Source organism: Natrix helvetica, assembly GCF_964273705.1.
Source record: "Natrix helvetica genome assembly, chromosome: 2".
NCBI lineage: Eukaryota > Metazoa > Chordata > Lepidosauria > Squamata > Natricidae > Natrix > Natrix helvetica.
In genome coordinates this window covers 239864977-239997384 of record NC_138552.1, presented here as the reverse complement: position 1 = coordinate 239997384, position 132408 = coordinate 239864977, and the positions used below count along the sequence as shown (strand labels likewise).

The 132408-nt window shown below is 40.1% G+C and overlaps 2 protein-coding genes across 4 annotated transcripts; one reads left to right on the top strand and one right to left on the bottom strand.

Annotated features, from left to right (window-relative positions):
* Window positions 1–20111: 20111 nt before the first annotated feature.
* On the top strand, window positions 20112–63793 carry CAPN2 (calpain 2). Its single transcript, XM_081942628.1, has 21 exons — window positions 20112–20496; window positions 26710–26779; window positions 38337–38455; window positions 39350–39483; window positions 40559–40727; window positions 44048–44131; window positions 45401–45486; window positions 47214–47288; window positions 47819–47979; window positions 50839–51008; window positions 52190–52201; window positions 52934–53145; window positions 55166–55202; window positions 55764–55829; window positions 56256–56313; window positions 58189–58253; window positions 60300–60368; window positions 60823–60901; window positions 61346–61462; window positions 61882–61940; window positions 63391–63793. The coding sequence occupies exons 1-21, from the start codon at window positions 20260–20262 to the stop codon at window positions 63412–63414; spliced, it is 2103 nt and encodes a 700-aa protein (XP_081798754.1). The 5' UTR covers window positions 20112–20259; the 3' UTR covers window positions 63415–63793.
* Window positions 63794–65070: 1277 nt separating this feature from the next.
* TP53BP2 (tumor protein p53 binding protein 2) lies at window positions 65071–129256 on the bottom strand. 3 transcript variants are annotated; one of them, XM_081942610.1, is made up of 18 exons: window positions 128730–129256; window positions 100072–100219; window positions 96354–96467; window positions 94823–94902; window positions 90355–90456; window positions 82446–82620; window positions 81854–82035; window positions 81382–81546; window positions 80833–81070; window positions 79147–79278; window positions 77314–77468; window positions 73932–74418; window positions 72621–73399; window positions 69606–69743; window positions 69261–69394; window positions 68334–68500; window positions 66696–66895; window positions 65071–65909 (listed from the first exon to the last, which is right to left on the bottom strand). In XM_081942610.1, the coding sequence occupies exons 1-18, from the start codon at window positions 128754–128756 to the stop codon at window positions 65868–65870; spliced, it is 3465 nt and encodes a 1154-aa protein (XP_081798736.1). In that variant the 5' UTR covers window positions 128757–129256; the 3' UTR covers window positions 65071–65867. The 3 variants fall into 3 exon arrangements, with proteins under 3 accessions (XP_081798736.1, XP_081798738.1, XP_081798737.1); XM_081942612.1 differs by lacking the exon at window positions 128730–129256 and adding an exon at window positions 128510–128612; XM_081942611.1 differs by lacking the exon at window positions 128730–129256 and adding an exon at window positions 128193–128398.
* Window positions 129257–132408: the final 3152 nt, after the last annotated feature.

Genomic DNA, 132408 nt, shown 5'->3' with positions numbered 1-132408 from the left:
TTTTCATTCAGTCATTATGGAAAGACACATTTTATGGACATAAAGACACAATATACTTAACTCCAACATGGCAGCTGCAGCTTAGTCTTTGAATAAAACATTTGTATTTTATTGTTTGGATAGTGGATCCAGCTTTTTTTTGAATGGTTTATTAGCTAGGTTTAGTTTGGCCAGTCTGCTCATATCCTTGTATAGTAGTGAAGCAACATACTCTGTTTAAAAGAGACAGCCATTTTAGTAAGGCTTTAGTAAGGCTAAGAAGTTTTCCATCTGCAAGATATATACGTGCATATATGTTTTTATTGTAAATAAAAAGTCTGTTTAATCACATCAAGATTCCTTTCTTCTTATATTTTATAGATCTACCTCATATGGCCACAAGGTGTGTGTGTGAAAATGTAATAATCAGAGTGATGGAGTTTCCTGCATGGCTCCTAGTTCTACCCCATTGCTTTAAGTTCATTCTCCATGCAGAAAGAACATTCACCTTTCTGGTAATCCTCTTTTCTGGCTTTGTATAACATGTATAAATAGGGAAAATTAGTTTAGTATCCTTAAGGATGTTTTGGATTCAACCTAGTCCTCTAATGATGATTGGATTATGGTGTTCAGATAACCTGCTCATCACTTTAAGCAGTTAAGTGGAAAGGCAGACTAAAATAAACATGTCTTTAAAGCACGGTTCCATATTCTTTAAATGTATAAATATGGAAACATGGCTGAAGTGAATAGACACATCTTCTAGCAGCCTGAACAAATAATCAAGCAAGAACTAGAATGTTTTTCAAGTATTATTAAAAGAATTGTCCTGGGTCCCTTTCTCCCAGCAGAGAAACAAGACACACTGCTGTTGGAGAGGAGGTTGATCTGTTTATTTCCCCAAAACAAAGGAGTTTGTTCTTGGAGTATCTACAGAGAGAAAAATGGGGTTTAAAAACTTTTTACAAGGGGATTGGTCGTTAGTGTGGGCTTGTGGATTGTGGATTGTATATATGCTGGTTCATGTGTGGGCTTGGGTGGGTGTAAATTGCCTACATACTTTTTCTAGTGCAAGTGTTCCCAACCTTTTTTATACCCTTCGCCCTTAGAATGCTTCTGATATATTATCACACCTCTTTCAAAAGTAAATAATTATATGCATATAATTATGCATATAACCTATAATTTTGAAACTTCTAAACTCAGGTTTTCACAACCCCTGGAATATCATCTCACACCCCCAGGGAGTGCAAGCACCCCCAGTCGGGAACCCCTGTTCTTCTAGTGTGTGACCCTGTCAACAGGTCAATCTTAAGTGTCACTGAACAGGTTCTTTGTCTGGTTTATAATTCTTGCCCAAGTACTTGGTTTGGGTACTTGGTTACACTGTTGTCAGTTGATCCCTTACTGGAGGTGTAGTTTAGTAATCTATAGTTACACTGTATCTCCCATAGTTTCCAGCCTCAGTGGATCATGAATATTGGTTAATGGTTGAGGGATAGCTGAGACAGTGAGAGAAATAAAGTTAATTTTGGAATAGAGAATCTCCTATGATTATTATTGATTATTAAAATAAAATACTTTCCTCAGTCATGAAGTGAAGAAGATTAAATGTAAGGCAGGTTTGCTGTCACCACAGTGTGGTAGATTTAGAAGAGAATTTTAGGGCATACAAAAGGAGGAGGGGACAGGGCTGTGGGTGAGGCAATCAGTGGGAAAGAAAAGAAAAAACGTATTTGTCATAGAATACCATCTCAATGCAACAAAATCTGTTTAAGGGTGTTCTCTCAGCTATTCTGCCTCCTTCTTGAATAGCAGTTATAAATATTTTACAAATAGCTTTCCCCCTATTTTCCTCCTATTTCTAGAAACATTTGAGGTATCTTTTACAGACAGAATTTGTCTGTCACACAGAATAATAACTATCCTAAAAAGTGCAAGTGGACTACACTGATTTGTACAGAGGTTTCTTCTGATCAAAACTCCATTTTAATCCTCCCTTCTATAGGTTCAGTACTTTAGCTTGCCAAATTCCCTGCAAATCACAGAACTATTTTCAGATTTAAACAACTGAATGTACAGAATTCAGAAAAGAAATCCCCTGCCATTTCAAATACTTAGGCAAGGTAGAGAATCACTAAGGATAAACAGTGCTAGCAAGAATCAACTTCCATGAAAAAAAGATGCAACGTAAAATTGTGTATCTTTTACCTCTATGTAAGTTAGACTAGCTGAGTTATTGTGAATTTAACAGCGCTATTTTTCTATATGCTAGAAACCTCTAGTAGTAAAAATTGGTTGGCTGGTTAAACTAAATATTTTAAATTCAATTATAGTGTTTCTTTCATTTACCTTTCCTTTAGGTTCTATTTTTCCAGTCTACTGCCTACTCTATATTCAATCTCCTTGCCTGCAAGTTTACTGTCTCAGCTTCTCTGATGTCCAAGATAATTTTTCAATTTTCAGATTACACCATTAATTTGGTATCTAATTTTAATCCTAGTAAAATAATAGATTTTAACAATTGGATTGTAAACATATCATCAGTCTTCTCCCTGAATAATGGAGATGCTCATGAACATTCCTTGAAGATCTCAGAACAGTGTCTCTACAGTTGCATGTTTCCCTCTCTCATTTTAATATCTGAATTGCCATTTTCTTCTGTATATTGCCATCCAGAGATCATCCAAATTTATTCAGATACATTGTAAAATTACATTGTAATTTTAAATTTCTATCAAACACAGCTGTGAGGTTTATGAACCTAAAAGAGAATGAATAGTGTTAAGCCAGGTAAAGATTTTAACTGAAGGTATGAACTGGGTAAAGATTTGAAACTGAAGAGATTACCTGGTTAGGTAATAAAATGTCTGCAAGCAAATAATCAAACTCAGAGAGCACCAAAGACTCCACAATTCCACTTTGACCTGCATATGTTCTCTTCTGTTGGTTCAATAGAATCTTCCTTCATCCCAGCTCTATATTTGAATCACCATATTGGCTCTTCAATTGCCACAGTATATTTTCTTACTATTCTTGTTTCTTGGTGAAAATTCTTTCAGGTTTTCTGAACTGTTTTAAGCACCTTGCCTAGATCAACATATTCAGGGAAAAAAGGCTTTCATCAAATGTCATCCTTACAAAGTTTTGTTGTGAAATGGTCTTGCTTCTCAGAAGACATTTTCATACATGACACTTTCCCAGAGCATATAAGGGACTTTCTAGAAGATGTATTCAGCAAACTAAACCTTGCAGGCTTCACTTCATAAGTAGAGGTGTTTGTGTTTTTCCATTATGTAGAGATTTCTCTGTGTGCAAGCAAAGTCTTCATGTGCAACAAATCTTGGCTTTTACTGCTTATCTCATTTAGTTGTTGCTAGTAGTAACAACTAAAAGTAAAATAAAATGATGCACAAGCACCACCTAGAGGCAATGCGGTACAGTAGAAAGTGAGGATGCATTAATTATCAAGGAAGGATGGCAGCTCTGTTGGGTCATATCTGACAAAGAATGGACCTTTCAGTATCGGTTAAGAGTTGTCAGGAGAATTAGTGCCATGTTTAACATTTGAGTGATAATTTTCAAGATGGCTCAGGATACTGATATCTCTCATTCTTCATAAACTTCATCCTGTCCACTCACCAAACCAGCTTTCCCCAACCACACACATATATTCTCCAACCAATATGACAATCATCTAAGTGGAGATCAATATATCTACCCAACATAAGATTAGGGAAGATTGAAACAAACTAGACCAAGCAGTACAGAAAGTATAAAGAGTGGTTTGGTTAATGGCTGCTTAGGGATCCCTGGTTAATTCCTTATATACCATCTCAAACTAACTTATTAATTTATCAACAATTATAGCTTTTCTTTTAGCAGGACCTTCAATATATGAAGCACAGAAGTGATCCTCTGTCTCAATTCCAGTTTGGGCCTTAATTCAATCTTCTAATAAAAGTGTATCTTTTGCTCTCTTGTTACCTTATTTTCTTCAAAATAATATACCCAGTCTTTCAACCAATAAAAGGGCTAACTTCCATTTGTGCAATAAAAATAAAAAAATGGCGGTAATGTGTATGCACTACATTTATTTACTGCAGTGACCTAGATCATGTTTTTCAACCTTGGCAATTTTAACATATGTGGACTTCAGTTCCTAGAATTTCCCAGTCAGCATGCTGGGACTTGAAGTCCACACATCTTAAAGTTGCTGAGGTTAAAAAACATTGCCCTGAATTCTAGAAGAATGGCCAATGCCTAATCAGTCAGAAAAAATGGCATGGATCATGTTGGACAGATATTCATCAGCATACAGCTGTTGTTAAGAGTTAACTACACATACACACAAATAAATAAAAGGAAGAAAGTGCTTAAATGTTATTCATGTATGCAGTACAGAATGTTAAAAGCCATTCTTTGCAGGAGAATAAACCAAGGTTAGCTCCAAGGACTTCATGAGTCAGCAACAAATGACAAAAACAATTGGTTTAAATTTCTTGTTGGAACAGAATAATATTAAGTTGGCAGTGGTTGCGCTTCAGCAGTTTCTGGCAGCAGTATGCCACAGAACTAAAGAGGCTTCTCTTCAGAAAACTAGACTGAAAAGTAAGATGGCAGAAAATTAGCAACTTATCATTTATGTCAAACAAAGAGTTTTTTTTTTACTGAACAGATTTGCCCAAGCTTTAAAGCATCTCTGATGTTTCATAGCAGTCAAAAACCTGACTTGTGGCATGTCAAGAGCAGACGAAGTGATGTCCCGGTGTTTGGAAGCTGTACGGGTCTGGATGGGAGACAACAGACTCAGACTCAACCCCTCCAAGACGGAGTGGCTGTGGCTACCGGCCTCCCGGTTCAACCAGTGCATTCCATCGCTGGCCATTGGGGGCGAGCAACTGGTCCCCGTGGAGCGGGCGCGCAATTTGGGCATCCTCCTCGACGCCTGGCTGTCTATGGATGACCATGTGGCAGCCGTGGCGAGGGGGGCGTTCCACCAGGTTCGCCTGGTGCGCCAATTGCGCCCCTTATTGGACCGGGATGCCCTCCGCACAGTCACTCACGCGCTGGTGACGTCTCGCCTGGACTACTGTAACGCTCTCTACATGGGGCTCCCCTTGAGATGCAGCCGGAGACTGCAACTGGTCCAGAATGGGGCCGCGCGGGCAATCATGGGGAGAACGAGGTTCTCCCATATAACACCTCTCCTGCGCGAGCTGCACTGGCTCCCTGTGGTCTACCGGGTGTGCTTCAAGGTGTTAGTTACCATCTTCAAAGCGCTCCATGGCACAGGACCTAGCTATCTGCGGGATCGCATTCTGCCCCATACATCCCTGCGACCAATTCGCTCTCACAGAGAGGGACTCCTCCGGGTGCCGTCCACCAGGCAGTGTCAGAGGGCGGCGCCCAGGAATAGGGCCTTCTCTGTGATGGGCCCAGCCCTTTGGAATGACCTCCCCCCAGATATCAGGACAACGACCGATCTCTGCTCCTTCCGCACGAAACTCAAGACCCACCTGTTCCAACTAGCCGACCTGGCTTAACTAGAACTTTCTAACCTCCCTGGCAATTTTAATATTTTAATATTTTAAACGTAAATTTGGGGTTTTTTAACTGTTTTAATTGTTTTAATTTATTGTTATTTATTTGAACCTAGTGGCTTCCATTTGTATTTGACTGTTAAATATTGATGTCACCTCCTCCATGCCACACTTGTATTTTGATTTAATTGTACATCGCCCCGAGTCCCTTTGCGGAGAGGGGGCGACTGATAAATCGAAATAAATAAGACAGAAATGAAGCTGTAGGAATAATCAAAATAAGGACAGCCTTGTGAAAGGAACAAGACCCAGAACACAAAAGGAAGGGAACTTGATTAAAGTTAGACTTGTTTCCTCACTAACTGCTTCCTTTTCATCTGAATGGATGGTCAGGAAGAAGGGCAAAAGCTATAGGAGTGAGAAGCTAAAGTAATTCAGATACAAAGCTTCTCAGAGAGATCTAGGACAACTCACCGAAACCAACTTCCCCTGGTCAACTTCTCGTGGGACAACTTGCTGTGGAACTCTTCACAGTTGTCACCTAGTGGCTGCTGATCCTTTTTTTAAAATTTTTTATTTACAAACATGTAAAATGCACACACACAAAACTTAGACGTACACCACATTTACACAATACAATACGAACAGGAGCTTCCTGTTCTTTTTAATAGCAATTGCCAATCGATATCGCTCACCTTATATTGTTTCCCCTTCTATTATATTTCATTTGTATTTCACCATTCGTAACCCTCTTATCTTACTTCTCTGTCTTCTATATTGGCTGATTACCTCTAGTAAGTTTAAATCACTTGGATACATATATATGTGTTAATTCTCCTTAACTACTATTTTTGGGCTTTGTTGTCTTCCTTCATTGATCCTTGTTTCTTTCCTCATTTATCCCATATCTGGTAGTATTCTGTTTCTTCTTTTCCCTGGATTTCTTTTGTTAATTTGTCCATTTCAGCACAGTCCATAACCTTTCTTATTATTTCATCTTCGTCTGGAATTAATTTATTTTTCCATTTCTGGGAAAAGGCAATCCTTGCCGCCGTTATTATATGTAATATTAAATACTGAATTTCTTTTTTATATTTCACAGTCATTATTCCTAATAAAATCTTCAGGTTTCCATTCTATTTTAATACCTATTGTTACCTCTAGCACTTTTTGATCTTTTTCCAAAAAATTTTAGTCTCCTCACAGGTCCACCATAAGTGGTAGTATGTTCCATGTATTGATTCACATTTCCAGCATTTTGGGGAGGTATTTGTTGAGATTTTAGCTAACCTTGTTGGTGCCAGGTGCCATCTGTAAAACATTTTGTACTGATTTTCCTTGTATGCAACTGATAGTATCATTTTTAAGTTTGTTCCCCCAAATTTTTCCCATTTATCCAATTCAATATTATAGCTAAAGTTCTGTGCCCATTTTATCATTTGTTCTTTCACGATTTCCTCTTCCATTTTATGCTTCAGGAGAAATGTATATATTCTCCCTATCATCTTAATATCTAAGCTATGAATTATTTTATCCAAATCGTGTAGCTCTGTTTCGATGTCATATATTTTAGTATCATTATTGTGTTTAGTTTTGATTTGCAAGTAGGTTAGCCAGTCAACTTTCATGTTTTGTTCTGCCAATTCTTCAATTGTTTTTAAATTTCCCTGTCCATCAATTATGTCTCTGTATCTTAGCATTTTATTCATATCTATAACATTTGGATGGATCGTCCTTTCTGTCAGTGATAGCAATTCGGGATTTTCACATAGTGGATTTTTTTTAATTTTGAGCCAGTTTTGCAATAACGCTCTTCTAATTAAATGTTTTTGAAAGTATTTGTGCGTTTTATTTTTATCATCCCATATAGATTGTATGCCAACCTGCTTGCAAATCATGACTTTCTAAGGTCAATTATTTTTATTCTTTAGCTCTATCCGATCTTTCACCCATATTATTGTTACTGCTAATGTATAACTCCCAATTTGGTAATGCTAAACCTCCCCTCTCGTTGCTATCTTGCATTGACTTTAGTTTAATCCTCGCTTTTCATCCTTGCCAAATGAACCTAGCGGTTATTTTGTTTAATTCTTGAAAGAAAGTTTTACCCAGGTTAATAGGTGCAGCTTGCAACAAGAATAAGATTCTTGGTAAAATATTCATTTTGACTGTGGCTATACATCCCATTAGTGATAGCTGAATATTTTTCCAGCTTTCTAAATCTTTCTTTATTTGTGTCACTAGTCTATTATAATTATTGTCCTTAATTGTGGAACATTATGCAGACACCTAGATCCTCAAGTATTTCACTTTCTTAGTTATTTGCATTCTAGTTGCTAATTCCAGTTCCTCTTCTTGCTTTTTTGTCATATTCTTGGTTATCATTTTTGTTTTGCCTTTATTGATTTTTAATCCTGCCACTTCACCATATTCTTCTAATTTTTTAATTAATTTCAGACTGGATTCTAAAGGATCTTCTAGAATAAATACTAAGTCATTGGCATAAGCTTGGGCCTTATTTTCTTCGTTTTTGAGTCTCAAACCTTTTATTCCCTGGTCCTTCCTAATTTCATTTAATAAACTTTCCAAGGTTAATATAAACAGCAAAGGAGAGAGGGGGCATCCCTGTCTGACTCCCTTTTTTATTTTGATCTTCTCTGTTAGTTCTCCGTTCATCAGAACTTTGGCTGTCTGACTGTTATAAAGTTTTTCTATCATTTTTGTAAATTTTCCTCCAAATTTCAACCTGTCTAATAGTGTTATTATAAATTTCCAAATTACGTTGTCGAATGCTTTTTGTGCATCAAGGAAAACCAGTTCCATTTGTTTTTCTGGATATGCCTCATAATATTCTATTATGTCTAGGACAATTCTCGTATTATTTTTAATGTGTCTGTGAGGTAATCCATTTTGGTCTGGGTGTATTCGTTCATTTAAAACCTGTTTAATTCTTCCAGCCATAATTACTGCAAATATTTTATAATCGGAATTTAGTAATGAAATTGGTCTGTAGTTTTGGATTTCTTGTAGATTGGTTTCTTCTTTCGGGATTAGCGATATTATTGCTTCCGTCCATGATTCAGGCATCTTGGCTTTTCCTAAAACTTTGTTAAACATTTCCATTCCTAATTCTTCCAATATTATTTTATTATATTTGTATAGCTCCACCGGTATTCTGTCTGGTCCTGGGGTTTTATTATTTTTCTGGTTTTTCAGGACTAATTCCACTTCGGCTAACGTTATTGGCCTGTTTATCACCTCCCTTTGTTCTTTTGAGATTGTTGTTATCTTTTCTGTGTTTAAATAATGCTTTATCTTGATTTCCTCCATACTATCTTGCGCGTATAGTTTTGCGAAGAATTTAGGAATAATATGCTTCTTTTCTTCCACTTTGTATTGAATTCTTCCCTCATCATCTTTTAATTGGTATATCATCCTTTTTTCTCTTTCATTCTTCAATCTGTATGCCAGCCATCGTCCAGGTTTGTTGGCTTGTTCAAAGTAATTTTGTCTGGCCACTTTAATTTTCTGTGCTAATTCCTTTTGATTTATTAAGTTGATCTTATGTTTTATCATCTCTCTTTTTTCTTTTTTAAATTTTATTCTTTGGGTCTTTCTGTAGTTCAGCTTCGGCTTCCATAAGTTCTTTTTGCATACATTCTTGTTGCTCTTTTTGTTTTCTAGTTTTTCTCGCCATGTAGGCAATCGTGAGGCCTCTTGTGTATGCTTTCATAGTGCCCCAGAGATTTTGAATTGAGGTGTCTTCTTTTTTATTTATTCTAAAAAATAAATTTAATTCTTTCTCCAGCATTTGAGTGTATTCTATTTCATTTACAATATTTGAATTCATCATCCATCTTTTTCTTCTTCTTTAACCTTTTCTTAATTTTATTGGATTATGATCTGCCCACTCATTTGCTTCTATTTCAATTTCGTCTAATTGATTACATAGACTAGATGAAATCCAAGCCATGTCAATTCTTGATAGGGACTGGTGGGGGTTCGAATAAAAGGTATATTGCTTTCTTGTTTTGTGCCTTTCTCTCCAAATATCATGTAGTTTATATTCCACTGCCATCTCAAAAAAGGATTTGGGTAACATATTTTTTTGTTTTATTTTTCTTTTTTGCTTTCATAGTCCATTTTTTAATCCACTATTGCATTATAATCCCCAATTAAGCAAATATTTTCATATTCTAATTCATTTATTTTGTTGTGTAATTTCCTATAGAATTCCTCTTGTTTCTGATTTGGTGCATATATGACTATTAATAATATCGGTTTTTCTGTTGTCTCGAATTCAATCATTAGCATCCTGCCTTCTTCACCACAGTAGACTGCTTTGGAGTTTATTTTTTCCTTTGTATAGGTTGCTATCCCTCTTTTTTTTTATCTGCCAGTGCTGTATATAATTTCCCTATTTTTTGTTTTCCAGTAAATTCCTATGTTCCCTTTTAATATGCACTTCCTGTATACAGGTTATATCTACCTTCAATTTCTTAAGTTTATTAAACATCTGACCTCTTTATTTTGGTTGGTTCAGTCCATTCAAGTTTATCGAAATAATTATTTCCTGGTCCATCTTTAGATGGGGTGTTTTTTGTTGCTTCTGGTTTGTATCTGACTTTTCCCTCTCGCGCCTTCCCTTTCTGCTCTCTCTTTTTCTTGCCTCTGTTCTTCTTTCCTGTTTCTTTCCTTGTCTTCTGATGTTTCTTCCTCTTGACTTCAACTTTCTAGGTCCTCTTTACTTCCTTGTTCTTCCCATGTGCAGTATTTTTCATAGAATTCCTGCACTTCTTCTATATTCTCTATCTTATATCTTTTTCCTTGCCAAGATACCAGTACCCCTTCTGGTACCAAACATCTGTACATTATTCTGTTTTTATTTAACTGATTTGTTAAAAATTGGTATTGTCTACATTGTTCACGAATTCTCCGTGGAATCTGTTTAAGCGTGATCAACTCTTTTCCCTGGAATGTAATCGTCCCTTCTCTGATTTTTTTGTACACTTTGTCTCTAGTTGCTTTTTTGGCAAATCTTACGTGCATTTCTCTCGGGAGCCTATGTCTTCTGGCATAATTAGTATGCACACAGTAAGCTTCATCAATGTCCCCTACCAACTCTTGCTCTTTTCTCTGTAGAATTTCAGTGAAGATTTCGATCATTTTTCCTTTCAGGTCTTTCTCCTTCTCTTCCGGTATGTTTTGGAATCTTAGATAGAATAAAGCTCTTTCATTTTCAAGTCGGATTATTGATAACTCTAATTCTTTATTAACTTGTCTATATTTCAGCTCCTGATCCTAATTGCAGTTGGTAAGGTAGGACCAGAAGTGGGTTGCTGCCGGTTCAGTACGGATTAGGTGAACCGGTAGTAGGGGCGGCGGGAGGCTCTTCCCACCCGCCCGGACGCTTCTGTGCATGTGCAGAAGCGTCACGCACGCGGCGGAACTAATAGTAAAAAAATTAGCAACCCACCTCTGGGTAGGACTACCTGTAAATTGACCTCCTCCTCTTTGTGGCAGCCTCTCAAATACTGGAATACTGCTATCATGTCCCCTCTAGTTCTTTTTTTCTCTGGATTAGCCAAACCCAAATCCTACAATCATTCTTCATATGTTTTAGTCTCCAGGCCTTTAATTAATAATAATAATAATAAATTTGGATTTATTAGCCGCTCCCTTTCCAAGTAGGACTCGGGGCGGCGTACAATGGAGCATATAACATAAAATACATAACAACACCAAACGTACATACATACACAACACATATACATATACACGGAGGAGGAAACAAATTACATCAATAGACAGTTAAAAATCTACTTTAAAATACCCCAATTGTAAAAACCCAATAAAATTAATATTTAAGAACAATTTAAAAAACAGTTTGGAGGAATGGGAAAATTACGATTGCGATTGAGCCAGGCCGGATAATTGAAAGAGGTGGGTCTTCAGCTGTACACGGAAGGAGCGGAGATCGGAAGTAATCCTGATGTCACGGGGGAGGTCATTCCATAGGGCTGGGCCCATCACAGAGAAGGCTCTGCTCCTGGGTGTCGCCCCCCGACACTGTTTGGCGGACGGCACCCGGAGAAGTCCCTCTCTGTGTGAGCGAATTGGTCGTAGGGATGTGTGGGGCAGGATGCGATCCTGCATATAACTAGGCCCTGTGCCATGGAGCGCTTTAAAGATCATAATCAAAACCTTGAAACGCACTCGGTAGACCACAGGCAGCCAGTGCAGCTCGCGCAGGAGAGGTGTTACAGGGGAGTATCTGGTCCTCCCCATAATCACCCGCGCGGCCGCGTTCTGGACCAACTGTAGTCTCCGAGTGCATCTCAAGGGAAGCCCCATGTAGAGAGCATTGCAGTAATCCAGGCGAGACGTCACTAGCGCATGGGTGACTGTGCGTAGGGCATCCCGGTCCAATAAGGGGCGCAATTGGCGCATCAGGCGAACCTGATGGAACGCCCCCCTTGCCACGGCTGTTACATGGTTATCCATGGACAGCCGGGTATCCAGGAGGACGCCCAAATTGCGCACCTGTTCCATGGGGGCTAGTTGGACGCCCCCGATGGCCAGAGATGGAAGCACCTGGTTGAACCGGGAGGCCGGAAGCCACAGCCACTCCGTCTTGGAAGGGTTGAGTTTTAGTCGGTTGCCATCCATCCAGACCCGTACGGCCTCCAGGCACCGGGACATCATTTCGACGGCCTCATTGGGGTGGTTCGGAGTGGAAATGTATAGCTGAGTATCATCAGCATACAGATGATATCCCACTCCAAAACCACGGATGATCTCGCCCAGCGGTTTCATATATGTGTTGAACAGGAGGGGCGAGAGCACCGATCCCTGTGGCACTCCACATGTGAGTGGCCTCCGGGTCGAACTCTGCTCCCCTGTCAACACACGTTGCGTCCGACCAGAGAGGTAGGAGCCAAACCACCGTAAAACGGTGCCTCTGACTCCCAGCCCCTCTAGCCGGTGCAACAGGATACCATGGTCGATGGTATCGAACGCCGCCGAGAGATCTAATAGGACCAGGATAGAGGAACAACCCCTATCTCTGGCCCTCCAGAGATCATCGACCAATGCGACCAAGGCCGTCTCCGTGCTGTGCCCGGGTCGGAAGCCGGACTGGCGCGGGTCTAGATAATCATTTTCCTCCAGGTGACGTGGGAACTGCTGTGCTACCACACTCTCTACAACCTTCGCTAAAAAAGGAAGGTTGGAGACTGGACGATAATTGACTAGGTCCGTTGGGTCCAGGGAAGGCTTCTTGAGCAGGGGCCTCACCACCGCCTCTTTCAAGGCGGCCGGTAGAGACCCCTCACCCAACGAGGCGTTCACCAGGCCCAGGAGCCAGTCGCGCGTAACCTCCCAGGATGCCAGTACAAGCCAGGAGGGACACGGGTCCAATAAACATGTGGTGGGTCGCAGACGTCCACGCAACCTGTCCAAATCCTCGATGGCAACCGAGTCAAACTCCTCCCAAAGCGGTCCCTCAAGACTCGCAATGGGCGTCTCTACTGGACCACTGAAAGGGGTCCATCCCATCCGGATTTGAGCGACTTTGTCCTGTAGATAATTCCCAAACTCCTCTGCTCTGCCCTGTAGAGGGGCTTCCCGTGATCTCTCAAACAAGAGGGAACGGGTCACCCGAAACAGGGCGGCAGGGCGGTTATCTGCAGACGCAATAAGAGCGGCGCAATGTTGACGTTTGGCCGCTCTTAGTGCCACAAGGTACGTCTTCAAATAGGCTCGTGCCTGTGCTCGGTCAAATTCGGAACGGGAGGATCTCCAACGACTCTCTAGGCGTCTCTTGTGGCGTTTCATCACCCTTAGCTCCTCGGTAAACCAAGGTGCCAGGGTGGTTCTTCGCCGCAGGAGAGGCCGCAAAGGCGCCACCCGGTCTAGGGCCCCGGTAGCCGCACTATTCCATGCGACTACCAGGTCCTCTACTCGGGGGCGGGTCAGGTCCACAGGAGGTGGCCCAAGTTCCGTCTGGAACCTATCCGGTTCCATCAGGCGCTTGGGGCGGAACCATCTAATACCTTCCAGTTCCGCCTCCTCGCGGCGGGGGGTAGCACCAGGGAAGTCCAGCCGAAGAAGTGAGTGATCCGACCATGACAGGGGAATAGTGTCTAGATCCCCTATTCCCAGATCACTCGTCCACTGGCCAGAGACAAAAACAAGGTCCAGGGTGTGGCCTCCCTCATGAGTAGGGCCCTGAATTAACTGGGTCAGGTCCATGGCTGTCATGGAAGCCATGAACTCCCGAACCCCCTCAGACGCTTCTCCCATCGACGGCAGATTAAAATCCCCCATCACTAAAAGTTTGGGGGTCTCAACCGCCACCGATGAGATCAGCTCAAGGAGTTCGGGCAGGGCCGCTGAAGTATAGCGAGGAGCCAGGTATACTATCAGCAGGCCCAACTGCCTCCCTGGGCCCCATCTCACGACGAGGGACTCACACCCGGATGTCTGCGGCACAGTGAACTCTCTCGGCTCTAAGTCTTCCCGGATAATCACTGCTACCCCACCGCCCCTTCCCTGGGCCCGAGGCTGGTGAAATGCTCGATAACCTGGAGGGCACATTTCCACAAGGGGTAGACCTCCCTCGTGGCCCAACCAGGTCTCGGTTATTCCGGCGAGGTCCGGGTCCCCCTCCAAAATTAGATCGTGGATGTCTTAGTTGCTCTTCTTTGCACTTTTTCCAAAGTCTCAACATCTTTTTTGGTAATGTGGTGACAAAAATGTAGTATCCCAGGTGTGGTCTTACTAAGACTTTATAAAGCGATACTAATACTTCACATGATTTTGATTCTATGCCTCTGTTTACACAACCAAGGATTGTATTAGCTTTTTTGGCTGCTGCTGCACACTGCTGACTCATGTTTAAGCGTTCGTCTACTAGGACTCCAAGGTCCCTCTCACAATTACTGCTTTTGAGCCAGGTTTCACCTAATCTGTACTTGTATCTTAATCTCAAAGGCTTGTTTCCCTGCCCCTCCTGCAGCTGCCAGGTTGACAATCTTTCTGCAATTCTCCCCAAATGCATAGGAAAAATCCAAATCTTGGTGTTTTTGGCTTTCCACAGCCTGTGTGGTTTACTTATAATTTTCAGGCATTAATAAGTCATTCTGTCAATGCAGAAATAAATGGCCATTATTATTATTATTTTCTTAACTAAAAATACATTCTAACTCCTCATCTGCCTGCATTGTCATTCTGGGACTTCTGCCTTTAGCTGCTTCAGAACCGCTAAGCTCTCTCTATTAGAAAAAGAAATCTGGCATTCAAAAATGCCAAGAATGTTGCAGTTGCATGGAAAAATTATACACACACACACACACATACACACACAAAAGACTGGAATTTGGTGACCTCGCCCTTCCTTTCCCTTGCACTGTCTGAGTTGTCAAGTTATAATCAGCTATTAGTACAGTCCCTTCACTGTAACAGATTTACAACTATGTATTACGAGTATCTTATGCTAGTAATGCTAATAGGAAGCTGTGCAAGCCTATAAGTGAATTGTGCAATCACAATGAACAAGGTGCTTGTAGTAGGAATTCTTGAAAATATCCACTTTTGAAACACTCCAGACCTTCCCTACCCCAGCAAAATCGGCAATAGTACATCCCACACTCTCACTATTTTTGAAATTTTGTGGCAATTTTATTTATCTGCATAAAGCATTTATAATGGCATTCTTTATCATCAATAACAATTCCAGGTTAGCTACATTCTGAATGAGTGTGGTCAAAGATACCTCAACGTGTCCAATACACCCACATATAAACCACACTTAAAAAGCCAGAATGGTTGCTTTTGCACAAGCCAAACAATCCATATTTTGGCTTAACAGGATGTGTTGTCCTAGTTGCAATTTAAATAGACTCAATATATAGAGAAGAAAATGTCTTTTGGGGTTAATAACAACACACAAGTCCAAATGCAGACACCCAGCAAAGGAAATGGCACAAATAGCAAGTATCATTTGCATGATAACAGTATGACTTGTGTCATGTCATTGTCCCCTTCTAAGCCCTATTCCAAAAGACACCCATAGGTCCCAAAAAGGAAGACAAATTAGCTCTGCTTCATTTAGTATTAGCAGAATGAGTTTTAAATTCATCCAAAATGCAGTAGGCCACTAGGCTGGCACATGTAACACCATAGAAAAGCTATTCCACAAAGCGAGATGGTCAGGGTTACCAGCTCTGGAATACAAAAATGGCACACTTGCATTAAAAAACAGGAGCATGTACCCTGGCTTTATGAAGACAAAGATTGAGGGAAGGGGAAAATTAATCAGATTATGTGTATTAATGGCACTTTTCTACTGTAAGTAGAAAGTAAGATATTTGCAGATTTATGCAGTTCCTTAAAAAGGTAATCGCAGCAATGAGACCAACTATCTTTTGAGCTTCTTAAGGCTACCTAAGGTTTCAAGCAGCATTCTCAAGTCTGGTTTCTGCAAATGTGCTTTCATTATATTTCTCTGAATTTCCAAGCAGCATGTTTCTACAGTTGTGCAATTCTATGTCTTTGACCATTACTGAACATTGTTTGGCTCTCGCTGTTCTCCATAATTCTCCAGTCAATTTCTCCTTTTCCCTAGTTTTCCATATTTCTTCCCAACTATCAGCCATCTTTCCATGCCCGTTAAGTACATTCAGTTTGCACCCCGCTACTTTTATTGCATTGGTCTACCTTTTTTTTAAACTTCTGGCTGAATTAGACTTCTGTAAACTTGAGATTTTCCCCAGAAATATCAATCATGAATGCTGTCATTTTGGCTACATAATCCCACCCTATATACTGGGTACAAAATGACTGTACAATATGATAATAAAATATGGTAGCTTGCTGGTTTGTGGCTTAATATATGATGCAAATCTGTCCATCATGGTTAATATACAGCTCCATTTTGTATGAACTATACCAATTAAACCACCATCAACCAAACTATAGATCACTATGTTGTACAAAATGAATGAATCAGGCCTAACTTCTCAAAATGTGAATGAATCAGGGCTAACTTCTCTGCTCTTTGAGAAAAGTTAGGGAAAAAACCTAACTTGGTGCTGCCAAGAGTAATTTTTTATTGCCATAGGAAGTACATATAATGAAGGAAGGAAGGAATACTGGTTGTCCCAATTTTGCAGCCCCGACCTTGTCAACCAAGTGTACATCCATAGCAAGCACTCTACCGGCCCCACACCCCATTTTGGCTGGCTGAGTACTGCATGAGGCCATCCAGGCCAAAAACAGGGTGCAGGGGACTGCCTGTTGTGTCCCCCCCCCCCCCCCCGGTGCCTCATTTTGGCTGCCAGAGGCACCGTGGGCCAGTCCTTTGCTATTTCCAGGCCGGCCCCATGGGCCAGATTTAAGCCTTGAGTTTGATACCCCTGATCTAGTGAATTAACCTGGGTAGAACTGAAGCCTGGTGTTTATTTTAAAAACTATTCAGTTATATGCATACTTTTGACTGTTTTTAAAGCTAGTGAAGGACTAAAAATGATAGGATAGAATGGTTGCTTGAGGGTTTATTTTTCTTTTTTTAAATCTCTTAATTGCTTTGCTTTTTCCTGTTTTAGTTTAGAATTGTGGTGAGACTGTTTTAGCTGTTCCTTTCTTTTTTAACTGCTATGAGAATTTTCTTGAGGATGGAATATAAACAATGGTAAAAACAACTAAATGTGCTTTCAATCTATCTTTGCAAAAAAAAATAGAGGGGCATTTTTAGGTGGAACAACAAATTTTATTCTATATTGTATCTTATATTTGTGAAATAATATGTTCTGACTTTAACACCTTTTTACTGGAATAACTAACTTTACATTATTTTTAATGAACTTAACTTTCCAGCAAAGAGATTAATTCTATGGCTTCCACTTTGTTCTGAAAAATACTGTTACAGGGCTGTTCCTCATCACTGTGTTAATGTGCATTCCTCCCATTCTTCAGTTGCCAAAAAGGTATGCCGGCATAATTTGTGCGGCCCCAGGGCCAAGTTCTATTCTGTCTCAGTAATAAGGCTGGTGGCTGGTTCTGTCCTTATAGTTTTTTTAAGACATACATCAAAGACAAAGATTGGTGGATTCCCTTGGCTGTGTTCCCCCTGCCATGCTGTGTCACCTGCAGGCTAGAAAAAGAGTCACCAATTGCTATCATTAATGTATAGAAAGGCTGGTTTGAGTAAAAATAACAGGTGCCTGGGACAGAAGCTTTCAATCGCTCTGAAGCTGCCTAAGTGACAGATTGCCAGCATGGAACTTATTCATGCCTATAACCTATATCTGAACAGAGATCTAGCAATCGTCTAAAAACCAGCAAACCTGAGTCCTGAATCCCAAACCATGCCTGATTGACAGACAATAGAGCAAAGTAACAACACTAGAGAAAGTAGGATGGCGCTCTCCTAATACATCCGGCAATCTCCCTCCAACCTTATCCTATGTTTCTCCATTTCCCCATCCTGTCAACTTGGATATGTCTGAACTTGACTTTAATGCTTAATCAATTAGTCACCTTTTCAAAAATAGCAGGAAAGACAGATCACTGGTGCGGTGAAGGGGTTGCAAGGAGCACTGGACGATCTTGGACCAACTTCACACCTCTCTGCTTGCTTGTGGTCTGGCATTTAAACTAAAAGAGATATCAGACAAAAGTATAGTTGGTTCCTATATATTTCAAAATCTTGCCCAGAAGAATTCAGTGGTGACAGCAAGTGGCTATAGCCAACAGATCTCAGTGGCTCAGATATTACACAAAGTAGAGTTAAAGTAGGCCAAATGGCTCTCTCTAGGAATAAAAAGGGTAAAAGGAATGGCCACACAAGCCCCCTCCCCCCTCCTTGGCAGAAGCAGTGAAAATTGGTGGCCTGGTCTAAATCAAGCAAAGAAAGGGAATCTGCAGGAGTCAAAAAAAAGTCAAACTGGTATTTATGACCACATGATCAAAGCCCTGCTTCTTTATCTGTCTGTTGGTATTTTTACTTTTCTGCAGCCACCTCTATACCAGAACATTAATACTTTTTTAAAAAAAAGATAGATGTAGCACTCTTTCAAATGAATATTAAATATGCTTTTAAAAACAATATGTCTAAATTCTTCCAGAAAAGTGTTAAACCCGCATGTAAAAGACAATGCCCAATCAGGCAGCCTCTGTAGCAGTCTGGGAAAGAGACAAAAGTAATATCAAATGTCTGCTAATGAGAATGTGCCTTCTAACCGCACATCTTTATATCTCATTTAGTAGCATGGGAGGCTTAGCCTTTGACTAGGCTAGTTTTATATTCACCCCATACTACACTCTGATTAGTTAATTAACATCAAGTTTGGTGTCAGCTATTTGAGATTATGTGAATACTTTTTCTCCAGAATGATCTTTCTTCAACCTTTTAGATCTCTCAGTGGTGCATTCATTTGTCTTATAATTGAATCTATCCATTTTACGGCTGACTGCTCTCTTCCTCATTTTTCTTCAACTTTTGGCAACGTTTCTTCAACACCAACCCCAATAGACACAACTCAGCTGAACCACAAACAACCCAATCACATTTTAGTCTAGTGTGTTGTGCAAATCTAGCTGATGTGGTTTACTTTTTACTTCAGGATGTCTTCCAAACCCAGAACATTAGTTTTAAGTATGAAAACCAAGCTTTTAAAGAATAAGCATGTTGTTCCAACACAAGCCGAGGCTTATATCTGAGTTGAAATGCACAGTGTCTCATAGCAGTGATTTCAGGAGCAAGGAATCAGATTGAAGAGTTTATATGTAACTGAAAAGGAGCTTCTAAAAGTGATGGCAAGGCAGGAAAAGGGTGTTTTCAATTATGGCGCTCCTGCTCTATTTACAGAGCATGTTCTTTTTATTTTCTAGGGGTTTTTGGTTTTTTTAGCATTTTTATAACTTTTACTGGTATTTCTATTTTCCATTGCCTTGTTTATTATATTTTTATTGCCATTATTATAGCTGCTACTGATATTTGCAGTTATGCTCTTTAAAAATGTTGCTTTAATACCCTGTGAACTTTATACAGAGCAAAATAATAAATCATTTGTGTAATTGGTTTTATGCCCAGTCATTTCGAGTGAGCTAGGAAGATAGATAGATAGATAGATAGATAGATAGATAGATAGATAGATAGATAGATAGATAGATAGATAGATAGATGATAGATAGATGACAGATAGATAGATAGATAGATAGATAGATAGATAGATAGATAGATAGATAGATGATAGATAGATGATAGATAGATAGGTAGGTAGGTAGGTAGGTTGGTTGGTTGGTTGTGTGTGTGAGAGAGAGAGAGGGAGAGGGGGGTAAGAGATCTGAATGCTCTCTCCCCTTGTGCGTAAAATCACTGGAGGACGGAGTGGTGCCGTGGTGGGCACCTTTCCACCTTAGAAAACGGACAGAGATCGGGTTCACCTTCGCGCTCTCGATCCCAACTGTTTGTTGACATCCTTAAAAAATGCAGAAGAGCCAGCCTCGCTCGTCCAGTGAGCTCGTAAGGAGCCGCAGGAGGAGGCTCGCGGCCTCTTTTCTCTAATCTGTCCCGTGAAGGCCGGACCAGCCACACCCCGGGTATAGAGGCGCTGTTATTTTCTCTCCTGGAAATGAATCACCCTTGGCTAGTTTGGCTCTGACTCCCCTCCGCTCGCCGGGGCTTCCCTACAGAGAGGAAGGCGGGAGGAGCGCTGCGCGGTGAAGCTGCACCATGGCTGGGATTGCCGCTAAATTAGCCAAAGACAGGCAGATCGCGCAAGGGCTGGGCTCCAACTCCAAAGCCGTGAAGTACTTGAACCAGGACTTTCACACTCTGAGGAACGAGTGTCTGGAGGCGGGGAAGCTCTTTCAAGACCCGTCTTTCCCCGCCGCCGCGCCTTCTCTGGGCTACGGAGAATTAGGGCCAAACTCGCAGAAAACAAAAGGCATCGTCTGGAAGAGGCCGACGGTAGGAGACCACCGCGCAGATGCTAGCGGAAGAGAGGAGGGAGTCACCCGGAGGAGGAGGAGGAGGGGAGGGAAGAAAAGGAAGCCAAATACGAGTTTAATGTCGCGTTTCTGTCCTGTTCTGTATTTCTTTCGGGACGATAGGAAAATGACAAAGGGGCCTGAATGACAGAGGGCGGTTAATTTTGGGGAACGAATCTGTTCTTTCATCCAGATCTCCGAATGCGTGCTCGAAGGTGTCTAAGGTCACCACTGATCCCTGGCGGATCAGGTCAGGGTTGAGTTGCGCCACTACTTGTCCGCATTGGGATTGCCTGGCTTCAGGCGATTAGGAAGACAAACCGAGCCAAAAAAAACCCCCACCAGCCAAGACTTCCTTTGCAAATTCGACACCACTTTGTATTTATTTTGTTTGTTTGGTGTCCGATAATCAATCTCTTTGAGGGGCTTACAACATATTCTACAAATATTTTAAAATGCCATTAAAAAGTGCCAAAATATATGTGCCAATTTGTCATGGATTCAGAACGTTGAGGAGTGCTAAAAGTTTTGTATTTTTCAGTCGTTCCACTGTCTGTTCCTGCTGATGTAGGATTGGTATTATATTCCTGATTCTTTGGAATGTGGGATGATTATTATTCAGGTTTAAATATGTTGAAAGGAAGAATATCCCGTTGTTTTTTGGAGGTTCTGGAGTTAAAACTGTCTATCTGTCAGCACCTTTTCAACTAATCAATATTATCAAAGGCATATGTTTTTAGTAAAATGTGTTAGTCAGAAAAAGTGCTATTTATCAGATGGTTGATATATTTTGTTTTTGCCCCCATAGACAAATACAACTCTCCTCTTACAAAATTCTTCCAGTGTGACTCAGTCTGCCCCAAAGCAAATCAGAGTATGAAGTCCTTCTGCCCAGAAACATTTGTAACGCCTACAGCAAGAACCCAACAGACCTTCACTGTCTTATTTGAAAAAGCTATGTAAAACTCAAAGTCTTGTGTATAGAAGACTTTGTGTAAGCCATTCCCAAATTTGTTAGAGACTATGCTGAGAGTGGATTATGATAATCTTCTGAGATCTAGAGGATACTAGATTGGGGAAGAATGATTTGCAGTTGCTGTCATTATGATCTTTCAAGGTCGGTAAAATGAGGAGCCAGATTGTTGAGGGCAATATGTAAACCGTTTAGAGAAGGCTGTAACGCACTGTGAAGCGGTATATAAATCTAAATTCTGTTTCTGTTCTTCTCCAATCTAGTATCCTCCAGATCTCAGATTCTTATAATTCTCTCTCTCAGATAGTCTTTAACAAATTTGGGGTGGCTTACACAAAGTCTGCTATAATCAGGACTTTGAGTTTTAGTTTTACATAGCTTTTTCAGATAAAACAGCAAAGGTCTGTCATCTATTCTCAATCTTTTTGGGAATAAATATGCCCATGTTGAGAGTTTCTGTGCCTTTACTGAATGCTTTCAAGCATTCAATCTTCCACATTATACAACTCAGAGATTGTACTCATCGTATATTGGATTTCACCTACATTCATGCTGTCACCTATTCCTTCATGGGTCTTTAGGAGTAAAGATACATCATTTCTTAATATGGTGCCCTCCAGATGTGTAAGACTGGAATTTTCATAGATCCCATGCTCAGTTAAAATTGTGAATGTTAATTAAGTGGGTGGTCCAACACATTTAGGAATGCAGTCAATTAGACAAATCTCTCCTGATGTTCTGCCCTGATGTTTCACATTCTACTTCTTTCCTTTTTTTATTTATCAGAAATAGGAAACTCATCATATTCTATTTACACATTGTGGTTATGAAAACTATAGTCCAAAAATATCCAAAGGGCTATACCTCAATGCACTTCTTCATTGCCTTGCCTGTTCTTTTTCACCAACCTTACCTTAATCTCCTTTAGATGAATTGATGAATCTTCTTACATCAATTAACTTTACATCCATTTACTTCGTAGAAGCAGCTGATTGCATGTTTAGAAGGAGCTTGTGACATAAATCTTTTTGAAATAAATGGAATATTTGGTTTAGAAATCTCAGTATGTTTCCCATTGCCAGACACAGACATGCATATATAAACATTCCGGAGTGGATGCCAGCCATAACTCCAGATTCCACTCAATGCACTCATTGAGGATGAAAGGACAGTTGAAGAAAACACAAACTGTTTATTCAAAGAGCTGGATTTACAGAGACAGTATAAAGTTTGCTTTGCTGCAGGTTTTACATCGGGTTATAGGTGTTCGAATTTCAGCTAATCCAGAAGAATGTGGTTTTGTAAGAGCCAGCAAAATCAGAAGAAAACTACACAGATTATGTTAAAGCAATAATAAAATTAAAATTTGACCATGCCTGTCCATGCTCCCTTCCAAAAACCTTGGGATCTCAAGATACTGATTTTAATTACCCAAACCTTTAACAAGCTCTATCTTGTTACAAACCTCCTGCATCTGCAGAAGAGACTCGTCTGAGAACATTGATATTAACCAAAGCTTCTTCTAGAAGAACTTTCCAGTGTATGTCACTTTCAAATTGGTATGCATATCCTTCCATAGTTGCCAATGGTCTCTATGTCTTGGTTTTTTTGGAAAAGGAGCATAAGGTGCATCTTTTTAATCTGGCAGTTACAACTGAGTAACTGGAATACAAAATCAACAAAGAAGGTGTGGGGGAGCCAAACAGTGCACCACCAAAATTCAAGAACAGGCTGGAAAATTAGATCAGTGTGCTAACAATTGAAAAAAAAAGGTGAAAAGAAAACCAAAAGAATACTGGATTAAGAAATATCACCTAGCAAAAAGGAAGATTAAAGAAGCACTGAAAATAATAAAGCAGCAAATAACAGGTATAACCAAAATGATCAGCAGATGTGAAGCCAGAATTGCATATCATAGGCAGAATCTCCAGTTTCAGTCAAATCAGAAAGGTTTCTACCAAACCATTGATGAAGCGATTGAAATGATGCAGTTATGGGATAATCAAAAAAATGCAGCAAAATGCAGTTTGATAAAGAAGATGGTTAAGAATAAAAAAGAATCTGGAATAAAAGGATTTATAAGAATAGCAGAAATGGTGGAGAAAAGGGCAAGGAGGGTCCAGAATTGGGTAGCATAAGGTGAAGCTGAAGTGCATGGCGTTTGGTTGAAACATTTGACTAGTCTGCATCCACTCATTGATAACACCCAGCATTGACGTTTGAGTAATATCTGCAAAATCTACCTGATAATGAAAGATCCAGCCAAAAGGGCTGCACCAAGCAACTACAGATCAATTACAGGTAGTCCTTGACTTACAACAATTCATTCAGTGACCGTTCAACGTTACAACAGCACTGAAAAAAGTGATTTATGATCATTTTTCACAGTTATGATTATTACAAAATCTCCATGGTCACATGATTTACATTTGGGTGCTTGACAACTGGTTCATAGTTGTGACAGTTGCAGTGTCCCACAGTTAGGCGATCATCTTTTGCGACCTTCTGACAAACAAAGTCAATGGGGAAGCCAGATTCACTTAGTGACCGTATTACTAATTTAATAACTACAGTGATTCACTTAACAAATGTGACAAGAAAAGTTGTAAAATGGGGCACAACTCGAGGACTACCCGTACCTGCTTACCCAAAACTTTCAAACTGCTAACTAGCGTAGTGGTTACAAGTTTCAGTTTCAGTTTATTCAATTTATAAGCAGAACTAAAAGCCATATATAAAATTTTCAGAAAAACAATGACAGTAAAATATGCCATTCATCCATGCAGCAATGTTGATAGATTCTACTTACCAAGGAAAATAGTGGGTGTGGAATGTTGCAAGTACACCAGACAGAGAAGAAGAAAGGATATTGGAATATCTGAAGGACATTGGAGAAAATGCACTGATGCTACTGAACCATGAACACTGACTGAATACTGGAGAGACTAAACTGGTGTATAAGAAAGACCAAATGAAGACTAGAAAAGGACATAGCAGGAGAAAGTATTACATGTCCAGTACTTTAAGAAAATAGGCAAAGCAGATAACAAGACTTGGCAATACCTAAGAGCAAGAAAGTTGAAGAAAGATACATAGGGCTAATTCTGGATGCAGAAAAGCAAGCCATAAGAACAAATGCATACAAAGTGAGAATTGAGAAGACAGCAATAGGCAGCAAATACTGCCTCTGCAAAGAAGCTGAAGAAACAATAGACCACCTACTTAGTTGCTGGAAGAAGTTGCACAGACTGACTACAAACAGTGGCATGACAAAGTACCAACAATGGTACATTGGAAGATCTGCAAGAAATATCATTTGCCTGCAAGCAAGAACTGATGGAGCCATAAAATAGACAAAGAAATTGAAAATAAAGAAGCCAAAATGTTCTGGGACTTTAGAATTCAAACAGGCAGGCAGAACCTAGAAATAGCAGGATAGAAGAGAAAGAACTGGGGAGGAAATCACAAAATATACAATAGAAATAGAATAACTGTGTCAAAACAAACAAAGATAGTACTAATGGTGATAAGTGCCTTGAACTCCAAATACCAAAATAACTGACACACCAGTTGAACACCTTCAATACTGACAAAATTACCATCAGTCAATTACAAAGGACAGCTTTACTTGGAACAGCTTGAATTCTGCAATGATGCAATATAATAGAGTTGGAAGGGACATTAGAGGTCTTCTAGTCCGAACACCTGCTCAAACCAGAGGCCCTATACTATTCCAGATAGATGGCTTTCCAATATCTTCTTAAAAACTTCCAGTGATGAAGTACATACAACTTCTGGAAGCAAGCAGTTCCACTGATTAATTGTTCTCACTGTCAGGAAATGTCTCCTAAGTTCTAGATTGGATCTTTCTTTGATAAATTTCCATCTGTTGCTTCTTGTCTTGTCATGAGGTGTTTTGGAGAACCCTCTTGTCTCTGTGACAGCCCCTCAAATATTGGAAGACTGCTATCAAGTCACTCCTAGTCCTTCTCATCATTAGACTAGACATGGCCAGTTCCTGCAACCATTCATCTTTCCAGAATCTCAACATCTTTTTTGTGTTGTCATTAAAATTGGACACAGTATTCCAAGTGTCTTGCCAGTGCAGTATAAAATGTTACTATCACTTCACATGATGATACTGTCCCTCTGTTGATGCAGCCTAGAACTGCATTGGCTTTTTTGGCAGCTGCTGCACACTGCTGGCCTGGCTCATACTTAAGTCATTGTTCAGTAGGACACTAAGATCCCTCTCACAATTATTGCTGTTGAGCCAAACATCACCTATTCTATACCTGTGGTTTTTCTTTACCTGTGTAAAATCTTTAACTTTTCTCATCAATAAATTGCATTTTGTTGGATAGGGCCTAGTGTTTTTCTGTCAAGTTCCTTCTGGATTTTGAGTCTATCTTCTAAAATGTTGACTATTCCCCCTAGCTTGGTGTCATCTACAAATTTAATGAGTTCCCCTTCTATCCCCTCATTTAAATAGTTTATGAAGATGTTAAAGAGTACTAGGCCTAAAACAGAATCTTGTGGTACCCACTACTTACTTTTCTTCATGTAGATGTAGTTCCGTTGAGAACTACATATTTATCTATACGTTTTAATATCATCAGGCAACAACATCTCCCTATCCCAGGTCTTTGGGAAGGACTTAATAGGTGGATAAAAATGTCAAATCCAGTCTAAACATTTGGCTGACTGTGCAGTGAATGATAATAATAATGCCTTTCAGTAATGCTTGAATGGTCCTGTTTAAGTTACCTAAACAAGGGCGGTCATAGCATAAACATTGGAAATAAAAATGAATTATGTTACCTCTCAGTGGTGTGAAGAGCTTCGCTTGCTGTTCAATTTCATTTGTTTAAACAGAATACTTTGTCTTCTATGAGATTTAGCTAAGTAAGCTGACTGAAACCTTTATGATTTATGTTGAGAAATATAATCTCAGCATCTCATGGACATTGATTCCACAGCTGAGGAGGTCCATAAATAAAACACAAACTCACCTTTCAACCAAAAGCTGACTTCTGGTGATTGGATCCAAATAAGATTATTGGCAATGTTGTAGAAGTTATGCCTTCTCTGCGATGTTTTTTTTCAGACTCTCCAGGCGAGCAATAACCCTGGAATTCCCAAGCAATCATCTATCTAATTCTTAATCATATCCTTAAAACAGTAGCTCTAAAAGTTTTATTTTATTCTTTATTTTGCCAGGAATTGTGTTCCAAACCTCAGTTTATTATTGAAGGTGCCACCCGGACTGATATCTGCCAAGGAGCTTTAGGTGAGATATGGTTCATATGTCTTACTTTCTTCTTGAAGCATCCTTAGCATTATGTCTGCATTGCTGAAAATGCCATTTTTCAGAACCTGGTGTGTTCTTTTCTGTCCTGCATGCAATCCGTTCTTCACTGCTTTTAATGTACATCTTATCTTATGTATTGTATTGTTGTTGATTGTGACTAAAAGAGCTGACAGTGAACTTGGAGGATTTTGCTATTGCTCAATTCTAGGAATTAAAGAATTCTTTAACTTCTTTGTTGTTGAAGGAGAGAAGGTTTTAGTTATAACTAAAAGTAGCCTATCTTATAGTTAATTATTTGGAAAGATTTGTAATATATACAATCAACTCGTATATATGATCATTAGAAATAGAGATGAGAAGTTTAAAAGACAAAGGGCAATTTATAAATCTGTATAAGGACATTCTAGAAGTTGGAAACCAGATTTAGATTTCTTTATCTTGCCTCTTAACTCTTGTCTTTAATTTATTTTGCTTGCTGTTTTTCCTTTTTCCATACTTTGCATAACATTGTTTGCAAATGAATAATTTGATGAGTCTGTATGTATGCATGACATCTGCATAGTACTTAATTTGCAATTTAAGATACTGTATTCCCACAGGGCAATTGCTGAGAGTAATATTTGTGAATGGGGAAAATTCAGTTAAGCCAACTTCTGGGATGATTGTTGCCTGATTTCCTCTTTTTTTAGAGAGAGAAAATGTTTTAACAAATATAGATGGACTTCTACAACAAGCTGTACTGCAAACTATCCATCTTATTTAATTTAATTAAGAATATAAAAATCATGTTATCCAATATATTTTTTTCCATGCATTTGTTTGAATAGATAGAGTTACAGTTAGGATAAGTCCTACGTAATGTCTGAGTTGGTGGTCATTACCAATATTAACATGTCTTAATTTGACTTCTGCTTTCTATATATTGTACACAAAAAGTTACAATGTATAGTTATCTGTTGGAGAAATGTATGTTGGAATGAAACACACATTCCTCACCAACCACCATTATTGGTGAAAATTCATAGTTGGACTATGTATGATTATTTGACTAAATGCAGTTACTCTCTCTGTGGGACTTCATGCCATTCAGTCCCACTTAGACTGCAACATGTTTAGTTAAGATAAGATTTGTCTTATAAACATTATGAGATATAATTGTTTTTACCCATTTACATGTAAAATAGCAATGTTTACTTAAGAAATGTAAGATAAGGACTCTCTGTCTTACAATCCATGAAAATTCTAGGTTTTTCCATATATGGTATGTATACGGTATATATTTCTATATGTAAGAACTAGAAAATAATGATTTTGATGGCTGAAAACCTGCTTTAAGTACTCTGAATTAACAAATTCCTCAAAGATCCAGCATCATCTCAATAGCTTCTTGTTGAGCTGTGGAAATTCACTAGCTTCCTTCAATTCCATCCAAGTTTTCTATGTTTGCAATTCTTCCACTTGTGAGTCATCTGATGAAGTGAGCTGCAGTTCACAAAACACTCTACCTTTTAATAAAACAGTATTTTTCTTATGGTAATGTCAAGATTGTGGTAATGTAGGGTGCATGATGGCTTAGTGGTTAAAGATGCTGACTTTGTCATCTGGAAAGCTGACAGCCCAGGTTTGAGCATTGCACAACGGAGTGAGCTCCCATTCCTGCTCCAGCTCCTGCCCACCTAGCAGTTTGAAAGCATGCAACTGCAAGTAGGTTAATAGGTACCACTTTGGTGGGAAGATAATAGTGTTCTGTGTACCTTTGGCGTATAGCCATTCTGGGTCACATGACCACAGAAAATGTTTTTGGACAACACTGGCTTCCTGGGCCAAGAAATGGAGATGAGCACCTCACCCTAGAGTTGGACATGATTGGACAAGGAAAGTTTAACAAAGCTGAATTGTAGGTGAGAAGAAACTTAGTTTATAACCATACATTCACAATTCCTTTCCATAAATCTTTGCAACTGGTCCTTTTTTCTACCACAATCATGCATTGCCTTTTATTATTTTAACGTCTTGCTTCTTTCTTTGTCAAGATCTCATCTTCAACATCCAACCATGAGGTCTTTGGTCTTCCCCTTTCTCTCAACCAATTCATTCTTCTTCTGTTTGTTTTGCAAACCGATCCTCATTTATTCTCTGAATAATGAAATAATATTGATGTATTTCTTTTGTATTGATCTTTTATTTTTTTTACTCAGTCCACATTCATTTAGCACATGTTCATTCTTGATGTGATTTCTTTTTGGTTTACCACATATGTTTTTAGTACTTCATTTTCATTGATATTTATTTCTTAATTTACATTTAGGCTTAAGAGAGACTAAACCATAGAAGTAGATAAATCAGACGAGGCAGTTTAGAAAGTTTTTACTGCTTCAACTTGTTCAATTTCAAATAGCAGAAAAAGAAAAAGAGAGAGGGAAAGAAACAGATGTGTTCACTGCATACTGTCATTATGCTATCAAATTGTCCCCCCCCCAAAAAAAAATCCTACTCCCTCCACAGACAGTTTTAGTGAATAAAACAAAGACTCCTCACAGCATGGTGGCATGACACTGTTATAGAAAAAATATTTCTTTTTCTTATGCAAATATGCTTTTTAACGAGGAGACATCTGCCCCCTCCCACTCAGAGGGAAACTGTTTAAAGGTCATTGCTATGATACCATGGCAACCTCTTTTGAAAAATGTATAAATACTAAACATGGTTTCTCTATGAATTTCCTTCCTTTTGCTTCACTGATTCATTATATCCAATGCACTAAACTTCTTTGGACAATAGAACGTGTTTTGTCCTCCTTTTCATTGTAAAAAAGTTGGTCACCTTAGCATTTTGGACAATAGAACGTGTTTTGTCCTCCTTTTCATTGTAAAAAAGTTGGTCACCTTATGATTATATGCAACTGGGCAGCAATAAGATAGACATTTACTGTAGCTATATTAGAGTTTTGAGACAAAACACTTCTCAAATACACTAAGGAATACCCAGAGAGAATTTTTTAAATCCAAGCTGTATGAATCCTAAATCTTTAATGTGGAAATTATTAAATTTGATTTGGTTTGTGCTACAAAAATTATTTTGAGACATAAATGTGGTAAAAGATCATTAATAGTAACTATTTTACTGTACACAATACAATACAATACAATAGTAGAGTTGGAAGGGACCTTGGAGGTCTTCTAGTCCAACCCCCTGCCTAGGCAGGAAACCCTATACCGTTTCAGACAAATAGCTATCCAACATCTTCTTAAAGACTTCCAGTGTTGGGGCATTCACAACTTCTGGAGGCAAGCTGTTCCACTGATTAATTGTTCTCGCTGTCAGGAAATTTCTCCTCAGTTCTAAGTTGCTTCTCTCCTTGATTAGTTTCCACCCATTGCTTCTTGTTCTACCCTCAGGTGCTTTGGAGAATAGTTTGACTCCCTCTTCTTTGTGGCAACCTCTGAGATATTGGAATAATGCTATCATGTCTCCCCTAGTCCTTCTTTCTCTTAAGCTAAACATACCCAGTTCCTGCAACCGTTCTTCATATGTTTTAGTCTCCAGTCCCCTAATCATCTTTGTTGCTCTTCTCTGCACTCTTTCTAGAGTCTCCACATCTTTTTTACATCGTGGCGACCAGAACTGAATGCAGTATTCCAAGTGTGGCCTTACCAAGGCATTATAAAGTGGTATTAACACTTCACGTGATCTTGATTCTATCCCTCTGTTGATGCAGCCTAGAACTGTGTTGGCTTTTTTGGCAGCTGCTGCACACTGCTGGCTCATATTTAAATGGTTGTCCACTAGGACTCCAAGATCCCTTTCACAGTTACTACTACTGAGTAAGGTATCACCTATACTGTACCTGTGCATTCCGTTTTTGTTGCCTAAATGTAGAACCTTACTCTTTTCACCATTGAATTTCATTTTATTAGATAGTGCCCAATGTTCAAGTTTGTCAAGATCCTTCTGTATCTTAAGCCTATCTTCTGGAGTGTTGGCTATTCCTGCCAGCTTGGTATCATCTGCAAATTTGATGAGTTCCCCATTTATTCCCTCATCCAAATCATTGATGAAGATGTTGAAGAGTACTGGGCCTAAAACAGAGCCTTGGGGTACTCCACTGCATACTTCCCTCCATGTAGATGCAGTTCCATTGAGAACTACACGTTGAGTGCGGTTGGTCAGCCAGTTACCAATCCATCTGGTGGTGATGCTGTCTAACCCACATTCTTCTACTTTATCTAGTAGTAGGTTATGGTCTACCTTATCAAAAGCCTTACTGAAGTCCAAGTAAACTATATCAACGGCATTCTTCTGGTCCACTAATTTTGTCACATTATCAAAGAATGCAATAAGATTAGTCTGGCATGATCTGTTTTTGACAAATCCATGTTGGCTTTTGGCTATTACTTTGTTTGCTTCTAGGTGTTCGCAAATTCGTTGCTTGATTATTTTTTCCAGAATCTTTCCTGGTATTGAGGTTAGGCTGATAGGTCTGTAGTTTCCTGGATCTAATTTTTTCCCTTTTTTGAAGATGGGAACCACATCAGCTCTTTTCCAGTCCTCTGGTAGTTCCGCGGTGTTCCAGGATCTCTGAAAGATATAATTCAGTGGTTCTGAGATCTCGTCTGCTAGTTCCTTCAGAACTCTGGGGTGTAATCCATCCGGTCCTGGTGATTTGAACTCATCTAGGGTAGACAGGTGCTCACTTACCATTTTCTTCCCTATTTCAATTTGTGTTCCTAATTTTGTGGTGCTGCTTTTGATAGGTTGGACTGTTTTATCCCTTTGTGTAAAGACAGATGCAAAACATGAGTTAAATAGTTCTGCTTTCTCCCACATTATATTAAAAAGTGTATCATTATTGGAGCATTAAATAGCTGATTTCCTCATATAAAATCATGATGAAATACTGACAGCTCCACTGTACCCAAAGAGCATACCTGTTTAGACTTCCACGTCCTGTCCTTTAATGCTACAGGTAAGATTGGGCCTTAAGGCAGCAATCCTATAGAGCAGTGTTTCTCAAACTTGGCGACTTTAAGTCGCCAAGTTTGAGAAACACTGCTATAGAGGGAGGCAAAGTAGGCAGAGACTAAGGTTGAGAGAGAGATGGGGGGGAAAGACAGTTTGTAAGTTTGCTCTGGTGGTATGGAATATCAGTGGAGGATTCAGAAGGCCTTTAATCCAGAGGATCCAGAACTTTGCTGACTCACAACTCAAAAATGGCAAATATTATGCCAATCCTATCACAGACAATCTTTCTTTTTCTTTTTAATGTCAAGCTTGTGGTAATGTGGGGAGGCGCGACAGCAGTTAAAGACACTGAGCTTGTCTGCTGGAAAGCTGACAGCCCGGGTTTGAGACCTGAGCACCGTGCGACGGTGTGAGCTCCCATTCCTGCCCCAGCTCCTGCCCACCTAGCAGTTTGAAAGCATGCAAATGCGAGTACAATTAACAGGTACCACTTCGGTGGGAAGATAATAGTTTTCCATGCACCTTTGGTGTATAGCCATTATGGTCACATGACCACAGAAGATGTCTTCAGGCAACACTGGCTCCCTTGGCCAAAAAAAAGGAGATGAGCACCTTGCCCTAGAGTTGGACATGACTGGACAAGGAAACTTTTACCTTTTTTCTAATGTCAAAAAGAATTTAACAAAGCTGACTTGTAGGTGAAAAGATGCTTCCTTCTACATTGGCAAAGCTCAAAAGCTACTGGTTATTCTTATTGGGATTTATCTCTCCGGACCCTTAAGGTTGGTTTGATTACCTACACTAGCTTACCTGAACATTAAACTTGATTCGTGTGATATTATAGCAGCCTGGGAAATACACCCCATTGCTCCAGAGTGTCTGCTGCTATGATAATGGTTGGAAAAAGAATCTTGTAGAAAGATCTAGTTCTTTTTCATAGAAATATCACCAAGAAAATGATGCTGAAATTTAAAAAAAAATCTTAGGCTAATTTACTTTTATCTTTTGATTCTTTTCATTAGTACCATAAGAAATATATGGAACTTGCCAAAAAAATTAATACAAATGTCATTTTATTGCAGCAGCAGAGAAGTCAAATAAATAAATAAATAGTACCAATAATCTATATTATTGAGTTAAGGTATTCAAGTATTTCCCATTTCCAAATATCTCTGAATATTTTGGCCAAATTCCCTGTTATATCTTCCCAGAGAGACCAAATAGCTGACCAGAAGGCATATGGCAGAGGAAGACAAAGCAGAAGCACATCTAAGATAAATTGTGCTAATTCAGACCAAGAGCTTACAGCCAAGAAATCAAATGAGAACACAAGGGAGTATGGATAAACAGAAATGTTGCACCAACAACATAATGGCAGCAACTTAGCCATTTATTTAGCTGCCCTTATTCTCCAAATGTTCCTGGAGTATCAGCAGGATCCTGAGCCAGAACACAAGCTGATTCTTATTTCTTATATGAAGAACGGTTGCAGGAACTGGGTATGTCTAGCTTAAGAGAAAGAAGGACTAGGGGAGACATGATAGCAGTCTTCCAATATCTCAGGGGTTGCCACAAAGAAGAGGGAGTCAAACTATTCTCCAAGGCACCTGAGGGTAGAACAAGAAGCAATGGGTGGAAACTAATCAAGGAGAGAAGCAACTTAGAACTGAGGAGAAATTTCCTGACAATTAGAACAATTAATCAGTGGAACAGCTTGCCTCCAGAAGTTGTGAATGCCCCAACACTGGAAGTCTTTAAGAAGATGTTGGATAGCCATTTGTCTGAAACGGTATAGGGTTTCCTGCCTAGGCAGGGGGTTGGACTAGAAGACTTCCAAGGTCCCTTCCAACTCTACTATTGTATTGTATTGTATTCCTTTTTAAAGGAGAGCTAAGCAATAGGAAGCTTGTGTTACTGTGAGGCACTGTGGGAATCAGATGGAGCAGGATTTCAATGGGTTCAGGAGATGGGTCAATGGGAAGGAAATGTTTCAAAGAACCTCTGCCTTAATTATTTTGCTTGCCTGGGAACTTACTAAGTCTTGAACAGTCTTCAAGGTTGTTTTTATCCCTAGTATTAAATACACCTTTCTGAAATCTGTATCATTCTTGGATCTTGGGTTAGCCAGCTCTTGGAGCTTATTAGCTAACAATAGTGTGATGCAGCTTCTCATTTGGTCCTCATTTGGTATTACTACCGTCTTTAACTCTAGGATTCTAGTAAGGTGTGAGTCCAATTGTGGACATTTCATTCCCTGGCCCTACAGTTTTGCTTTAAGTGGTGATTCTCCTGGATGATAAATTCAGGATGTCTCTTTAGGTATACTGTTCCCTCCTGTTTCTGGGATCAAGTCTTGATTTCCTACATTTAAATGTGAGCAGTGACTAGCAAGCAGGTACTGGAGTGCATAACGCTAGAAAGCAAAATCCCAAAACTGCGTCTCACTTACTTTGGCCATGTAATGCGGGGGAATTCACTGGAGAAAGCAATTATGTTTGGAAGAGTTCGTGGTAAAAGAAAACCCGGCCATCAAAGAACACAATGGCTGGACACTGTCAAAGCAGACATCAGGCAGAGCATAGAAACACTCAAAGAAATAGTGCAAGATCAGAAGATGTGGAAAGACCTGGCCCAAAAAATTGCCAGGAGTTAGACTCAACTGAATGGATAACATCATCATCAAATATGAGCAAGAAAATGAAACTTATAAAACTCTTTTTGAGGATAGAACCTATATTAAAGTTGATTAATTATGTACCATCAAGTCAATGTTGACTCTCAGCAGTCACTTAGTTGTACCTTATTTTTCGGAGTATAAGACACCTTTTTTCCTCAAAAAGAGGCTGAAAATCTGGGTGCGTCTTATACACTGAATACAGATTTTTTTTTGCCTCCCGAAGCCCCACCCCTTCACCAAAATGGCCGTGCATACCCTTATGGAGGCTTTCAGAGAGCTCCTGGGGGCTGGGGGGGCAGAAATGAGCCCCCAGGAGCACTCTGCAAGCCCCTCCCAAAGCTATTCATGCCTTTTTTGGGGGTGGAAGGGCCCGTTTTTGTGAAAGCGGGCCATTTTGGGGAGGTTTGCAAAGTGCAAAAATCTTTTTTTTCTCCTTTTGGAAAGCTCTTTAACTGATTGATGAGAATTACATTGATCAAGTGCTGTGCCAGCAGAAACACCTAGCTATCTACTGTATTTCTCTCTATCTCTATTTCTCTCTCTCTATCCCTCTACCTATCTACCTACCTACCTATACATACTCTCTCTCTTCCAACCTACCTACCTACTGTATTTCTCTCTCTCTCTATTTCTCTCTATATATATCCCTTTATCTACCTACCTACCTACCTACGTAACTTCTCTCTCTCCCCCTACCGTATTTCTCTCTCTCTCTCTTACTCTCTCTATCCCTCTACCTACCTACCTACCTACCTACACACACTCTCTCTCTCCCTCCCTACCTACTGTATTTCTCTCTCTCTTTCTTTCTCTCTCTCTTTATCTACCTACCTTCCTACCTACCTAACTCTTTCTCCCTACCTATCTACTGTATTTATCTCTCTCTCTCTTTCTCTCTATCCCTCTACCTACCAACCTACTCTCTCTCTCTCTCCCTACCTATCTACTGTATTTCTCTCTCTCTCTTTCTCTTTCTCTCTATCCCTCTACCTACCTACCTACCTACCTACCTATACATACTCTCTTCCTACCTACCTACCTACTGTATTTCTCTCTCTCTCTATTTCTCTCTATATATATCCCTTTATCTACCTACCTACCTACCTACGTAACTTCTCTCTCTCCCCCTACCGTATTTCTCTCTCTCTCTCTTACTCTCTCTATCCCTCTACCTACCTACCTACCTACCTACCTACACACACTCTCTCTCTCTCCCTCCCTACCTACTGTATTTCTCTCTCTCTTTCTTTCTCTCTCTCTTTATCTACCTACCTTCCTACCTACCTAACTATTTCTCCCTACCTATCTACTGTATTTATCTCTCTCTCTCTCTTTCTCTCTATCCCTCTACCTACCAACCTACTCTCTCTCTCTCTCCCTACCTATCTACTGTATTTCTCTCTCTCTCTTTCTCTTTCTCTCTATCCCTCTACCTACCTACCTACCTACCTATACATACTCTCTTCCTACCTACCTACCTACTGTATTTCTCTCTCTCTCTATTTCTCTCTCTATATATCCCTTTATCTACCTACCTACCTACCTACCTACGTAACTTCTCTCTCTCCCCCTACTGTATTTCTCTCTCTCTCTTACTCTCTCTATCCCTCTACCTACCTACCTACCTACACACACTCTCTCTCTCCCTACCTACCTACTGTATTTCTCTCTCTCTCTTTCTCTCTCTCTCTCTCTTTATCTACCTACCTACCTTCCTACCTACCTAACTATTTCTCCCTACCTATCTACTGTATTTATCTCTCTCTCTCTTGCTCTCTATCCCTCTACCTACCAACCTACTCTCTCTCTCTCCCTACCTATCTACTGTATTTCTCTCTTTCTCTTTCTCTCTATCCCTCTACCTACCTACCTACCTACCTACACACTCACTCATTCTCTTTCTCTCTCTCTCTCTCTCTCTCCATTTATCTACCTACCTACCTAACTACTCTCTCTCTCTCCCTACCTACCGTATTTCTCTATCTTTCTCTCCCTCTCTATCCCTCTATCTACCTACTTTTTTTAAAAAAAATTGCCTCTTCAAAACCTTGGTGCGTTTTATACTCAGGTGCGTCTTACACTCTGAAAAATACGGTACTTTCTCCAGGATGATCAGCCCTCAACCTGGTCTTTTACATCTTTTAACAGTGCACTCATTGCCATTGTAATCGTATCCATCTATGCCTATGACCAGGAATCTACTCAACTAACAGTGCTATATTCACACTAGATAAGGGTTAACAGAATTCAAAGGAGGGGGATGGACTCTCTGTTCGCACTTTTGTCAGGGTCTTTGCATAACATGTCTACATTTTAATGAGGGCATTTGTGCTTGTGTAAAAACAATGAATTTATTTTTCCATGACCCCAAAGTAATATTATATTCATTTTAATTCACTGCTTACTACCTGTGCCCCAGGTGTTAGGCAAAATGTTATCCAAACTGGAACTTGAAAATTGTTAGTTATTCTAGGCAAAATTGTTACGGTAGTTATTCTTAAAGATGTCTTTACAAGAGAAGAATTTTGTTGTGAAAACAAATCAATATTGTTACTTGTTTATTTCTGGATACAGACTGTTCCAACCTCTGAAGCACAACCAACATTCAGTGCCTGCCATGATGGTCAGCTTGCATTAAGCATAAAATCAAAGAAGTCTGTTATGTGTGACTGGTTGAGCTGAAGAAGGCAAAGTGAACTGTCCAGTTCCAAAAATGTTTATGAGAAAGGAACACATGTGTAGGAGTGACATGCTTAAGATCAAAGCAGAATTGCATTGAGTAGGATGGGGAACTAGAATGTTGCTTGTTTAGCTATAAGGTTTTTGGTTTCCTTTGGGACTGTTGTTGCCTGCAAAAATACTGATAGGTGATTTTAGGAATGAAAGGTGGGAGTGAGATGTCTTCTGTTTTCAATAATTTGGGGATATATTTCTGAAACTTTTCCTATTCAAGCATATTTTGGATATACTGTTTGTTTTCACTCACATAGCAGTGGCAGTCTTTATTTAGCATTGGTAGAACAAGAATAAGCTGGAAATCCCAATTTATACCAACCGAGCCAAGTGGAAAAGACATAGAATTGAAGCATTATTTGTTTTGACTACTGGAACTGAATGCGGCTCATTGTCCCTCTGAACAAAAATGTACTCAGTATCGTTCCAGACTTTCTACATTTCTGCTATACAATTTGGGCAGCTGATATTGTCATATACCCTGTTGATCTGCATTCAGTTCTGGTCATCACAATGTAGAAAAGATGTGGAGACTCTAGAAAGAGTGCAGAGAAGAGCAACAAAGATGATTAGGGAACTGGAGACTAAAACATATGAAGAACGGTTGCAGGAACTGGGTATGTTTAGCTTAAGAGAAAGAAGGACTAGGGGAGACATGATAGCAGTGTTCCAATATTTCAGGGGTTGCCACAAAGAAGAGGGAGTCAAACTATTCTCCAAGGCACCTGAGGGTAGAACAAGAAGCAATGGGTTGAAACTAATCAAGGAGAGAAGCAACTTAGAACTGGGGAGACATTTCCTGACAGAACAATTAATCAGTGGAACAGCTTGCCTCCAGAAGTTGTGAATGCCCCAACACTGGAAGTCTTTAAGATGATGTTGGATAGCCATCTGTCTGAAACGGTATAGGGTTTCCTGCCTAGGCAGGGGGTTGGACTAGAAGACCTCCAAGGTCCCTTCCAACTCTACTATTGTATTGTATTGTATTGTATTGTATTGTATTGTATTGTATTGTATTGTATTGTATTGTATGTGTAAATCAACACATACAATGTATTTTGGTTTCTTCTGATCTTAAATGAAATGATTGACCAGTGAGACTCAGATTTGCTAAGTTTTGTTCTCTGCCTTTAAGTAGCATTTCATTTTATTTTGGTTTTTTAGGAGACTGTTGGCTTCTAGCAGCCATTGCTTCTCTCACCTTGAATGAAGAAATTTTGGCTCGGGTGGTTCCCAATGATCAAAGTTTCCAAGACAGTTATGCAGGAATCTTCCACTTCCAGGTATCAAAGAGTCTTTTCTGCTTTTCTGCTGTTCACTGGGAAAGTTTACAGGAAGAACAGGCCCTTCTAGATATAATTTGTCCCCAGGAAGGTCATGGTGCTTTCATAACACTTCCTTAGCAGTGCTTTTCAAGTAATTCCCCACTTAAATTAAAATTTTCTGGAAATGTTGCAGACATGAGGTGGAAGAGGAAGGTAAAATTCTAAAAAAATATTGTGGCATCAATATAATGTTTTGTAAAATGTAGCCTAAATAGAACTAGCATGATAGATATGGATGTATAGATATTTAGTCAAGGCTAGTGACATGAGCTGGAGCCATGCTGTTGATCAGCAAAACTGGTTTGAAGTTTTGGAGTAGTATAACATAAATGAAATTAATTCAGATTTGATATAAAAACCACTATCTTAATATACACATAGTAATTATAGTAATAGCAAGCATAAAGAAAAATATACATGGTAAAATCTGTCAACAGTGTAATAGTTACGGGATGATGTGCGTACTCTATCTGGAGGTTTTAAGAAAAGCACAGACAGCCACATCTCATGAATGGCTTAACTAGATGATGCTTGTAGTTCTTTCCATCTCCACAGTTCTATAGTTATATATTTCAATTGTTCTTGAATTGTTCCTTGCCAAAGCAATCTTCCCAGCCTCCATAATTTCCAACCAGCATTGTTGACCTAGAGCAGTGTTTCTCAAACTTGGCCGACTTTAAGTCCTGTGGACTTCAACTCCCAGAATCCCCCAGCCAGCATAGCTGGCTGGGGAATTCTGCGAGTTGAAGTCCACAGGACTTAAAGTCGCCAAGTTTGAGAAACACTGACCTAGAGCATGGCTATAGTTCATGTCATTGAGCCTTGATTAGATTGTTTTCTTTCCCCTTTCAGTTCTGGCAGTATGGAGAGTGGACAGATGTTGTTGTTGATGATCGATTGCCAACCAAAAACGGAGAACTACTTTTTGTTCACTCAGCAGAGAAAAATGAATTCTGGAGTGCCCTACTGGAGAAGGCCTATGCCAAGTAAGTGAAGATTGAGAACATTCGGCTGCTTCATGAAAACTTTATAAGTCTTCTCTTGTTTTATACTGGATTTGTTTCCCATAAGTGAAACGCAAAGCTAGGGTATGATATGGTGGACAAGTTTATGATTCTGAAGAACTATTTAACATGTTTCAACCCCAAATCTGGTAGCTTAAACCTGGCTGAAAATAACAAACTTAGAATGAAAGAATTCAGAGCCTAGAAATTTGTTCTAACAGAACTACTAAAAAGGTTTCATAAACCTTGCACACAATTGTATTTCTAAATTCTCCCATACTCCCATGTTTTGGTAGCTTTCTATTGTTTCTCCTGCCATCATTTTGCAACTCTCCTATGGAATGATACTGATAGTACATTTTAATAACACATTTTAAGATAGTAATAAAAGCAATGTATTCAATATCCATTAATATCCATTAATATTTTTCCTTGACTTAAAGAAACAGGTAGGTAAGCATGGCTGCATAAAAGAAAGAAAAAGAGAAAGAAAATTAAATGCAGTGCAGGGGTAATCCTTTTCTAAAATGTGTTTTTCTGTTGTTTTTAATAATAGCTACAGGAAGAAGATAATTGTTGAATATTTTTATTTTGTATGTTGTTTCTTTGTATCTGTGAGCTGCCAAGGAAGGAAGGAAGGAAGGAAGGAAGGAAGGAAGGAAGGAAGGAAGGAAGGAAGGAAGGAAGGAAGGAAGGAAGGAAGGAAATCTCCCTGTTAATTTGTATTTACTGAAATTAATATATTCACAATCCATGACATTTATTTGGAGCCAAAGCGAGTAATGTAAAGCCATACCCATAACATCAGGGTGTAATTTACATATGCATAGTTAACATATGCATAAACTATATACATAGTTTAATATGGCATAATGATGGGTAAGAGGTCAAGGGAGAAATAACTCTTTGTGATAGAGTCACATGTTGATGTTTGATTTCTCATGAATGAAAAAAGAGACAGTGTAGACATCTAAGAATGGAGTTCCATCTCTGTTAAGCGTGGATTTCCAAAGACAGAACTATTAAATATTAAAAGTTTTGGTTGTATCTTTCACAGGGTGAATGGTTCCTATGAAGGTCTTTCAGGGGGAAGCACTACTGAGGGCTTTGAAGACTTCACTGGTGGAATTGCAGAGTGGTATGAGCTGCAGAAAGCACCACCAAACCTGTTCAAAATAATCCAGAAAGCTCTTCAGAAAGGTTCTCTCCTTGGGTGTTCTATTGATGTAAGTTAATATTATAGTCTCCAAGTTCTTTTGAATGCAGAGGAATTGTTTGACTGATGTAATTGATCATGGCACAATAGTGCAGAATTTCAACTTTCTTGCTAGAACAGAAATCATACCCAAAAGCTGGAAAATCCATAATTCTTCCTTTCTTTGAGAATGGAGGTACTGCTTTGAAGTGGACTACATTGTCTACTAAAGAGCAAGAAAAAGCCAAATGAGTTGTGCTAGAAGCATGAAAGTATCTTATCTCCCACTATGTTGCTTAGTCTCTCTTGCAGCAAATATATGGATTGTTGAAGGCTGCAGATGAGGAATTAGCTGCTGCTCTAGGCATCTTCCTTCATCTGAAGATCCTCTTAAATAAACAGTAAGCCTCAAATCTTCTAATAGCTACAGTGCTTTACCAGAACTAGGCAACATGCCTGGAAATCTTTACTGAAAAATTTGAAAGTAAAAAGTGTGCCATTTTAATTTCTGGGCAACCAGCTTAGCTGATAAGAAGCAGATATACAGTAAAGTAAAGCAACTGCCTCAGTAGCACATTCTGAGCAAACATTTAAATACTCCAATTAGGGAATATTGTTAAACTGTTCCACTGCCAATATTCAATCCTTCTGGTATAAGCTTTCAAATGTTCTTTTGCCCTTTCAAAAGCACTCTGAATCCAAACGGATTGAAAAACCCTGATAGTGTGGCAGAAAATTATCTGAGGTAATGCAAAATAGGTCTTTTGATGAGTTCCACATGTAACTGTGGTCTCTCCTGCCAACAGTCCTGGCTCTTTGTAAACTGTGAAGCATATATAGATATTCTCTGCAAGGTTTTCTCATATACTAAAGTAGCAATGATGAGTATTCACTTGGATTTCTCAGTATACAGTAATTGTCTCCAGGACTAGACCAAATGATGAAGCTTCTATTAGTCAGGAGACTTCCTCAATATTAAGGGCACATTACCAAGGAATTATTTATTGTCTATGTATGCATCTCTAGTATTGTCTCTGATGTTGTCCAATGATCCCCTCTACTCTCTAAATTTTATCATAACTATAAAGTAAGCTAAGAGAATACAATATGCTAAGCTCTAAATCATGGTTTACAGGCCACACTTGCTGGGTCCACCAACATATTGAGATAATGTATGAACCCAGCCAGTGAGTGCTTTAATACAATAATACAATAATACAATAGTAGAGTTGGAAGGGACCTTGGAGGTCTTCTAGTCCAACCCCCTGCCTAGGCAGGAAACCCTATACCGTTTCAGACAAATAGCTATCCAACATCTTCATAAAGACTTCCAGTGTTGGGGCATTCACAACTCCTGGAGGCAAGCTGTTCCACTGATTAATTGTTCTAACTGTCAGGAAATTTCTCCTCAGTTCTAAGTTGCTCCTATCCTTGATTAGTTTCCACCAGTGGTGGGTTCCTGCTGGATCGCACCGGATCGCGCGCGCTCCCTTTCAGCGCTCCACCTGGCTTGCACGCTCCCTTTCAGCGCTCCACCTGGCTTGCGCGCTCCCTTTCAGCGCTCCACCTGGCTCTCGCGCTCCCTTCCGGCGCTGAAACCGGAAGTACAGTCTTGCCCCGCCCCTGGCGAAGCAACGACGCCTGCCTGCGCTCCACCAGCTCGGCTGGGAACGGAGATGTTTCCTCAGCGGAGCGGAGCGCCTGAAAAGACTTTTCAGGCGCTCCGCTCCGCTGAGGAAACATCTCCGTTCCCAGCCGAGCTGGTGGAGCGCAGACAGGCGTCGTTGCTTCGCCAGGGCCGGGCAAAACTGTACTTCCGGTTTCAGCGCCGGAAGGGAGCGCGAGAGCCAGGTGGAGCGCTGAAAGGGAGCGCGCAAGCCAGGTGGAGCGCTGAAAGGGAGCGCGTGCGATCCGGTGCGATCCGGGAGGAACCCACCACTGGTTTCCACCCATTGTTTCTTGTTCTACCCTCAGGTGCCTTGGAGAATAGTTTGACTCCCTCTTCTTTGTGGCAACCTCTGAGATATTGGAACACTGCTATCATGTCTCCCCTAGTCCTTCTTTCTCTTAAGCTAAACATACCCAGTTCCTGCAAACGTTCTTCATATGTTTTAGTCTCCAGTCCCCTAATCATCTTTGTTGCTCTTCTCTGCACTCTTTCTAGAGTCTCCACATCTTTTTTACATCGTGGCGACCAGAACTGAATGCAGTATTCCTTAATATTCTTTAATTCAGCTGCCAACCTTTACAGCTGAAAACCTGTCTCTAAATAGGTAGTTACTATCACATATAAACTTTACCAGAGTTTTATTTTAAAATGTAGAAGGAATACAAAACATGAGAACAACGCTGAATCCCCACCAACTCTGGGCCACATTTGCTACCCACATTCTATTCGCAGCAGCTTTCTATCAGGAAAAATGGTTTTTAGAACTGAAACCAAGCTTGGGGAAATAACCTAGGGCGTGTGGCATGGGGAAAGAATTGGCTGGCTGATGAGAGTTTGTCTTTGCTCTATTGTTGTGGCCCTTTTGATTGTCCATGTGATTAGGGCAGATACATATTACAAGCCTCTTGCGTAGTACCATCACATGCAGTTTCATTCCAAATAGGAAACTGAGCTGGAAATTTCCCTCACTCCAGTTAAAACATCCTGTTCAGTATCCTTTGTCTCAACAAATAGGAAAGAAAATAAGACCATTGTTTTCTTGCTGCCAAAGTTAATGCTAGTTGCATGAGTTTTAGGCTTGAAACTAATAGGCTGGCCTCTCTCCAATAAAGTTTTAATGAAATATGTAGATGGCTCTAGTCCTGATAGGGGGCTTTTTTCAAACAAATGACAAACATTCAGGGTGGCAGATGGCCAGAAAGACAGAGATGGGGATGGGGAGGAAATAGATGGGTGGGGGGAGTTGAAGTGCTCCTGAGGTCATAAGTCCAGGTGGCCTGCCAAACTTCTGAATTTTGTTCACTTGATTGCAGGAGTACTGCAACTGTCTTAACTTAGGCGACCTGGCATAACTATCATTTGTTCAGTGCTGCCATAACTTCTTCAAACAGTCTCTTAATGAATGGTTGTTAAGTGAAGACTACCTCTTAATTCAACCAACCAGTCAACCAAACAAATAAACCAATCCAACCAACAAACCACCTTATGGGTTAGCATGGTGTGGCAACCCATTTCTACTTCTGACCCAGACATTCCCATCACTCATCAGGACTACTAGCTATTGTAAAGCTAAACCTTTTTCTAGATGATTCTGTAGTCATAGCATTACCCAGTAAAGATCTGTCTAATTGCTGTCTTAGTTTTCTAGAGGTAAGTAGAACTTAATTTCTTCATGTTTCTAGATCACAAATGCTGCTGAGACTGAGGCAGTCACAACCCAGAAGCTGGTCAAAGGGCATGCATACTCGGTCACAGGAGCTGAAGAGGTAACATCTTCATTTTGGAGAAGGGGAAAATGAGTGTTGGTATTCAGAAGTGGGTTGCTCCCGGTTCTGCCCGGTTCGGCTGAACTGGTAGTGGTGGCAGCGGGAGGCTCCGCCCACCCACCCACCTGGACACTTCTGCACATGCGCAGAAGCGTTGTGCAAGCGCAAGAGCACAAGAGCACAAGCAAACCAGTAGTAAAACGATTAGCAATTCACCACTGTTGGTATTGCATGCTTGATTCATACGTGAATCTCAGGATGGGAACTATTCCAAAGAATATGGTGGTTACAGAGTACGTTGCGTGATATTCCCATGAACCAATTTTGTATCTAATTCTTTGATATTTCCTTTGTTCCAGTGGTTGTTCTGTGAGATGGTTGAGTGTTCTTCCTGAAGATATTTTTGTATGGCTTGTGTAATTTGCATCATGTTGTCTCACACAGTCTTGTATTATTTGTGTAATGACACTGTGATTCATGTATTATCCTTTCCCTCCTTGCCTGTCCCCATAGATGCCCATGCACACACTACCAATAAACAAGCCACTTTACATTTAACTTCTTTGCCAGTAATTGCATGAGAAACTATAATTGCCTCCTGTGTAAGTACCTATGTAAGTACCTTAAAATCTTTTTTGTAGGTCTTTTCCCGTGTAGGATTGAGATTGTTTTGGCAAGATCTCACTTGCCATCTTCAGGCTTAGGCTTAAAATGCGATCGGAGCTGCCGTCTTTCTGTAAATCTTGGTGGGAGGGGATGGGGTGCTGGCTTTGTTTCAGTAAGTGGAATGATTGGTTGTGCGGTTGTATCATGATTGGTAGATTGGTGCTGATTGGTGCTGGCTATGTGTGCATTGTTGTTTTGTATTGTAACGGCCTGGGTGGTGGCTGGTGTTCGTTTGTTGACTAGGGCTGGTTTCCAGACGTTTGGTAGGCGGGAGGTATCATCACGTTTATTCATGTTGTGGGGGTGTTTCTCTATTTCGATGGCTTCCATAATTATTCTCTTGTTGAGGTGTTCTGTTTTGGAGATTAACCTGGCTCCTTCAAAGTTGATTTCATGTCCTATAGCTTTAAGGTGCTGGAAAAGGGAGGAAGTTTTTTCTTTTTTTCCTCCCTTTTCCAGCACCTATAAGCTACAGGACATGAAATCAACTTTGAAGGAGCCAGGTTAATGTTTGTAGCCAAAAAAGATTTTAAGGTACTTTGTTTCTTTTCTCAGTTACTCCATCTATTAGTAATCTGATTTTTCTTCTTCTGGCCCTACTAGGTGAATTTCCGAGGCAGTATTCAGAAACTGATCCGGATCCGAAATCCCTGGGGAGAAGTTGAATGGACTGGAAAATGGAATGATAAGTGAGTGTTAAACTTGAAGACCAGAGCTATTTGCTGTCCAGTGTGAGCAAAGGTTTCACATGACGTTTTGCATCATGAATGATTAAACTTTAAATAATTCATTTCCTTGAAAGCATGTTAGAAACTACTGACCCAAATTCTTGTGTTTTCTGTAGCACTTTAATGAGATATCTTCTTTTTTGGTGAGGTACATAATCCTCATTCATAAAAAGTTACCGATTTCCTCAGTTTTAATATCAGACCCCTGCAGCTAGCAATGAGGGAAAGATGCTCTTTTACTTTCCTATTATACCTGCTGCTCCTACAGCTTTGGGCCTAAGCATGGATGCATTTCTGCATTATGAACTGTCTGTATAGTTGCTCCTTCTATCACCTGTCAAAGTTGTAGGAAATTTTTGTTGGCTTTAGTGAAGGATGTGTGTGTGGGTAGGTGGGTGAATCTAGTTAATTTGGTGCATCAGCAGGTACATTCAATAAAGTATTGCACAGGTAGTCCTCAAGTTACGACCACAATTGAGCCCAAAATTTATGTTGCTAAGCAAAACATTTGTTAAGTGAGTTTTGCCCTATTTTACAATATTTCTTGCCATAGTTGTTATCACAGTAGTTGTTAAGTTAGCAACAGGGTTGTTAAGTGTACCTGGTTTCCCCATTAACTTTGCTTGTCAGAAAGTTGCAAAAACTGAACATGTGATCCTGGGATACTACAACCTTCATAAATATGAGTTAATTGCCAACTGCCTGAATTTTGATCACATGAATCACCATGGGGAGACTGCAATGGTTCTAAAATGGTCATAAATTACTATTTCAGTGATGTTGTAACTTTGAACAGTCACTAAATGAACTGTTCTAAGTCGAGAACTACCTGTATTATGCAAAACTCAAATGTGAATATTAAACTTTCTGAAGAGAGACAATGGCAACATATCCCCTTGCCTTAAATGTCAAAAAAAGGAGGCACCTAGATGAGTTGAGTGACCTGGTCTTTATTAGATGTACTGTCTATATAGTTCATTAGACTGAGGGAAACAGTATTCTTTAATAAATCTCTAGCTTATTTTTGCAAAAATAAACTCTTGTCAGTTTTCAAGCATGCTGTTTTTTTTATTTGTAGATTAGAGTTATTCATTTTAAATAGTCAATTGAAATATCAAGGCAAGATTGCCAAACAGAAGGACATCAAATCCAACTGATATATAAAAATATATCTTAAAAACGTAACTTTTATTTTTAGCTTTCCTTGGTCAAGATGGCCCTATGATAACTTCCTGTTTCTATTTCCCTATTTAGCTAAAGTTTTTTTTCAAGACATGGACTTATATTTTAAAAAGAATTCTCATCTTCAGAAAAAAGAATTAAATATTTCCTGTTCTTTGGAAAACATGCACCTTTTTATTTTACTGCTAAATACACATCTTTTCTTTATCTTCCTTTTGTTTTATGTCTAGTCCTTTTCTGTATTAGTTATTATATATAGCTTTTGTATTTTTCCAGATTGTGAATAATAGTGGTGAGTTGTCCCATTCCGCTCTGGTCATATCTCACAGGTTGACAGGGGTGAATACTGTATGTATCTTGAGGTAGAAGCAGACTGTGCTAGCAAATGCAAACATTATGAAATTGGATTTTCTTCAGCCAAATTGTTGAGGCTGCCCAAGATAATACAATCACTATCCATAATTCTGAATCTAAAACTTCAAATAATGTTGCTTTCCTACATTTAGATGCCCAAACTGGAATGGTATTGATCCAAAAGTGAAAGAGAGATTGACCAGACAGCATGAAGATGGAGAATTTTGGTATGGCTGGTGACTTCCTGGGAATTGGGAAAGAAGGACAGTATGTAATCTCCCTGTAATTCTTAAATAAGTTGTCAGATACTTTATTTCATCAAACTGTAACAGGGATATATTAGACAGATGGAAATAAACATATTAAATTTAGTCCATATCACTATATGGGGGCCATAGAGGATCAGAAGAAAATTGTTTGTATAAGAAATGTTTCATTTCTGGGTGGGAAATATCTGTCCGTTATGTTGAGGTTCTATTGCTAGAGAATAGTTCAATTTTCTTCACTCTTTTGCCCTCTAGATAACGTTGGATTTCAGCTCTTATAATTCCCAGTCAATGTGGATAGAAAAAAGATGGTAATTGAAATCTGACATATCTTGAGGCATGACGCTGTGACAAGATAACTTGTCAAGGAGGCTTGCTGTCATAGTGACCAATGATTGTTCTTGGTTTTCTTTGAAGCTGTGACAGCAGAAAGGGAGAAGTTTGTCTGAAATGCCTTTTCTAAGTATGGTATTTATGGCATTACTCCACAGGATGTCATTTAGTGATTTCCTGAGGCATTATTCTCGTCTTGAGATCTGTAATTTGACTCCAGACACTCTGGCCGCTGACAAGTATAAAAAATGGAGGTTGAACTTGATGGATGGAAACTGGAGAAAAGGTTCCACAGCTGGTGGATGCCGAAATTATCCTAGTAAGTAATTTTTCAGCCTCTACTTGCCTTCATAATCATGAATCTTATGTCTATAACTATGTTGCTTGTATCTTAAAAATTTATATTGTTTTACTTGTTTCCAAGTATAATTTGATTGCTTATTAATAACCTATGACTATCACTAGATGTTGTATCTTGATGAATGTATTCTATTTTATTTTTCTTTATGTACACTGAGAGTATTCGCACCAAAAACAAATTCCTTGTGTGTCCAATCACACTTGGTCAATAAAGAATTCTATTCTATTCGGGGGCGGGGGCGGAGTCGCGACCACACGAAGTGAGGTCTCAATGCTCTGAGATTGCAATCGACACTTTTGCCACTGGGGGGGGGGGGTCCAAACAGGTCTAAACTGTCCCGTAGAGACAGTGAACAGGAAGAATATGTCTTGATGAACTCGGGGATATCGCAAAATCCCCGAAAGAAGCAAGATAAATTTCTTCAAGCCAGTGACAAAAAATCCAGTCAAGGCTGATGAAGTCGGGGCGGCCCCAAAATGGAAGGAATGGAAAGTGAAAGTGTTTCCAGTTGGTGAGGAATCTTCATTGTTTTAAAAGAGAGACTACCTATAAAAACTTAAAAATTGATTTAAATTGAAGAATAGAAGATTCAAGCGGCGAAATTAATCTTGCAACGGTTCTGGACAGTGGCTATCCCATTTTCTTAAATGCTATCTTCATGGATGAAACCTTTACAAGCTTTTTAAAATGGACAGATTAAGTCTTCTGTTTCTATCTTTTTTTTCCTGTGACTTTCGGTGATTTATAAACCAAAGCTTTCCTATTTCATCGCTGTGAGTATCATTATTTTTTAATTCATGTAAAGACTGGACTTCTTTTTCTAATTTGAAATACAAAACAGATATAAAAAAAGAAATATTTACTTTTAAAAGTGCTACGTGCTGGGAGGTTTTGTTGACTGGAGCTTTGTGTATTCAAGCGGAACTTTCCCTTTCTTCGCGGTTTGTTTTGACGGCTCATTACAGAGTGATAGAGGTAAGCCAAATGTCCCTTTGAAGCGTGTTTTCAACCAGAGAAGAGGGGGGGAAACGGCTTTTGTGAATCCATGTTTTAACTTAAAAAAACCTTCTAAGTGAGAGCTCTTTGTTTAAGATGGTGGAGTGTCAGGAAAATGGAGAGATTGCCTGCAGACAATATTTTCAGAATTACTAAAATTAACAAATACATATGAGAAGATTGAACAAAAACTGGAACTTTTGGAACAGTTAACAGAAAGACGTGATCGAAAATTTGATGATGTTCACCAAATGCAAAATGAGGGGATTAAAATTCAAAGAATTGAAGTGGAAAATGAATATAAAGCGATTAAACTTGCTGACATTTATGGTAATTGATTTGTTTTTGAAAATGCAAAGAATGGAATACTGAAAGAGGAAATAAATGGAGAGGAAACCTATTTCAAAGGGCAAGACATAGAAGAAGAAGAAGAAAGTAAAGAATTTATGGACTATGAAACTTTATTAACGACAATATGGATAACACTGCTGACAACTAAAGAATAGTGGAATAAAGAAGCAGAAAGAGGGCATCAGGATTATATGAGAGATCTTATAAGCAAGGAGTTGCTAGGACCAGTCCATACAAAGCTATTTAAGAAGAAGCTTAGAAGATTGATACCACAAATGGCAGAGGACATAAGATTGTTTTGTTATTGGAAAGATACAGGTTGATAGATGGATGAGTATAATTTAAAACTACTAGCTAAACTTAGTGAAACTCTTGTGATAATAGGTATAGTTAAATAAAAAATTGATAATGATAATACAATGTGTAGTGTTATGATAAGCAATAATTGGATATGAATAGTGAATGATACCCGAGATTATATATAGAAGTTAATAATAACAATAAAAAAGAGAACTAAATTAGACACAGTTACGTTCTGATTATATATATGTTTAGCTAGAATAGGATAGAAGGATTTAATGTTAATGGAGGATTTTATAAATAAGTAAATGAAATGCCAGTATGTGGTTATGTATTAAATTTTACTATATTTCATGATGAAGGACGTTTAAACAACTATAGTCAAATAAAAGTGGAGGTATGATGATGGTAATATGTATAAACATTTGAGTTAAGATACTAGAGTTAATATGAATTATACTTGATGACGGTAGAAGAGATGCACAAAAACCGTTTGTAACCAACTGGTACCCTTTCTACAGGATGTAAAGAAGGAGGATTTTTTATGTTTGTTTTGAAAATTAAAAATAAACAAAAAAGTTTTTGGCAAAAAAAGAATTCTATTCTATTCTATTCATATATGTTCTGTTGTATCTTCCTAATAATCTATGAATAATATAATTGCCTAGAAGTAGTCTTTGACTTATAACAGTTGCCTAACTACTGTTTGAAATTATGACAGGCCCAGAATGGGTGCTTTATGTCCAATAAAGCCCTCCCTAATTGTGGGTAGTTTTAATATGTTGTCACATATGGGCACAGATCTATCAGTTAATTTTTTTTTTTTTTGCTGAGATTGTTTTGAAAAAAAGAAAACAAGCTTTGGGATTTACAGGAATTTAGTTTATAATTACTTCAATTCAATCAGTCAACATTTATTTATAGTCCAATACTAAACATTTCCATTTACAACTTCCTTTGGAGTTTTAATTGTTTAAAAGAAGATATCCACATCCCTCATCTGGAAGAAAATCATTCTAAAGTTTGCTTGTAGGTTTACTTTTTATAAGCACTCTTAAAATGTGCACACCACTCTAAAATGTGTAGGGTTGCATCTTTCCAAGCCACAATTCCTTATGAAGATCAGTGTAGCCTGGGCATAATTTGAGTGGCCTCCTTTCTTTTATTCAGATACGTTTTGGACGAACCCACAATATTTGATTAAACTTGAGGAAGAAGATGAGGATCCAGATGACCCAGAAAGAGGTTGTACCTTCTTGGTTGGTTTGATTCAGAAACACCGTCGGAAGCAGAGGAAGATGGGAGAGGATATGCACACAATTGGCTTTGCAATCTATGAGGCAGGCTCTTTTTTTCTCTGTTAAACCAAATCTTGAGATAAAGATAATGGATCACAAAAGCAAAACTGACACATTCAGGAATATCTTGTAAATGAATTGCAACGTTAAAGATTCATGTAATCCTCACAAATGAATTATGCAGCACCTCTTTTTTTATAATAAGTTCATTAAAACAGTTGAATGTAATGATGATTTATGCAAGGGTGGGGAATCTTTTCCATTCTAAGAACCAGATTACTATTTGGGAAATCTCACAGGAGCTAAACAAACGAGATTGGTTGGGTTTCTTTTTCTCTGAAATCTCATCTTGGGCAGAGATGGGTTGCTCCTGGTTCGGCCCGGTTCAGCCAAACTGGTGGCGGTGGTGGGAGGCTCTGCCCATCTCCCCAGACACTTTTGCACATACGCAGAAACATTGCGCGCAAGTGTGCACATGAGCACGAGCAAACTGGTAGTAAACCGATTAGTAATCCACCACTGTTCTTGGGCCAGTTCCTTTCATTGAGCAGAGAGAGGTATGGCTTAACTATCTCTGGCTTTTTCTGATCTCAATCTTTTAAATTTTTACCTGTGTAAAATCAAAGGAAGGTTATGCTCCATTAGATATTTGGGACTTAGTTACACCCCATCTCTTACAGTCATTTTTATTTATTTTTTCATTTTATTTATCCTTTGCAGTCAGTCATAACTCTGCTTTTTATTATGTATTTTTCAAAATTCCTAATGCATTTGTGGGCTCAAAGGATTTGAGGCCAGTAAGAAATAAATAAGTCAAAACTGTTCTGGTAAAATTTGAATTTGAATTCCTTTCTTTATTCAAACTGTATGCCTATAGATCAGTAAATAGAGCAGTTTACTGTTATTTACTAAAAAAAAATAACAACCAATAAAAATGTCTATGTTGAGTATGATTAAAATCAAAACTGTAATCAGTATTAGACCATGAACATACAACAGTTCAATTGAAATTAAGAAATGGCAAGAAGTAATTAGTCACCATATGCTGTGTGGAAGAGTTCTGTCTGAAGTAGCTTTTAGAGATTGAGAGATATCTTAATTCTACAGGGTGGCTGTTCCATAAGGTTAGAGCAGTAGTTAAGAAGCTACTTCCTGGGAAGGATCATTGTTCAGTGTTATTAATAAAAAGTGTATAATTTGTTTTTCTTTTTGCTCTTCCACAGGTGCCTGAACAGGTATGTGGTTTAATTTTTTTTGTAAAACAGAAAAATTTTCAAATATTTATAGACATTTTTAACTAAACATTGTATTTAAAAGGAGGTCTTATATACGTCCTTGTTGTATGTCCTGTCCAGATTTGTATTGTATTGTATTGTACTTTGTATTTTATTTGTTTTATTGTACGCTGCCCCGAGTCCTTCGGGAGAGGGTGCGGCTTAGAAATAAATATTCTATTCTATTCTATTCTATTCTATTCTCCCAATATTAAAGCGATAGAATTGAATATGCTGTTTTAATTGTGGAAATGTTGTTCTTCGTAATCTTTTGCAAACAATTCTCCATAACAGAAATTCAAACTGGGCAAGTTGAGATCTATTGTTTTTGGCAGAGTGGGGGTGGATGTTGAGGCTTTTCATTTTTGAAAACCTGTAGATTGTTCAAAAACTATATCTGTGGTAAAAGTAAGTATCAGGCATTTAAAACACCAATTTTGGTTTGCAGTGCACTTGTGGGAGTCTGTAAATTTACTGCCATTGTGGTTCTTCTCCCACACACACAGCCATCGAGATTGCTATCTTGGTTTTGGTAGATGTAGATATTCTGGAGAACCCTCCTGTCATGCAAATTAACAGAATGTAGCTTCATCTTCTGATGTGATCATGTTATATTGCTCTACTAAGTCATCTGAGTAGGATTCTGGTGGTTTAAGAATAATAATTTCCATTTTATCCTTTCCTTTCATGAAGTCTTCTGCCCAAAAGAAGGTCCATCTGAGCAAAAACTACTTTCTCACAAACCGAGCAAGGGAACGATCCAATACATTCATCAATCTTCGGGAGGTGTTAAATCGATTCAAGCTTCCCCCGGGAGAGTATATTATTGTCCCATCCACCTTTGAACCCAACAAGAACGGGGACTTCTGCCTCAGGGTTTTCTCTGAAAAAAAAGCTGACTCACAGTACGTCATACATTCACTAATCCACTTTCTCTGTCTTTTATATCGATGGAATCCATGAATATGAAAATACTTAGAAATAAGAAAACAGACCAGAGGTATTGAAATCCATAGCTGAAGATCTATAGGGAAAGCTAAAAGGAAAGAGAACTATTCTTGAGGCCAGTGTCAGAAATGAGCCATAGCCATAAAGCTAACAATGAACCTATATTTAACTTTAGTTCTGTAGGGCTCATACTTTTTATACTTTCTTACAATATCCGTTTTTATATTGGTTGTGAATTGGAAACTAGGGGGAATATCAGCAGAGATCTCAAATCCAAAACAACAATGAAGATTGCTGATGAAGATGAGAAAAACAAAGTTAAAAAAAATTGAACCAAGATCCACTATATCTTTGAACCAAGATCCACTATATCTATATCCTCTGCCTTTCTTCTCATTGAAATATATATTTTTAAATGCTAAGCATTATTTTGTCCTTTCCCTTCACGAAAATCCCTGATAAATAAGAATATCACAAATAATAAAATCCCCCTAAGATTAATTAAAGGCCTGTTAAGAGACAAAGCAATTCATCCACAACTGGGTTGGGTTTCAGCAGGCACTACTGCCGGTTCGATCATGTGCACATGTGTGCATGCTTGATGCACACTGCATGCGCATGCGCAGTGCAATTAAAATTGGCCTGTGCATGCGCAGAACTGAAAAATAAGATGGCGGCACCAATGGCAAAACCTGGGGAACTGGTTCGGGGGTATGGCAGGCCTGGGTCGCTGCTAGTTCCAGCAACCCAGGCTGCCAGACCACTACCAGTTTCTACCAAACCAGTAGGAAGCCACCAGTGATCCATAAGCAATGTCTGGTACATCTATATTCAATATAACAGGCATGAAATACTCAAGAATGCCTAGATATAAAAACTGGTGCCAAAATGCCAATGAAATGGGCGCTTGATGCATTTCGGGAAGGAAGGTATTGCAAAATTAGAAAATACACCACCTTCTGCTATCATTTATTTCTTTTATAACAAGAAATGTTGGACTGCCTTTCCTATTTTTAACAATATTTGATATTTACTTGAAGCCTGGATCTCCATCAATAGTCACAATCCTGTCAGCAGCCAAATCACCTGTTTCGCCTAATTTTATTTGACCTTATATTTTACATATTTTTTCACATTTTACAATGTTTTATTTATTTTTTTAGATTCAAAAATATAGAAGCTACCGTACTTGAGACAAAATATTAACATTGAGTTTGATCTGTATTCCAGTAACATTATTGGCCTCAGAGAGATCCTAGAAGTAGTCAAATATGGCATGGCTATAATTCGGTGATGTATTTGCTCAGGTCTACTTCCTCTGAAAAAAGACAAAGCATCCTGGGAAACTAGGGAGGAAATAGGAAGGTGGTCAGTCTCACTAGTTCCACTTTTGGAACTTGGCATCCAACATATGAGGGCATCTCTCAAATATACTTTCAAAATTCCAAGTATATCCATCACCCAAAATTTAGGGACACCCTTCCTCAGAGAGTGTTATATTAGTCTTTTGAAGTAGACCAAGCCAAGAAACAGAGTCCATAAATTTGACGGGGGCTCATCATGGAGTCTTGAAGTCCTTCCTGACTGTTCCACTGAATTTCTTTCTAGTGCTTTTTGTTTTTGTAATCATTTCTGTACACTGTAGATTCTGTAAGGTCATCTGTATACAAATGCTTGTATCCACTGAATGCCACAAATCATATGGTTGTGTATAAGAATATTCATTCATTTCTTACTCTATTTTGACATCTTAATTTTTTTTTAAAAAAATTGTTTTAGGATTTTTCTGTATGATTGTCCAGATAACCAATGGCAATGTCGCAAGTATGTGCCTTTTCTGTGGATAGTTCTAAAAATATTTTTCCACAGGTGGCTCAGTGCATTCATAGCTTCACCCTGCCCCAGTTGTGTTCCTCTACCTATCTGAAAGTCAATCATCTTTTTTGTGTTAACTCATCTAACTATGTTTATTTGTAGAGTTGTTGATGATGAAATTGAGGCCAATATTGAAGAGGTATGTTAGCTAATATGAATATTTGTTTTGACTGCAGTCAGGCTACATAAGCCAGGATTCCCAGTTGGTCATACTGGCTGGGAATTCTGAGAGTTGTCTTATATCTCTTGTCTTATCTACTTATATCTGAGTATATTTGGTATATCAGTATATCAGGTGGGATGGGCACCTTTGTGAACATTTCATGTTTAAGTTTGTGGTACCTCTGAACATTGGTCAAACTGCAGAAACACTTGCTTCTGATAGAGTAGCCAGATGTTGATTGATTCAGAAAAACATTTGATTCATGGGGAGGAAGACCAAATAAGACTCCACATTAGTCTCTGGCTTATAAAAACTAATTCTGCAGTATTACACTGTCAAAGATGACTTATAAAACTTTCAATCTTCAAAAAGACATAGAAACAGCAACGTTAAAGGACAGGCATGTTCAGAGGCAAAACAAAAGATATGCTAAATACATTTAAAGCACATTTTCGTCTTTATGAAACAGCAACTTCAATAAGCAGCAGCTTTAAAAAAAAATCTTTCACTTTCCTTGGCAATTCTTTTCTTTCCTAGAAAGAACTCACTGAAGATGAAATTGAACCCAAGTTTAAGAAATTATTTAAACAATTAGCTGGAGAGGTGAGTAAATGAATGTACCTGGGGGAAAATACACAGTTCTCGGGGCCATCTACTGTTTCACTGAAAATAAGACAATGTCTTATTTTCTTTTGACCCCCGAGATAAGCGCTTGGCCTTTTTTGAGGGAAGCCTTATTATTTTTGAGGTTCAGGAGACAGTGAGCATGGTCACCTCATGGCTGCTGCTGTGTTTGCAATATTTTTGGGGTGTGTTTTTCGGGGGAGGGCTTATTTTACCGCATGCGCTCAAAAGCCTGGTTGGGCTTATTATTTGGGGAGGTCTTATTTTCAGGGAAACAGGGTATGGCTGAAGTAAGATTCTAAAATTCCACTGCAGAATATGACTTGATAAAAATAATTTAATTATTTTCAGAAGCAATATTTAGCATACATGTTCTTAATGCTATTTTTATCTCACCTTTACCAGGATGCTGAGATCTCAGCCTTTGAACTGTGTAATATTCTGAAAAAAATCTTAGCAAAACGTAAGTATTTCCTTCTTCTCTTTCTTGCTTTAGCCTTGCCTGCCTGAGTGCTCTCCGCAGAGTCTGTGCTGTAGTTCCCATTATCCCCTGTATTATTGGACTGAAACCCCAGAATTCATCTGGGGGATGAATAAGCTGGAGAAAAATTAGTTTGAAAACATGCTGTCAGTGGTCATGAAACCTGCTTCTCCTTAGATGCTTAAGAGCAAAGGAGATCCAGAGCATCCCAAGATGTGAAATGTTGGCCTGATTCCAATTCCTCTGCTCTTGGATCAATTCTGTGAGAGAAAAAATAAGTCAATTTTGAGGATATTTTATCTTCATAGGAAGCCATCTAAATAAATTGGACAGGCAATGTATGGTTTTCCCAGTAGTAATGTATGGCTGTGAGAGCTGGACCATAAGGAAGGCTAAGTGACGAATAATTGATGCTTTCAAATTGTGGTGTTGGAGAGGACACTTGCAAGAAGAGCAAATAATCAGTCAATCTTAAGGAAATCAACCCTGACTGTTCTCTGGAAGGACAGTTACTGAAGCTGAAGCTCAAATACTTTAGCCATCAAATGAGAAAAGAGGACTTATTGGAAAAGACCCTGATGTCGGGAAATATTGAAGGCAAAAAGAGAAGGGGATGGCAGAGGATGAGATTGTTAGATAGTGTCATCAACACAGTGGGCATGAATTCAGACCCAGGAAGACATTGGAGAACAGAGGGGCCTGACGTGCTAAGGTCCATAAGGACACTAAAAGTCAGACACAACTTGGCTACTGAACAACAATGCTGGTTGGTTCCTTCTGGATATGCAAACTCAATATTTATTTGTACCTTTCTTGATGCCCTAAGACATTTCCAAAGTTCTGCATGTCCATGGAATTTGATTCAATGAATCAAAGCATTTATTTCTTTTTCCCTTTGATTTTAATACTGGATGATTGTCAAACTTACCCTGATATTTGAACCTCATATGTTTGAATGTTCTTTGTACAGCTTCACACAGAAGTAATTATAGCTGAGCCTGCCCCTTTTGCTGAGCATGTTACTTTTTTTGGCTCATTGTCATAGTTGTAAGGAGTGAATATCAGAAATGAGACTTCTTAGGTTTATCATATCTAAGAAGCAAACATCTGGATTAAATGCAAGAGTAGAGTGAAAGATATCTCTATTTTTTGCTGTCATCTTGTCCTCTTTTTTTTTGCAGCACAGATAATAGTAGACTTTAGAATTTCTCAGTCACATTACTGATTGTGAAGTACTCCTTACAAAAAGATCATCTGACACTTTATTGTTGTTTGATTATATGAAAAATTTTAAGTGATATTGTTAAAACGTTCTCTTCTCTTGGTGTGGCAACTTTATTAATTTTTTTCTTTGCCCCTAATTGAATTGTATATTCACATATTACAAGCCGCCTTTCTAAAATCAAAGCCTTCAGTGGTAATAAAGCAACTATTAAAATGCTCCAGTAGTGAAATATTGAAAAAAAAAGATAATAATTCCTAAAAGCTTTAAAATCTCATTAAAATATAATTTGGCCAGTTTGAAAACAAAACATCACATGTAGACAAAAGAACATAGTTAATAAAGCACAGCCATTAAACTTTATGGAAGAAAACCTTTTTAAAATTTTGCAAGCAAAGGAGATGACTTTGGGCTTGAAAAAGCCTTATTCTTTAATGAATGTTAATTTATTAGTGCAATAAAAGACTAACAGATCCTGCAGCGTGGGCAAGGGAAGGAAGTTATCAGTGCTTAAAATTAGCTTTTAAAAGAAATAGAATTTAAGTAGATGAATAGAATAATTGCAGGACCAGCGAAAGATTTTAAAGGCTTAGGACGATTTCTATGTGTAACACATTTGCTGTTTTTCTTTGTAGGTCAAGATATTAAATCTGACGGCTTTAGTATTGAAACTTGCAAAATCATGGTTGATCTATTAGATGTATCCTTCAGTGTATGTTGTACATTTTCTGTTTGAGGCTCTAGTAGGGAAAAGTGGGGGCAGCAAAATTATGGATGGTCATTAAAGTAGTATGATGAAGATCAACCTGATAAGAGAATGTCAAGAGTTTATCATGTGCTTTTTCAGTGTCCTGGTTAATGAAATCCTTCTCATAGTTAAATTCTTCTGTATTTAATAGTTGTATGCTGCATCTCATCCCTTGGGTAAATGGATAGGAGCATGCCAATCATAGCTGTTTTATTTTACCAGATAGTGTTCGTCTGAAAAAGGCATATTGAGTAGCAGGATGTTCCATGTTGAACTGCCAAGATTCAGTTCAGATTGTGGTGGGATGTACATTTATAAGTATTGAAATTGAAGGGTGACATATCTATAGCTATCATGTACATTTAAAAAAAAACATTTGGTAGCAAGGCTAGAAGGAGATCTTAGACTAAGAGCTTGGGAACACACCTACCAAACAAACAAAATAATAATGCTAAGCTATATGGAACTTGAGTATGATCCTCATTCATTCTTTGTATGTTTGTAAATGGAGAAGGATGCAACTAGTTACTATATTTCTGTCTTTATTCACATGTGCAAAGAATATTTTTGCCTATACCACATTTAAAGCCTAAATCAGGCAAACCCTACTTGGGCTAAAAAATTATCACTAGATGGCAGTAACAAAATACAGAAAATTGTAACAGGCCAACCATCTATTAGTGGTCTGGACTTTAGAAGCCCAAATTCGGCATACCTAATAAAATCAAATTTCTTTCTGGAGTTCCATTGTATTGTTCTCCTGCACATCCCATTCTGCAGTTTTCCTGTCCTACAATTCTACCTCAGCTACCCAAGATCTTCTGCCTCTAATTACTCCACTTGCTTTGTTCAGCAACATCTTCCCGAAACAAATGTGTAACTGTCAGGCTTATTTATTTATGCAGGATTTGGCTGTCCGCGTTGGAAATTCTTAAATCTGCAGTCTCAACAAATCTGGAAGTATCAAGTTAGGAAAAGCCGACTTAATTTTTCTTTTCCAAGCATAAATCCATACAGTTCCCTTTTCTTGCATTTTTACCCTACTATAATTGTTTTTTCCCCTCCCTGTCCTTCTCCAACGTCAAATGTTAGATTAATGCTCCTTGGAGAAGGATTTTTTTTAACCATTGACATTCTATAACATTATGAATATACATGAAGTTGGGTAAGCATGCAATGAAACAATAATATAAGACAAAACAGATCAATTATGTTATTCAGGTAGTCCGTGACTTACAACTGGTTGCTTAACAATTGTTTGAAGTTACAATGGACCTGCCCAGAGCTACTTAGAAAACTGTTTTCAGACTTAAAAGAGTTGCACACACCCCACAGTCATATGATTGCATTTTGGGCACTTGGCAATTAGATAATTTGCAGCTTCCCGCAGTTATATGACTGTAATTTACAATTTGTTGCGGGTTTCTGGCATTAACTTCCAGTTTCTGGTAAAAAATGCCTGTTGGGGAAAAAGAATTTCCTTAATGACTTTTGTAAAAAAATAGTTGTAACTTCGAATATGAACACTTGATGCAAAAATACAAATACAAAATACAAAAATACCAATGCACAAATACAAAGAGCACCCCAACTCTGGCTGCACATTTGGTACATCCTTATCTACTAAGTACCCTCCACTCCAAGTTGCCCACCCCTCAAATATAGAAACAAAATGGTTACATAAAAAGGTGTCTATCACATGCCTAAGAACAGGTTTCTTTCTACAAAAGTAGCAAGGGTTTAGTAGAAGGTAGCAAATTTGGAGCAACTAAGATTCTGCTCTGTAGACTGGTGTGGGAGAATTATAATCAAAGAAAACTCCTACAGCACAGGCCAAACTCGCGGCATCACATTGCTGTCACATGACGTATTGCAACATTTTCCCTTCGCAGAGCTGGGGCGGGTGTGGCCCATGGGCTGTCAGTTTAACATCGTACCCACAGTGAGAGATTGGAATTTTTTTTCTATTTAAATTGGAAATTTCTTTAACCAAAGCAGACTGATGGAAGTGGTAAACTGGGGCTAAAAGAATTCCACATACTTTGGACAAAGATTCAGAAATACCAGGTAAAAGTGGGCCTTTAATTGGGTAATTTTGATTACTTAAAATCTTCTCTAGCAACATGGATTGTGTAGCTTGGATGGGTTTTCTGGTACCAATAGTGTCATTAATATCAAGCAAGATACATTGTTGCTCTGAGTGCATGAAACTTAAGTAGCATTGTCTTTTATAGTAGAAAGTGCAACTTGTTCATTTGCTGGGGAATTCTGGGAGTTGAAGTCCATGCATCTTCAAGCTGCCAGGGTTGAGAAATACTGACTTAAATAGTATTCCATCAAATATATAGGGCCCAAGATTAATTCTCCAGAAGAAAAAGAACACTTATTTTAATTTTATCAAGAACAAATGCGCCTGAATAATGAGGAAATAAAAGGGGCTATCTGCATATGTTTTCTTTTTCTTTAGATAATGCAGTATTTTTAATAGGGAAAATGTTCTCTTTTTTTTTACATTCTGTAGCAAATTTATCGGGATATGGATGTAGATAGTTCTGGCACCATGAATTCCTATGAGATGCGAAAAGCCTTGGAGCAAGCAGGTACTTTTCAATCAAAAGTAGAGATCACCAAAGATTAATGATTAAGGCCCAATACATTATAGCCTCCCTCATTGTAGCTGCTTCCAGATGTGGTCCTGAAAAGTTGCAATACCCCATAGGTAGAATAACGTAGCCTAGTTTTCCCCAAATGTCCTCCAGATTGTTCTTTTATCACCTCCACACCTCCCACCATGCCAGTGGGTACCCTTTCTAAGAATGAGGGGAAGCATAATCCACCTAATTGGAGGACATCTAATTGGATAAGAACAATTCCAACACTTGGATAAGGTCTGTAGCAATATCGAAGCTTCTGCTTATGTGATCAGAATGTTTACCTTAATATATTAAAATGTTTTAAAGCATTTTACACCAGTTCCTTTTTGTTTTGTATTCAGCTGCACCAAGGATGCATCTGTAGCAATTAGACTTTTGCTTATATTTCAGGATTTAAGTTGGATTGCCAATTGCATCAAGTCATTGTGGCCCGTTTTGCTGATGAACAGTTGATCATTGATTTTGATAACTTTGTTAGGTGCTTGATTCGACTGGAGACTTTGTTCAGTGAGTATCTTTAATTTAGACTGGTAAACTTAAAATAATGCTTTTGTTTAGTTTTTAACTTTACTGAGTTTCAGATAGACAATATGAACTGCTTCCTCACAACAAGATTTGTAGCAATGAAGTGCATGTGTAGATTATGCGCAATTCTTAAAATATCAAGGGCACTTTGGGAAAATAAATAAACTGACTTCCTAGCTTTAACTAACAGGTTGTAATTATTTATAAAACTGAACAATGCTTTACATTCCCATAATTACACATCTTAGTTTAATTACAGACTTTTAGGGGCAGGTCTAATAGCTAAGAGTAGTAATTTTGTCCCTTGTTTCGCTTGATGAAAGAGTTTTTGCTGCTTTTTTCTTTCCTGTGAGAAACTGATGAACTTTATTAATTCAAACTCATTTTTTATCGCCTTGTAGAGATATTTAAGAAACTGGATACTGAGAAAACAGGAACAATACAGATGAATCTTGACACTGTAAGTTAGCAAGCCTGTCAAAAGCTAATGACACAAAGTCACTTTGAAGGAACTCCTGTTTGTGTTTGTTGGTTTAAAACAACTTTGAGTATGCATAATGTTTATCTATCAGGCACTGGAAATCATCTATTAACTAAATATCTAGTTCATAGATATGCAATGTTTCTTTATTTGCTTATTAAAGTTGCTAGGGTCTAAAAACACAGGGCAGGAAATTTTGAAAAACACTAAGATAGCAGTTTCCATGCAGCTGTGGCTGACATATGACAGGCTATGCCTCAGGAGAGCAGACCGCCATAATTAAGCCTTGTAGCAGGAGAAACTCATAAAAACTCATGTTTTTTCTGTGCTTGCCTGCAGACTCCAGAAACAGATAATGCTTACAGGTTTTAATTAATTATATTAAGGAAATATTAATATACAACTCATTGCGTGTATTAAAATAATTCTGGACTACACTCCATCCTCCACAAGTCAAACTTATTCATTAATTTTTCACATACTTTTCTTCTTGATTAAAACAATGTTTTGTCAGATGTAGAAACCACTCAGCCCCTCTGCAGCCCTAAAAGCAAAACCATGAATTTGTTTTCGTGGCTGCTATTTAAGCAGTCTTGTTCATAAATGCACTGGAGACAATGCAGCATTTCAGCAGACTTGAGGAGGGAATGGCAGCATTAGATAGCATGGATATATCTTGTGCATTCTTAATTTAACTTGAAAACATGCATAACCCAATACACATCATTACCTGGAACATTGCAGATCTTTTAAAATGCTGTAATTCATTATGTAAGAATCAAGATATATATTCTACTTGAACACAGCAGAGTAGATGGCAAAGAACGAAACAGATAATATAAATCGGCTTGAGAGCAACTTAATTGTGCCAGCTATTAGCTGCGTTCCTCAAACATTTTGTACGAGAAAGTTACTGCTCTATCAAAAAATGTACTCAGGCTCTCTCCCGAGCCATGTTCAGAGTTTTCATAGATTAAGAAACTAACACTGTGATGTTACCTAGCAAGGGGAGGCAACCTAGCATCCTCTACATATGTTTAAAAAGTCAACCCCATCAGTCCTTCTAGTCTAGCCAGTAGGAAAGCATTATGAGAGATTGCTAATCTATGGTATAAGATTAACAATCTGCAAAACATCAGCATTTGTAAAAATAAATCAGAGAAATTTGTATATAGATTTGGGGCTTTTATGAAATGTAGAAGTTTTCTGACTATTGTATTGTTTACAGATCCAGACAGAAAAGTTCTTAATTCTCCCTATAAAGCAATGCTAGTCAAATTTGTTTAGAATTTGTGTCAAGTTTACTTAGTTGACTCAAGCCTTTTTCTACATAAAAAATTATTTTTGGAAAAAAACCCATAAATTGTATCTAAATTGCCATATATTTGTTTCAGGATGCTTATAGCATGTTTTTCCTTCTCTTCCACAGTGGTTGTGCTTTACTACCATATGAGAAAGCAATGAAAAAATGACAAAAAGTTCTCTTGGGAATATACATGGAACATATTCAATAAGGGCTTATTATACATCTTGTACTTACTGTGAAACTGCTAAAGGAGAGTATTGAAAAAAACAAAGCAACTGCCAAATAATCTTAATATATTAACTAACTTTTTATGTAATTCTATAGTATTTGCTTAAAGTCTTCCAGTTTTGCCATAAAGTAGATTTCTGGGAGTGGTTATTCTATTATTTCTAAGAGTATTGGGAATGGCTGCATTTTCTATTTAAAATTAGCTTTGTATTACAGATTATCTTAACCAACTGAAATCCGATTCATTGGTAAAGAATGCTTGTGCCACACAAATAAAAGATAGCTCATAATGCTCTCAGATCAGATTTCCTTTTCTCTTTTCTCTCTTCTCTACTGTTCAAAATCAATTCCAAATGTTGAGCTTTTTCAGGAAAAGATTTTTTTTAAAAAAAATCTAGCAGTTGAATATACGTTAGTTGTAAAGTGTCACATTATGTGACCACATCACTTAGCACAAGCAATCCTTTTGATATTGTTAATTTAATTCCACTAGCTACTAGGTGAAGAATTATCCTGATCCAAGTCATTCCCAGCCGGGTCCCTCCCAACCTTGAGCTTTGGGACTGCTTGCTCTGGAATCCCTGTCACTCACCTATCTCCCTACCATCTGTGCCCTTTTGACCACTCTGCACAGCAGCATTCCTTGGCAGCAGTGATGGGCCTTCAGCAGCCTCAGCTAATCACCGTTGCCCTCCCCCACTCTACTTCAGCCCCAGTACCACTATTGGGGGGTGCTAGCTCAAGCTGGGGCCAGCCACAAGGGGCCAGAGTACAAAGCCCCTGTGCCCTTGTGCTCTGCAGGCCCTGCTGATCTTTGGCCACCTTCCTCCTGCAGCTGACCAGGTATGCCCGGACTGACTCTATGCAAGAAAACGGCTGCCTGTCCTAGGCCTTCTTTCTGAGCTTGTGTACACTGTTCTAGAGGTGGATGGAACTGAAGCATCCCTGCTGTTGTAAGAGGGGCAGGCTGCTAAGTGCCCAAATTTTGATCATGTGACCATAGGGATGCTGCAATGGCTGTAACTTCGGGTTCTGGACATTAATACCATTCTCTCATTGCCCCTGTAACTTCAAATGATTGTTAAACGAGGACTATAACTATAACACACAGTGTTTATTTAATTAATGATTAATCATCTAGTATAAGAATGCATTTTCTGGATATGAATATTCCCATGAAGAGGCTTATCGAATACACATGTGTGTATACACGCAATTGTACAAACTTATCAGACTTCATCTTTGTCACTTCCAACACATATTTTTGTCTCTAAACTTAATGAAAAATTGAATGTCCAAAGGAGTAAGGACCACGGGATGCTTGATGTAGCTGGGTAGATTACCATAATTCAGGAAGAAATGCTCTTGTCAATAATAGATATAAAGCAATTTTAAAACAAACCATTTCCTTTTCAGATATCTTCCTTCTCTTATACTCCCATGCAACCCTCTATACAATTTAATTGGTCAGGATAAAGTAATAGAACTTAAATGTCAAAAGCAATGTCATTTTTATAGTTTACAGGTCATAGAAAAATATCCCTGATAACCAAGAAATGCTGACAACACTGGGAGTCACAAATTTTAATCTTTATTGTGCTCACATCAGCACATGAGAACAGTTCAATGACAGGAGCACTGAGTATTCAAAGAGTAAAAACAAACTGGTATTTTCTGAAGCAAATGTTTAATCACAGTTAAGGAAAAGATAGTTGTAACAAAATTTGTGAGATGCAAAAACTGGCTTTTCTATGTTTAATACCGAAGTTACAAACATATTGTTTGTAAGGAAGAAAAAAAAAACACCCCACATAAGCTACATCACATGTGACATATTTCAAATACTTTGGAATCCTAAAATGCTACTGCACTTAAAATTATTGCTTAAAGAACTGCTTCAGATTCCTTAATTCAACAGATTTCATGACATTTCATCCCATTAGCTCTGCTACTAAGACATTTTAAAAACACAATGTTACTAGTTTCTATATGAAAAGGTTACCTGACTTAACATTGCTCTGTTTCTACAGAATGGAATGAAAAAGGTTTAAGAGAGACTGTCTGGAGTAATTGTTGGGTTCTATTTTACTAGTAAGATACAAAAGAGGGTGGAAAGAAAGCTACTGTAGAAGCAGAAAAGGCAGTGATTGACCATCAGGCCTAATTTGCCTAAAGGGGAAACTAATTCATTGCTTGAGAAAATAGCATTGTAGAATTTCTTCTATAATTTTTATCCTTCATATATTTTCAAGGTATATTCAGCCTTGCTTTTATATCACATTATTACCAAAGGAAGTCTCACAGATGCATTTCTGCAGATGAAAAGGAACACATCCTGCAGTTAATACTTCATAAAATTGCTTCTAACATTTTCATGCCAAGCTTCTTTGTCTTGGCTTGATCCTTGGGTATAGCTGGAAAAGGAGAAAAGAGAGGTTGTTGTCTCTAGTACACAAGTCAAGACACACAGTAATTACTTTAAAACATACCTGAGATGCTCTCCTTGAAGCTTTTTAAGAGCAATATGTACTGTATATATAGACACACAAAAAGGTAAAGGTTTCCCCTGTCCAGTTGTATCTGACTCTAGGGGGTGGTGCTCATTTCTATTTCTTAGCTGAGGGAGCCAGTGTTATCTAAAGACATTTCTGTGGTCCTGTGGCCAGAGTCCTATACACCAAGGTGCAATAAACACCTAAGTCAAGACTAGGGAGGAAAGAGTGAACTAGAGACTCTGTAATATCTATTGGGTTCATTTTGAGGATTAACTAAGATCTCAGTGAGTAGATTTGATTCGGGTTCTGCATTTCGGGATTTTTAAAAAAATACACTGTTCCTCTCATAGGTTCCAGAGTTTTCTAAAACACTATAATGTAGTCCTGGAATTCATTCTACCTATATTCCAAAAAGCCAAAATGTACCATTAGCAAACTTTTTTTGAACTGTGACTTGAAATAGATCTTTATGAAATCAATTTCAGCTACAGTAGAGGAGCTGCCAGAAGGTAGAGATGGCTGATTTTACAATATTGAACATCCATGACTTTAAAATAAATCATGCTGGCATCCTAATTTAACTTGCAGGAAACCCTGACAATTTGGAAAGTGAGGGAGACCATTAACATAGCTAAATCATTTGTGTAAAGGATATACTGCTATCAGCCTATACTAAGAAACAACTATGAAACTATGTCAACCTACCCCAAGCAAGTTCCGTGGCACGTAGCCTTCTTTGTCACTTAGCTGAGCCCACCACCATTCTATTTCTTCTTCATCTTCCCGGCGAAGGACTGTCATGCAATCCCCTCCTTTAATGGATAGCTCATCCTCATTCTGAGCCTCATAATCCCAGAGACCATAAACTATCCCTTTGTTCATTATACCCATTTTTTCTTGCACTCCTGCAACACACACACACAAAAAAAATCAGACCAAGTTGTCATAACAAAAATGCATTCCATAATAATGCTGACTATCACATAAATTCTTAGTCAAGTAAAAAAAAAAAAAGCCAAAAGTCACAACTACAGCAAATATAGTTTGTGGAAGAATGTTCAAGCCATTATAGGAGCAGCATTAACATAAATTCAGTCTCTGTGGATGGATACAAAAGTGACACAAAGTGGGAAAATCATTCTACCTGCAATGCATGTGAAGACGGATTTTTTTAAAAAAATTGTTGAGAATTTTACATAGAGTAAGCTAAAATCCAAAGAAAAGTAAATGAAAGTTATGAAATATCAATTTTCATAGCATTTTTTCTTTCAGCAAAAAATATAAGTTCCAGTGTGCATGCGAAGGTACTATCTGAAGTAATAACAAAACACAAATTGTGCTTATTGCTTCTAATATGCCTATCTCTGTTATACATGAAAGTCCTACATATAATGTATAAGTATTTTAATGCTTTGCTTTCTGAAGTTCCCTTTATTCAACAGAAAACCAGAAAAATAAAATGAATTTTCATATATAACTAAGCTACTAGAAATTAAGGGATGGCAAAATAGATAAGTCTGTACAAGTTTAGAGAGCTAAACATTTCTGCATGGATTATTCAAATTCAGTAAGATTTCCTGAAGAATGTGCAAAAGGTTTTGAATTAAGATAGTTTGACTTGTTTCAAACTAAAAACAGTTTCAATTTGAAACACACACTCTTCCTATGTAAGCTCTTTGCAACCAAAATATTAGAAGATTATTATCCAAGGGAATATGCTATTATTTCTCTGCTGTCAAACAAAGAAAGCCTCTCTGGTTGACCAGTTTCTCTCAAATATAAGTGAAAGTCAAGAAGGTCATTCCGTTCTTCAATTCATGAAGAAACAACAACAAACAACAACAAGTGTAAGTAAGTGTAGACAGATAAAATCTAATTCAATTATATGACAAAAGAATCACTCTGCAATGAATAAAAGTCTCTACAAACATTAAAATCCAAGAAGAATTGAAAACAATGTATAATGCAGTAAATTAATCTCTGTTCAAGATTTTTTTAAAAAAAAAATACTTTTCATGAAAAAAGAAGCAAGTAATCTCTACTACAAGAAAGGAAATTTCAGAGAAAAACCAGCCTGTAAGAAAAAGAGCCACATCTTCAAAGACGATGAGCACCAAGTCACCTATTAAGAAGTAGTAAACATGCAAATAGGTCTACAGTGAAATTTGGGATTAGGGAAGTAGAACCAAATAATGCTTTTCATTTAATGCTGCAACAAAAAACTTTTGCAGAATTTCAGATGTATGGACATGCTGTTCTCTACAGCTTGAAAGAATATTCTGGACATAAAAAAGGAAATGGGGTGGGGATACTGCTCTAAGGAACCCCATTTTGGGCACATACCATAAAGAAACTGGGAACACTGAGTATAGCCTTCTTCCATTTCTTCACACTTGTCTGCTGCGGTCTGCATGTCACTATATGTTGTAGCAAATACAGCGGCACCAGATTCCACTAGAAATTTGCACACCTGGACATTATTGCAGGATGCTGCACAATGCAGTGGAGTCCTATACATCACAAAAGAAAAGAAAAAAAATAACAATGTTTTGAATCACTTTCCACAAATACCCAGATGGATGGGTACTTGTTGCCTGCTCTTTGAACGTCTTCCTCCTGGAGATTAGCCTCAACCCCAGTGGTTTTTTGGATCTGGCTATGCCACTAGGTATAGAGATTGGAATATGTGGTAATCCATGAAAAGATGGCATTGATGGCTGAGCCTTCTCCCCCCACCCGCCCTTTGAATGCAAAGTGGTCCATTGTAATTATTATTACTATTGTATGTTTTTAACTGCTGTTCCCTTTTCATAAGCCACAAGGTTGAAATGGGTGTTATATATATTTAAATAAATCTACTGTAATATGAAATGTTAATATTATAAGTATTAATGGTTGTTATGGATTCTGAAACCTTTATTACTAACAACTGCATTTCTCTGAAACTTGGCTTTCTGAAAACAATATTGTTTCATCTGTACACCCAAATTCCTCTTTTGCTGAAGACTGTTCTGCTGGTCTTATCCTAACACAGTAACTAAAATCTTTCGCTTTGTATTTTGGAGATGTTGAAATCACCAACTATTCTAATGAGCCAAGGGCAATTCCCACCTATCTATCCCCATCCCAGGAAAATGATTATTTCTTTTCTCAGGCAGAGATATTGAAATGGATATAGACTATCACGCAATTTACTAGATACCGCGTGGTGGAAAGTTCCATTAAGGTAACTTACTTATGCTAATTCAAAATGCCAAAAAGCACCCTTACCATCCATCACTATCTGCAGCATTTACATTTACACCAAACTGTACCAAAAATTTCACAATCTCTGAGTGACCAGCACAGACAGCATTGTGAAGTGCTGTAATGCCTTCATCATTGGGCAAACTGGGATCTTCAACCTGTGCAGTTAAAAAAAAAGAAAAAGAAAAGGGAATGCTAAATATGCTTTCCATTATACCAAGTATCATATACGGTATTGTACAATTTCTTGGATTGAATAACATGTAAAACTCTTTAGGAGTACTGATCTCATATTCCATCCCTGAAAGTTGCTATAACACACTGCCATACTAAATGTAGGTCAAGTCTAAGGGACCATGGACTTTGTACCTCATAAATAATCCGCTGTACAAGGTCAAATTCCCCCTCAAGGGATGAATCTAGAAGCAAAGCAAGTGGATTGAATTTTACTCGCATTCCGTGACCAATCCTATCTGAGCCAATTTTGCGCAGGTTTGTCCGCTTATCCTAAGAGAAAAGAAAACAATGGTAAATAGGAGCTTTTCCACTTAAAATAAAAACTGTTTTAGTTAATGTCAACGTTATGGAAATTGAAAAAATAATTTAATGTGACCAATTATTGCATTATATTAAAAGTTACAATTTCTTAATTGATGTATTCAAGTAAAAAAACCCTTTGAATAGACTAAACAATATATATTTCATTCTATAAGTCCTAAAAATAGATCATCTCCAAATCTGTCCCCTGTTGTCTTAAAGGTAAAGGTTCCCCTCGCACATATGTGCTAGTCATTCCTAACACTAGAGGTGATGCTCATCTCCGTTTCAAAGCCAAAGAGCCAGCGCTGTCCGAATATGTCTCTGTGGTCATGTGGCTGGCATGACTAAACACCGAAGGCACACGGAACGCTTTTACCTTCCCACCAAAGGTGGTTCCTATTTTTCTACTTGCATTTTTACATCCTTTCGAACTGCTAGGTTGGCAGAAGCCGGGACAAGTAATGGGAGCTCACTCCGTTACACGGTACTAGGGATTCGAACTGCCGAGCTGCCAACCTTTCTGATCAACAAGCTCAGCGTCTTAGCCACTGAGCCATCGCGTCCCTGTTATCTTAAACATGATTAATTTCAGGAAAGGATTAGGCGTTGCCTCCATAACATTCCTTTAACTCATCATTCAAGCATTTTCTTGAGCCTATATGGTTACACATGAGCCCAGGAACCACTGCAGCTTCTTTAAGGAACAGATTAAGGGGTGTTTAAAAAGGCTACTTCTTTGAAGCATATTTGTAAATCATTAGAACGCAACAGTGCAGTCAGTGAAAAGTTTTTCAGAGATGATGCAGGATGGGATGAGGCAACCAAGGGCCAGAAATAAAGGAGCTATGAAGCAGCAAATCCTGGAATGTCCCAATGACCATTTAGGAGTTATGAGTAGGACCTTAGTGTAGATAAAATCCCCAAACAAAAAAGGATAGGATCTTTCTAGTAGTGTCTGGCTTGAGAAATAGTATGATGCTACATCAGGCGCAAGTAACACAATTATTAGCATAATATGCATTAGTTATTTCCCAAGTGGGAAAGATTTCACCACAATATATGATTATTCTCAAATATTTGTTGCTAAAACATCATCACTAAAGCAAAAATTAGAAATTAACATTTTAAGAATGGAAGCAGGCATGTAATATCTTCATAGAGTAATCACCGGGATTTTTTTTTTTTAAGGGAGGTTAAATCAATACTTCAAAAGACTAATCTGATAAGTAAAGACTGAAGAAGGTTAACATGAGGGAGAGGCTCAGCACTTTTAAAAATTCAAATATTTGAGCCTAGAACACAAACATAATATGTACCATCTAGATCAGGGGGTTCCCAACGTGGGGCCCACGCCCCACAGGGGGGCAATTTGATTTTTAATGGGGGCAATTTGAATCTTGTTTAAACCAAGTGAATGGCCTTTTAGGTTTCCTCCACGTGAGTAGAGTTCACTTTTTGAGTAAAGTAAGAATCATATGTCATGGGGGGGGGGGCATCAGGATTTTAGAGATGCTTAGGTGGGGCATGGCCCACAAAAAGGTTGGGAACCACTGATCTAGATAAAAGGAGTGAATAGCTGCCACTGAGTAAATAACAATAATTCAAAACTATAAAAACACCAGTGACATCAGAGTACATTGAAAAGGTAGAATGTAACAGGAACAGCCTTGTCTCCTTCACTTTGTTTTGTTTTAGAATCAATAGAATGTTAAGATTTGGAATATCCTAACAGGGTTTACAGCAAAGCAAAAGTATGCAAATAATTAAACTAAAACGTTGTGACAGATAAGTATTAAGTATATCCTGATGATGGCAGTAACTCAGCAAGCTACCCAACTTGTATGATAAGTTGAAATTGGAAAGTCTTTATCCTTTTTCTAAAGTGCATGTTATAGCACATATTGTACAAAATTATTTCACAGTGAATTTTTAAACATTATAAGATGACGGCAAATTGAAGCATCAGTGAAGAGAGAATGGATACTACAATGTTCTCCCCAAATTGGCAGACTATAGACATATCAGTATTCTCAAGCCAACTTGTATAGTACTTCTTACTATGATTGTGTGCTTTTGAGTCAATGTTGACTCTTGGAGAAGTTCCTGTAGCATTCTTGCCAAAATTTCAGAAACAGTTTGTTATTGCCTGCTTCCTAGGATGAGAGAGTGTGACTGGCCTGAAGTCACCAGCAGGTTTTATGCCTAAGGTGGGACTAGAGTCTCCATCCTTTCTAGCTTGATGTCTTAACCACTACACCAAACTGGCTCTCCACTTCTTACTGTACAACACAGATTATCATGAAGGCATCTGATTATCACAAACTTCATAAACATTTCAACGTGTTGACCACGTTACTTTTTACAACAGAGCTATTTAACTGAAATGTATTCCACAGAATGCAATACTACAGGCTACTTCTGCTGACTGCCAGCTGCCTGCAATTTGGCAGTTTGAATCTCACCAGGCTCAAGGTGGACTCAGCTTTCCATCTTTCCGAAATGGGTAAAAAGAGGACCTAGATTGTCGGGGGCAATATGCTGATTCTGTAAACTACTTAAAGGTGGCTGTAAAGCACTGTGAAGCAGTATATAAGTCTAAGTACTATTGCTACTCTAGCATAATAGCCACTATCCACTACTTTACCAACGACATCCATTTCTCATTTCAGTTTGAACAGGACTTTCAATAAATGAACTCTGAAGATATTGCACAACAGCAAAGTATGTCTAGCAATCAATACAGCTGAATTACCTTAAGAGAGAGTTATACACTGCAGAAGTGGCACAATAAATCATCTTACTTGATAAGTGTCAGAATTATTGAAGCAGTGTGCTTTTACTTACAGGTGGTAAAGAAAATTGTCCCGTAACTTCAGGAGGTTGCATATTGAATAAGTCCTCTCCCAGGTTCTCTGGTTCTCCTGAAGGATACGGAGGTGGTGGGTAGGGAGGATATTCTTCCATGTATATGTCAATAGGTAAAGGCACATCTAAACTTGGTTCTTCCGTTTCAGGCTGAATGAGAGAAGTTATGTCAGAGGTCTCCTCAAGAACATTATCTAGTCCTGATGAAGGCAGAGAATTAGTATTGGAATCAGAATTTGGGCTTTCTGCTTCCTCTGAAATAGTTGGCTCAGGTGGAGTAGGAATCACTTCTTTTACCATTTCTGAGTTTAAGTAAGGATTTGGGATTTCTGTTGAGATTTCAGTAACTGTAGCTGAAGTTTGCTTTGGTGGATATGATGGAGTGGAAATGGTCTCCATAGCAGCCAGAGTTGTCCTCTGGTACAATAATTTCTGAATGTTGGGCCCATTAGGACCCTCTGGTTCAGTAATAGAACTACGTTTCTTCAGTGGCCTTGGTGCATTAGACAGCTTCTTCCGAAGGGCCTCCAGATCAGCATCACTTTGATTTCGGTACGGATTTGACAAGAAAGGCAAAAGCTTGGTTGGGCTGAGCGGGCGAGGAATACGTTCTGTTTCATTATTTTCACTGGCCGAAGTTGTAGATTCCATTTCAGGCTCTGGACTAGCTGGCTTGCCTTGTGTATTTGAATAATTATTGTCCATCTGCTGCTGTTGGTTTGGGACACCAGCTGCAGCAATAACTGGCTTTCCATATACTAAGGAGCAATTCAGAAAGAAAACCATAAACACTTGGCAAAAAAAAAAAAACCCAAACAAATGTACTATGCATCCATTCAACCAATTCAATTTATATCAAAACTGATAACATGACTCACTACTCCAATCAGCTAAGCAGAGATCTAATTCATTATATTTTATTAAATGTAAATGGCATTTTTTTTCCTGAGCAATCCTAATCCCAACAAAATAGTTAGTTTTTTTAAATAACAGCTGACACAAATGCATTTGTAATTTTAGAGCTCGTGTTACTACAAAGCACTGACTTAATTTCTCTCTTTTAACAACCTGCAAATGAAAGACCAGTCTTTCCAGCTCCAACTGCTTTAGGGAGGATAAGATGAGGGACTGAAAGCAACTTGCACGTTATTAGCCCTTGCTTTAAACAGAGTAGCTCCTTCAATTCTCACCACAGTTCAAGCTGATCTTCCCTTTAGAAACAGCCTTTAATATATAAAAAAAAAAAACAGAGCATGACATAGCAAAGCAAAAATATCCTTAAATGCTCACCACTTGGGAAATGAGGTCCTCTGGTTTGGGCTTTCGTCAGAGCACTCTGCACTGCCTGTTGAAAGTTCTTCCCAGGGGTTTGCTGCTTTGTATACATGCTGTAGATGGAACTTGTAGTCACAGTCTGTGGCTTTCGAAAAGGCGGTGGAGGGGCTTCTTTGGTTGGCTGAGGAGTGAAAGGTCTCACAGCTGCTGCAGGAGGACTCTCTTGTTTGGGAAGAGCTAGATCCAGATTAGGAGGAGGAGGGCCACTTGGGGAAACACATATTTTTTGTTGAGCATATTGGGAGGCCGATGGTGTCATTGCGGCTGGTGGCTTCTGCTTACTTCCTGTGCTGGCAATTGCCAGAGGCAGCTTCTGGACATTACAGTCAGGCTTAGCATCTGATGAAGGAAGCTGACCAGTTTGGCCAAAATAAGGTAAGTTGATCTGTTTTGGCTTGGTGGGAACAGGTGGTGGTATTTTTGCGACACTTTTAGTGCCCATCTGTGAGTCAAAAACAGCCAAGAAAATAAGACATTCAAAAGAAATGTTATTTTACCAGAAAATAGCAACAGATAAATGGTACACAAGATAATGCTATCTATTTTATCATATACTGTATTAGGGTTGGGGTTAGATGGTAGGCACCAATCTCCAAAACATAAATACATAAATATTAAAGGCTGAAATCTCACAAGATTGTCAAATATTGCAAAATGTCAGTGTTCACACAAAAATCCTTATATTTGGAACATTTTTAATAAAGAAGATAAATAAAAAAGGGTTCTTCTCTCATGTTTATACTTTTGGCATCTGCGATATCTTGCAAAATCATGATTACCACTGCTTGAAAATATTGCTGACCCCTTGCTTAGGAAATTACAGAGTATTATTATTCATTAGGTAGCACACAAAGAACTTCCACCTTACAAAATTAATAGTTATGAAGTAACTTAGGTCAAAAAGACTTGTCTGGCTCTAAGTAGTCCAAAATCTCAAAATATTATCTACTGAGCTCTTTCAACAGAAGCTCAACCCTCTTTCCATCTGTGTAGCATTAAGCTGTCAAAAATCCTCAGGGTTTGGACAACTCAGTGATCCAATGGAAAGAGAATAGCTGAAAGGGACACCTGCACCAGAGAAAGGTGTGTTGATTGTACAGGATAACAAAATACAACCAAAAGAATAGGAAAGGGTTATTTTAAGCTACAGACTTCTGGGGCAATCACAGGACCAAGAAGAAATAATTGTAAACCCACCTTTAATTGACATACACAGTAATACAGGACACAGAAATAATAAATCAATACACATTCCATAAAGAAACAAACAAAAATTTGATCTTCAGAGTTAAAAGAAATTGCAGAATATGTTGACTGGGACAGAAGACTGGTTTTAAAATTGCCCACTTAATCTTGTAAGAATATATGATAGAAGATTCTGTTGAGTGTCTTGAACCTCCTGAACTGAGAGCCAAGAAGAGATGACAGGCAGAGCCAGCTTGCCATCAATTGAAGTGTTTGCACATTTGGATAAATTAATCCTAAACTTGGAACATAAATATTTGTGAAGAAGAAAGTGAGGCTACAAGTCTATTGTCAAACTGAGCTAATCAGCAACTGGAGCTTTCTTGACCACCCCAGAATCACTAAAATATAAACGTCCGATTATTACAAAGTTTTTTTGGGACCTGGTGAGCAGAGAACACAATTCCAAAGAACCCAAATAGAAAGATGACACATACCCATACCCACAACCTTGAAATTATGATATGTGTCAATGCTGGTACAGCAGAGGTACTGATAGTTGGTCTGTTCACTGCACTCTCTAGAGTTTTGCTTTTCTTTGGCAGTGCACGGCCACTGAGAAGCAGTTGTAGATGCATCAGTTCCAAATGTTTCATAGCAATGTGAAACATATTCCACAGATTCAAATCTAAATGCTTACTTCACTGTAAATAAGTTTCCGACTGTGAAAATTGCAGACTGCCTCTGTCATGATAGGTGGAAACGACCTGGGAGAGAGGCCAAAGAGATGCTGCAAGAGAAGAGATCCTCCCTAGTTCCTCATGCTATAAAACAGGGAGGAGGACTGTATTTTCAGAATGTAAGAATCTGACAATGTAGGTTTACAAAAAAGTAGAATTAATTCATAGGGTTGGTATTGCTAACTGGTTTACCCCACAAAGTTAACAACCACCTACCACAGAACACAATACACAATCAAATGAGAAAGAATGACTGTCAGGCCTGCAGTCATATTCCTTTCTGGATCTTTGGTCTGCCACACTCTCTCTCTTATTTTACTCTGCTGTTTCAATAGTGGGAAATTGGGAGAGGGAATAGTAAGGAGTAGAATGTGTTGTTGTCAAAATAAATTCCTTTCTAGAAAGCCAAGGTCATCTTTTGTTCTCTACACCTCTGTACCTGACCAGAACTGGATGGGTGGAACTGCCAGTGTGGCAGTGGAAGATTGGACCATGTGATGGACCTGTGGGTGTGGGGGCAAGATCATGAACTTTCAACTGGGTGGGGAAGCCCAGGAAGCTCAGATTCGGGTTTCCACAGATATACCAACATGTCGCTCTTAATAAATTGGAACTTTGAGGAATACTTTGCCTTGGACTCTGATTTAATTTTGGATGGTATTTGGAACGCTGACAATGACATAATTATGTAAAAGGTATTACAGTCATAATACCTTTAAATTGAGCAGATGCTGAATCTTTTCTGCCACGATTCCACCAGAATAAAAGAGGTAAGTGACAAATTCTATTTTAGTATCTGTGTGGTCAGAAAAAATATACAGGTAGTCCTTGGCTTATGGCCAGTCATTTAATGATCAGTAGGAGTTAAAATGGCCCCGGAAAGCTTAATGGACTAGAAGGCACTTTTTGATTGTTATAAAATCCCCCCTCCCCCCCCCAATAGCCATATGACTGCATTTTAGGTATTTGGCAACCAGCTCACATTTACCACAATTCCCCACCCCCTACCCCCGTTTCTGATGCTTTTAGCTGCTCCTAGAGGTTCTCTTCCACAACAGGATTTGAAAGGGCGATTTTTAATTTTCTCCCACCACTAAGAAATGTGATTAAGAAGAGAAGGAAGAACAAGATAAAGCACAGAATGTATATAAGAGCTCCTCTAGAGATGGAGAGTCCCTTTCTTCTACGTATGATGGTGAAAATCTGCTTCTTGCATTTGGGTGCACACCTCAGAGTAATCTCTATTGTTTGCTCAATTGTTGTGAGAAATGGAGCAATTTCCTTTCATGGTGATCTCAGATAATAATTAAAAGACAATATGATTTTTTATCAATGCCTATTGTATCAAATGGACTTAGATACTTCTTTTGGTATATAAAGAAATCAAGATTTTTAAAAACCCACAAAAATACCTGGCCATCGCGCAGGAGGTCTTCGCTACTCTGATTTTTTCTTAGTGTAATTGTTGTAGGCACAGAAGTACTTCCGTTTGATTCAACAGAATCAAACATGGAAAGGGGGCGCACTTTCTTTTCTCTTTCTCTAAAAGGAACATCTCCTTCACCAACTATAAAAAGACAGACTTGGAGTTAAGTAGGTATTTGATATCTATATGACAAACACAAACTAAGAAATTATCAGGATTTTATAGCTTTTAAGCTAGGTATAAAGTTATTGTTTTCAGCTAAAAAACACATTAGGCTTATTTAAGAAATCAACATTAAACTTGTATTTCAAGGACAAATAAGAATGAAGTCATTTTTCATTGTTATCTATAATATTTTCAGAAAAGCCTTTCAATTGTAAAATACAGAACATACTTGTACTACAACACAGACTCAAGAGTCTTTATGAAGAAGCAAGCATTGGATTTAAAATAACATGAAGGCTTTTTGCTGAAGAGATTTGACAAATGTCAACAGTACCATAAAACATAAGCAAATATAAATAAAACACGCACTGTTAACCAAGTTGAGAAATTAAACTAGCCAAAAAAGGAGAATATTTGTAGCTGAGGGTTAAAATTGGGGATGGGGGTGGGGGTCCTTGTTGCTCTCTGAGTTTGGTTCTTTTTTTGCATATGTTTTATTACCCAAACTAGGTAATATCATCAGTGCTAGTGGAAGTGTGCTTACAGGCAAATGCTTCCCATTTTCATGCTTTCTGAAGCAGGTCATCCATAAGTAGTACTAGTGACGTGCAGTCAGGGGAGGCAGGGCCTCACCGCTCTCATCATGAAAATAAAAAAAATTACTCCGGGAAGCCGCGATAGTGGCTGGGAGAGGCGCGCGGCTTGGTTTAGCCTCCCTGGACATTGCAGCAGCAGCCCTAAGTGCGCCGATCTTGCCATTTTTTTGCATCGGGTGAGCCCGGGATCCTTGCAAGGGGAATGGGACCACGTGTGCAGGAGGCTCCTCAGCTCCAGCCTCAGATCAGCGCAGCTGCAGTCCCCTTCATGTTGGCTCAGGAAGGAGGGGAATGGGACCACGTGTGCAGGGGAAGGGGACCGCGGCTGAGCTAATCTGAGGCTGTGCGCTGAGGAGCCTCCTGCACACATGGTCCCATTCCCCTTGCAAGGATCCGGGCTCACCCGATGCAAAAAATGCCTAGGTAACATCATCAGTGCTAGAAAGGAATGGGGGGTGGGAGGAGGAGAAAGGAGAAGTTTCTCTTCTCAGAAATGTCTTCTCAGTGGAGCTGTGGCAGCCTGCCTGTCCCTTTCTGACATTTCTGAAAAGAGAAACTTCTCCGGTCAGGCTGCGCCCGTGTGATCGGAGCAACCATGTGGTTTGATGACATCACCAGCCTCACCAGTCATACACCTCACCGCACGTCACTGTGTAGTACCAATAAAGGAGAATATTTGTAGCTCAAGGTTGAAATGCACTGATGATGTTGCCTAGTTTGGGCAATGGAATGTCTGCAAGAAAACAACCAAGCTAAGAGAATACTAAGGATCTCCCTGATACTAGCCATTCCAGTATCCAAAAGAAGCCTTAGAGCTCACTGATGTCATTTTTAGAAATGGGGCCTACGCAGTATTTTAGGTGTTTCTATGTACATTAGTCTATTTTAAAAAATCACATATGCCTCATGACACTTGCTACATTTTAAAAAAATCACAATCTGGCACATGTCTGAACATTTGTCTTTCATTCTGGAAAGATTTTGAAATACTAACTAAAAATGTCTTAACAAACCGCCAATGAAAGAAATGACTGAAATTCCCACAGGAGGTAGTTTACCTTTCCCTTCAATGTTGCTACCGACATTTATCACTGAGGAAGTTGAGCCTTGATTGATAAAGCTATCAGTATTTAAGTTATTCCAATCACTGATAGCAGGTGGGGGTGGTTTTGAAGCAGCAGTTATAGTTCCTGTAGTAGAAATGAAGAACAGAGAAATTAATTTTAAACTTACAAAGCTTTATTTTGATAGACATCTACAAAAAGGCTCCTGTGTAATATATTAATTTTCACATACTACTTTTAACCAATTTGTTCATTCTGGCCAAAAGCAGGAAAACATTAATATTAAAACATTTTGTCTTCTTCTAATCAATATTAGTAGCTAATAAAAGAATATTTACAATGGAGTTAATGCTAGCCTTCAAATAGAAGATGCCCATTTATGGTCAACTCATATCTAAAAGATAAGCTGTTGGCTGTTATAAATCATGAAAATAAATTAGGTGTGTTCTTGTATTTATCAAATAGCTCACTTTTTAAAAGTATTTCCAATATGTGACTCACTAGAAAAATGCAGAACAACACAAATTTCCTAACTATGCATACTCCTGATTATGGGATTCATTTAGTATAGTACATGAATGTTACCTACAAATATCCTAGTTTAAATATTCAGACTCAGCAAATTAAAATAAAACTGCTACCCGTTTTAGATATTGATAATGGCAACAGACAGCTTATTTCAAAAAACCTGTACGTTAATAAAGATCATGAATGAATGCTGAATAAACCCTCTAACAAATCTCTGTTCAATCTTTGTTTCTGAAGCAAAGATGTAACTTGGTAAGACAATATTGTACATTCTTTCTCTCCCTTGTAGCATCTGCAGGAAACATCTCTGTTTTTAATTTTCAGATTAAAATTCACTCACCCAGAGCTATTAGCATTAGTTCACATACAAACAGGGAGATGAATCAATTTTTTCTAACGTTCACCCAGTTCCTTAAAGAAGCTTTTATTTAATAATTTTTGATAACATTTTTCTGATAGAAAAAATATTAAATAATTTCACAACATTGTCAACAAAAATAAAGTATGGGTATTTTAAACAATGTTACATTTATAAAAATATAGTGACATAGTATAAATCTTATACTACATCTTTCTTCCACCCATAATGTTTATTTTATCAGTAACAAAGCTGAAGTCCATAAACGTTTTTGTTCACTGAAAGCACAATTAGTTTTCCAGTTATTAGGATCTTGTATGTTTCCAAATAAAACTATAGTTGTAATGGTTTTACTTCCAAGATGTTATGTCCACAATAATGTTAACATAACATAGAATATTTCCTAATAATATTAATGGTATATAATTCAAGAAAAAACAAAAATTAGATCATCCGTTTTTACATAATGAGAATTCTAAATAATTACCTAGAAAAACTTATCTATGTTTTTGGCATTTATATTATATAGTTATATATTACATGGATATATATTTGATATATAATCAATATATCCTACTGTATGGTCTGAAAGAATTCTGCATTTAGAAGTAGAATTTCAACTAATTCAACTAATTGAACAAAGCATATAGATACATTATTCTTTAGACATCCTGTGGAATTAATTAGGCTAATGAGCAATCTGCAAGACAAACTGATAGAACATAAGCTGACAGGAGGAAATGTCAAAACACTTCATACAAGTAGAAAGCAAAAAGGGGGGAAATAGCATTTACCACTAGGAGCTTTTGTCTGTGAAAGAACACCAGATCTCATGTTTGGCAATGTCTGAGTTTTTAATGGACCATCAACAACTTGTAAGGTTGGAGTCCCATCTGGACAGGCCGGTTTGACTAACAGTTCGTTCCTTGAGGCTATACGTGGCATGGTGGAAGACTGGATATAAGGACCAACAGCTGCCACTCGGCTTGGAGCAGATACAACTGGTTGCGGCTGGTTCCCATCTGAAGACACCTAGGCAAGATTAAAATTTCAGATTACAAAAGAAATTAAATGCTGTAATGCAAAACTTGTCCAGGAAAAACTCAGTATTAAAAAAAATCAGGTATTCATTCTACAGAGAGCACGAAGGGGTCAAAGCATTTCTCCTGATTTAAAAACTAGGTAGATTCATGCTGATGTGTTATTTCAGGTGGCTTCCGTGATATAAGAAAAATGCTAGGAATACAGCAGAGAGACCCTCAACAAATGTCACATGCCCACTCATCCAGCTAAATAAGCTTCCATAGCAGAATGGGATTTTTGTTTTCTTTCCTGGCACTCACTGGTACATTCTCTTTCTGCTGTAGCGCAGCCTTCTTTTTCCACAGCCGTTCCCTCAGCTCATTAACACGCTTATCCATAACTGACACCTCCGAGTTGCGTTTGTTTAAAGAGTCCCTCTGTTGTTGCAGCTTGGCATTCTGCTCCTGGTTTAGCTTGTTCCTCAGCTGAATGCAAAAGAAACATCTTTTTTCAGGGTGATGCTAGAATGCACCTGACAAGTAACAGAACATTATGCAAAAGTTTGGGAGAAAGAAGTCTGGAAAAGTAGCTCGGACTAGATTTTAGTTCTTCCCACAAAATGGCCGGCAATTATAATTATATACAAAAAATAATCTAGAAGATGAGATAATTTATGTAAATTGTTAGGGATTATATAATTCTTGTTCACTAAGGTTTTTTTTTTCTTGAGACAGTTGGAGATACACCACATTTTGCCCTCCTTACAGGTCTGCAGGGTAGAATTCCAGTTACCTGAAGCTCTTTATACAGGCGGTCAAGCTCAGCTACAGCAGACTGGTTGTCATGGTAACCATCAACCCGGCCATTCTTCAGCATCTCCAATTGCCTAGTAAGTTCCTCTACCTTTGACACAGCCAGTACCAGTTCTCGTTGTTTTTGCTGGAACAAACTGTTCATTTGCTCAATCTCCTCCACTAAAGAGGAAAACAGAATACAATAGCAGTAGTGGAGAAATGACCAAATGTTGGCTGCTCCCAAGATAGCTATTAAAGGGACAGATACCCCGTATTGCTCTCCAGCCCAGAGCCAGGAAAAAAAACAACTAAGCATAAAGTTTTAAAGGAAAAACACATTTTATCAATCCTAAGCAAAACTGAAGCTGGGGAGTTCTAATTTGGAAATGTACTGCCTTATGAGGAATATTATTTGAAAATCTACAATATAATAAGTAAATAAAGATGGTTTTAGAGCATATTTTCCTAGAGGGAGCAGAACACTTTTATGAAATGTAACCTTGAAAAATATTCCAGCACAGCACTAATTATAAATCTTGAAATATGAACTTTTCAACAAATCAGAATTTCAAAATTGCATTATAGCTCACCTAATTTCCCATTGCTGAGCCGTTTCTGTTCTACGTGGCCTTTAAGCGCTCTCACTTTTTTCAGCTTGGCTTCTTGATTCTCAGCAATTTCTTTTAATCTTTTGAGTTTCTCCTGCTCTGCAGCTTGTTGCTGCTGCCGTTGATCCTGTTGTTTCAGAAATTTTAAACGCTGCTCCTAGAGGTATACAATGTAATTGCAATTAAGCGAGCTTTAAATACATGGCGGGTAGTTTTCGACTTACAACCATTTGTTTAGTGACCATTCAAAGTTACAGTAGCCGTGAAAAAAGTAACTTATGATTGGTGCTTGCACTTACAATGTTGCAGCACCCCAATGTCACATGATCGCTTTTTGACTTCTTAGCTGGCTTTTGACAAGCAAAGTCGACATAGGAAAGAGGGCGTTGGTACTTACCTGATACGCCTCTTCTCACAGTGGGGGAGGAGTATCCAGGATGGATTGACCTTGTCCTCTTGTTGATTGGACTGAGTCAGATAAGCTCTTTTAGCCACGCCTTAGTCACCAGGCTCCACCCAGTTATCGGCAAAGAACTCTATCCAACTCGCTGTGTCATCCACTCTAGACTTTATTTTAGTTTCAAACCTTTATTTATTACTTCAACAGAACAATTCAACAAACAACATAACACTTTCGCAACATACCATATCAGGGAGGGGCTGGATACTCCTCCCCCACTATGAGAAGAGGCGTATCAGGTAAGTACCAACGCCCTTTCTCCATAGTGAGGGGAGGAGTATCCAGGATGGGACGTACCAAAGCCCACACGTCCCTAGGGACGGTTACACATTTGAGTATATGCCCAAACTTATGCCTGGTGAGGCGTGTCCCCCACCCTGTGAACAGCCTGCAACATCCTATGTCTGAATGAGGCTTCAGCAGAAGCAAAGGAGTCCAACTTGTAATTCCTCATGAATGGTGAGGGGGGAGACCCCATGGCTGCCCTATAGATCTCAGATAGTGAGGCCTGCATGGCCCAGACCGCCGAAGTGGCCGTGCTTCGTGTAGAATGCGCTGTGATAGAGCTCAGTGTTTGCAGACCCCGTGCCTGATAGGCAGAAGCAATACAGGTTCTTAACCACCTGCCTATCGTGGTAGAAGTCACCTTGTTCTCCAGGGACCCCGGCTGCAAGGAAACAAATAGGGCTTCCGACTTCCCGTTCAGCCTGGTTCTTCTGAGGTAAATCCTCAGAGCCCTCCTCATGTCCAAGGTGTGCCACTTCCTCTCTAATGGGTGAGAAGGGTCCGGGCAGAAATTGGGCAATAACAGCTCCTGCGAGCGATGAAAGCAAGAACACATCTTGGGTATGAAGGAGGTGTCCAACCTTAGCACTACCTATCCTGGTGGAACACGCAGAGATCTTCCCTGGTAGACTGAGCCTGCAGTTCGGATATTCTCCTGGCGGAGGTGATGGCCACCAAAAAGGCCACCTTAAGTGTCAGGAACTTCAGAGAGATAGTACGTAATGGTTCGAACGGAGGGCCTGTCAGAGCGTCCAATACCTTGTGCAAGTCCCAGGAAGGGTACCTGTGTACCGTGGGAGGTTTGAGGTTGGATGCCCCTTTGAAGAACCGCCTGATCATCGGATGGCGAGTCAGTGTCTGAGATCTACCGCACAGGAGTACCGATGAAATGGCTGAGACCTGTCTCCTAATCGTGTTGGGAGCCAACCCTCTGTCCAGCCCCACCTGAAGAAAGTCCAAAACTTGTGCAACAGTGGCCCGGACCGGATTGTGGCCCCTAGAGATGCACCATGTTGAAAAAGCCCGCCCTGTAGCACCATAAATGCGCTCCGTGGAGGGTCTTCGAGCTGCCTGGATAGTCTGTATAACCCTAGAGAAGTGATCTTCCCTCAGGATGCTCTGTTCAAGCGCCAAGCGGTCAACTGGAGCCACTGAGGGTCTGGGTATTTCAGCAACCCCTGACCGAGGGAGATCCTCCAGGGCCTGTCTACCGAGAGGGATTGGAGATCAGCAAACCAAGGCCTTCATGGCCAGTGTGAGGCAATCAGTACCACCTCCGCCGCCTACCGTAAGATTTTTGGTATGACCCTGAGGATCAGGGGTAAGGGTGGATAGGCATAGAGGAGCCCCCAGGGCCAAGGGCCATGGAGAGCATCTACCCCCTCTGCCCCCCGTGTCCAGTACCTGGAGTAAAACCTCGGGAGCTGGGCATTGAGAGGGGTGGCGAATAGGTCGACCTCTGGGCATCCGAAGCACTCTGCCAGCTCCTCGAAGATTGCTGGCTGCAACTTCCACTCCGAATTGTCCACCTCTGTACGGCTGAGCCAGTTGGCTCTGATGTTGTCCACCCCTGCTATATGTTCTTCCCTCAGCGAATGCTGTCTAAGGTCCTAGACTATCTGAGGTGCTTCTGCGTTTTCTCATAGTTGGACGTCCAATTCTGAGTTTGTGGTGGGTTCAGGCATAGGGACTGGCCTGCCTGACCCTTTTGCCATGGCTAGAAGGGTGCTATGATTCTATGACTAGGATTAGCTCAGAAAATTCTTGAATGTATTATGAATTCTTTGAGTTCAATTCACTTGTCGGCTACTAGGGTGCATTGCAAGACTTCGTAGATACAGGGGCAGTTCACTGGTCAGCCACTAGAGTGCGTTGCAGGGCTTTGGAGATGCAGGCGCAGTTCACGAGTTGCCACTAGGGTACAATGCAATGCTTTGTAGATGCAGGAGCACATCACTTGTCGGCCACTAGGCATTGCAAGTGTTGACCTGAAATACTGGATTGCAGTTTGTAGAGGAGTCACTAGTGGGCGCTGCTTGTGCCTACTGTTTGGAGTGATTGGTAATGGCGCCTTCCTTGCTGTTAAGGACAAAAGGCTGAGTCAATCTTGAGCCAGTGAGATTTGAACTGCCAAACTGCAGCTAGCAGTCAGCTGAAATAGCCTGCAGTACTGCACTCTAACCCCTTTGCCACCTCGGCTCTAGTTGCCAAGGCTATTCTGCTGGTTAAATTTGTCAAGCTGACTCTCCAATTTTGGAATTCCTAAGGGTCTTTACCCGAACTCAGAACCCGTCTTGGACCTGGCTATTTTGGTACCTTCTATAGGGGTTGAGCCCTTCCCAAATAATTCATAAACAATAGTAACCAATCCACAAGAGCATAACAATCTCTTCAGCTGAACTACATCTGCCTTTTGGCCCTTTGGCTGCCCGAAGGCTTTGCACACACAAGGTAAGCTGATGTTGGGTGGTTGGGGCATCTTTATTGCCCCTCGTTGTCAGGACAACTTATCATTAAAGTTCAAAGGATTTGGGAGGTCGGGTCTGGGCTAGCTGACCTCTTTCTCATTCAAGTTTCGTTTCCATGGAGATCTTTCCATGAGGCTTTTACAACCACTTAAGGAGTAAGGCTTGGAATCTGCATCAGGTTTCTCTTTCTTTGTTAGGCCACATGTGTTTGGCCTTAACAATAGCAGATCAGATTACATAGGTTGGGAAGGGGTGGGGTTGCTTTATCATGCGATTCCTGGATCCCTTCCCCTGGAGCTCAATTAGATGGAAACAAGGTTGATCTTGCTTTCAAACAAGGAGAGAGGAAACATGCTTTTCCAACTTTGCAGGATCTGCTTTCTCAGTGTATCAGAGAAGAACAAAAACAGGCTTTTCAGAGCAGATTGAATCAGCTAGGTCAGGGGTGGCGAACACGCGGCTCGCGAGCCGCATGCGGCTCCCGGCCAAAATAAATGAGGCTCTTTGCCTCTTATCATTATTTAGTATACTGTGGCTCGGATCGCGCGCTCCCTTTCGGAAGCTGGGGAGGTCCTTTGCAGGCAGCTAGAACGGGCCGCCTGCAAAGGACTTCCCCAGACTTGCTTTGAGGAGCACGGGGCGACTGAGGCTAGTTGTGAAGCCCCAAAGCCCCCACCGCCACCGGAAGAACTGCTGCCACCTCCTCCTCATCCTCCTCTAACAGGCAGCACTGCCGGATTTGCCGCCCGGCGCTGCGGCTGAGATGAAGCCGTCAAAGCTCCAGCCGGCATCTCCGCGCGTGGCAGCGGCGCCTCCCCTCCGCTCGGAGCAGCTGAGCTCAGTCAGCGCTGGGTTACCCCTTTCCCCTCCTCCTCCTCCGCCGTGCTTTTGAGGAGCCATGAGGCTGCAGGAGCCAGTAGGAAGGCGGGGGGGGAGCAGGTGAAAAAAAGCCTCATGGCTCCTCAAAAGCACGGAGGAGGGGGAGGGGGCAGAGGTAACCCAGCGCTGAGCTCAGGAGCAAATCTGGTGATTCTGTTGGAGGAGGAGGAGGAGGAGGTAGCAGCAGTTATTCTGGTGGCAACTCGTACTCATCGGCATCTTCAGCAGAAGCCCTGCCCACAATGAAGAAAGCAAAGATGGAGCAGATCCACGCAGATGACGTCGCTGCAACATGACTGGAGGAGGAATTCTGGGAGTTGAAGTCCACAAGTGTTAAAGCTGTCAGGTTTGAAGACCCCTGGGGTTTTTTTTCCCTAAAGGGTTAGGGGTGCAAGGGTCTTGTAACTTGACAGCTTTAAGAGTTGCGTGCTTCAAATGCCAGAGTTTCTGAGCCAACATTTTGGTTGCTAAGCAGGAGCGTTGTTAAGTGATACTGATATTATATAACACTTTGAATTAAGCGGGTACCTTGAAGAAACATAACTTTGAGTTTCAAATAATACTGATTTCGTTGTTGTCTTAGGTGACATCTGTGAAAAAAATTCGGGTGCTCAGGCATGAAAATGTGCCGCTCAAACACTATACTTTTCTGCTCACATCGAAAAAAAATTAGAGGGAACATTGCTTCCGGGTCTGTTTTGGCAGGTCACTGCGTGGTGTGGCTCTCTGACTCTCACAGTTTAAAATTTTGGCTCTTTTTGTCGAACTTGTTCGCCACCCCTGAGCTAGGTGGTAGATGCTGCATTCTCATGCAACTCTTGGCCCCTTTTTAACATATTTTCTTAATCACAACAGAGTCCTTCATCTCAGGAGAGATAATCAGCCTTTCTCACTGAAACAGGATGTTCCTCTTTGCTCCAAGAGGGGGTGGGGGAAATGATATCAGTTAGACTGCAAACAGAGTTTGGGATTCAACTTCAATGTCCCTTTTACTTGAGGGGAGCTCAAAATAACCTCATCTTTACACTGTTCTACCTCGGGAGGTTGCCCCACCCCCATGCCTGCAGAGGTAGAAGGAAGGCTTGAGGAGAATGCCCCGTAGTGAGGGTGACTGCCATCCCCGGATAGAGACCCAGATGCCTCAGGTATCAATAGGAATCCTCATTTGCTGGCAGGGATCCTCCTCTGTGATTGCATCAGATTCCAGACCAGGGGGAGCCTTCTTGCTGATGGCCTTATGGCAGATGTGCCCAGGGCTTTATGCCTCTGCCTTTCATATTTAGAGGCAGGTTTGGGAGGCTTGGAGCTGGAGTTTGCCTCTTTAGCCGCCTTGGAGGAGGTGTGCTTCATTTTGCTCTTTGCCTTCCGCCTCCACTCTTGGATGGACCTTCAGGGGTAATCTCTAACCTGATTGGAGACTCTTCTGCCCTTCCAGTGGGGCTGCCAGCTTTAGAAGCGAGGACTTGATTCCTGCCTATGTCCTCCGAGCTGCAGGAGGCCGCCATCTTGGGCCACGTGGGGACTCTCCTTCCCCTTCTTTTTAAATGGCGCTGCACAGCAAATACAACAGCCCTGCCGGTCAGGGCTTTGAAAAAGTGGCTTGTGCTACTAAGAGCTGCCGCGCTTTCTCTTGTGGCCTCCTGCTGTTAACAGCAGCTCGCTGACAGCCTTGCCGCCCCCTCCTCCAGCTGCTTTCCTTTCTCTTCCTTAAAGGGAAAGTTTTTCCTTAAAGGGAAGACCTTTAAAGGGAAAGCCTCAGCAGCGATCTGAGCCTTGTTGCCCTGTCTGGATTTCTCCGGCTAGTAAGGCACTCAGAAAAGGATTGAATAGGGCTTGCATAAATCGTGATAGCAAGGTTGCCGGAATCCTCACGTGGAGGGAGGGATCCCCTTCTGCAGCCCTGCCAGGTGAAGAGAAACCTGGCAATCTTTCCTCAGGTTTCAGGCCGGGGGGGGGGGGGGGTGTCTTCCTGCTGCTGGCCTTGTGGCCGATGCGCTCCAAAGCTTGGTGCCTCTGCCTTTCATACTTGGATCTAGGCTTGGGGGGTTTGGATCCATAGCCTGCCTCCTTGGTGGAGATATGCTTCCTTTTTGGCCTTTGCCTTGCTTCCCCCGCCCTTGGCTGATGCCTCCGAGATGGTTTCTAACCTTTTTAAGGGCTCCTCAGTGCCTCCGATGGTTGCCGGCTGCAGGGCTGAGTGCTTGGCTCCTGCCAGCCTCCTCTGAGCTGTTAGGGGCCGCCATCTTGGACCACGTGGTTTCAAAATGGCTCCCGGCTCCAAATTCAAAAAGCTCCTCTTTGCTGGAGCACGTGGAAGCGGGTTGTGCCTTTGCAGGCTGCCGCACGGCTTCCACTGCCACTGGGGGCTCTCTCTCACCTCCCCCTGCCTCCCGCAGCTGTTTCTGAGCCTCTCCAGCTCTCACCTTGTTTTCTGGTGATCGCTGCCAGCACAGGCGCTCCAGGGTGTTTTAAAACGCTGCGGTTCGTCGCTCAACCCCGAGGGGAGCGGTGGAGCGCTCTGGCGCCCTTAGAGCATTCTTGGGCATCGCCCTTGCTGTAGAGGCCTCCACGGCGCTCACTTGCCTGTCTTTGGTGAGAGTCTTCACTTAGTGCCTTGGGTCTCGCTCTGTGACCTGGGCTGCGTGCCGCCTTAGCGGTTGCTGCATGGGCTTTCTACCCCCGCTGGGGGTTTCCTCAGCCTCTAGTGATTGATCAGGCAGTGTGGAGGCAATTTCGATCGCTTTTGCAGCAATTTAATTTTTTTCCTTTAAGTTTCTTCAGGAGCTCAGGATGAACACAGCCATCCGTTGATGGACTGAGTGGATAACTGGGTGGAGCCTGGTGACCAAAGCGTAGCTAAAAGAGCTTATCTGACTCAATCCAATCAAGAGAGGACAAGTCAACCCATCCTGAATACTCCTCCCCTCACTATGGAGAACAGAGTTGCTTAATGACCACATGATTTACTTAACAACTGCAGTGATTTGCTTAACAAACATGGCAAAAAAGGTCATAAAATTGGGCATGATTCACTTAACTGCCTTGGTTAGCAATCAAAATTCTAGTCCCAATTGTAGTTGCAAATCGAGGACTATTTGTAAATTACATTGATCTATTATTCCTAACTTAAATGAACTCTCTGCAACACATCCAGTGAACACAATTCATTTGATTAGCTCTGTTATTAAACACAAGCCAGCAGCAGTCTGTTACTCACCAAAGAAAGACAATCAGATTAAATTAAACCTATAGTTTAGGTTACCCAAGTCTCCTAATTATCAACATACCTGGAGAAGAGCTGTGTCAATTTTAATAATCAAAATTACATTCAAGGAAAGGGTTAAGTGTACACAGACACATTTTTGTAATTCTTACATGTGGGGGAAGATTTTATTCTCTTATTAATTTTCCCAACTGAAGAATCCTAAGAGGATTCCAACGCGACAGGATTGATCCTTGGATAGTAAACATAAGGGAAACATACTCTATCCATTGATATCAGTATCTTATATACTGTGTGTTCAATTAATTTAAATGGATAGCATATTTGACATCGATTCCCTATCCCAGCTTTGCTATCAACTTAATGGGCATCATTGTCACACTCTTTAATTCACCTTAACATACTGTTTTATCCACACAGTTTAGAAGAATCTAAAGAATTCCAACCCACTTTTAAAGAAATACATACTTCGCAAAATTCATGCAAAGAAAGTTACTTCGTCATGCTTTTTTTTTTGAAAAATTCATAAATTACACACGCATACACAAAACAGACGCAAAACGAATTTCAACAAACCTTGTTAGCCAGCAGTTGTTGCTGTGCTTCTATTTGCTGCTGTTGTCGTGCTGCCATTTCCTGCAGTTCTGCCAGCGTCATGTCCATCCGAGGAACGATGACCTTCATTTTTTAAAAAAAATGATATGTGATATTTTGTTGCAACTTACGCAATAAATTTGCCACTAGGTTTCAAATGTAAAAAGCTGCCTTTATATTTGGGAGGTGTTGTAAAGAAGGAATTGAATGTGGAATGATAGTTTCTTGATGACAAAGACCATTAAGTTACTTTTATCCGGTGGACACAGAATAAAATAATGAAAGAGAAACACTCCAGAAACTGCCATGTCTACTAACATATCCAGTTTCTTCACTGACTGAATAATAATAATAAATTAAATAATAAATTTAAATTTATTAGCCGCTCCCTTTCCAGACAGGACTCGGGGCGGCGTACAGTGGAGCATATAAAACATATACAACACATAAACATACATATATACAGGACATACATACACGGAGGAGGTAACAAATTTCATCACATTGGACAATTAAAAGTCACCATTAAAAATACCCCAATTGTAAAACACAATTTAAAATTTAAGGTTTTTAAAATTTAAAAGAACTGTCAGGAGGAGTAAGAAAAGTTTACGGTTGAGCCAGGCCAGATAATTGAAAGAGGTGGGTCTTCAGCTGTACACGGAAGGAGCGGAGATCGGAAGTAGTCCTGATGTCACGGGGGAGGTCATTCCACAGGGCTGGGCCCATCACAGAGAAGGCTCTGCTCCTGGGTGTCGCCCCCCGGCACTGTTTGGCGGACGGCACCCGAAGAAGTCCCTCTCTGTGTGAGCGGATTGGTCGTAGGGATGTATGGGGCAGGATGCGATCCTGCATGTAACTAGGCCCTGTGCCATGAAGCGCTTTAAAGATCATAATCAAAACCTTGAAACGCACTCGGTAGACTACAGGAAGCCAGTGCAGCTCGCGCAGGAGAGGTGTTACAGGGGAGTATCTAGTCCTCCCCATAATCACCCGCGCGGCCGCGTTCTGGACCAACTGCAGTCTCCGAGTGCATCTCAAGGGAAGCCCCATGTAGAGAGCATTGCAGTAGTCCAGGCGAGACGTCACTAGCGCATGGGTGACTGTGCGTAGGGCATCCCGGTCCAATAAGGGGCGCAATTGGCGCATCAGGCGAACCTGATGGAACGCCCCCCTTGCCACGGCTGTTACATGGTCATCCATGGACAGCCGGGCATCTAGGAGGACGCCCAAATTGTGCACCTGTTCCATGGGGGCCAGTTGCACGCCCCCGATGGCCAGAGATGGAAGCAACTGGTTGAACCGGGAGGCCGGAAGCCACAGCCACTCCGTCTTGGAAGGGTTGAGTTTTAGTCGGTTGTCATCCATCCAGACCCGTACGGCCTCCAAACACCGGGACATCCTTTCGACGGCCTCATTGGGGTGGTTCGGGGTGGAAATGTATAGCTGAGTATCATCAGCATACAGATGATATCCCACCCCAAAGCCACGGATGATCTTGCCCAGCGGTTTCATGTATGTGTTGAACAGGAGAGGCGAGAGCACCGACCCCTGAGGCACCCCACATGTGAGTGACCTCCGGGTCGATCTCTGCTCCCCTGCCAACACACGTTGCGTCCGGTCAGAGAGGTAGGAGCCAAACCACCGTAAAACGGTGCCCCTGACTCCCAGCCCCTCCAGCCGGTGCAACAGGATACCATGGTCGATGGTATCGAACGCCGCCGAGAGATCTAATAGGACCAGGATAGAGGAACAGCCCCTATCTCTGGCCCTCCAGAGATCATCAACCAATGCGACCAAGGCCGTCTCCGTGCTGTGCCCGGGTCGGAAGCCGGACTGGCGCGAGTCTAGATAATCATTCTCCTCCAGGTGACGTGGGAACTGCTGTGCTACCACACTCTCTACAACCTTCGCTAAAAAAGGAAGGTTGGAGACTGGACGATAATTGACTAGGTCCATTGGGTCCAGGGAAGGCTTCTTGAGCAGGGGCCTCACCACCGCCTCTTTCAAGGCGGTCGGTAGGAGCCCCTCACCCAACGAAGCGTTCACTAGGCCCAGGAGCCAGTCGCGTGTAACCTCCCAGGGTGCCAGTACAAGCCAGGAGGGACACGGGTCCAATAAACATGTGGTAGGTCGCAGATGTCCACGCAACCTGTCCAAATCCTCGATGGCAACCGAGTCAAACTCCTCCCAAAGCGATCCCTCAAGACTCGCCGCGGGCGTCTCAGATGGACTACTGAAAGGGGCCCATCCCATCCGGATTTGAGCGACTTTGTCCTGTAGATATTTCCCAAACTCCTCTGCTCTGCCCTGTAAAGGGGCTTCCCGCGGTCTCTCAAACAAGAGGGAGCGAGTCACCCGAAACAGGGCGGCAGGGCGGTTATCTGCGGACGCAATAAGAGCGGCGCAATATTGACGTTTGGCCACTCTTAATGCCACAAGGTACGTCCTCAAATAGGCTCGTGCCTGTGTTCGGTCGAATTCGGAACGGGAGGATCTCCAACGACTCTCTAGGCGTCTCTTGTGGCGTTTCATCACCCTTAGCTCCTCGGTAAACCAAGGGGCCAGGGTGGTTCGTCGCCGCAGGAGAGGCCGCAAAGGCGCCACCCGGTCTAGGGCCCCGGTAGTCGCACTATTCCATGCGTCTACCAGGTCCTCTACTCGGGGGCGGGTCAGGTCCACAGGAGGTGGCCCAAGCTCCGTCTGGAACCTATCTGGTTCCATCAGGCGCTTGGGGCGGAACCATCTAATACCTTCCGGCTCCGCCTCCCCGCAGCGGGGTGTAGCACCAGGGAAGTTAAGCCGGAGAAGTGAGTGATCTGACCATGACAGGGGAACAATAGTTGGGTCCCCTATTCCCAGATCACTCGTCCACTGGCCAGAGACAAAGACAAGGTCCAACGTGTGGCCTCCCTCGTGAGTAGGGCCCTGAATTAACTGGGTCAGGTCCATGGCTGTCATGGAAGCCATGAACTCCCGAACCCCCTCAGATGCTTCTCCCATCGACGGCAGATTAAAATCCCCCATCACTACAAGTTTGGGGGTCTCAACCGCCACCGATGAGATCAGCTCGAGGAGTTCAGGCAGGGCCGCTGATGTATAGCGAGGAGCCAGGTATACTATCAGCAGGCCCAACTGCCTCCCTGGGCCCCATCTCACGACGAGGGACTCACACCCGGATGTCTGTGGCACAGTGAACTCTCTCGGCTCCAAGTCTTCCCGGATAATCACTGCTACCCCACCGCCCCTTCCCTGGGCCCGAGGCTGGTGAAATGCTCGATAACCTGGAGGGCACATTTCCACGAGGGGTAGACCTCCCTCGTGGCCCAACCAGGTCTCGGTTATTCCTGCGAGGTCCGAATACCAGACTCCAAGAGTAAATGAATCACCCAACATGCAAATTATGGGAGAATCCAAATACACAAGGCAAAAATACAGGCTGCTTGCCAATTTGACTGGGGACTAAAAAAAATAATTATTCTCTCATCCCAAATATAGCAAGTAGAAAACAGAACCAGGATGTTTACACAGGAAGAACATTTTCTACAGAGATTTATCCTCCTCCCCAAAGTTTTAAAGAAGCCAGATTGCTGACACTTTTCTTAACATTATTTTCCTTGACTCTTCAAATTAGAGAAAAATAATGCCTCATACTGTACTTCATCTTGCTATACTAATACTTGTTTATCTAAATCAAGTATTAAGTTGCTTATAAAATGAACCTAAACCTGTCAGTCTTTACAAAGATGCTGAAGACCTGGTTTTTGTAGACCCTGTATCTTGTCCTGGCATAATATGTTTTATTTTATTATGCTTAATTATTGATTTTCTTTATATTTGTAGCCTTCATTTATTTATTACAATTTAAAGGCTGCCTGACTCTGGGTGGCTTATAATTAAAAAGAGAAATATTAAAAGGAAAAATCTAAAAAAAAATCCAAAGAACTAAAAATCATAGGTGGACTAAAACATAAAAACAAAGTTTCAAAATATTTTTTGTCCTAGAATCCCAAGAGCTGCACAGCACAACTTTCCCAAAGGTTATGGCACACTTGTCCTAGAAGGAACTGATTACATAGTTCTAATTGAAAGATCCATCTCTTTATCTGCTGTAAGCAATTTGGGATTGCTTAATCTGGGTAAAACTAGACTCCCTTAAGGTGAAAAAAACTCCAAGGTGACAACATAGATATAGCCATGAAATTTTCTTGGTAATAATGTGAATACCATTTGCCATTTTTTCCCCAAAAGGCCAATCTAGATTACTGTCCTAGAATTCTCTGTGAATTCCACTCAACCTGCTTTGACAAGGTTGGCCAGAGGCTACCACCTGTTTGATTGATTGGCTTAAAACATTGTGTGAAATGTTCTGAAAATAAGACATCTGTAAATTTACTAGAATAAATTATGTGCTTAGTTTTATTTGAGAGTGCAAACTGAAAATACTTACTCCATTCTCCATTCTCCTTTCACCTGGCATTTTAATGCCATTTCTCTTTAAACCTGGATCTTGCATCCATGATCCACTCCCTTTATTAAGTAAAACACAGAAAATACCACTTTTAAAGAACAGAATTTGCTTAAGTATAGCATTTCTTTTATAAAAAATGAAAATGGAAAAATGAAATGGTAAAAGAATCAAATTGTTTTGCAATTTTATTAAATAAATCCAAAAATAAATCCAAAATGCACATCTCTACATCAGTGAAGAGTGCCTTGTCAGGTTTCTAACTGAGTGACTGGTTATGCAATGAATGCATTAGATTTCTGATACACTATATAGAGATAAATAAGAAAAAGTTTTTTTTCACGAAAATCAAAATATTCAAGCTACAGAATAAACAACCCAGCAATTATGTATAATAAAACAAAGGGACTGCTTATACAAAATTGGGACAGTCATGCCATTATAACATTACAATTTTGCAGCTGGGACAAGAATTTAAAGATATTTGCTTATCAACCAAATTCCGGGAACAAAACCTCTCTGACTAATTCATTCATTTATTCAGTCAGTCAATTTAGAGGCTATTCAACTTCAAATGCAGCTTACAACATTAAAACCAAGAAATCAATAAAGCAATGAGAATGAAGATTATACATAACCAGAAGAAAAAATATTTAATTGAGCCAAATTCCAAACATCATTATAGATCTTTAATTTTATACATTCAATACACGTAGTCCTCAACTTACAACCACAATTGAACCCCAAATTTCTGTTGCTAAGTGAGAAATTTGTTAAGTGAGTTTTGCCCCATTTTACAACCTTTCCTGCCAGAGTTATTAAGTGAATCACTGCAGTTTGTGAAGTTAGTAACAAGGTTGTTAAGTGAATCTGGCTTCCTCATTGAGTTTGCTTGTCAGAAGGTTGCAAAAGGTGATCACATGACCCCGGGACACCGCAACCATCATAAATATGAACCATTTGCCAAACATCTGAATTTTGATCACATGATCATGGGAATGCTGCAACAGTTGTACGTTTGAAAAACGCTAAGTCACTTGTTCCAGTATTGTAACTTTGAACAGTCACTAAATGAACTGTAGTAATTCGAGGACTATCTGTAGTTACTTAGTAAATAAAAGAATGAATATGAATTTAAAATTTTGATAACTGCAAGTTATGTTAACACGGTACTTCCCATTCGTTATATCTTTTCTCGCTTTCTTTTTGCTTGTGTAGTCATTTATTTTACTCGTTAAATGTTTTAAAATAAATTTATTTAAAAATAAATCACTTTATCCAAAGGTTTATGAGTATAGCCAATGCATGTTTTGAAGATCATCAGGGCAGGAAGCGGCATGTTTCTCGGAGGGGTGGAAGGGGAGGGACACTGCTCCAAAGGACAGGCACTGCAACGAAGACGTTACACTTCCTAGCTCCAGATAGAAGGCACTGTTTGATCAAAACTACCTGGAGTGTACTCACTCTGCTCAATCTTTCAGGATAGGATAGTCTCCATCATTTTAGCTCTTACCTGTTTCTCGAGTAGGAGGTCGTTCATGGCGAAGAAAAAAGCGAACCTCATTTCTTTGGACTCCATAGCGCTGCAGAAGATCCAACATACGCTCATTATCAGCTACTGGGCGTTCTGAAAAATAGAAAGCAATTCTGACATATTTACTCAATTGCGCTTTCCATGCTGAGCATGTGTTTCCTGTTTCATCAGCACATGTTCAGTCTCCATGAATTATTTATCTGATTTATCAAAATGTATTTGCACAGTGTCCATAACATTTTTATGTTTAAATGCTGTGGCTTCATCCTGCAAGTTCAGATGCCAGAAGGATGTCCCTCAAAAGGATAGTAAAAAAAATATGGGGAACAAACCTGAGCCATACACAGATAACATCACTTCATATTTTTGGTATCGGTTGTGAATCTGTAAAAACTCATAAGTAAATATTAGGCTTACATTCCCAATCTAGCTGTTTTAAACTATATTGTAGCCTGGTAATGAATTAAGGCTATTTGAACATAGTGTATTGTTGTGTTGTGCTGGCATGCTGACTTATTCAGCTTGTCACAGCAGAATGGGTTAGTTTGTCTTGTCAAAACACCAATTTCATTGTACAATAATCGATAGGAGCAGGCTTAGGTGTTTTGAAACTTTAAATTAGTAGTATCAGCAGCAGAACATTCAGTTCTTTAATAAGCCTGACCTTGTATCTTGATTGTCATTTGTAATCATGCTAGTCCAGTAGTTCTTGATAGTACAAGGTTATGACAGTGACCATGACTGTTATGTAGAGTGAATCTTAAAATCGTTATGTAGGCATTCTTTAACTTCAGTTAATTTTACTGCAGTATATTAAAATTTTATGTCCAATAAGTTAAACTCTCTCTTTACCAAAAAACTATAAATTCCCATTGGAAATATATTTTCCTGTTTGAGCTATAGACATAAACCATGTCTCAATATTTACAATAGTCTTTTTTTTCTTTCTAGTTAAAATGTCTAAATATCTATCTAGTAAAATTAACTACACTAGATACTTCTTTTTTGGTTTACTAGAAATATTACACTCCGACAACATGCTGTTCTATGCCCGTTCCTATTTAATCTATACACTAGTGCAGCGATGGCAAACCTTTTTTGGCTCACGTGCCATAAGTGGAGGGAGCGCAGGGGGGTAGTGCGCGGGTGTGCCGCACCCATAATGCAATGCACAACCTCCCCCAGTGTGCATGCGTGCACTACAGGCGCAACCCCCCGTTTTTTTGCATCCTTTTTTCGCCCTCCCCAGGCTCCAGAGGCTTTATAGGAGCCTGGGGAGGGTGAAAAAAGCCCCCCCCCAGGCCCTTCGGAGGCTGCAGAGACCTTCAGGAGGCTTCCTTGAAGCCTCTGGAGGGCAAAAAAAGACCCTACAAGCAAACCGGAAGTCACTTCCGGTTTGTTTGGAGGGTCATTTTGAGCGCCTTCAGGAGGCTTCCCTGATGCCTCTGGAGCACTTAAAACGACCCTCCGAGCAAACCAGAAGTCCATTCCCAAACTTCCGGTTTGCCCATAGGGGTGGTTTTTCTGCGCAGGGAAGCTCATGAAGTCCCCAGAGGGCCTCTGGAGCCTGGGGAGGATGAAAAATGGCTTTAAAAAAGGGTGAACTCAGATGGCCAGCGCGCGCATGCTGACAGGGCAGCGCCTCGCGTGCCCTGACAAATGGCTCCGCATGCCACCTTTGGCATGCGTGCCATAGGTTCGCCATCCCGACACTAGTGAAACCAACTCTAGAAAAAATTGCTATGGCAATGATATGGCAATAGCTAACCAAACCAAGGATTTTGAGGAAGCAGAATACATTCTTATTAAGAATCTGAGGTCATGAGAAATGGAGGCTATGTCCTAGGTCCCCCCCAAAATGTATCACCTTCCATCTAAGTAAAAAAGGAGTTTTTTAGATTTTCCTAATAATGTGGTTAATGTTCGTATTTGACAAATATGTCATAGCTGTTAGATGTCTCCATGTTTCCTATTTCTCTGGCTTTGGAACAACATTTTATTTTTATGGAACTTTCTTTAGAACTTGTTCTCTACTTACTTCACATAAGAAGATATATAGGTACTCCTCAAATTATGACAACAATTGAGCCCAGAATTGTAATTGTAAATTGTTGAGGTCATTAAGCAAGGTGTCCTGTGATCACCTCGCTTAACAACCACAATCCCAGCTCCCTTAAGGTTAAGCAGAGCACATGCTGCCTCAAAGAGTGGACACAAGGCCACACCTCCACTGCAACAAACCCCCAGCTTGCCTGTGGCCTGTGCTCCCGCATTCCCTTAGGCACCCCTTGCACAGCTTCCCACCCCACTGACTTCCATACTCTTGGGTCTCTTGCCCACCATCTCATGCCTTGCTCTGCTTCTCCCAAAGATTACTTTCCAAAAGAGCACCCAGCCAATGCAATATGAAGAGGCCACCTCACACCATTCTGGAGGTGGGTGCCATTCATGTGATCTCTCAGAAGTGCACACATTTCCAAATCGCATCTTTCTGGGGTGCCATTGAGTTTTTAATCTGAAATATTTGTTCTTCCTGAATTTGTCCAATCAATTTTTAAAGTGACCCAAATTAGTGGCCATCATTACATTTTGCAGTTATTTCTGATTCACGGTCCCAGCATTTTGAAAGGTGGTGGTGGTGGAAATCTCCCTCTCTACTTTTGGCATATCATAGATGGTTGAATCCTACCTTCCACCAGCTGGCTCTCTTTTTAAACTACAAACTCCCAAATAATCTAATCTTTTCCCATACAATATATGCTAAAAAAGCATTCTGGTTATTCTCTTGTGCCACTTTTCCTATTATAGCTTTTTCAAATCTATGACCAAAATTGCACATAGTATTCTAGATATGGACATTATACAGGTAGTTCTCGACTTACAAAAGTTCATTTAGTGACTGTTCAAAGTTACAATGGCACTGAAAAAAGTGACTCTGACCATTTTTCAGATACGCTCTTTGCACTAGTCCCATGATCAAAATTCAGATGCTTGGCAACTGGTTCATGTTTATGACTTTTGTTGTGTCCCAAGGTCATGTGATCACCTTTTGCAACCTTTTGACAAGCAAAGTCAATGGGGAAGCCAGATTTACCTCTGGCAAGAAAAGTCGTAAAGTGGGACAAAACTCACTTAACAAATGTCTCAGTTAACAACATAAATTTGGGGCTCAGTTGTGGTCGTTAGTTGAGGACTACCTGTAGATTTGCATATACTACAAATGTTTGCAATGTTTAGCTTTACTTTGAAGCTTTCTTCTATTCTTTATGAATCTATCCATTGTCTACAAAAACCATAGGCCCTATCAGGATATATTGTACAATATATGAAGTTAGAGAGATATTTTTTTTGTCCAATAGGTATTACTCTGTATTTATATAAATTGAATTGTATTTTCTATTTGGTTAAGCATTCATCTGCACTGAAGGTGAGCTTTTCATCCTTACATTTGCATTGTAGCACCCTAACAACCTTTATTGGACATGAGCTTTATGGGTAGAGAAGGAAGCTTGTTTCATAGGTAAGGAATGCTCTTCTTAAGGAGAAGCATTCTTAAGAGCATTTTTAAGAGATATTAGGCAAAAAAAACCCTACTCATTATTCACAACCAAAAAAGCAATCTTTCAATCTTATCTCTATACCCTAGAGATAATTCTATAAATGGCCACGCAAGTAAAAGTAACCATGATACACATACCTAATCCACCCCATACTTCTGCCAGATGACATTCAGTTTCACTGGGCTCTTTGCATAAATCTATTACATCTTTGCAAGTAGTTTCAGGAGTGACTGGTACTTCTGTGAAGTGTTGTTCATTGTTAGTGAGGTATACTGTAAGAAACATCTGGAAGAGAACAGTTGTATTCAATCAGTAACATTCATAACCTATATTATAGAAGTTCCAATGTTTCGTTCATATATGAAAGATTTCCCATTAAATATACGTATATCTTGCTGCACATTGATGATGTTGGAAAAATAATCTGTTACCTCATTTTACTAAATATTAATTCCTCTACCAAACTTTTAGGAAAAAATACTAATGTAATGTACACACAACACTTTGATTTCACTCCTGTCAACCAATCAGTTAGCTATAAAATTGTGGATCTTTACAACTGCATCTCTATATACGGCAATAATAAACCAACTATACATTAATTTACACAAAGTCTTATATCTTATACTTTATTAGATTTGACACTGATCAATAATATTTAAAGGGTAGGTGAACAGTAAATGTTTAACTTTGAAAACAGCTAATTAATATAAACTACAGCATATGTTGATGTTTTTAAAATTAAGACCAATTCTAGTCACAATGCATAACAATTGACTTTGGTATCAAAGATACCACACATCAATAGTTGGAAACACAAGACAGAGATCCTGTACTTATGTCCTGCTTGTAAGGTTCTATTAAGTACATGCATCAACATTATGAAACCAGCATTTTATTAGATTTGATCATAATTCAGTTTGGCATTTATGTTCCTTATCTGAATCCACATTAAAAATGCTTGCCCTCACATTGCCTAAATACTTTCCTGTCCATGTACCAATTACATCATTGCTAAAAAAAGGTAGTCCTCGACTTACAACAGTTCATTTAGTGACGATTGGAAGATACAACGATACTGGAAAAAGTGACTTATGACCATTACAGCATCCTCATCGTCATGTGATTTACATTCAGATGCTTGGCAACTGAATCATATTTATGACAGTTGCAGTGTCCTGGGACAAAGTCAATGGGGAACCCAGAATCACTTAACAACCATGTTACTAATTTAACAACTGCAGTGATTCACTTAACAAATGTCGCAAGAAAAGTCATAAAATGGACAAAACTCACTTAACAAATTTGTCATTTAGCAACGTAAATTCTGGGCTCAATTGTGGTCGTAAGTCGAGGACTACCTGTATAGATCTCAGTAAAGAGGAGTCTCTAGGACTGGAATAAAGAGTATAATGCAGGGGTGTCCAAACTTGGGAACTTTAAGACTTGTGGACTTCAACTCTCAGAATTCCCCAGCCAGCCATGCTGGCTGGGGAATTCTGGGAGTTGAAGTCCACAAGTCTTAAAGTTCTCAAGTTTGGACATCCCTGGTATAATAGGACAAACAAGTGGCCATAGGAAAGTAGAAATTAAAATGGGAAACATCCACATTAAGAATATGTGAGCTAAAAAGGTAACATTTCCTTCAAATCAAAGATCAACTCTTGCAGATGTGTCCAGGTCATCCTCCTGCCAGCTGTAAAATTAGTTTGCAAGCTCTTTCTTCTGGGATATTTTTTTCCCCAGTTTCCTAGTTTACATTACAACCTTGATATTTCTTGGAGGTCTCACTACTTCCACATATTAACTAGCCCAACCCTGCTGAAGTTTCCAAATCAAGAAAAAACACGGCAAATGTTAATATATGTTGAGATTAAATATGCTATTCAATGCAAAAATTGTATTGTCAGTTTCCCCGACGTGTTGTTTTGGCAGCTGGTTTACTGCATCATCCTATAGAAATGAATGTCCTTCTAAATTCTTAACTCTTTGAAACTCTTTAATTGAAGCTCTTCAACTCTGTAATTTTCTGTAATTATTTAAAGTATTTCCTAATCTCAGCACAACCACAACCTTAATCCAATATCAAATAATTGCAAAAAAGAGTTCTCCCTTCTGTCTTAAAGGATGCCACGTGTATCCCTTGCTGAAGAGACCATCTCTTAGGCTTGTGGTCTTGGATAATTTTTGCCTGTTCTCCAACCTCTCATTATTGGAAATGGAAAGCATGAGGACAATCAAAATAGATTCACTTCCCTCTTTTTCGTATAACATGAGGCAGAGATAAACTCTGTCAACTCTCAAGATTATATTACTATACCCTACAACAATAAAGCACCTAGATCTTTGTGTTGTGTTTCTTCACCATGTTATAATATTGTTACAATTAATAATTATAATTTCAATTACATATAATTATAATAATTTAAATAATTATAATTTCAACTCATATGCTGCCTAACTTGAAGGACTGCCATAATAATGTTGTTGTTGTTAGTTGCGAAGTCATGTCTGACCCATCGCAACCCCATGGACAATGTTCCTCCAGGCCTTCCTGTACTCTACCATCCTCTGGAGTCCATTTAAGCTCACACCTACTGCTTCGGTGACTCCATCCAGCCACCTCATTCTCTGTCGTCCCCTTCTTCTTTTGCCCTCAATCTTTCCCAGCATTAGGCTCTTCTTCAGTGAGTCCTTCCTTCTCATTAGGTGGCCAAAGTATTTGTGTTTCATTCTCAGGATCTGGCCTTCTAGAGAGCAGTCAGGGTTGATCTCCTCTAGGACTGACTCGTTTGATCATCTTGCAGTCCAAGGGACTCGCAGGAGTCTTCTCCAGCCATAGTAATACTGTTCCTAATATGTGGAATAGATAAGCCCCAGGCTTAATTATAAGAGATTATGTCCCAAGAAGAATGGAACCTGCACTTGCCAATATCAAGATGACTCTCCATATAGGTATGCCCAGTCCATAAGCTGAGATGGCTTATGATTGTAATCATTATCTACACCAAGTAATATGTTATTTGGTCTTCCCAGCACAACTAATGACAACTGTAGTCCACAACCTAGCAAATGAAAATAATGATCATCCACAGAGAAAGCACCCACTATGCTCCTACTGCAGTCTCTGCATTAATAACTGGTCATATCTGTCTCCCTTTCAGCACTGGATTTAATAGCTTGTACAGGTTGTCCTTGACTTAGAACAGTTCACTTAGTGACCGTTCAAAGTTACAATGGCATTGAAAAAAGTGACATGATCATTTTTTACACGTACGACCATTTGCAGCATCCCCATGGTCACATGACTTATATTCGGATGCTTGAAAATGGACTCACATTTATGACAGTTGCCGGTGTCCTGGGGTCATGTGATCACCTTCTGACAAACACAATCAATGAGGAAACCAGATTCACGTAACAACTATGTTACTAATTTAACAACTGCAATGATTAAAATGCTTCTTAGTTCTACAAAGTTCTAAGTTCTATGCAAACACAGAACCTACTCAAGATTCTAATTCAAAATAGACCTTTCAAATACAAACAATAGCTAACTCTGAAATGCAGTGTTACAATGACATCTCTTGTATCCTTTATTTAAAATATCATAGAAACTACAATTTTGAAAATGAAGGTTTTGTTTTTTTCTTTTAGAGTAGCACAGAATATTAAAAAACAAACACATCAACAGGAAAAGGTAATATAAAGACAATATTTTCCAAAACATCTTTAATTAATACAGTAGTCCATTTTATCTATAAAAAGGCCTAATCACAAAATGTTTTTCCATTCCCTTCAGAAGCTAAGGAAGCATTACCTTTGTATCATTCACTCCCCTGTATTAACATTTTTCCAATGCAAAAAGGAGATAGGGCGTTGGTACTTACCTGATACGCCTCTTCTCATAGTGGGGGAGGAGTATACAGACTGGGTTAACCTTGTCCTCTCATTGATTGGACTGAGTCAGATAAGCTCTTTGGGAACGCCCTCTGGTGCTACCCAGTTATCGGCGAAGAACTCTATCTGACTCGTTGTACCATTCACTCCAGACTTCTTAAAACATATATTATCTTTTATTGTATCAAACAACAACATAACTTAAGAACCGTCAACATAACACTTTATCAACATAGCATTGTCAGGGAGGGGCTGGATACTCCTCCCCCACTATGAGAAGAGGCGTATCAGGTAAGTACCAACGCCCTTTCTCCATAGTGAGGGGGAGGAGTATCCAGACTGGGACGTACCAAAGCCTACACGTCCCTAGGGAGGGAGACCCCTGAGGCTCATGGCCCCCCCAACTCATGCCTGGTGAGATGTGGCCCCCGCCCTATGGACCGCTTGCAACACCCTGCGGCCAAAAGAGGCCTCTGCCGAAGCAAAGGAGTCCAGTTTACAGTTCCTTACGAAAGGTGAAGGGGAAGCCCACATGGCTGCCCTGCAGATTTCGGCCAAGGAAGCCTGCGTGGCCCAGGCCGTAGATGTGGCTGCGCTCTGCATAGAATGAGCAGTGATGCGGTCTGGCATGGACAGGTCCTGTGACTGATAAGCAGTGGCAATACAGGATCGCAACCACCTGACTTCCGGTTCCGGTGGCTACGGCGACGGGCAAGGACTTTGCCCGCTCCCGCTCTTCGGTGGGCTTCCCCCATCTTCGGGGGGGCACAGGATGCCCCGAAGAGGCGCCCTGCCGAAGGAGCGGCTCGCGGAAGGCTCTGGCACCGGCGGCGGCTGGTGGGGGCTTTTCCGCTTTGCTCCAGGCACCGGGGAGCAGTTTTGGAGGACGCGCCTGCGTCTCGCCCCATGCCGATCGGAGAATGCAAAACTGAAGGAAGCAGCGGCGGTGCGGTGAGATGCTTCCTCTCTTCATCCCCTTACTTTTGAATGGATAGACTTTTCAGTAATTTTAAAAGTTAACCTTTCGGATTCACTCTTTAAGGAGCGGCTAGAGGGGAGGGGGATTCCCCCCCCCCTTGGACAAGCGTCTTGTTAAAATTCTGCTCTCACCCCCAGGGGAAGGAGGAGGGGGGAGAGCCAACTAACGATGCCTCACCCCAGCAAAAGTGCTTTTCATGGGACTTAGATCCAGAACTTATTGATGATCTGAGAACTTTTTGAACTTTTTTAAAAAAAATTATGCCTCTGAGCCCAAAGCTGGCAGGGCAAGATGGCACACTTCCGTTGTCTTCATGAACTGTGAAACCTGACTCCACCTTTAAAATTCAGGCTTCCGGTCTTTGTCTCCGAGTCGCCCAGAGGAATCTCTTGTGGATTGTGATTTTCTGAACTCTTTGGAGAAAAAACTTTCATCTATTGCTAGAGTGACTAAAGAAACTCCCACCTGTTTGGATCCTCTGCCTTCTGGACTCGCCTGCCTGCTCTACTTCTCCAGCTGCCCAGTTTCTACACTGACTGATCTCTTTGCTTTTTAAACCATGTCTCCAAAAAGACCACCTCCTGGAAAACCTGGCTCTGACACTTCTGCTCCAACATCTGCAACATCCAGTCCAGCCACACAGTCAAAGATAACAGAACTGATGCAACCTAAGACTACAGAGATAGACCTTCAACAAATGCTTCAACAAATTTTACAGGGCCAGGAGGAAATCAAGAAACAGCTAAGGGAAATGAAAGATGAAATTAAAGAAAATCAAGTTCAAATTTATAAGAACTCACAGAGACTGGACCTTGTGGAGGGTGGGGTGGCGGAGGCGAGAGGGGGGGTAGAGGCTTTACAGAAGGGAAACAAAGAACTTGATATCCAACAAATGAAAACAGAGTTTGAGAGAATGTCCTTTTATCTTAGATTTCAAAATGTAATAGAAACAGATGGGGAAAACATAAGGGACATTATGACTAATATTTTAGCTGAATACATACACAAAGATAAACAGCAGATGGAATGGGAGATAGATCTGGTCTATAGAGTGAATTCAGCATATGCCAGAACACACAATGTACCCAGGGAGGTCCATATTAAATTCCTTAGGAAAAGCACAAGAGATGAAATTCTGGGTGTACAAAGGGGGCAAACACTGACATACCATGACAGGGAGATAACCATTCTGAAGCAGATTCCCAAAAAAATTAGGGAGAAAAGGAAAAACTATTCGCAATTGGCGAATAAACTATACCAGAAGGGGGTGTGGTTTAGATGGTTGATGCCTGAAGGTATGCTGATATTCTGGGAGGAGACAAGAATCAGAATCAACACACCCATAGAGGCACAGGCCTTTATGGAAAAAAATAAAGCGAACCTAGAAAAAACAGAAGATACCACAATGGTCACACAGGACACGGGAGGGGCCGGAGCTCTGCCAGCGGGGGGTGAAGGGGCGACACCAAGAAAGCTCAGATCACAAAAATGAATAAGAAAACCACAATGTTATAAACAGACCGAAAGTAATAATGAAATTATATCTAGACTATATATCATAACTATATAAACCGATTGAAAATTATTTTTTCTAGAATTAATATGCTGATTTTTTATGATTATGTATTAATGTTTGATATTTAGATGTAACCTATGAGTTTGGAGGGAGGGGGCGTCTGCCACACTTGCAACTGCCAAAATTTGTAACCATTCCACTTACCCTTTTCCTTATAAATGTTTTAAAAAACCAATAAAACTTTTTGAAAAAAAAAAAAGGATCGCAACCACCTGCCTATGGTTGTGGAGGTCACCTTTCCCCCCGGAGTCCCCAGCTGGAAGGAAACGAACAGGGCTTTGGATTTCCTGCTTGGCCTGGTTCTCCTGAGGTAAATCCTCAGAGCCCTCCTTACGTCCAGAGTGTGCCACTTTTTCTCTAATGGGTGAGAAGGGTCTGGACAGAAGTTGGGCAAGATCAGTTCCTGTGCTCGGTGGAAGCAGGTGCACACCTTGGGGATGAAGGATGGATCCAACCGCAAAACCACTCTGTCCTGGTGGAACACACAGAGATCCTCCCTGGTGGACAGCGCTTGCAGTTCGGATGTCCTTCTGGTGGAGGTGATAGCCACCAGGAAGGCCACCTTAAGGGTCAGGAACTTAAGGGAAACAGTGCTTAAAGGCTCAAACGGAGCGCCTGTCAGAGCATCCAGTACCCTGTATAAATCCCAGGATGGGTTGTGTACCGTGGGCGTTTTGAAATTGGAAGCCCCCTTAAGGAATTGCTTGACCATGGGGTGGTGAGTCAAGCTCTGGTTCCTGCCACACAGGAGAATTGATGAAATGGCTGAAACCTGCCTCCTGATCGTGTTGGGAGCCAACCCCCTGTCCAGGCCTCCCTGGAGAAATTCCAAGACCTGCGGCACCGTGGTCTGGATTGGATCGTGCCCCCAGGAGCTGCACCATGAGGAGAACGCATGCCATGTGGCGCCGTAGATGCGCTCCATGGAGGGTCTGTGGGCGGCCTGGATGGTTTGTATCACCCTGGGGGAGAAGAGGTCTTTCCTCAGGATGCTCCGCTCAAGCGCCAGGCGGTCAGCTGGAGCCTTTGAGGGTCTGGGTGCTCCAGAGACCCCTGGCTGAGGGATATCTTCTCCTGGGGAATTCTCCAGGGCCTCTCCACTGACAGAGACTGGAGATCTGCAAACCACGGCTTCCGGGCCAGTGAGGGGCCAACAGAACCACTTCCACCCTCTCCTGCAGGACTTTCCGTATGACTTGGGGATCGGGGTAAAGGCGGGAAGGCATACAGTAGACTCCTGGGCCAGGGACACCGGAGAGCATCCGTCCCTTCTGCCCCTCGTGTCTGGACAAGAACCTCGGGAGCTGGGCGTTGAGAGGAGTGGCGAAGAGGTCGACCTCCGGGTGTCCAAAGCGCTCCACCACCTCTTCGAAGATCGCCAGCTGCAGCCTCCATTCCGCATTGTCCACTTCGGCCCGGCTGAGCCAATCGGCTCTGGTGTTGTCCACCCCCACTATGTGCTCTGCCCTCAGAGACCGGAGGTTCCTTTCGGCCCACAGCCCCAGCCGCCTGGCTTCCTGCATGAGAGCCCTCGATCTGGTCCCCCCGTCTGTTTATATGGGCCTTGGTGGTGATATTGTCTGTGAGGACTAATATGTGATGGCCCCTGACTGAGCGATGGAAGTGTAAGAGGGCCAGGCGGACCGCCCTGAGCTCCAGCCAGTTGATGCTGTGAGTCCCCTCTGCCTGAGACCAGTGTCCTTGCACCATCTGAGCCTGCTGATGTGTGCCCCACCCACTCACACTGGCATCTGTAGTTACCGTTATGCGGTCTGGTGTTCAAAAGGTTTCGCCCTTTGTGATCGCCAAGGACTTCCACCAAGACAGGGATCGGGTGACTTCTGCTGGAAGAAGTACCTTGGACTGAGAGCAGCTCATGCGCCTCCGCTGGAAAGGCAAAAGGAACCATTGGAGGACTCTGATGTGGAGGCGAGCCCACGGGACGATGCCGATGGCTGAGACCATGGTACCCAGCAGTTTAGAAAGGATGGCTAAGGATACCCTGCGCTCCCTGGCTACCAAGGTGGCCAGCTGCCTGAGGGCTATCTGTCTTTCTGGCGACAGATAGACCATGCCCGTCTGGGTATCTATTAGGGCCCCTAGGTGGATCAGGCTAGTAGAGGGGTGGAGGTGGCTCTTGGCCATGTTCACCAAGAACCTGTGGTCCCTCAGGACTGCCATGGTGATATCTAAGTCCCTTAGGGCACCCTCAAAGGAAGATGACTGTAGTAACAGGTCATCTAGGTAACATTGAATGCGCACCAGTACCTGTCTCAGGCGTGCTGCCAGAGCCACCATGACCTTAGTGAATACCCTCGGGGCCGAAGACAGCCCAAAGGGCAGGGCCCGGTACTGAAAGTGGTGCCCCAGGTAGCAGAACCTGAGATATCTACGGTGCTCCCTGGCAATGGGAATGTGCAGGTAGGCCTCCGTGAGGCCTATGGATGTTAGAAGGTCCCCCTGCCTAATCCCTTCCAATATGGAGTGCAGAGAGTGCATCTTGAACCTCCTATATCAGATATAGCGGTTCAGGTGCTTCAGATCCAGGATTGCCCTCCAGTCCCCCGAAGCCTTGGGGATGACAAAAAGGATGGAGTAGTGTCCCTGACCCTGCTGCTCTCGAGGCACAGGCTGAATGGCCCTAATCTCCAACAGGTGCTGGATGGCCTCCTGCATCAGCAGCTTCTGGGTTGGGTTGTTAGAGACCGGACATATCCGGAAAAAACTCGGGCGGTTGGACAGAAACTCTAACGAAAGGCCATGCCTGATGGTATCCTGCACCCACTTATCGGAGGAGGAGAGGTCCCAGCAGTCGGCGAAGTATGCCAAGCGCCTCCCGATGGGAGGAGAGCTGGACCTAGAATTAGTTTTTGCGGAAGGAGCGCCCCCCCCTCCGCCTCCCTCGCCCCCTCGAAAGAGAATCCCCCCTGGTACTGCCTATTCCCTGAGTACCCTGCCTCTGATCCCCTAAAGGGGTCAAACTTTTGACCCCGAGAGTAGGAGTGTCTGGGGTACAGCGCTGTTCTGACGCTGCCCTTCTTCGGGGTGGTGGGAAGGACCTTCCTCTTGTCCTTATTCTCGATTAGGAACGGCTCCAGTGCTGGTCCGAAGAGGGCGTCTCCTGTGAAGGGAGCTGATGCCAATCGCCACTTGTGACGGACGTCTGCCTGCCAGTGTCGTAGTCACAGCAGTCTGCGGGAAGCCACCGAAGAAGCGATTGCCCTGGAGGCAAACCTGGCTGCAGCTAGGGTGACATCTGACGAAAACTGGATGGCCGCCACCAGCTTGTTGATGTGCTGATGGGCTCGGACATCTGTTACAGGCGTGCATTGCTGCAGCTCCTGCAGCCACAGCAAGGAAGAATGGTTGATGAAGGAGGCTGTGGTGGCTGCTTTCACCGCCCAGGCGGCCACCTGATGACCCCTCTGCAAGGTGAGGTCCGCCTTCTTGTCCTCCAACTTTAAGGCATCTTCTGGTTCCCCTGGCAGGTTGGTAGTTGTGTGCAGAGCCACAACCGGAGCATCGATGGATGGTTGTGCCAACATCTTCGCCATCTCCTGGTCCACGTTAAAGAAGACCCTGTCTGTGGATAAAGGCGAAGGGCCTGCAGTGGGAGATGCCCACTGGCATTTGACCAGTTCAAGGAAGGCCTTGGGCGTAGGTATCGTGTCTGCCTCGATGGTCTGCTCATCAAAAATATTCTCCGCTGAGAAGCCCTGGCGTGGAGGTGGAGCCTCTGTAGCTTCGCTGCCCAGCTTGGCTGCTGTCTTGGCCTTGAAAAGCAGAGATCTGAACAGCGAAGGCTGGAACAATCCGGTGAATGTAGGTTTGGGAGGCGGCATGCCTTCATCATCCGATAGCTTCATCTCCCTGATCTCTCCCTCCTCACTTTCCAGGTCGCTATCCTCCTGGGATGAGGCTGAGGAACTGGGAAAGTCTTCCTCCCGGACATCCAGGTAGTCAGAAGCCCTGGGAGGGGAAGGAGGGGGCCCCTGTGGCTGTGGCTGTTGGAATGCCACTGCCATGCATTGCTGAAAGGCTCTCATCATCATCTCCTGGAAATTGGGTGCCCCTATGGGAGGGGATTGTCCCATGCCTCCCTGTGCTGGAGGAATGCCCAGGCCTGGAGATCCTGTGGGCATGGCTGCTCCCACTGCAGGAAGGGAGGGGGATTGCCCCCCCCTGCGCAGGGCCCCAAAGGCCAGAGGTATCTATAGGGATCCTAGCCTGCATTGCTGGGTTCTCCTCTGAGGCTCCCATGGGGGAGGGAGTCCCTGGAGCTTGCCCTTCTGTGCCCATGCCCGGGGTGCTCTTATGGCCACTTGCCTTCTTGCAGAGCCTTTCCAAGGTCTGATGCCTTCGCCTCTCGTACTTGGAGGGAGGCTTGGGAGATTTCTGCACCCCCTTGCCTTGGATCTACCCTGGGGGAGAGGTGCTTCTGTTTAGACTTAGCCTTTCCTTCCCCCGTTTCTATGGGGAGTCTCTGGGAAGGCTACTGACTTGGTTGAATGCTCTTCTGCCCCTCTGGTGGGGCTGCTGGCTGGATTAGCAGCTGCCTGGCTTCCTCGGAGCTGCTGGGCGCCGCCATCTTGGACCACGTGGGTCCTCCCGGCTTCAAAATGGCGCCGTGCGGCTTAGAAGAAAGGGTGTGACTTTTAAAAGTGCTCACCTAGCCACTGGGGCTTTCCGGAGCTGCCACGCACCCTTGCTGCTGGATTCCTGCCTCCTTCTGATGCCGCTGTGGCCAGGGATTTCCTCTTTGGCTTCCCTGCGATCGTCTGGCCATGTGGAGGTAGCGAGGGCGCTCCGCGGCACTTGGAAAAGCTGCGGTTCGCCGCTCGACCCTGGGGGGAGCGGCAGAGCACTCCTGCACTTGAAGAACCTCAGCGGCAGGGCTTGCCTCCAGGAGGCTTGTGCCCTCTTCCTTGCTTGCCCGGCAAAGGTCCTCACTGAGTGACTCCGGTCTCACTCAGTGGCCAGGGCAGCGTGCCTCCCCAGAGGGTTTGAGGCAGTCCTTCTTGCAGGTGGGAGGCTAAAGTGCGGTGCTAGGAGGCAAAATTCGCGGGTCCAAGTCTTTTTTCCTTTAAATTGTAGAAATTTGCTGGAGATCCAGAATAGTCAACCGTCCAGTGAGTAGACTGAGTTGATAACTGGGTAGCACCTTGGGCGTTCCCAAAGAGCTTATCTGACTCAGTCCAATCAATGAGAGGACAAGGTTAACCCAGTCTGGATACTCCTCCCCCTCACTATGGAGAACAAAACAGTGCTTTTCAGGACCTCTATTAGGAACTAAAGAAATAACTGGATGCTGTGACAACTCCTGTGGGCTTTCTTGGAAACATGGTCAAATTCTATTATCAAATTCTATTTGTCAGAAATGTTTATGAAATGTTTTTATATATCTTTTAGTACCACTTATTATTTATGCAATGTTGGTAATTTGCTTAAATACCAATGTATAATAAACGATATTAAAACTAACCTACCAAAAAGAAAATGCATCTTCACATTCTGTAATATTGTACAACATTTTATTTCCCTGCATTCTTAAGAGAATGACAAACTTAGTATTTCTGTGTCAACATCTGTGGGTCTGCATACATTTTTGTTTCCTCAGTTACTACAAAACATTGATGATGATTTGGCATTTATCCACAATTGTAAGAAAGGAAGCTGTGGCGCAAATTAGGTGGAGCGCCACAGGAAATTCAGTATAATTGTTTAAATTATTCTATTATTGAGTAAGATGAGGGATTTTTCCCCTTAATGCTTACCCTCTGCCATTCACAGTAATCTCCATGACCTACATAACTTACATACAAATTGCAATTAAAGTTTTCTGCTATTCAAGAACAGGGAATATTTTCAATATTCAGAATAAACATTCTGATTTTTGCTATTTTATAACATAATCCTGTCTATATCTTCTATAAAGAAGTATTGTTAAATCAATAGAGTTAATTTGACATTACACATGTTTAGAATTGCACTGTAAGATGCTCAAGATAAGCCTTATTTCCGGAAAGTAAAAAAAAAGTGTTAATTTATCAAAGTGCAAATTCTATTTATATTATCTCCCCAGCAATCTCCATTCAAAGTGAGATGACAAAGCACCAACATTTATCACACTTCATAATCACAGCTTTCAGGAGAAAAAAAATATCCTCAGATATCTTAAGGAATAGTTGTTCAATGTTCAAGCTGGTATTAAAAAAAGGCTGAAGAACAAGGGATTTTATATTCTAGATAAATGAAAAAGCTAATGGGCATGTAATTTGTTGATTATAGAAAGCTTTCAATTGTGCCAATAATATAAGGCTGTGGAATGAGAATCCCAAAATTTTATTCTCGTTATGCAAAACATAAACAGAAGTCAGGAAGCCACAGAATATAGTAAAAGAGGGAGGATCCAGTCAGCAAAGTAAGGCAAGGGTTTAGCCTTCTCTCTTATTTATTCAAACAATATATAGAACATATATTAAGGAAAGCTGGATTAGAAAATGAATGTAGCTTTAAAACTGGAAGAAGAAACATCAATAATCTGCACTGTTCTGAGGACATTGCTCTGATATAGCTGAAAATGAAAATGATTTTTAAGCACTAGTAATAAAAATCAAGGAATACAATGGGGGGAAAAGCACAAGACTACAATTTAATACAATTTAATATAAAGGATGACAACAAATATACAATTTAATATAAATGATGAAACAATCCTAAAACTGACAATGAAATCAATGAAGTAGTAGTTAGTATTTGCCTTTCAGGACAAACTATCAACAATAAAGGAACCAGCAGTCAGGGAATAGACCACAGATCATCACCAGTAAAGTCCTGGAATAGATATTGAGATACTTACAAAGGTCAGAATTGTGCAAGCAATGGTTTTCGCTGTGGAAATGAAAGTTGGACTTTGAAAGAGTAGGACAGGAAGAATACTGACACTTTTAAATTTTAGTGTCGGAGATAACTCTTGAGAATACCATGAAAAGACAAGGGAAAAAAATGAGTACACAACAAACTGATCCCGGCTTCTCACTTGAGGCATAAATGACCAGTTGAAACTGCCATATTTTATACATATTATGTAAAGACCCAGTCCCTTGAGAAGTTCCTAATGTTGGAAAAGGTAGAAGAAAATAAAAAGGACAATCAGTAATAAAGAAGATGAACTCAACTAGAGTTGCAGTACGAACACCATTGGCAGATCTCAAGCACCACAGTGGTAACTGAACATCTTGAAGGAGGTCTACCTATATAGCATTTAGACCTATATAGCATTTAGACTTATATACTGCCTCATAGTGCTTTACGGCACTCCCTGGGTGGCTTTTTACCGATCTCAGAAAGCTGAGTCAACCTTGAGCCCCAATGAACTCCAGGCTATGGGCAGCTGGCCTGCAATACTGCATTTAGCCACTGCATCACCAGGGCTCCTCTATACGGTCACTAAGTTTAACACTAACTTGATGGCACAGACTAACATGAACTTGTTTTTAGAAAATGAGCAACCTCTAGTATTAAGTAAGGATATTTCTATATCTCAATTTGCTTTTGCTGCTCTCCTCCATCAACTATGTCTCAAATGCATCTGATTGCATGAGCAGGGGAGGACAAATAAATTCTACTGACAGAACAAAAGTACTGAATAAAACCAAGTGTTACTGTGATCAAAAGTTAAGGTTTTTAATAATTATTATTAACAGTAAATTATTACTCTGCTCTTGATTAATTATAATTAATTTATTAACATGTCTCATGCGCCAGATCAAAGTTTAGAACAGCATAAGCAGCACCTTTTAAAAGAGTTTTAAAATACGTAATTTCCAAGTGCAGCCTTATACAAAAGTACACGTTTTAAGAGTGAAAAATTGTCATAGAGATGCCATTTCAGATTGTATGGTATAATCATGTTGTCTTCTTCAGAAGTTCCATATAAATAACTATTTTTATTTTGCAGAAAATCTTAAAGAGTTGTGTGACAATTGGGTAAGTTTACCATCCCCAGAAAGAACCATTCTAAATCTCAATCCAAATGGCAATATAATTACATTACTGTCCTGCTCATTATAGCCACTGACCGTACCCAGAAAATTTAAAATGTGACCACAGCCAATATAAAGTCACGCAAGCCTACAAATAAAATTGTGCACACATATCCCAAACTTCTCTATATTGTTTGCAGAAAACCATAAATCAACTTGGAACATTCAGTTTCATTTGGGTTCAATGAAAAAGAAGAAAGCAAACGCATGACATCTTACGAAAGATGTCGTATAACCTTCCACAAAAGATTCGACAATAGACTGCTGAACAGCATATACACTGGAACTTGATTCTACCACATAAATGCCACAGAGTGAAATTCTGATCTTTAGATCTATTTTTTGAAGGAAAAAAAGTAAGTAGCATCAAGGCCCCTGGAAGCAATTTAATGCCTGAGAGCTTCCGATCCAGTCTTTCTTTCCAGAGGCATCCAATATTCCATTTTATAGATGGGTCATATTTACCCTTGGAAAAAAATGCAGTCTATAAATCTGATTAGTGAATAGTGAATAGAATAGAATGAGCTGGAAGGGACTTTGGAGGTCTTCTAGTCCAGCCCCCTGCTCAAGCAGGAGAACCTATACCATTTCAGACAAGTGACTGTCTAGTCTCTTCTTAAAAACATCCAGTGATGGAGAGCCCATGATTTCTGCAAGCAAGCTGTTCCACTGGTAAGTTGTCCTCACTGTTATGAAGGTTCTCCTTAATTCCAGGTTGATTGAAGAAAAATTCCAGATTCAACAAGAAAAATATACTTTTAAGAAAAATACAGATGTTTTTGACTAGTAAACATCTTGCAATTTAATTCTTTAAACTGATATCTTGTCCAACAATTTAAATAATTAAACTGATTTTATTTAAATGAAATAAAAATTACATTAAAAAGTTACATAAAAATTATAATTGTCAGTAGAATGTGTATTATATAATTTACATGTCATTTCAAACTTAATATACCAGAACCAAAACTATAGTTGATATGGCTAGCTTCATGTCTGATATGTGATTAATGACACAGTCAGCAGGGGGAAAAATCAATACTGCTTTCAAATAGAATAAGGTCGAATAGGCAAAATTTTGCAATAAATACAAACTTCTGAGGAGTCATCAACATGGTGAAGGAGACAAAAGTCACGCTACTATACTGGGGGGGGGGGGGGGGGAGGTGCCTAAATGTTAAAAGTGGTTTGTCAGTCAAAATATCATTTTGATTACCAAGAAGTGTTGTACTCTAAATTTGCTTTAAAAAGTTTCCATATTCCATTGCACTGCCCCTCTAAAAGCAGGACACGCTGGCAAATGAATGACTTAAGTCCAGTAAAACTATATTCATAGTGGGCTTAATGCATACTATTAAGAGAACTTCATTTGTCTGATATACTATGTTCAATCCTATAAGAAGAAAAAATTGTGTTGGTTCAAATGTCATTATTCCAGCAGGTATTAAAAAATCTCCTTCTGGAGATGCTCACTATAAAGAACACTATTTGCAAATATCTTAAGTGAATGTGATCATTTCATGGTCATTCAATGCTAGCACAGGTAGTCCTTGCTTAATGACCATTCCATTCAGCGGCTGTTCAAGGTTATGGTGACACTGAATGAATTTTAGTTTATGCTTGGTTCCTAAAATTAAGGCTATTGCAGCACCGCATGATCAGAATGAGGGCACTTAACAGCTCACTTGCACTTACCATTATGGGGGCCCTTAAATTCCCCACACCACTTATCTGTCTCCCATCGTTGCCTTTTTGGACAAAGCTGCCTGGCTCAGCAAGCCCACCTCCTTTGCGATAGGACTAAGAAGATGGCAAAGGTGAGTTGGGGGGATTCAGGGCTGACAGGGCAAGCAGAGCCCATGATCTGCAGAGACAAATAGAGTGCAGGGCTGCCAAAAGGACAGCAATGAGAGAAGGTGTGAAGGAGCTGAAGAGGAGATAGTCCCTTACTTTCACTGGTGTTTAGATTTAGGAGGGACCAAACCAGGAATAGTTTGGATTGGAAAGGGTCTTCCTGATAACAACCAGTAGGATTCAGTTAACGGCAGCCATAGGGAGTGCTGGGATTGCCATTGCTAAGCAGTCACGTGATGTCACAATTTTATTACTTTTCAATTTATTAGCCAGACACTGGAAGAAGGAGTACTGCTTCATTTTGAATTATTGGACAAAATAGTACACATTTATCCTTCTCTTTCTCTTTTTGTCAGGCAATGAAAAAGTAAAACTAGTTGTGTTGGTCACTGGGAGGAAAAGTACCATTATTTAAATATGTAACGTATTGGTAAACTAAAGTCACTGGTACTAAATCCACGGTTTACATAAAAATAAAACCACATCACTTATAATTTTTAAATAAAAATTGTAGAAGATGGCTGATGTCCATTTATTTAAAATTATTTACAGGTAAATTCTGAAGCTTTGTTTTGCAGTGTTTTTTAAGCGTGGTAATTAATCCAGTCATCATCTTGTTTTTACAAATTATGCTTAGAAAACTCATTTTTCTTTATGAAAATTTCATATCTAGGAAATGAAGTAAAATGGTAATTAATATCATTTTTAATACTTTTTCATTTATAGCTCAGTACAAAGAGAATACCCTCTCCACGTAAGATGGGGATACTATAGAAATGAGGAAACTGTAGAAGGCTGTCAGTTCTACAGGCTAAGTGCCAAAGATCAAAGATTTCTAAAAAGGCAAAGGAACATCATAGAGTTATAAAATTATAACTTCTATATATAAAATAGCAAATACAATGTGGGCTTCTTACAAGTAAATCCCGTGGATTATGGATCTATAGGAAATAGTGCATAAAACTGCTGAATTTGCTCTTAAAATATGGCAGCTACAAGCAATTTAAATGGCTTCTGGAAGAAATTGGACCAGTTTACTCTACCTTCCTGCAACCCATAGCAATCATTTTCTAGTATTATCATATGTATTACTTCTAACTATTTTCAGCTTTCTTACTCACCAAACAGGTTTTTCAAAACAGACAGCTGCAGTTTAAGATACACAGTTTATTCATTTCTTAATATTAATGGAAGCTTTCTGTTCTGGGAAATCAAAAAGAACTAGCCCCTCACAAGTCTGCAAGTATAAATGCAGAAATAATTATTATGTTCAACACCTGTACTCAAATTATCAAAAAACATGAAAACTCAAAACTTAAGCCTGTTACAGCTCAGTTTCAAAATAACAATAACAGTAACACTTAACGTCTGCACCTATGCCGCAAAATAGAACAGTGATCTAAATTTAGATGCTAATTATTTACTTAGTTACCATCCTTGCAAATTTAAAGCTTTAAGACAATGCTGCAATATGCATCTACTTATACACCAGAGTATATTCAAGGTATCACAATAATATGGAGTAGCTACTAAATAATATTTATTTCTTTATTTTGGGGGGGGGGGTTGCTTTTCTGTTCACAAATGCTCGACAATAAATGAATGAAAAAATATTAAAATAATTTCATAAAAATGCATTTAAGATTGGGATCCTATATCTACTGAACCAGGCAGACACATGAATCATTACTGCAAGGCTCATTCCCCCAAATCAGTGAAACCATACCATAGAATTATAGAAAACATATCATTATCAAATCAAAGCTCTTCCGCAGTGCAAGAATTTAAAGCTAAAGCACTTTCCAAACACCACTGCGTAGCCCAGCGATGGCAAACCTTTTTTGGCTCGCGTGCCATAAGTGGGGGAGCGCAGGGAGCTAGTGTGCAGGCGTGCCGCACCCATAATGCAATGCGCGCACTACAGGCGCAACCCCCCATTTTTTTGCATGCTTTTTTTGCCCTCCCCAGGCTCCAGAGACTTTATAGGAGCCTGGGGAGGGTGAAAACAGCCTGCCCCCCCCCCCGGAAACCCTCCAGAGGCTTCAGGGACCAAGCCTCCAGAGCAGTCAAAACGAACCTCCGAGCAAACCGGAACTGACTTCCGGTTTGCTTGGTCGTTTTGAGCACTCCGAAGGCTGGTCCCTGAAGCCTCCGGAGCAGTCAAAATGACCCTCCAAGCAAACGGAAAGTCTGTTCCCAAACTTCCGGTGTGCCCATAGGGCCGGTTTTTTTGCGCTCTGGAGGCTTCAGGGAAGCTCATGAAGCCTCCGGAGGGCCTCTGGGGGGACGGGGGGGGCTCTTTTCGCCCTCCCCAGGCTCCTATAAAGGCTCTGGAGCCTGGGGAGGCTGAAAAATGGCTTTAAAAAAGGGTAAACTCAGCTGGCCAGTGCGCACATGCGCACTGGCCAGCTGACAGGGGAGCACCTCGCATACCCTGACAAATGACTCTGTGTTCCACCTGTGGCACGCGTGCCACAGGTTCGCCATCACTGGCGTAGCCTCTGCGTTAACACATTCAGTAAACAGTTAAGTTACTACCTCATTGGGAAATTGTTCTCATTCTCACATTGTTCTTACTGCTAAGAATTCTTTTCCAGTATTCATCCAGAATTTCCCTCTTTGTAATTGAAATCCTTTATTCTGTTGTCTGTACAATGGAAGGATAGAAAACAAGCCATGTCTTCTTTGTAAGTGTCTGAAAAGTGATATCATATTTTTGTACCGTTTTCCCAAAAATAAACCCTAACATGATTTTTCAGGATGCTCCTAAGATGAGCCCTACCCCCAAAATAAGCCCCGGTTAAGATCAACAGCTAGATGGGTGCATTTAGTAACGTATTTTCCCAAAAATAAGACCTAACCAGAAAATAAGCCCTAGTGCATCTTTTGGAGCAAAAATTAATATAAGACCCAGTCGTATATTTAGGGAAACATGGAGTATTAAACTTCATTCTCTTTTTTCCAGGCCATTTCTCTATCCTACCAAGCACTTTTAATTTTATTTATTTTCTGGACCAGTAATGACAAACCTTTTGGGCACCAAGTACCAAAAAAGGAGCACTTCATCTAAAAAGGGAGCATTTCACACTTGCTTGTCTGGGCCCCAACAAGGAAGAGGAGCTGCCCAGGGGGCATGCCCGTGCCGGAAAATGAACTTCTGATTTCCACCAGTACGTTTTCCGGTTACTACCGTGCATGCGCATGAACCAATCAGCTGGCCAGTGTGCATGCTCATGCCGGCAAACAGAAGACCAGCTCTTCCAGTTTCTGGCACTTCCGCATGCACAAAGGCCAGCTGATCAGCGTGTGCGCATGCACACCAGAAACCCAGAAGAGAAACAGGCAATGCTGTGCATGCCAGGCGACATGGGCTCCGCGTACCACTTCGGGTACATGTGCCATAGGTTCGCCATCACGGTTCTAGATTGTTAATTATTGCATCCAATTCTGTGCCATCTGCAAAGCTCGAATCATTTCCATAATTTCTTAATGCAAATCATGAATAAAAATGCTGGATAGTAGAGCTCACAAAGAAACCTGTGTGCTACTGAACTTTGTGCTTCACTTCATTTTTATAAGGAAGTACTGATGAAAACTCAATGATCATAAATTTCAAACAAGCTGCATGTGTATCTAATTGTCACATCAGCCAGTCTAACTTATTACTCAGAATGTCACGAGGTCTTTGAAAATTATTTGAGGGTCTAACTCTCCCCAGTTAGATTTCTCTGTCCCATTAGATCCCATTAGATCTAACAAGGGGGGCATAATTCGAGAGGTATAATCTGGGCCCCATTTATTAGTGAGTGCCATCTTGTGGGCCTTAGAAAGAGCTTTTTCTGTTGTGGCACCCAACTTTTGGAATATCTCAAACTGGTCAAACTGGCCCTGACCAACTGGCTTTTTATAAACAAATGGCTTTGCCACTAAGCTTGGGAAGCCGGGTTCTTATTTTTGGGAAACAGTATACTTATCATCCCAATCTTAATATTCTCTTCCCATCTTTTCCAGTATTATGATTTCTCTAGAGAACTGGCTCTTTGCATAATATATTCAAATGTGACAATTTGGGCTGGGTCTTTTGCGCCTCAAGCGATAACTCTGGATTTAATGTATATGTTCTATAATCTGTTTCTTTTCTTGGCTCATATTTTCAAGAGTCTTCTCCAACACTGAAGTTCAATGTGTCATTAATCTTTTTAATTCTGTTTCTTCAAATTCCAACTTTCAGCTCTATAGTGTCAAAAGAAAAACTATTGCCTGCCCGACTGGGAATAAATTCTGCATTCTGCTTTTCACAATTGCTTGATGGAATACATATCTTCTTGGTTGGAGAAGAATAAACCTATAACACTTGAGTAATCCTGTTTTCTCCTTGAAATTGTGACTGTTTTGTTGCCTTCACTGAATACATAACAGATTGACTCATTTCTTTTTGCTGTGAATGTGTATCTAAATAAGTATGGTTCTTAGCATCTCTCAGCAACAAAAACTCATTTTGAACTTTTGCTTTCCAGAGACTATCTCCAGAATTCCAAACTATTAGTGTTCTTATTTATTGATTTAGCTTTCTTTCTACTTCTACATACAATTTTTTATTTTTGGTGTTTCATGAAGATTGTTTTGTGCATCTACATTGGCTTCTATTGCTGCTTTATATTGCTTTTCCTTCTTGAAATTGTTAGTAACTACTTTTATTAAGAATTTCCACACATCCTGAAGTTATTTTTCCACCAGCTTCATTTTTCATGGAATATTACTCATCACTGCCTATTATTAAAATCCAATTTTGTGAAGTCCAGATAGAAGCTTGACTATATCCAGTTCTCTAAAGTACCAAGTTGCATGGTATATACATTTATTTCATATAAAATTGCAACAACCCATATCAGTGCGATACATTTCCTCTGATATAAGCACTCTCTGTCAAGAACTGCTTTAATATCTTCCTTGTGGCCATGGCAAACAATACAACTTGTATTATTACATATTCATCTATATTAGTCAGCAGAAAGTAGATTGTTTTCTTTTAAACTAGGCTACTTCAACTGGGTTAATAAAGACGGAAACTACAAAAAGTATCCACCAGGGCTGCATATTGGCTCCCATTCTTTTAATTTTTATATAATCAGTATTGCAGAAGAAGTTAATAATCCTTCCCTTTATATTTTATCAATTGGAAGTAGAAAAGTCCCTATATTACTATACAACTGTTCAACATGGTACTTATGTCTACATTAATTGGAATGACAATTCTGACAATATTTGTCAAACATTTTAGAAAAGAGTACTCCCAGGTAAATTATTCCAAAACCAAGATGATAGTATTTGCTAAAAAGCGATAAAGACTAGACGGACACTAGATGGTAATGAGATAGATCTAGCAAAGTATTTGGGTAAGCAGTTTATTGAAACAATATCATGGAAAAAATATAGTATCCACAAGAACAATGGCTATGACATTAGTACAGCCTACAAAATCTTCCAGGGCAAAAGAATCTCACCATTAACATATAGGACCCCAATTTGTGGTATCAGTAAAATAGAAGAATTGGAAGTGGTTCAGAATAAATTAATGAGATCAATTTTAGCCTCTTCCTCAGATACACCAGTAGCAATTTTGAATTTAGTAATAGGCCTTCCAGCAATTAATATAAGGGTAAAGAAAGCAAGAATCTTATCTTAAAGAAAATTATGTCATGCTCAACATTTATTTGAAAAAACAATGCCTTCGTGAACAATTTAACGTTAACAGATGGATGAATCTATGTCTAAAACAACTCTTACAACTTTCTCTACACCAGGAACTGCTAAACAACATAAATTATCATACTCTATTGAGCTAGTATTCATTTTTTTTTAATATTTTAGACAGGATAAAGAGTAGGTATGTAACTTAAGTTAGTCAAGTAGTATCAATCTTTTAAAGTTTATTCACTTGTCTCTCTAAGCAGGAATATTTGTTATTATTTTAAACAATAAGGTGTACTACACGAAGCCCCTTGCAATCATCAATTTCATAAATCATAGTTTAGATTAAATCCAACAGAAAAAAAAGAATTTTAAAACAAGTTACTTAAACAAGATTTGTCAACTCTACTGCAAATACATCAACTGGGTCCCCACAACCTTTTTTTATGGATAGCCAAAGAGGATGCATGCACAGTTCCATTTGCACGAGTGGCGTGCACGGTACTGCATGTGTGCCTGACGCTCACTTAGATGGAACACACGGTCACCCACTACTCGTGCAAATGAGGATGTGCCTATGAGCACTTGCCAGCCATTTCCACAGCCCAGTTGCAAACCCCTCAAGGTTAAGGACCCCTGCTTTAGACTACCCTTAATTTAAATATCAATTGTGTGTCTAAGAGAGAGAAAGCATAAACCAAACATTCTCTATGGTACAGATTATTCTTTGGACAATAGCCATTTTCAATACAATTTACTTCCAAACAGATGCATTTAGAGTAGATCTGCCAGAACTTTTATCACCAACACATCACAGTCTACAAACAGCACTAATAGGCATGGCTTCCATTCATCAGCAGAATATATATACAAAACTGCTTTTTCCCAAAGGTCTCATTTTCAGAGAGCGCATGAGACTGCAGTACAAAAGGCCTTCATTGGGACACAGATATTGCCAAAACAAGGATAAAAGCAACAGCAAGAAAAAGATTAACAGAAGCTGCCTTGATCCAGCTTTGGCAATTATACCCTCCAAATGAAAACGTAAATATCAACAATGAACAGGGTCCTCCAAATTTCCATACACTTTTTCATGACATGCAAATTGCAGAAGAGAATTAGAAAGTCTAGTTGTGTAGACAATCAAGTGTTCCTTCTATTCAATGTTCAAGATATTCAGCATCCATTGCCTAACATGGTAGAAGTACTTAAGAAATCTTGACATATTAAATAAATAAACAATCATATGATTAGTACAAGAGGACTATCAAAAAATCTCAGAGCAATAGGCTAGACTGAAAAGTCAAAAGCAGAGTAGCAGATGACAAGGGCAAATCACTTTTGCATTGCTTTTAAGAAAATCACATATCCATGTAATTAGGAATAAGCTCAACTTGGTGGAGTCTTCATTTCTATTCTTTGAAATAATTTAAAGATGTGCCTGTTCTACGAATTCTCAGTCAAGAGTTAAATGCCATGTTGGCTATTCACATACCCTACTGGTATGTAGGAGTGACTTTGAGAGACAGGAGGAACACTTACAGTCTAGACACAGTTTGATAAATGAAATTTCAGTGGAAAGAAGAAGGCTAGAAAAAGCCTCTCAGAAAGGACCCTCTCAAGTTTAAGGGAAAGTAAAAATAAGAGACAGCAGGGGTATATTCAGACTTGCAAGATTGATGTTAGCTTTGTGATGCAGTCAATATAAGAAGCACAACCCTAGCTCTTATATTTTATTGTAAAGGTACATTAAAAGAACCTTGGAAATCTGAAAGTACCATTATCTAGTCTGAGGCTCTTTCTCCTGTCTCCCAGTCATTCCCACATACTACAAGAGAAGACACCTTAACTTTATCTCCTTCCCACTGCCCCTCCCAAAGTTTCTTCTGAAGGTTGAGGATATTTCTTGCACTGTATAGGATGTAGTATAAGTGATAGTGAAACAGCATTTATTATCATCAACTAACATAATTTATCAACCTTAATTAACCATGTACCACAAATCAGCATAATTGATGAATAAATTAAAAAAGGCTGGCAGAAACTATTTAAATCCCACTGTTATTTACAAGTAAAGAAATCTTTGGTTTTGGTTTCAGGAGGTTGTATACAAATAGTTTTCCAGGATATGTTACACAAGTGGTTTGCCACTGAAATGCTTTTACTTCAGCTGGACATTTTGAAATAGGACCACAGATTTAATTTCATGAAACAAATAACTGCCTACAGTAAATATATAGACAAAGAAAACCACAAATGGCTAACAACTTTATTAACAAGCTGAACTGGCTTCTATCTTGTTATTGTTTTATGTCTGAAAGAAGTGAATAGTGAATAATGGAATATTTTCATAATATTTGAGAAAAATGTTAGCTTTGGCAAACTTGAAAAGTCTTGACAATAAACCTTCTAATATTTCTATCACCGGTTTCAACAACCTGAGATAATCTAGAAGTTTTTATTTCCAATTCCCATAAACCTAAGCCAAGATAACTAAAGGTCATGGGTTAAGCAATCTAAAAAATCCGAAGGGCATTATATTGGCTATCCCTGATTTAAATTACAGACACTGCCTATTAGAAGTTATCGCCAATAATTTAATCCACAAATGGAATGGCATCTGCTAGCAAAATGGATCCATGCTACCCTTTGCAATACTTCACCCTACTCCAAATTCCATCTGGAGATTTGAGAGAGAATTAATAGCATATTATCATCAACATCATCATTATGCATAGGCCATAACCTGATTATGTTCCAGTTATAAAACACCAAGTTATTTGTGTTATTCAAGATCTATAACAATAATAATAATAAAAAAAATGCAAAATTTAGTTGCTGAAATAGTCACATCGTATCTGGAAATGCATTGTCTTTCACATATTGTTCCTTTTAGAATTACATACTGTGATATGTTATCAAATGTTAAAATCTAATACTGCATTTCTGTTGTCAAGGGAAACATATTTAGAGGTAGTGAAACTAGATTTTTTTATTGTGTTTTAGCCCATCACTGGCATCTAATGTACACATATGAAAGTGTGAATTTCTGATCACTTCATATCTTCATAGGCTGTATTATAGTATGCTCTATTATATGATTTACCATATGTTTGTTGGAGCAGGATTGTAGGACTTGTTTGGTTTCTACTACTGGACAATACTTATTTGCCTTTCGCTATTTGCTTTTGTTTCAATGAGGTTAAAAATCACTTAAGTTTGAAAATGCTTCCTTAACATCATTAATCAGAATATATTTCCACACAAACACTTTAACTGTTCAGTTCTCTAAATATTTGACTGTCTGTTTGACTTGCCATGTAGGCATTCCTATTTTTTAAATTGCATAGATTTCTTTAAAAGAAAAACATCTTTTGTATTTAGAAGACTGTCACAGAATGTCTGGCTTGTCCAGAGAGATTTAGGATCAAATAACCCCTAAGCTATAAAGGCAACCAATGACCTTGGGCCAACCATTATCTTTTACTGGGGAAGAAAATAGTGTAAATAGCCCAAGGTCATTGTGAAGAAATACACACATATACACACACACACATGCACACACTCACTGTATAAGAGCCCCTTGGAGGATGGGATATAAATAAGTAATCACGAAATTGATTATCCAGTAATTAATAGTTTAGCAACCCTCTTTTACTAACAGTTTTATAGCAATTGCCGCAACCAATTACAAAAACATACTCTATACATTGGTTCAGAGACAACCCATGGAAAATAAACTAAAATAATTGAAAAATTAGTAGTTCAGTGTATAACATAAATATAACCATGAACAGAGTTCATTATTCTTGTAAACCTAAAATTATCATGATGATTCTTTTTACTCTTGTATTTGAACAACCCAAAAACAAAACTATGTACCAAGATGAAATCTGATAATAAAGTAAAAATAAAAATATTATCTGAAACACACTGTACAATATGGTTCTCTATCATTCACAGCAACTTTATACGGCATTAGATTGTTAATGATAAATAACATGAGATTAAAAACAATCGGATCCACACCTGAGGGCAAACTCTGGATCCAACATTATTTAAAAATGAGGAAAATCTAGATTTTAATAATTATGATTGTATATACAAATATATGTTAATATGAACTACTGTTAAATTATTTGTGGAAATCTTCCTAAAAAACAAAAGGTTACTTAATAAGAAAGGGCTTTTAAGGCAACAGAACCACTTGCTTATTTTAATTATGATACTGTAGTCTCTTAAAACAAACACACTATTACGTTTATTCATTTTTTCAAGTGCCATATCTGTAATATTACTTTATTATTAGATATTTCAATAATATATACTCTTCTTGATGTTTTCTGCTAAAGCATTAATTATAATTATTACCACCATCATCAAAGGAAGCATTTATCTCCTTTCAATAGTTACTGTCTTTAACCTCTCTAAAAATGAAATATTCAGTGAAGTTGTTTAGAAATATGAAATATAAAAGAATAACCAATATGTTTCCAATTACAATATTGATCTATTAGTGCAGCATGAAATTATGTCCCATAAAACCTACTGAATACTGAAAGTCTCCTAATGTGGTTATTTCATTAATGCAAACTTTTCAATAGTATTGTAATGGAGTTTGCTGAGAGAATCAGATGTGCTAGCCCAACACAACATACCCTATTCTACTCAATGGAAGATTGATAGCATTTGCAGAAACCACTTTTTTCTGTTTTTAAAAAAATGTAAAAACATTCTAGCCCTAAGGAAGCAGAATATAAAAAATACAAGACAGGAAAGCAACTTTGCTGGAGTTTACAGCTAGAAGACATGCAGGATTAGTCTTGGTTACAATTTGGACAGAACTCCAAGGAAGATAAAACAATTTTTTTCCCTGAAGAAAGCAGTGATATTCCACTTACAGATTTTTCCAGTGGGGTTCATATATTTTGCTAAGCTATTATTTGTTTTACTGAATAAATAACAAATTGCTACAATGTACTTATTTAAAAAGTTAACTTAAAACAATAGTTTATAAAACATAAAGGTGTGATTCACAGCTTAGCTTAAAATTAAGAGTCTGATACCATTTTCAAGTTATATATAATTATGGTCAACCAAGCCCTGGAAGACAGGGAGGCAGTGGGAAGTGTCATGCTAGGACATCAGCAGAAGTAGGAGTAGCAGAAGTAAAGAGGAGAAGGAAACAGGAAAGTTCGGAAACAGTTGAGTTGTTGGACAAAGGACTCATGGTCTGCCATAAATTCAGAAGTACCACAGCATTCCATATTTGAATTCTGCTGACCTGTAACTCATTCCAAAAATGTTCAATAGAACCTCTAAAATGTAAACCTATTTTCCATTTCATGCACACTCCTTAAAACATACAAGACTAAAATAATTGATTAATTGATTAATTAATATTTAATTTATGTTCAGTGTATAACATAAACATAACTGAGAACAGAGTTCATTATTCTCGTAAACCTAAAATTATCATGGTGATTCTTTTTACTCATATTTGAACAACACAAAAACAAAACTATGTACCAAGAAACTTGGCAAAACTTTAGAAAATGAACTATGTAATTGTTTACATTGTAGCAGGCACATATTGTGGAATTATATAGATGGGAAAAAATATTGAGGTCACTAGTTCAACTGTCTGCTTAGTACAGGATTTCAAATTTAAACATAATTAATGATTACCTAAGTTCTACCTGAACCCAGCCAAAGAATGGCAATGCCCACCTCTTTGATAATCTTTCTGCTAAATATTTTTACTGTTACAAGGTGTTTTCTAATATCAAAGTTGAATATCCATTCCTGTAATTTTATTTCATTTCTTACTCTGAAAGATAAAGAATGGGTGCCAGCCTTATTTTCGTCAGTGTTTATATATTTTCTACATAAACATCATCAATTGCCTTTTCTCAAAGCTAAACTTCCCTCATTCTCTTTAATCTCTCTTAACAGACTATAGCTTCTAGTCCTTTCATCATCCAAATTGCCTTTCTTTGAACTTGTTCTAAGTGTGTCTGAATCATCCCTAAAATGTGCCCAGAACTGAATAACAATAAACAAGTTGTGGTCTGAAAAACACAACCATTACTTCCCATGATTTGGAAAACATTGCTTCTGCTAAATGTAACCTAAAATTGCACTTGCCGCTTCTGCAGCTACATCAGTTGCTGATTCAACAGCTGTAAACCAGTCGTTGTAAATCTTGCTTACAAGAAACATATCTGACTTTCTCTTTAAATGCTCGGAAGCTCTCTCTTTGGAACAAGACCTGTAGAAATCGGAACAGTGTATGGAGTCGGCGGATTAGCAAAAGTGTTCCTGAGAGTCTTCAAATGGCTCTTTCTCTCCATTTTCTCAAAGGTTGCGAGAAGCAGGAACAGCAGCTCCATTTGCCGATTCTCTCGTTCTCCCGAGTCTCCCCATCTTAAATCATCTGATCACAATCGACCCGCTTCCTAAGCGGCCACCGCTTCTCCTAAGGCACTTAGAAAGAATCCGGCGTCCCTAATGCAGGTTTCCACACTAACCTCTCGGTGTCGAACTTTTTCCCCAATATCCCCACTGTATGAAGTTGCTGAAGAAAAGGAAGAGGAGGAGCGGCAGCCGTAAGCCTGATCCGCGTTCCATCTCGAGCCGAAACGACGGCGACCGGGGAAGGGGGGGGCGGGCTAACCCTCCACTTCGGATCAGGAAAAGGGTGCCTTCTCCCACCCTCCCCCCACCCTACACAGGTTCACGTACACTTACCGGCATCATCTTGGCTCCGAACCGCATTGAAGCGGATGGTGCAGGTTCCGGGACCGGGACCAATGACTGGGGCCTGGGGAGGCGGAGCGGCCTGCCGTCTTTCCCTAGGAACCTGTTGCAAGAGGCGGTCCGGATCGCGACGCTTCCCAAACGGCCGTGCGCTTCCTGGCCTGCGATTCCTGCAAAGCCCCCGCCGCTCACGCAGCTCCGGGCTTTGTCTCGTCGAAGCCCCTCCGCGGTCTGCCTCTGCCCAGGCGGCCGCGGCCCTCGAGCCCACTCCGAAACTATTCCCCGCTGGCTCGGCGAAGCGGAGGAGTGGAGCCCCGCCTGAGTCCCACCCCCAAATTGGGCTGGGCAGACCTTCGGAAAGCTCTCCGCTCCTCTCCTCACTCAGGGTGGAGGAGAATTAGTGCCCCGGGGCCTAAAGCGAAATTCCCGCCATTAGTTTCGGAACAGCGTCGTTTTCCACCTTCTCTGCAACGTTGCCTGGAGTAGGTTCGGGAATACTCTTTACCTGGCTCTCCACGACTCCGCGAAGGGGTAGCTCACAAGTAATCTATCGCGGCTGAAGTATTCGGTCCTTTATCTTTGTTTGATCATTATGCCGGCAGTTCCGCCCTTTCTTTTACATCAAATAGAGGAAATTTTGTTTTGGCTAGTGTAGCAGTTTATTTTTCGAGATAGAGATTTGTTAAATTCTAAAGAATCATGTTTCCTAAGGCAGCTAAAGTTTTAAAACAACCTAATATTGCAAAAGGAAGTGTGTTGTTATAATAGTAAATAAATAACTGCTATGTACTCAAAGATTGAGTAAATTGAGAGTCCATTAAAAGAATCCTATTTTTTCAATACTTAAAATGTTTCAGAAACATTGATATACAGTATAACCTCCCATCACTATTAAATGATCATAGTTCAAACGGAATTTGTCCCCTTTATTTTAGTAGTTAATGAGGATCTACTATGGCAACTATGCCAATTGTTAAATTTATAATCTGATTTCTATTATAATCATTTCACTTAATACATGTCCATTTTACAAAACTCAGGTTACATTTCTGTACGCATTTCCATGTAAAAAAAAGTTTAATCCAATAAAGTAAAAATCAGTTCCAAGTAAACTTTATTAATTTTGACATTTTCATGTAACAAGATTATACTTTATAAATTTAATGCTCTCTAGTTCTCAATAGTTTTCAGTCAATTTGATAAAAGAGGTAAACATAATACACTATTAAAGTTTTAGTGAATTATGTTTTGTGTGTCTTTTGTTACTGAGTTTTGGTATGCCACCCAAAATCACTTTATTTGAGATGGGCAGCCATATAAATGCTATAAAGATATTGTTGAACTAACCAGGAAAAACAATTGACAGTTAAATACCAGTGAAAGATCATTTTTTTTCTATATAGGTTTGTAGTATTATAATTGTTGATATGAATTGGTTTTTTCTTTTACATTGTCACTCTTTTTGGTTATGGAATGAACCCTGCTAGACTACAGCGTGATTCCCTTGTTTTCAGTGTCGTCTAAACTTGGTAAATGCAATTACATCATAACAAGGCACTGAAACGGAATTGCTACCATACTAAGATTAAGTGACTCATAATATATGAAAGAAGTTGTCAAGCCGGCCTCCCTCAGCAACCAAGAAAGAAACCACTTAACTCCATTTTGCAGAATTAAGATTACTTTTACTGGTTATGAAAAGATAGCAGCTAAGCAAAGCAAGATCTGAGGCAAAAGTGCACAAAATCATACATATCAATATGTGACCAACCACCTCTCCCTGGTAACCCTCATCCCAGTGTCCAATCTGCAAATCCCTTAGGTGTCATGTGAGTTCCATCTTCAAGAAGCATCATCAGGTTGGTATGCAGAATGGTTGGCCTTGACCAACACCAAGCACTAATCTCTAGCATGCGCAGTAGACAGTGAGACCAAAACTCCCTTTTTACAATCTCTCCTGTACTTAAACTTCCCCTCCCAAATACCAGCTCCCCCTCCCCATTTCAATGGCAGCCGAAAGCAAATAGCGAAACAGAGGCTGACATCCGGCCCTCCTTCAGGAAAAGAAGTCATCCTTGCAAGAAAATAAAACAATAGAAAAGACAACATAAGACATATATGATTCAAATATGATCAAGGCTCATCAAGGTACTTAGCGTAAAACTTCTGTAAGAGTCTAGGAGCTCTAACATGAGATTTATCAACTCACTCAGCCTGGGAGGAGGGAAAATGCTTCCAGGATACCAGATATTGAATTTGATTCCTATGTTTCCAGGAGTCCAAGGTTTCCTTAACCTCAAAGTGTTGCTCTCCCCAATAAGAAGAGGGGCAGGGGGTGCAGGTAGGGGCTCATGAAAAAAAGAATTGTGCTCTGGTTTCAGCAGGTTTACATGAAACACAGGATAAATCCGTTTAAGGTGCTTTGATAAATCCAATCGTACAGAAACAGGATTAATGATTTTCACAATAGGTAAAGGACCAACATACTTCGGCCCCAGTTTCTTTGATTTCTGGGTGATTTGTAGAAACTTGGTGGACAAAAACACTTGATCTCCTACTTTGTACTTCCTTTGCTTCACCCTCTTTTTGTCAACCTGTTTCTTGTGCACCCGGTGGGCAGCCTCCAACGCCATGCGGGTCATGGTCCAAATTTGGCGAAGCTGGTCACTCCACTTGGAGAGGGACAAAATTTGTGGTTTTTCTCAAGGCAACTCAGGAATTGGTACAAAGTCCTGTCCAAACACAACTTTAAAAGGGGTCAAGCCGGTACTGCTGTGCACAGAGTTGTTGTATGCCATCTCAGCATGTGGTAACAGTTCAGCCCAGTTATCTTGTTGATAATTGATGAAACACTGGAGGTATTGTTCCAAAACAGAATTAGTCCATTCATAAGCCCTGTTAGTCTGAGGATGGTGGGCGGAGCTTAGCCCCTGGGCAGAGCCAATTAGCTTCAGAAACTCCTTCCAGAAGAGGGAGGTGAACTGGACCCCCCTATCCGAAATTATGCATTCAGGTACTCCATGTAACCAGTATACATGTGAAATAAACAACAGCTAACGACTTAGCTGATGGGATTTTGGAACAGGGTACAAAATGAACTTGTTTGGAAAACAGGTCAGTAATTACTCAAATCACGGTGTTTCCTAGACTCTCTGGCAATTCGACAATGAAGTCCATCGATATCTCCTTCCATGGGGCCTCAGGGCGGGCCATACCTTGGAGAAGGCCCTGGGGTTTTCCCGGTGGGCGCTTTGTGGCAGCACAAACGGGACAACTGGCTATGTAGGTTACCCTCATCCCAGTGTCCAATCTGCAAATCCTTTAGGTGTCATGTGAGTTCCATCTTCAAGGAGCATCATCAGGTTGGTATGCAGGACGGTTGGCTTTGACCGACACCAAGCACTAATCTCTAGCATGCACAGTAGACAGTGAGACCAAAACTCCCTTTTTACAATCTCTCCTGTACTTAAACTTCCCCTCCCAAATACCAACCCCCCCCTCCTCATTTCAATGGCAGCCAAAAGCAAATAGTGAAACAGAGGCTGACAGAAGTACAAAACCAGTAACATGTAACAAGTAGTTAGAAGCTTCTCAGATCAGAGATCTCATTTATTTTACCATTATATACCCTGTTTTCCCCAAAATAAGATATCCCTAGATAATAAGCCCA

Coding starts and splice junctions, on each gene's coding strand:
- TP53BP2 (XM_081942610.1), bottom strand. CDS start 128,756: ATGCGGTTCGGAGCCAAGATGATGCCG. Junction 81,547..81,853: donor GCCTGTATAAAGAGCTTCAG/GTAACTGGAATT, acceptor TTTTGCATTCAG/CTGAGGAACAAGCTAAACCA. Junction 69,744..72,620: donor GACAATTTTCTTTACCACCT/GTAAGTAAAAGC, acceptor CTTTTCTCTTAG/GATAAGCGGACAAACCTGCG.
- CAPN2 (XM_081942628.1), top strand. CDS start 20,260: ATGGCTGGGATTGCCGCTAAATTAGCCAAAGACAGGCAGATCGCGCAA. Junction 53,146..55,165: donor GAAAAAAAAGCTGACTCACA/GTACGTCATACA, acceptor GTTTATTTGTAG/AGTTGTTGATGATGAAATTG. Junction 60,369..60,822: donor CAAAGATTCAGAAATACCAG/GTAAAAGTGGGC, acceptor TACATTCTGTAG/CAAATTTATCGGGATATGGA.